At 47.8% G+C, this 144,179-nt stretch overlaps 2 protein-coding genes and 1 long non-coding RNA gene across 4 annotated transcripts; 1 reads left to right on the forward strand and 2 right to left on the reverse strand.

Moving 5' to 3' along the window:
• Nucleotides 1-7,872: 7,872 nt before the first annotated feature.
• On the reverse strand, nucleotides 7,873-14,663 carry LOC137561695 (uncharacterized). Its single transcript, XR_011030087.1, has 3 exons — nucleotides 14,603-14,663; nucleotides 12,003-12,199; nucleotides 7,873-8,235 (listed from the first exon to the last, which is right to left on the reverse strand). It is a non-coding gene; the product is annotated as an uncharacterized lncRNA (long non-coding RNA).
• On the forward strand, nucleotides 8,019-17,956 carry LOC137561694 (sulfotransferase 6B1-like). Its single transcript, XM_068273036.1, has 6 exons — nucleotides 8,019-8,157; nucleotides 11,995-12,179; nucleotides 14,239-14,365; nucleotides 15,831-15,925; nucleotides 16,671-16,860; nucleotides 17,514-17,956. The coding sequence occupies exons 1-6, from the start codon at nucleotides 8,019-8,021 to the stop codon at nucleotides 17,630-17,632; spliced, it is 855 nt and encodes a 284-aa protein (XP_068129137.1). The 3' UTR covers nucleotides 17,633-17,956.
• A 3,539-nt stretch (nucleotides 17,957-21,495) lies between these two features.
• On the reverse strand, nucleotides 21,496-77,725 carry CMAS (cytidine monophosphate N-acetylneuraminic acid synthetase). Of its 2 annotated transcripts, none has more exons than XM_068277945.1 (8): nucleotides 77,638-77,725; nucleotides 57,384-57,526; nucleotides 43,870-44,025; nucleotides 42,110-42,240; nucleotides 29,989-30,083; nucleotides 28,131-28,296; nucleotides 27,852-28,005; nucleotides 21,496-25,200 (listed from the first exon to the last, which is right to left on the reverse strand). In XM_068277945.1, the coding sequence occupies exons 1-8, from the start codon at nucleotides 77,676-77,678 to the stop codon at nucleotides 25,025-25,027; spliced, it is 1,062 nt and encodes a 353-aa protein (XP_068134046.1). In that variant the 5' UTR covers nucleotides 77,679-77,725; the 3' UTR covers nucleotides 21,496-25,024. The 2 variants fall into 2 exon arrangements, with proteins under 2 accessions (XP_068134046.1, XP_068134045.1); XM_068277944.1 differs by lacking the exon at nucleotides 77,638-77,725 and adding an exon at nucleotides 69,692-69,920.
• Between the last annotated feature and the right edge of the window lie 66,454 nt (nucleotides 77,726-144,179).

Below are 144,179 nucleotides of genomic sequence, written 5' to 3' on the forward strand. Positions count from 1 at the left end.
CCTGGCTATACTGAGAGCACAAATACCTGGCTATACTTGTAGCACCTATGCCTAGCTATACTGGGAACACCTATACCTGGCTATACTGAGAGCACCTATACCTGGCTATACTTGTAGCACATATGCCTAGCTTTACTGGGAGCCCCTATGCCTGGCTATACTGGGAGCACCTATGCCTGCCCATACTGGGAGCACCTATGTCTGCCTATACTGGTAGCACCTATGCCTGACTATACTGGGAGCACCTATGCCTGCCTATACTGGGAACACCTATGCCTGCCTATACTGGGAGTACCTATGCCTGCCGATACTGGGAGCACCTATGCCTGGCTATACTTGCAGCACCTATGCCTGGCTATACTATAAGCACCTATGCCTGGCTATACTGGGAGCACTTATGCCTGCCTATACTGGGAGCACATATACCTGGCTATACTTGCAGCACCTATGCCTAGCTATACTGGGAACACCTATACCTGGCTATACTGAGAGCACCTATACCTGGCTATACTTGTAGCACATATGCCTAGCTTTACTGGGAGCCCCTATGCCTGGCTATACTGGGAGCACCTATGCCTGCCCATACTGGGAGCACCTATGTCTGCCTATACTGGGAGCACCTATGCCTGACTATACTGGGAGCACCTATGCCTGCCTATACTGGAAACACCTATGCCTGCCTATACTGGGAGTACCTATGCCTGCCGATACTGGGAGCACCTATGCCTGGCTATACTTGCAGCACCTATGCCTGGCTATACTATAAGCACCTATGCCTGGCTATACTGGGAGCACTTATGCCTGCCTATACTGGGAGCACATATACCTGGCTATACTTGCAGCACCTATGCCTAGCTATACTGGGAGCACCTATACCTGGCTATACTGGGAGCACCTATACCTGGCTATAATGGGAGCACCTTTGCCTGGCTATACTGGGAGCACCTATGCCTGGCTATACTGGAAGCACCTATGCCTGGCTATACTTGCAACACCTATACCTGGCTATACTGGAAGCACCTATACCTGGCTATACTGGGAGCACCTATACCTGGCTATACTGGGAGCACCTATACCTGGCTATACTGGGAGCACCTATACCTGGCTATACTGGGAGCACCTATGACTGGCTATACTGGGAGCACCTATGCCTGGCTATACTGGGAACACCTATACCTGGCTATACTGGGAGCACCTATGCCTGGCTATACTGGAAGCGCCTTTAGCTGGCTATACTGGGAGCACCTATGCCTGGCTATACTTGCAACACCTATACCTGGCTATACTGGAAGCATCTATACCTGGCTATACTGGGAGCACCTATGCCTGGCTATACTGGAAGCACCTATGCCTGGCTATACTGGAAGCACCTATGCCTGGCTATACTGGAAGCACCTATACCTGGCTATACTGGGAACACCTATGCCTGGCTATACTGGGAGCACCTATACCTGGCTATACTGGAAGCACCTATACCTGGCTATACTGAAAGCACCTATGCCTGCCTATACTGGGAGCACCTATGCCTGACTATACTGGGAGCACCTATGCATGCCTATAATGGGAACACCTATGCCTGCCTATACTGGGAGCACCTATGCCTGCCTATACTGGGAGCACCTATGCCTGGCTATACTTGCAGCACCTATGCCTGGCTATACTATAAGCACCTATGCCTGGCTATACTGGGAGCACTTATGCCTGCCTATACTGGGAGCACATATACCTGGCTATACTTGCAGCACCTATGCCTAGCTATACTGGGAGCACCTATACCTGGCTATACTAGGAGCACCTTTACCTGGCTATAATGGGAGCACCTACGCCTGGCTATACTGGGAGAACCTATGCCTGGCTATACTGGGAGCACCTATGCCTGGCTATACTTGCAACACCTATACCTGGCTATACTGGAAGCACCTATACCTGGCTATACTGGGAGCACCTATACCTGGCTATACTGGGAGCACCTATACCTGGCTATACTGGGAGCACCTATGACTGGCTATACTGGGAGCACCTATGCCTGGCTATACTGGGAACACCTATACCTGGCTATACTGGGAGCACCTATGCCTGGCTATACTGGAAGCGCCTATACTTGGGTATACTGGGAGCACCTATGCCTGGCTATACTTGCAACACCTATACCTGGCTATACTGGAAGCACCTATACCTGGCTATACTGGGAACACCTATACCTGGCTATACTGGGAGCACCTATGCCTGGCTATACTGGAAGCACCTATGCCTGGCTATACTGGAAGCACCTATACCTGGCTATACTGGGAACACCTATGCCTGGCTATACTGGGAGCACCTATGCCTGGCTATACTGGGAGCACCTATACCTGGCTATACTGGAAGCACCTATACCTGGCTATACTGGGAACACCTATACCTGGCTATACTGGGAACACCTATACCTGGCTATACTGGGAGCACATATGCCTGGCTATACTGGGAACACCTATGCCTGGCTATACTGGAAGCACCTATGCCTGGCTATACTGGAAGCACCTATACATGGCTATACTGGGAGCACCTATGCCTGGCTATACTGGGAACACCTATACCTGGCTATACTGGGAGCACCTATGCCTGGCTATACTGGGAACACCTATGCCTTGCTATTCTGGAAGCACCTATGCCTGGCTATACTGGAAGCACCTATGCCTGGCTATACTGGAAGCACCTATGCCTGGCTATACTGGAAGCACCTATGCCTGGCTATACTGGGAACACCTATGACTGGCTATACTGGGAACACCTATGCCTGGCTATACTGGAAGCGCCTATAGCTGGCTATACTGGAAGCACCTATGCCTGGCTATACTGGACGCACCTATGCCTGGTTATACTGGAAGCACCTATGCCTGGCTATACTGGAAGCACCTATGCCTGGCTATACTAAGAACACCTATGACTGGCTATACTGGGAACACCTATGCCTGGCTATACTGGAAGCGCCTATAGCTGGCTATACTGGAAGCACCTATGCCTGGCTATACTGGAAGCACCTATGCCTGGCTATACTGGAAGCACCTATGCCTGCCTATACTGGGAACACCTATACCTGGCTATACTGGGAGCACCTATACCTAGCAACCTATACTGCGGCCACCTATGCTTGACTAACCGATACCGGTGTACCTGGCTCCACGGGAAGATTTTTACAGAGAGTGATTATGTCACTCCCATAAAACATAACATACTGTATATCTGGAGAGTGGTGATGTCACTCCTGTAAAACATAACACACAGTATATCTGGAGAATGTTATATTTGTAAAATGAACCTTTGATCACAGCTGGCAGAATAGGTTAATGTGCTCTTAGGATACTGGCAGAGCGCAGAGAGACAGCATGAAAAGGCACAGCAGCCTATGAGCTCTCCCACTTCTCCCCCATCCCCATGGGTAATAAATAAAGCAAAATCTACATAATTCACTCTTTTATTTTTAGTGGGTCCCACCGAACTGTGCTGCAGTCTGCAGACAGACTAAAGAAAATGGAGATTTAGAAGGTAGATGCTATAATTTCTGTACATTACATGGCAGCATATCACAATGGCTATCAGCGGGAGCAAGCCCGCCGCTACCATAGGGGCAACCTGGGCAATTTCCCCAGGGCCCCCGAGCACTGCTGCCCCTGCCCCTACCGGTCTCTGATGGGTCATGTGCATAGCCCCCCCTCTCGCCAACAACCCCCCCCCCCCTGCACGCCACTCACCTCCACTCATCATGTGACGTCCCCCTGCAGGACAGGAAGTACGTCACTTGGATTACCGCGTTTCCCCATCCTATTTCTGTTGTTCCATACATGTGCACCGCCGCTATCAACATATTTAAAATCCCTGTGTTGCCCAGAGAGGTGAATTTTCTGCCAGGGGGAAGAGTTGGTGTCAGGGGGCCACCAGGTTATTTTGTCCCAAGTCCTTATTGTAGCTTAAACCAGCCCAGACCAGGTAAGGAATAGTAAAATAGGGATCAACAGAGGACATCAAACCCTGGAGATGGTAGACGGGTTTATGTGCAGGGATGTGTTCCCTAGGATGGTAGAACCAGAAAGGCCTCAGAGTAAATCCCAGGTTCATGAGCATGAAATGTTTGCTTGCTTGCCGACAGGCGTGGGTAGAGTACGGACCCTTTTGAACTTGGAGAAAAACTCAGCGCTAGTAAAAGGGTTTAGTACGGAATGCCTTTGCATGCAAACTATAATTTTGGAAGTGAATACACAAAAGGATGGGCATAGCTTCCCCTTGCTTGAGCAATAGATCCCTCTCTGAAAATATCTGATCACAGAGGGATCTGCTGCCCCATCTGCCAATGTATGGGCATCTTAAGTCTGTCTTGCAATGCCTTGCAAGAATCCAAATGGACCGTTGTGTGATGGCACATAAGATATTCAGTAAAATGTATAATATACTGTACATGGGACCCCAAGCACTCTATTGATATGGACTCCCCAAACCTACCAAGGACAGCTGCAGTGTCAGAGAGGTGTGAGAGTAAGGAATTACCACTATGCAATGCACATATAGAGGGGTTCATTGTCAGCATAGCATCAAGTAAAAGCTAATAAGATGAAGATGAAGGAGGGGCCCAGTGCAGCTGCAACCTCTGCATCACCTATTGCTACGCTACAGATATGACCTCAATTCACTAAGATCATGCTGGAGATAATAAGGCAAGAGACAACTTACCTCCACACAGTGGGCCATTTGCAATTCACTATTTCACCTGAGTTTTCGCCTAGGAGATAATTTTTCATCTTCAATTTAAAATAACTTTCCAGCACTTTTCAACTAAAAAAAGTACCAAAAAGTTTGTGAAAAGGTGCTATCAACATAATTCTGAGTATTTTCTTGCTTTCTGGTGGCTCAAAAGGCATTTTATTGACAAGCTTAAAAAGATCACCTAGGAGAAAACGCAGGAGAAAACATTAATTGCATATGGGCCGGTGAGAGAGTTATCTTATCTCTTCATTCCTTAAGTTACCTCCTCTGTAGTTAAGTTACCTCCTCTGTAGGTAAGTTACCTCCTCTGTAGGTATTTTCACATGCAGTTAATAGACAGCCTGTCTTTAACTCTGGAGTTATTTTAAGGATTGAAGAGTTAACTTACAGACAGAAGAGTTAACTTTAGGTTTGCCTGAGGTAAAATGTTTCCTGAATACGACATGCCTCGTCACCATGGTGATAACTCTAGAAACATTATTAAAGGCACGAGATAAGCGTAGTGAATTGAGGCCAATGGCCTCAATTCACTAAGATCATGCTGGAGATAATAAGGCAAGAGAAAACTTACCTCCACATAGTGAGAGAGTTATCTTATCTCTTCATTCCTTAAGTTACCTCTTCTGTAGTTAATTTACCTCCTCTGTAGTTATTTTCACACACAGTTAATTAACAGCCTGGCCCATATGCAATTCACTTTTTCTCCTTAGTTTTCTCCAAGTTGATATGTTTAAACTTGTCAATAAAATGCCTTTTAAGCCACCAGAAAGCAAGAAAATACTCAAAATAATTTTGATAGTGCTTTTTCACCTACTTTTTGGTACTTTTTTAGTTGAAAAGTGCTGGAAAGTTATTTTAAATTGAAGATTAAAAATTATTTCCTAGGAGAAAACTCGGATCAAAAAGTGATTTGCATATGGCCCCCTGTCTTTAACTTTAGAATTCTGGAGTTATTTTAAGGATTGAGGAGTTTACTTAAAGACAGAAGAGATTGGTTTGCTTGAGGTAAAATGTTTCCTGAATACTTCATGCCTCATCACCATGGTGATAACTCTAGTAACGTAACTAAACAGACACTGTAAAACCAAAAACGTCCCCTGGGGGGTACTCACCTCGGGAGGGGGAAGCCTCCAGATCCTAATGAGGCTTCCCCCATCCTCCTCTGTCCCATGGGAGTCTCGCTGCAGTCCTCCGAACAGCGGCCCAACAGACCCGACAGCCTGTTCAATATTTACCTTTCCAGGCTCCAGCGGGGGCACTGTTGCTGCTCTTCTGACGGAGATAGGCGGAAATAGTCGATCTCCGTCGGGTCCGGTCTATTGCACAGGCGACTTGCGCCTGTGCAGTAGAGCGGCACAACGGAGATCGGCTACTTCCGCCGATCTCCGTGGGAAGGAGAGGATACTGCGCCTGCGCTGGAGCCAAAAGGTAAATATTTACGTCGCCGCCGCTCCGGGAGGATTTTCGCCACCACCGTGGGACCAATGAGGACGGGGAAGCCTCAATAGGATCCGGAGGCTTCTCCCACCCGAGGTGAGTACCCCCTAGGGGAGTTTTTTTCGTTAGTTTTCTTTAAAGACAGGAGAGAAGCTTAGTAAATTGAGGCCATTGTATACCACTGCAGCCTGGATCTCTAGCAGCAAGTACAAAGCTGCCAGAAAGCAGGAGCGAGGACAGGTAGCTATGCTCTTCTTCTACGCTTCCAATGTGCGCTCTTGGGGGGGGGGGGGGCGAGAACTTACTAAGGCAAATTGGGGCATCGACATATTGGCAGGTCACTGCATTTAATTAATTTCTTTAGACCAGGGGTCTCAAACTCAATTTACCTGGGGGCCGCAGGAAGCAAAGTCAGGGATTTCACAAAAAAAGTCCTTTGTTGAAGTCTGAATGAAGATATGACAAAATCTAATTCTCTCCCTTGTGTCTGTTCTAATTGTAATTGGCTGCCTTAGCAGATAATTGTGCACACAGAACGTCTTCCACTCTTCCCATATAACTGTTATGATGGCATGTCATTTCCTCAATCAGCAGCTCCCGCCCCCACCCTCCCTCCCCTTGCATTGATTTTTATTTCAAAATCACATTCTCACTGAAGTAAACTATTTTGCCTATTTAACCTTATAGCTCGTTTCAGTGCTCCCATTACAAGTAATCCGCTGTGTCCCCGCCGCAAAACAAGGGCTGCAGAGCCCCCAAATCGCCCGGGGGGGCCATCCGCCGGCATTTCCTGGAAGGGGCAGAGCTTTCAGCTTCAGCTCTGCCCCTCCTGACGTCAATCGCGGCGCATCGCCGCCTCTACCCGCCCCTCTCACTCTTCCTTCACAGAGAGGGGCGGGGAGAGGCAGCGATGCGCCGCGATTGACGTCAGGAGGGGCAGAGCTGAAGCTGAAAGCTCTGCCCCTTCCAGGAAATGCCGGCGGATTGCCCCCGGGCGATTTGGGGGCTCTGCAGCCCTCGTTTAGCGGCGGGGACAGGGCGGATTACTTGGGAGCACTGAAGCGAACTATAAGGAAGCTTTTGCCGGCGCGGGCCTCAAAATATTGTATCGAGGGCCGCAAATGGCCCGCGGGCCGCAAGTTTGAGACCCCTGCTTTAGACAAAAGTGGGGGGGTGGGCATACGCGGGGATCAGCTTATTCTTGAGTATATATGGTAGTTTTTTTTTCTTTGTGATCACCAGGCAACTATGAGTATGACATTAAAATCTGGCACTCTGCAGCACGAGGTGGCTGTTTTGATGTCACTGTGACTCAGCATAAGATGAAAGTCTTTGTCTGGTTAGTCACCGTCGATGTGGGCCCATTACTGAGTTCCGTTCTCCGATTATTATTGTACTTTATTACATTATTTTCTCCTATGACTTCACTGATTTCTGTCCTGGTTATCAGACAAGCTAAGCGACACTCTGCGATAGCAGAATGACTTCTCATTGTGTTGAGAAGAACAACTTATGGGTTCAGCAGGTTTGCCATATAGATATGGCTATAGTTACATAAAGAATCCAATACATAAAGGGTCAACAAGTCCAGAATTTTTGTCATGGTTATAATGGGCTCTTGTTTTAGTAAGAAACACTCAAGTCAATACTAATTGCTGTGCCATAAATGATCATAAATGTGCTGATAAGTTGTGTTTGCAATCAAGTGGCTTAAAAAAAAAAGTTGGATGTAGTCCAGCGTCCGCCTCTCTCTGTCAGTATATCAACCCCGAGTGCAGTGCTAGGGTTCTGTCGCATCCCAGCCGTGCAACCAACAACAAGCAGCACCTCATCCAATCCTCGCCATGTCGCTCCAGACAGACCTCATCCATCTCTTCAAGGAAATCCCCTTCACAACTCGCTCCTCTGCTGAGCTTCTGAAGTCTCTGGATTTCTTCCAGGCCAGAGAAGATGACATCCTCCTTGTCTCCTATCCCAAATCTGGTACTTACTATGACCGATCGCTTTTTTTTTCTTTTACATGTTTTAGAGATGTCCTTTCTGTATGAGTTATCTTCTGACCTGATATTGCACAAATGAATAGGGTAGAATTTTCAAACTGGAGTAAGTTTGATTTGGCCAAAACAATTTGTGTGCGTGTTGGTTTTCACAAGACTCAACATTAGCAGAAGAGTCTGATTCCTTGTATTTATGCTGTCTTTTTCCCAAACTCCCTTGCAGAGCTGGCCACCTACATAAGCTTAAAGTGAAGGTCCAAGCTAAAAAAAAAAGCTCCACTTACCTGGGGCTTCCTCCAGCCCCTGGCAGTCGTACTGTGCCTTCGCCGCAGCTCCGGTGGCTCCCGGTCTTTCCCGCTTCAGAAGCCGACCTCGCCAGGTCGGGTTTCGGGTCGGCTTCTTCTGTGCTCCACCGCGCGGGTCACGTGGTCCGGGCGACGTCATCAGGATTATACTGCACCTGCGCAGTACAATCATGATGACGTCGGCCCGACCACGCGACTCGCGCCGTGGAGTGCACAAGAAGCTGACCTGGAAGCTGACCCTGACCCGAAAGCCGACCTGGCAAGGTCGGCTTCTGCAGCGAAGGACACCGGGAGCCATCGGAGCTGCGGCGAGGGCACAGAACGACTGCTGAGGGCTGGAGAAAGCCCCAGGTAAGTGGAGTTTTTTTTTTCCTGCTTGGATGTTTCCTTTATTTTCTATTGTGCAAAAAGCACTTTCTGCAAAACCTCCACAATCACCACCCCCTTGCTAGTCAGGCTCACTCAGTCTAGTTCCAAAAACAACTTATTTTCACAATTGAAAAGACTCAAATTGCAATTTGAATCTTTTTTTCGAATGTGAAAATAAAAGTTGTTTTTGGAATTAGACTGAGTCTGACTAGCGGGAGATATGTCCATTACTAGTTTGCTACCTCCTTTTTAATCTGCTTTTTAGTGTATTTTATCCTTTGCTGGCGCCTCTGTTAAGTGTAATCGTAAACGCTCAGTGCTTTTTGAAGTGATTTTTCTAGGCGATTCTAGGCATGTGCCTAGCAATTTTCTAAGTATGCCTAGCGATTTTTAGAGAGTTTTGGTGTAGCGTTTATTTTTTTGTTGCAGTAGAGCTGAAACTGGACAGCTTCTGTAACAAAAACGCTTGGAAAATCGCTCTGTTCTAGTACTTTTCATAGCGATTTTCCACTTTCGTATACTTAACATTGAGGCTGAATCGCCTCAGAAATCAGCAAAAATGCTGCAGGAACCGCGTTTGCGTTTGGGAGAAAATCACATCGCTTTGGTGTGATCCATCCCATTCAAATATGTTTGCCAAGCGCTTTTCAAAGTGATGGCATTTTTTAAAAGTGCTCAGAAGCGCTCTTGGTGTGCACCAGCCCTGATTGTGACTTTGATACTAGGGGGCATAAGTACAAGGGGAGCAGCCCCTGTCTGTGACCACAGGGGAGCCCAGAGCTGTAAAGGTAGCCATACACTGATCGATTTGGATCGACCAACAGATAGATCACTCTCTGATCGAATCTGATCAGAGAGGGATCGTATGGCTGCCTTTACTGCAAACAGCTTGTGAATCGATTTCAGCATAAAACCGATCACCATTTGTGAAGCTGCCGCTGCCGCCCCCCATGCATGCATTACCTGATCCGGCCGGCGCGAGTCCCCCGGTCTCCGCTGTTGTCTTCTTCTCCGTGCTCGGCTCCAGGGCTGCATCTTCACTTCCAGTCCGGGGAAGTTTAAACAGTAGAGAGCGCTCTACTGTTTACACTTCCTGCCAGGACAGGAAGAAGTGAAGCCTGCCGGACCCGGAGCCCAGCAAAGAAGGAGCAGCGGTGACAGCTGGGACATGCGCCAGCGGAACAGGTAATGTATTGCCGCTGTATTGCGTCGGTCGTCGGACATTCGAACGGCGCTATTGACGCACTCCCGACCCACCAGCGATCGAGCGCAATCTTCCGCATGGACAAGATCGACAGGAACGATCGATTTCGGTCGGAAATTGATCGTTCGGTCAACATTTGCGCAACGATTTCACAGCAGATTGGATCACAGTGATCGAATCTGCTGTATATTGGCGGGAACTACTACTTCACTCCCTCTGATAAAGTGGTCCATGCTTTAGAACGGGTGTTTTTGTGGATATAAAAGTTAGATGTCCACACTTGTTTTATGACTCTTGCAAGATGGGCCACCAGGCGGTGAGGATCACCAGGAGTAATAAATAACAAACAACTTCCAAATATTGTACTGAGGGGAAAGACATATAATATATAAATCCTAAGGACAGCCTTGTGCAGTACAGAGATATAAATGTTTGCTCAAGTACACTGCCTGTTGCTAATTGAGCAAACATTTTCTATCTCTGTTCTGCACAGGGCTGTCCTTAGGACCCTATATATTATAGGTCACCAGGAGTAGGCAGAAGTAAAGGAAGGTGTGAACATTAGGGGCTCCATTAAATTTTGGGTGGGGGCCCAATGATTTGTAGTTAATTATACCCCTATTTGATACCTATAAAATTCAAAAGAAGGTTTTATGAAAACTATTGCAAAACAAAATTGCAACTTTGGCAACTTCACACTTCTCAAGTGCTGTAAATTCTGAAAAAAACCCTATAACAATTACTTGGTGACTAGTGGGTGTCTAATGCCCCCCCCCCTCCCCTATACAGTTCCCTTGTGTCTAATGGCCCCACATCCTCCCCTATACAGTGCCCTGGTGTCTAGTGGTCTCCTTCTCACTCCTATACAGTTTCCTGGTGTCAAGTAACCCCCTCCCTCCTCTATACAGTTCCCTGATGTCTAGTGGCCCCACTCCCTTCCCATTACAGTTCCCTGGTGTCTAATGGCCCCCTCCCTCCCCTATACAGTTCCCTGGTGTCTAATGGCCCCCTCCCTCCCCTATACAGTTCCCTGGTGTCTAATGGCCCCACTCCCTTCCCATTACAGTTCCCTGGTGTCTAGTGGTCTCCCTCTCACTCCTATACAGTTCCCTGGTGTCTAGCTGCTCCACTACTTCCCCTATACAGTTGCTGGGTGTCTAGTGGTACCCCTTACCTTTCATAAACAGATCCCTGGTGTCCGATGACCCCTTCCCTTCCCCTATACAGTTCCCTGGTATCTAGTGCTTTCCCCCTCTCTCCCCATATGGATTCCCTGGTGATCTACGGCTTCTCCTCCAATATAGCTTCCCTGGCGGTCTAGAGTGGACGGAACATAATCCAAAGTAGGGAAAGCCAGAGTTTGACATATAAATCTTAGTGCGTCAAGTTCTGTATGAATTCTATGAGGAGTCTCAGAGCAGCCAGAAGCACCAAAGCAAAATATTTGCACCAAGACCATATGGTTCCTGTAGACATGCGCAGCAAGGCATTAAGCTGTGTACACACAAAAAAAATTGATTGTACTGGTAGGCCATATACCACATGGACATGTGTCCCCCAAATTCAGTTCTGTCTGTTTCAGTAATTGTCCACTGTGGAAAATCCAACCTGAACCCTAAGCTGGCCTCATATTAGATCGCCCCAGGTGTATTGATAGTCTGTCCATCACCTGATGATGGTCTCCCCCTCTGCTGATGAAACACCACAGAGTATAAGCGTATATTAATTAATGGAATCATTTAGGAGGGAGGCTGCCTCATTGTTCCTCATGGGCGGGGCAGAGATGCAAATTACTGCTCCAAAGGAGGGAATTCACACCACGGGGGGCTCTAAGGGATATAACCAGCCAGGGTGGGGCTGAAATACGGCTTGTGGATAGAGCTGCTGGAATCACGGTGGATATTTACTTTACCAATTAATAATTATCTGTTCTTCTGCTTTCTAGGCACTCACTGGCTGGCTGAGATCATGAAGCTTCTCTTTCCCTCCAAAGTCACCCTCACCTCCCCCATCGAATTCGGAGATGTCTCCAGACTGGAAGAGCTTGACAACATCTCAAGTCGGAGGATCATCCCGACTCACCTCAACTATCATATGCTGCCCGACAGCTTCAAAGCCAAGAAATGCAAGGTGAGCCCCATACCAACCTGCTGGAAAAAAAAAAAAAAAAAGATTGACTATCCTATATGTAACATGTGCCCCCTACTGGCTGCAGGCAGTAGTGTCATAAGCTTGTACTTTCATCATGAAAAATGTTCAGGGGTGAGGAGCAGCCAATGCGGACTAAAGGATGCATACACACATCACATTTTGATTGGCCAATCACTGACCAATTTTACCACCTCCTTGTCGTATGGGAGCCAACAGATGTTGAATACTTCGAACAAATTGTGTAGATAAGATCTTGTACTACATGGTAAAAGTGGTAAAATTGGCTAATCAAAATTGGATGTGTATGCACCCTTAGGGTTGTGTACATGCAGGGGCAGTTCTTACATGAAGCAATGTGAATCACATGCTTCAGGGCGCCAACAATTAGTGGGCAGCAAGAGGCAGCTCCCCTCCCCCCAAATATTCCCCCTTCTCACACTCCCCGTCTCTCTCTCTAGATGCACGGCCCGGCCTCACTCACCTGCAGTGATGGGATCTCCATCCTCCCGTCCAGTGTCCTGTATCCATGGCTACAGCGGTGCCTCATGTGACCTGACATGACGTACTTCCGGGTCACTTGAGGTGCCACTGTAGTCAGAGAGGAAGCAGGACTTTACATGTGGCTGGTGATCCCATCGCTTATCTGCTGAGACTGGGTGAGTGATGCGGCGCCAGTGCAGCTGGCATCCTGGGGATCAGATGGTGCAGCCAGCAGGGAAGAGATGCTGTCTTGGAGGAAGCAGAGGGAGGTAAGCATAGTGCCAGTACCTGCAATGCACAGCCCAATGTATCTCTCCTCTCCCGTTGGGGAAAGAATGGGGCGTCCTCACAATGTATGGCAAAAAGTCTAGAAACAGCCCTGTGCACGAGTCCAGAATGCAGATATTCCTGGTTTTAACACTGACGTGAGCTTAGCGATGGTCACACTGGCACAGATCAGCAATAAATAAAGCTTATATTATATTTAATAACTACAAGACAGCCCAGATGAATTATTATTTTGGTGTATTTATATAGCACTGATAACTTCTGCAGTGCTTTACAGAGTATATAGTTATGTCACTAAGTCTCAGAGAAGCTCCCTACTAGTCAGTCACTGATTTATGTTCCGATTGTAGTCTAAAGCCTTGCACACGCGTATGAGGCATGCCGCCCGCCAGGGATGTGGATTTAATCAAGTGACATTGCAGGGCCGACACAGTACAGATACATTGCTAGCCTGCAGGCTAGTTCCCTGTCCTGTTGGTATGCAGGGGAGGAAGGGGGCTGATAGAGTGGCACACTAAGAACGTCACATGGTGGGAGTGGGGAGAACAATGGCCTCAGCCAAATCAATCTGCTGGGCTGATCATAGACCAGGGTCAGGGGCTGCTGTACACATGCTGGATTCTCGAGCAGAGGTAATCGTCCACCTCGCCAGAGCTTCATCTAGCACAGGCATGTCCAAAGTTCGGCCCAGGGGCCAAACAGAGATTTAATGGTGACCTTTCAGTCTAGCTTTGCAGACCACTAAGATTCTCCAACTTTAGTAAATGACTCCCATTGGGCTTGATTCACAAAGCAGTGCTAACTGTTAGCACGCTTGTGAAAAGCCCCTTATCACGCATAAAAATCCTTTGCGCGCGCTAATTAGTGTTCACGCGCAAAGGCCGGTGCGCGTGAAACGTCACATCGGGTGCGACAAAACGGCGCATTGGATGCGCTCTAAATGGCGCATGGGTGCGACGTTTAGGGCACACCTAATTTGCCGTTATAGGCGCATCGGGTGCGCCGTGTTTCGTCGCACCTGATGCAATGTTTCGCACGCACCGGCCTTTGCACGCGCAAAGTTTTGCGCATGGTACTTTGATCTGATTCAGCTTGATGCGTGCTAACTACTTAGCACCCTAGTTAGCACGTCCAAAGCCTTTAGGCGTGCTAACTTGGTTAGCACCAGTTAGTGAATCAGGCCCCTTGTATCTAGATTATAAATATATCTTGAGCTCACAAATATAATTTCTGATGTGTGTAACTCATTCCACTGTGATGTTCCCTGTAGGTCATCTACATTATCCGCAACCCAAAGGACACAGCTGTCTCTCTATTCCACTACTACAAGGATAACCCCAACCTGCCCACCATCGACTCCTGGAACAACTTCTTTGATATGTACCTACGTGGACAAGGTAATCCTCCATCACTCTTAGTACCGTACACCCTAGAGTGTGTGGTCTGATGTCTTTGTAGGGGGCCCCCCAGAGTACAAGCAAGGCACGCCCCTGCTTGGGGCCTTACTTTAGAGGGAGCCTCGCTGTCCCTGGTGGGCCTCAAGCTGGGCTTCCCTGTGCTGTCCATGGTCCCTGACCCCCTCTATTGTACCCACAAGGGCCTTGATTCTGTGTTGAATCTTGCCGCTCTCCTACCAGCAGCTTAGCATCCTGTCACCATGGCTAATTCCAGACGGAGCTTCTCATGACCTCAGAGGTGCCGGAAATAAGTAACCATGGTGACCGCAGCTAAGCAACCAGCAAGAGAGTGTTGAGATTCGGTGCTGGTTCAGGGCCATGTGAGTACGCCAGAAGGGGCTGGGGACACAGGAACTCAGGGAGGTGAATTAAGGTCACATAGAAGGAAAAAAAAGGAAAAATGACACAGAGGGGGACAAGAGGTGACACAGGAACAAGAGGTAACATGGGGTGGGGGGGGGGGGGGGGGGGTTGGGGTCTGGTGCAATCCGTTCTCACTAGGCTAGTCGCCGTAACCGCGTCACCCGTTTCGCCCACATCCCGTCACTGCCGTGATGTCATACTCAATCGTCCCACAGTTCATCACCACGGCTCGGTCCCTGCAGAACAGCCCAGTGGCTGGGGGATCTCCATTTAGCTGCAAAAGACCAATGGCAATCCTCAGCAACAGGGAGAATGGATTGAACGGCCGGCAGTATTTGTTGCATGCAGATGCACAACGGATGGTACGTATCCGCATCACGTATGCCCTTACCATTTCCGTTCTGCATCTGCTTCAATGTGAACCGAGCCTAAATCAGGTAAGGTGTTTCCACAAGATTTTCCCAGCGTCAGGACCATATCATGTTAGATTATCCATAGCAAGTTAGATTGTCCATACCTCCCAACTTTTTCAGATAAGAAAGTGGGACACTTTAAGACACACCCCTAATCACAACCATAGTAACGGATACCAGAAAGAATTCAGACGCAAAAGACAAAGTTTTAAAATTCAGGCCACACTGGTCCTATCTGTCGTTATTAGTTCTCCTTCATTTTAAAATAAGAAATTTATCAACTTACAGAAGGAGTTCTGAGTCCATAAAATACAATTTTCCGTAGAAAAATACTTATATTTACACAGATCTATACATCAGTCCTGGAAGAGGGAACAATGAGGAAGAAAGAGGGACAGTGGGAATTAGTTCCCAAAGACGGACTGTCCCTCTGAAAAAGAGTTCCACCCTATAAAAAGCTGAGGGAAAAAGGATAAGCATATTTATATAAACAGGTTCCTGGCAGGAAGAGGGGCAATATACTGTAGATAGGATTGTAGATTTTTCTAAATGTTTTTCAAAATCTTGTCAGTGGTTACTGTGACTTCATCATTCCTATGTAATAATCTTCCTTTGTGTATTTATTACAGTTGTGTGCGGATCCTGGTGTGACCACATTCTGAGCTGGGAGGAGAATCGTAATGAAATGGGACCCCTCTTCCTCTTCTATGAGTCCATGAAGAAGGTATGACTGCTGGTTCTGCTAGAACAGGGGTGTCAAACTCAAATACAAAGTGGGCCGAAATTCAGCTCTGGGACCAAACTCAGTCTAGTGGCCACCGTCTCCTTTTTTTTACATTTCCCTAGTGTCTACCAACACCTTCCATTCCCTATAGAGTTCCCTGGTGTCTAGCGTCACCCTCCTTCCCCTATATGGTTCCCTGGTGTCTAGTAGCCCTCCTCTATACAGTTTACTGGTGTTTAGTGGTCCTCCTTTCCTCATCTATACAGTTCCCTGGTCCTCCTTCCCTCATCTATACAGTTCCCTGATGTTTAATGGTTCTCCCTCCCCTTCACAGTTTCCTGATGTCTAGTTGCCCCCTCCCTCTCCTATACAGTTCCCTGGTATCTAGTGCTTTCCCCCACCTATTATGGCTTCCCTGGTGATCTAGACTTACCCTCCAATATAGCTTCTCTGGTGGTCTAGAGTGGGCCAAACATAATGCAAAGTGGGGAAACTACCTGAAGGCCAAAGCTGATGGCTCCAAGGGTCAGATCTGACCCCCAGATCGGACTTTGACATGTATGTGCTAGAGGGTCTCTCCACCCAATATGATATGCAGGACAGAGAACGCAGGAAAGCAGAGAACTTGCCACCAAAGCCCCCAAGAGATAGAAGAAACCATTGGGAGGTTTATCTCTCCAAAAGCAAAATCAGTTTAGGAGTGGATTAACTCTTTAAAGCAATGTCATTTTATTCCTCTACTCAGGATCCCATCACGGCTGTGAGGAAGATCAGCACTTATCTGGGCATAAACATCAACGACAATGAGATTCAAGAGATCTGCAAGAAAACCTCCTTCTCTGAGATGAAGAACAACGTGGAGACTGATAAGAACAGTGATCCCAATCACACTGTCTGCTCGCTGACCGCCAATCGCAAACTCATCTTCCGGAAAGGTGAGAAAGCCCCACCCCATCCTCTGATCTTTTGGCAAATGGCAATAGGAGGAAAGGGTATACTCACCTTCTCCCTGGCAGTACCGCCCATGCCTTAACTATATCCCTCTCCACGGACAGTTGGTATGTCCTGTGGGCAAATCATGCAACAATATCCAGGCACCGCTCTGCTCTCCCCTATAGTGAATGAAACTCTACCTGGGGCTAGAGAGATCAGCAGTGATCTGTACGCAGGAGAGTGCAGCCATCAGTGTGCTTAATTTGAATGGTCCATTGTTGTAGCATTATGAAATTTTTTCATGCAAATTTGCCCTATTATTTTCACTTCAACAATAGTGAAATTTTTCTTAATATTTAGCAATCACCATTACACGGAATTACAATTTAAAAATTGAATTGATTTCACATAATCATTAATAAATTTTACGTTACGCGGAATTATAAACAATTGTTTAAGTAAATAAATACTTACATGCAAACCAACATAGTTAGAGAGAATAATGGGAGCAAGTAAAAAAACGGTTTTCAAAAACCTTGTAGTTTTTGAGAAAATCGATTTTTAAAAAACGGGGCCCTAGTCATAAGGTGCTAGATGTTTGCTTGTACACCAGAGGAAAGCTGGTAATGTAATATTTGAATTCTCTCCTTTGCAGGAGCGGTTGGGGACTGGAAATCTTATTTCACCAGTAAACAGAACAAGCTGTTCGATGAGCTCTACAACACAAGGATGGAAGCCAACATCCTGGCCAAGCACATTCACTTTGAGGACTGAGCACGCTGCTTACTGATTGGACTGTACGATAGCCTTCTCCATTACTTCACTGGTTGGGAGGTCTGGACATGCTGCAAAACTTAATAGGTCAAATGCATAAACGCTTTAGGGATGCCTCCACTGCAGAGGATTATATAGGGATGCATTGTGAGATCATGTGACAGCTGGCCTGCGAGGTCATGTGACAGCTGGCCTGCGAGGTTAGAACTGTGTGTGCCATATGTAGTATGCTAATACTGGGTAGTGATAGTCATGTTTAGGAGTATTCAAGGAGAAGCATGTGATCAGTTTGGTCAGGTGACCAGTATGCAAGTATGATTTGCTAGTCATGATCATATGCTAAAGCAGGATATGATCACAGCAAATCAGAGCTTTCCAAATCTACCGGAAGATCAAACAAATCACATGCTTCTCCATGATTTCTCCTAGACATGACCATCACTATAGCTGGGATGACAGAACACTGAATATCCAAAGCACACCGGCCCTTATACTATTAGTAAAGTCATCTAATGTGGCAATAATACAGCACTAATCAATGTGCTACAGGAAATACACCCTTAGGTCTGGAACCCACTAGAGTTTTGGGAGCCCTTTCAATCGCTATTGATTTCCCTAAACGTTCTGCCAATGTAAATGGATGGTACAGATTCCACTAGAGCGATTGCGATTAAGGAAAATCACAAGACAAGCAGCATTTTGGGAGCGTTTCCATTCTAACGAATTGTATAGGAGCAGAGAAATCACTCCCAAAAACGCATTCACAAATTACTAGCGATTGGGATAGCGTTTTGCGCTTTCTAGTGGGTTCCAGGCCTCAGGCTGATTTATAAAGAAGACAACAGTAGTGATCAGCAAACCTAGTTTGTATATAGGACACCTTGGCCCTTATTTAATTCACTTCTTTTAAGGCTCTTACACGCGACCAACCCCACGGCAAACAGTTTACACAACTTGTGTTCTCCACGCACCAACTAAATGACCACCTCATTTACATACTGCGTGCGCAAGTGAAGTGACGGACTGCATGACATGGCTGCATTTAAAACAAGCGCATGTCACTCAAATGACTTGTACACACGAGGCCAACTGCAAAATATCAGCCCAACAGTCGGGTGAATTTATCCACTGGATGGATCTGGTAAACTGCCTGTGATCAGTCGCTCGTCTAGTCATTTGCCACCCGTACACATGCCTGATTGTCATCTGATTTTGGTCTGTTGGAGGACAAATCAGGCGGTTTTGGTTGAGCGTGTGCACAGACCTTAAAGGACAACTGTAGTGAGAGGTATATCCTAACAGGATTGTGAAGTAAAAACAGTGATTAAAAGGGATACTGTAGGGGGGTCGGGGGAAAATGAGCTGAACTTACCCGGGGCTTCTAATGGTCCCCCGCAGACATCCTGTGTTGGCGCAGCCACTCACCGATGCTCCTGCCCCGCCTCCGGTTCACTTCTGAAATTTCAGACTTTAAAGTCTGAAAACCACTGCGCTTGCGTTGCCGTGTCCTCGATCCCGCTGTCACCAAGAGTGCACAGCGCAGGCCCAGTATGGTCTGTGTCTGCGCAGTACACTCCTGGTGACATCAGCGGGAGTGAGGACACGGCAACGCAGGCGCAGTGGTTTTCTGACTTTAAAGTCTGAAATTTCAGAAGTGAACTGGAGGCGGGGCCGGAGCATCGGTGAGTGGCTGTGCCAACACAGAATGTCTGCGGGGGACCATTAGAAGCCCCGGGTAAGTTCAACTCATTTTCCCCCGACCCCCTACAGTATCCCTTTAAGGGACGCTTCACCACAGCTGGAGTGCCAAGGTTAGCCATCACTGCTATAGCATATACAGACAATTGATGGCAATAGGAATTACATATATGCATGGTTACTCCATTGCATGCACTGGGCTGAGTTTAGGCTGTGGGTCGCACATAACACAACTATGCCCCCGCCCCCAATGTGTGCTGTATTCAGGGCCGGATTTCTGGCAAGGCCACATAGGCCATGGCCTAGGGCACCAGAAATTTAGGGGCGGCTCAGTGAGGGGCAGTAAAGCTGCTCTATGCAGCCATCCCTATCTACAAGGACAGCTTTAACCTTTGAACTCTCTATCCTGTACTTGTGTCATCCCTGCAAGACCTGTAAGCTCTATCCTGCAGGTATACATCAACCTAAGGGCCCTTTTACACTTAATCAGTTGCTCTCAGTTAAAACGGAAAGAAAACTGATTTTCAAAGTAATGCCCATGTTTTTCTATGGCACCTTTTACACTTAACGCGTTTTAACTGAAATCTTCATCCCAATGCACTGCTATGGAAAAAAACGCGTACTAACTCGTACCAATGCGTTCTAACGCACACTAATGCACACCAACTGATTAAGTGTAAACGGGGCCTAACTCTCATGGTGACACAATGGGTCCATCATTAACGAGATGGCAAACATATCATAAAAGTTCTTAAGGAAAACATAATTTATAATCTATACGCGTATTACTGAAATAGTTATTGTCTGTGACATCCAAAGATGGAAAGTAAGTTCTCATTGGGGCACGCAGAGATAACAACCATATAGACGGTATAGTTGGCCTTGGGCGGTAAAAAGTACAAATCCGGCCCTGGCTGTATTATCTCTACATTAGTCATTTAACAGTATGTAACTGATGCCCTTGATGTCACAATGTTCTTACTGTATTCTCTCTGCAAAGATTTTAAACCAATCAGATTTCAGCTTACATAGGACAGATGGCTGTCTGATTGGCTGCTGTCCATGGGTGGGGGCAGAGTCAGGCACTGGAAATAGGTTTATATAGGTTACTAAATAGAAATCATTGTGTAAAATATGGAAATGAAACAAACACAGCACTGCAGCAGATAGAGAATGTCATGGCCGCGGTAGGATACGCAGTACTATGATCAGAGATTGCACCTTGCTGGAGGTGCCACAGGAAACATGGTGTTAAATGATGTCACTTTTGTACAAATAACAGTTTTTTTTTTTGTTTCAATAAACTTTATACGCAGATTGTTGTATGGATTTTATTTGCTGTAAATGTGAGACTTTGCTGGAGACTGGTCCCCATTGATGAGGCTTTGCAACCTCTGTTCATTAGTCAATAAGGCACTCCCACTGAGCTCCTCTGGGGGCAGCTGCACTGCCACTGAGCTCCTCTGGGGACCGCACTCCTGCTTAGATGTTCTAGGGCAGTGGCACTCCCACTAACCTCCCCTGGGACCAGCTGTGCTGCTGAGCTCCTCTGTGGACAGCCACACACTTGCTGATTTCCTCTGGGGGCAGCTGCACTCCCACCGCGCTCCTCTGGGGGCAGCTGCACTCCCACCGCGCTCCTCTGGGGGCAGCTGCACTCCCACCGCGCTCCTCTGGGGGCAGCTGCACTCCCACCGCGCTCCTCAACACAGACTCACCTCTGCTAACGTGATTGTTCCAATGCTGCTAAAACTGAAAGTAAAGCAGAGCTTTTATTTTTAATATGAAACGTAGGGAAATGTTTACACAGCTACTAAATAAGACCTAGACATTATTTGTACATTGCGGTTTTATAACGCTTGGTTATTGTTCGTTGTCCTCTATGTTAAAGAGACCGAGGGTATAGAGAGATCTTTCCACTGACAGATCCAGGGTTATGAAGAGACCTCTCTACCGACAGATCCCTAGGTTAAAGGTACGTACACACATTTAATCTTGATTGGGCAATTTTACCACCTCCATGTAGTATGAAGACTTACCTACATAATCTGTGTAAGCTTTCAAGATCTGTTGGCCATCATACTGCGTGGAAGTTATAAAATTGGCCAATGTAGATTGGATGTGTGTACCAGACTTCTTGGACTGCTGACAGGGAAAACAGAAGGTGTGAGTCCGAAGTTTGGGTGTGGTTTATTGCAGAATACAGCATAATGAACGGATATTCATCTGACAGTCACTGGATACATTCTTCATTGCTCCAAAAAACATAATTAATCAAACAGATTTCATACAAATAATAACCCCATAATTACAACTAAAACATGGAAATAAATGTAAACATACCTGAAGGGGCATGAAATAAACGCATACCTAAAGTAACAGTCCTACTTAGAACTTATCTGTGTTCACTTTTGTTTTTTTTAACCCTTGCAGTGAAAAAAATTACAACACAAAACAGTGATTTATGCAGCTCTCCAGATAATTAAACAGATGCTAAGCAGGCTGAAGAAAAAAACTGAATTTTTTTTCCTGTGTGGAACCTGAATGAACCAGATTTCATGTCACACTGACATGGCTGGTGTTTATATTTCAGATTTACAATTTCAGCCCCTAAACGAAAAATATAATTTACTGATAGTACTATACATAAAGACTTATCTCATACATTTATCTTCACTTCAGGTTTTCTTTAAAATAAAGTCCCCTCAGAAGTTTTCACCTAAACATTCCAACAACCACCGGACACACGATGGCCATATACCTCCCGATTCTGATTCTATGATCTCTTTCCACATTATCATATTCATGTAGTATAAGCAGAAACAGACTGAATATACATTTATACAGATTGATTAAGCAACCCTCATACTACAAACATGTGGGAAGTGATCAACTCTGTATGGTGTATGGCAGGGCTGGACAAATCCAAGGAGCCATGTACCCAGGGTAAAACAAACTTCAAAGACCACAACTGCAAAAAATTGTAAGATTCCAAATGCCTTCATATAAAATGTACATTTCTCCCAGAGTAAAATGCAACATAAATTACTTTTTTTTCTATGTTGCTGTCATGTACAGTAGGCAATTAACAGCTGACAGATCTGACAGATTTTGGACTAGTCCATCTCCTCATGGGGGATTTGCAGGGTTTTATTTTATCCTTTACAAAAGCAACTATATAAAGATGCTGGTCAGCTTTCCCACTTATTTGCACACTATTTTGGTCGCTTGTGGTGGTTCTATAAATAAATAAACTGAGAATTCCCCATAAGATGGATCAGTCCAAAACTGTCAGATTCTCACTACCCACTGTAAGTGACATAGAAACATAGTAATTTACAGTGCTCTTCACTTTGGGAGAAACTTACATTGTATATGCATGTATTTTAAATTTTAGAATTTTTAACAATAAATGCCCTTTAAAGGTAGTGCCCAACTTTTGAGGGTTTTTTTATGTACCCATCAATGTAATTTGGCACTAAGAAGTTCCCAAATGCTCCTAAATACCATCTATCCTGGTGTATGGCCAACCTCTGGTGCCACAGTGCAGGGCTTATATAACAATTATCACGCTGAGAGCCTGCGTGGACCTTACATACTACAATACGAGCCTGCGCAGACCTTATATGTGCAGTGCAGCCTGTGAGTTGGGTTCCACAGTGGCCATCATAGATCATAAAAAAATAGAAATAGAAATGCTTCATGCCGGAGGAGACAGACAGACAATAATGAGATCCTTCACCCACACAGCAGCAGCGGATCCTATGTGATAAAACATAATAAAATAAGGAGGAACAAATAAAATCATCCTAGAATCAGTCCTGGGACCGGAAACACAAGTAAAAATACACAAATAAAATTAGATGCCACAGCAAAGAGACAGAGAGACGAACAGGACATGCACTAAGAATGTCACCTCTTCCAATTCAGTATTGTACATAAAAGCTGTGCCAACTGGCAGAAGCAGACAGCACACACTCCCAGCACAGCTGTTCCTGCACCACCCCGGGAACCATCAGACTGCTGGATGAAGACCTCACCCTATCCTGCCTGAGGGCTCCCCGGGAAAACCCAGACTGCTGTATGCAGACTTCTATCTGTCTGCCTGAGAAGACCCAGACTGCTGCATGCAGACTTCCATCTGTCTGCCTGAGAAGACCCAGACTGCTGCATGCAGACTTCCATCTGTCTGCCTGAGAAGACCCAGACTGCTGCATGCAGACTTCCATCTGTCTGCCTGAGAAGACCCAGACTGCTGCATGCAGACCTCCCTTCAGTCTGCCTGAGAAGACCCAGACTGCTGCATGCAGACCTCCCTTCAGTCTGCCTGAGAAGACCCAGACTGCTGCGTGCAGACTTCCATCTGTCTGCCTGACAAGACCCAGACTGCTGCATGCAGACTTCCATCTGTCTGCCTGAGAAGACCCAGACTGCTGCATGCAGACCTCCCTTCAGTCTGCCTGAGAAGACCCAGACTGCTGTATGCAGACTTCCATCTGTCTGCCTGAGAAGACCCAGACTGCTGTATGCAGATCTCCCTTCAGTCTGCCTGAGAAGACCCAGACTGCGGTATGCAGACCTCCCTTCAGTCTGCCTGAGCGCACCCTGAATGACCCAGATTGCTGTATGCAGACCTCCCTCTTCCATTTGCCTGAGCACTCCCTGAGAAGACCCAGACTGGTGTATGTAGATCTCTCTCTTCTGTTTGCCTAGCAGTACCTTGGAACCCCCAGACTGCTGTATGTAGACTTCCCTCTTCCTGAGCACCTCCTAAGAAGACCCAGACTGCTGTATACAGACGTCCATCTGCCTGAGCATTCCCAAGGAAGCTCAGACTGCTGTATGCACACTTTCCTTCAGTTTGCCTGAGCACTCCCTGAGAAAGTCCAGGTTATTTTATGGAGACCTCACACTTCCATCTACCTTAACACTTCCCAGGGAGACCCAGATTGCTGTATGCAGACCTCCATCTTCTATCTGCCTGGGAACAACCCAGACACAGTTCCTGACTGCTACATGCAGAACGCTCTTTGTCTCCTATGCATCCAACTCCCTCCCCCTCCTACAGTTTCGGCAGATCTTTCCTCAGCCCACCTGTTCCCACCCAAAACTCTTAGTTTACTGCTGTATGTACTCTGTCTTTCAGATAAGCACCTGAACAGTGATCTATTAATACAACACAGGAAGTGACCAAGGAGAGTACCTGTATATACAGCTATATACGGCCACCCTGCAGGAGAGGGAAGAGCGAGGGACATGAGGGGGGAGCTATGGGGCGGCTGACAGGAGGTTAAGAAATGGTCACATCCAGTGTTCAGAGGAGAAGAGGGAAATTAAAAGGAAAAAAAAGATATATTGAACTGCCTGTAGCCTGCTGGCATTTTTAAAACTCAGAAGAGGTGACACTCACTTTAAAAGCAATTTAAAATCATTGGTACGTATTTTGTAGATTAAGTCTTCATCACTTGTGGGAGCACAACTGCTGTCTCCGCCACTCCCAGAGAACACAGCTGCAGGATTAAGGTGGGGCTGCAGTCAGCTGATCCTGTGGAAAAGCATATGGGAATGGTCACCACCCCAGGGACTTCTGTTATGTAAACTTTGTCCTGTGCAACACAGAAACTGCAGTTCCAGTTGTGCACAATGCCAGTGCAGGCCCCCTAGTAGTGGGTGACGATATTTTGGTGTAGCATTTTATCTTCCAGTTTCCATCAGTGTGACGACATGATCCGCAAACTCCTGTATGGCCCCGCAGCCGCCTCCGTGCTTGCAGACGAAGCTGTCTGTCATCTTTGCGGCTGTGCAGGCGTCGGTGGGAACTCCACTGGTACCAGCCAGCTTCAGGCACTCCACATCAGAAGAGCTGCAACCTGTGGGAGGAGAGGCAGAACAGAGTAATGATATTCTGTAGGAACAGGGAACAGACAGGTGATGTAGCAGAGGGGATGGATGGGCATTGTTGATGTTATTTATAGAGATCTTAAAGGAAATCTGTAATGAAAAAACCAGCCCTCAGGGGGTACCCTAAATGAGGCTTCCCCATCCCCTTCAGCCTCCTGAATCCAGCACAGAAAGCCCCCAAACTCCACGTGCGGCAATATATTCCTTTTGGGCTCCAGCGTTGGCACAGTAGAAGCTTTCCAATTGGGCTTGCAAGGAAATAGCCAAGGTCTGCTGTACTGCACAGATGCAGGTGACTTGCGCAGTAGAGTGGACCCGATTGGGCTCAGCTATTTCTGGCGGAAGTAAATATTGCTGCTGCGCAGTGCTTGTCGGGGGAAATTGTCGGGGGCTGCCAGTGCTGGATCCCCAAGAGGACTGGAGGAAGCCTCATTAGGATCCTGAGACTTCCCCCTCCTGAGGTAAGTACCCCATAGGGGCTGTTTTTTTTGTTACAGGTGTACTTTAAAATAGCTTAAAATTGAATCTGTAGCAAAAATGAAAAACAAAACAAATTACACACACATGGCCGGATTTAGGACAAGTCCACCTAGGCCATGGCCTAGGGCGCCACAGGAGTAAGGGCACCAAAGCAGCAGGCTGAACTGGTGCAGCGTTTGCAAGCTGCAATGCAGGGATATCAGGAGAGCTCCTGACTGTGGCACTCTGCTGATAGCCGCCTGTGCAGTAGCCACCTTGCTCTCTGTGCATGTTTGCATTGTGGCCGGTGGCTATGGACTTGGGCAGCATTGGAGACAGAGGGGAAGAGGAAGCTTCTGCATTGGAGAGGAGCGGAGAAATGAGTGACACTGATGGCTGCTGCGGTGTGAAGGGGAGCTAGCTTCCTATACTGAAAGAGTAAGTGAGTGTTTTTAAAGAGAACCAGAGAGGATAAAAGAAAAGCTTTTATACATACCTGGGGTTTCCTCCAGCCCCATACGCACGGATCGATCCCACGCCACCGTCCTCCCCGCTGCCTGGAACCGCCGGTACCGGGTCCCGTCATTACAGCCAGTCGGCCGGCGGACGCGGACAATTCTCTGCATCACGGGGGCTCCCTCCATATACTTACGCTTGTGGCTGCCTACTGCAATTGGCCGCGTCCGCCGGAAGTGACGGGACCTGGTAGCGGCGATAGAGGAAGCGGAGGATGGTGGCATGGGAGCGATCCAGGCTTATGGGGCTGGAAGAAGCCCCAGGTATGTATAAAAGCTTTTTATATTTTCCCATTTCATTCCTCTCTGGTTCCCTTTAAGAGTCATCTGGCTACCTATATTGGAGGGAAAGTGGGGAGGGGTAATTGGGCTACCTATACAGGGGGGACGGGGGGGTCTAATCAGGCAACCTCTAGCAGAGCGAAGGCGGAGGGGTTATCTCGCTACCTATAGTGAAGGGGGGCGACTGCTGACAGTGGCCTTGGACAGACACACACACACACACACACACACACACACACACACACACGTTTTATTTAGAAGGATACAAATGCTCCAGGCCAATTTATTTTAGCACTTTTATTTTTATTTTTTTATACGTCCCTCATTTATGTGTCATCTCCCTCATATATGTCTGTGTATCATCTCCCTCATCTATGATGGTAGTTTCCTGACACTAGAGTGTGAATTGTACCAGGGTGTTCTATGGAGGCTATACTCGCCATGAGAGATTCTCTCTACTGTCTCCCTTGTTTTTAAAGCAGTATTAAACTCTGACATACTATTCAATAAAAATATGTTTTCCTACTTTTTATAACCCATGCAGTTATCATATTTGCTTTTGTGCAAAAGTAGTATTATTCATTTAGAAATTACAAGTTCCCAAAGTATAGTTTATTTGCTCTGAAAGCTGCCGTTGTATTTTATTCATAACTGGTGTATTTATATTGTAAATGCACCCATTAATGATTTCTAAGCTGCTGTCTTGTGTTCTGGACACATTAGAAGTAGTAACAGAACTGCCAGGGAATGGTTACATTCCTCTCTTGCTACAATTAAGTAAACACAAGATAATGTTATCACCTCTTCCGAAGTGGATCTCACTGCAGGGAGCTTCCTATTGAACAAGTAAGTCATATGTTTAACTGTTTGAATACTGTTCTGCTAAAAATAATTAAAAAAATTGTTGTAGTATATATTTTATGCTGTAAATAATCTTTTAGAGCAAAAAAAGAAATGCTGAGTTTCATTCCACTCTAAGGTTTTGTGGGGCAATTAAAGATTCATTGCCAATTTGTGAATGGCGCATCTATCCGACTGAATAGTAAAACCATGTGTTCAAACAGAGACAGTCTAATGTTGAGTAAGGGTCCTCCAAACAAGCCTGTTTCTCCAGGCCCCCCTTCTGTGTCAGTCCTTGGACCTCAGCATTTAGGGAGAGGAAGGCCATCATCATCATTATCATCTGTTTCCTGACATGGAGTTATTACAGCTAATTCCCTCTGTACCCCCAAAGAAGGAAAGCTAGGGTGCCTGGGTGAAGTAGGTAGCAGGACCTGCTTGAAGTCACAACAAAACATATGTAGTCCTAAGTCTACAGATGACACAGATCTCATACAATGCGGGGAAAGCAGAAGAACACTCACCAAGATAAGCCACCTGACTCCAGGAGAGGCCCAGCTGACCCATCCAGCGATCCACCACCTCCTTCTTGTTGGCCACATTGGCCTCGTTAATACACTGCGGACTCAGGTTGGCCAGCAATCTTGGACTTATATTCCTTTCAGATATCAGCCCCACCTATTCAAACACAATGCAAAGATAAGGTGTGATCAAACGGCACACATTTTTTTTTTTTCCGTTAAACATTTCAAATGCTTTTGTGTCACCCTTTCTTGGTCAATCACACCTCAAATCCAGATTACCTTGACATCCCTTTCCAGCAGCATTCTGAGGGCGTCCACATCCCGCAGGCTGTAGGAGATCAATTCATGATCCTGGTTCACGTAGACTCGCCCGTCTGTAAGACACCCATCAACGTTACACACCAGCAGCTTCACCACGGTGGGATTCTTGCCAAAATAGCCAAACCTGCAGGACCAGGCAAACACCATTAACGATGCTAGAACTGCGCCTCGGCCATTCCAGTAGCAGCAATCATGCCCCAATATGGGAAATGTGCCCTACACTGTATAGATTGACCCGTCCAGGCACCCTCAGGGCAAACTAGGCTTTTAAATCCCCTCAATATGTACTGGTTACAACACGACATGCGGGGTGAGGAAGAGGGGAGGACAGAGCAAGCCTCTGACTGTTGGCAGGGAGAAGCTAGGGCAGTGGGCACCTGTGATCCATTGCAATAGTTACTGTATTGTACTGAGCACCTGGCGGGGGCATTCAGGGCCTGTTACGACTTGAGTATAAGCCAAGACCTCCACATTTGGGCCAATTATTTGGACTAAAAATTTGCCTTATACTTGAGTATATACGGTACTTTACTATACCCTAGTGTTTACTATATCTGATTTTATTATAACAAGATTATCTTGTACAAAAAAAAAAAAAAAAAAAAAAAAAGAAGAGGGGGGAGGGGGGAGATTCTATACATTTATATACAGCATATATATGCTAAATGCATTACCTGGGACTTCTACTGGCCCCCTGCAGACGTACTGTCCCTGCGCTGGGACAAAACAATCCTCCAGTCCCCCGCAAAAGTGCACTTTCATTTTCTTAGTCAGTGGGACACTGCCCCTGCATGGCCTTGGCTGGGCGCATCCTCACTCATGTCACCAAGAGTGTCCCTCACGGGCCCAGTACAAGGTTTTCTCGTACTGGGCCTGTGAGCGGGAGCGAGGACGTGCCCGGCCAGGGCCATGCAGGCGCAGTGGCCATCGACTTGTAATTCGGCGATAACAAAAGTGAACCACGGTGGAGGATTCCCGGAGCGGACACAGGACGCACTAAGTAAAGCGAGCGAGCAGGGAAGCACCTTACTTCCTCTGCTCACCGTGACTTTCTGCAATGCCGCCCTCTAGTGGGTGGCATTGCTGGAAGTCACGCGGCGAGCAGAGGAAGACAGATAATTACTTCCCCTCCTGCTCGCTCTTACTTTTTGCCGCAAATAGCTGGAGGGGAAAAGGCGATGGGCAGCACCAGGTAAGGGGGGGGGGGGGGCGCGACCCCTCTCCTGTGCCCGCTACCCCCTCATCCTGGCTGCTACCCTCTCAGGCTACCTGGGGGACATTTATTGGGGTGACGTGAAGGGAGGAGCAGGCAGTAGGCAATGTGGATCTCCCTCCGTTTGGTGTGCAAGAATAGCCTGTGTAAAGGAGGATCCGTTTTTGCACTGCCCTCCACTACCCCTCCATGTATCTGGATCCATGTGCGGCCCGGGAAATTGCTGCAAATCGGGACCGTCCGTTCAGGTTTTGAAAGCGGATCCCCCTAAATGTAGACTGGCTAATTTTTTTGGTTGGGTGAAGACAGCTGCTATTTTTAACATTGCTATCCGTGGCTCCGGTTTTGATCCGAGCTGAAAAACGGAGCCACGGATACGTTTTTAGAGCAGGTGTGAACCGGCTCTTAAGAAAGACAGTAGGAAAATAAAATAGAGGACAGCATGGAAAGTTTATTACCCTCCTTGGAGAATAAGCATCATCCTCCCACCTGGGGACACCTGTAACAGATGGCGGATGACATGGTGTCACCTCTCTGTGTACATTCTATGACACAGGAGGCTTAAATTCTCCTACCACGGATGGTCGTGAATATCATATTTACCTTTTAACTCTCTGTTCTGCAATTGGCCAGTCGAGATCGACATCAATATCCACACTGTATTCTGGCCTCATCTCATAGTACGCTAGCTTGCCCCCCTGAAGGAGATAAAATAATGACAAACATTATAATAATAATACCACAACTGTTCACAAGGGCACAATGTTTATCCTGATCAAATCCACACTATACAGGATTACACCGAAAATATCCAAGGAATTGAGAATGCCAATCAGCAGTGTTCAAGTTCTAAGAAATGGAAAATGTTGGGTTCTGTTGAAACCAAATCCCGCTCAGGTACAACTAAAATTTCAGCTTCCAGGAAACTTGTTCGGGCTACAAGAAACTCAGGATGCACACTATACATAATGCCAACAGCACACTGTTGTTATCTGATCACATATACACTATACAAAAATCACAGCCTGCTTCTGTACCAATTGGCCTAAGGGAAACGGAGTTCCCTTAACCAATCAGTGTACCCCCCACGGAGGAATGAACAATGCTGTGCCCATTAGCATTAATCATTCCTCCCTGCAGCTACGGTATTGTTAAAGTGAACCAGAGCTTTAAAAGACACCAGAGAAGACAGACTCCGCTATAATGATTCCTGGGCAAAGCCAGACTGAATGCTCAGTTGGGGATTTTATTAGGGCTGCTTAGAAGCAAACGGAAAAGTGAAAAATGTAACAGAAAGCATGGTAGGTGTTTCCTCTAATGTCCCCACTGATATACATGGTAAAATACATGAGGGTGCTTTGTCTCTGGTCACTTTAAACACATACCTGAAAAGTAAAAGCAGGACTCACCTCTTGGGATCTACAGACTAACCAGCAAGCTCATGGTGACCCAGAACTCATTGGAGTGTGTAAGGGACTACAATGGTCCTAAAACCTCTTGGGATCTAGTGCCGAGTGTGCCGCAGGATCCTCTGCTCGCAGCTCTGCAGTCAGCCCCGTACTTTCGTGTACACTGGATGCTGGCTTGATGACGCCATCAAGCCGGGACCCACTGTTTACAGCAGTATGGGGCCGACTGCGGTGCTGTGAACAGCGCCTCCTGCTGCACGATTGCCATTAGATCCTGGGAGGTGAGGTCTGCTTTTTGCTTTCAGGTTTTTATTTACAAATTAGGGAGGGGGGCTGCCTAATACGAGGGGGGTTGCCTAATACAAGGGGACACACTGGGGAGGGGAGAAATAGACAAATTAAATTTTTTTTTATTTCTCTACAGTGGCTCTTTTTATTTTTAAACTGGGATTGGTAAAAACTGAGAAATAATGTATTTTTTCATTTTTTACCATTGAAATGAAAGCCTGGTTTCTCTTCGAAGAAAAAAAAACAAAAAACGGTATTGTCACAGGAGCTCTAGTGGCTGACCGCACTTAGCCTTCTAAACGATGCCAGCGCACAGATCGTGCGAACTCTGGTCGCCGTCAATGCGCAGGAACCGTTAAGAATTGGCCGCGGACAAACCAGGAGGGCGCCTGTGAGATACGGGTGATTACCACGTCACCTACTGGTTCAGAGTAAACTGCCACCACCGCGGTTACTATGGGACCGTGGGGCCCACTAACTGACTGACTAATCCTGCGAATAAAACGGTTAAACACACGATATTCTGTCTAGCCAACAACAAACAAACAGTAGCGTATCTTCAGAGACCCGGGATCAGTTCTGTGTGTGCTGATAAGCAGGGTAGCGGAAAGTGAATGACTTGGAGAAAGTCGTTTATTCACGCAATATAAATAATTAATATATACAGACAATTTATTAAAAATCACAATTATTAAGACAGTAATAGCCAGTATGAAAAATAAAAGAAGGGAGAAAAAATACTTAGTTCCTGGAAAGATGTCCTTATTGTGGGAAGAATCATAAAGTTCTTGGTTTCAAAGTCCAGAGTTCAGACCAGGTGGATGCCAGCATATCCTCAAGCTGGCATCTCATGAGTTCAAGATGTTTCAGTGTGGAGGACCCTGAGTTTGGCTCCTCTGCCATTCTTATGCCCCTGATTCAGTAGGAGGAAGTGAGGGCGGGCCCACACACCCCCTTAGAACATGAGATGAGTCCTGCCCTTGTCCTGGAGACCAGAAATCATGCCTTAACCATATATGGGCTCTATCTCACAGAACCGTACAGGTCAGGGCAGATTTACTAATATTTTCAGGTCTGCCTCGATGTACCCAGCAGTCTGATACCAAACATGAGGGGTGGGACCCCTGTGGTACCATTAGGGCACTGTTGAACTGCCTAACGGGCAGTCTTTACCTCAGAAGGTTCTGAAATGTTCTCAGAACCAACGCCAGGCAGGGCCCTACCTGCTCTGTTAGTTTGGAGGGTCTGCCAGCCTGGCAACACAGAAAATATGATACATATAGCAGTTTATGGAATATGAGAGACCCCTGGGATTTATACCAGGTCATTCCCAGGCAAAGGTTCTTTGAAGTTGGCAGCAGCAAGCCACATGTCGGCTCCCTGCTGGGAAAAGGAGTCGGAGTGTCTGAGTTTCCTCACTCTAAATTGGTTCTGTCATGGTGTTTGTCACCTTATACCTGATGGATGGGCCATCAGCACAGCTTGAAGCCAGGGACTCTCTGGGCCCAGGCTCATTAGCATATCAAAAGGGCCAACCAGCATTTAGGCTGGGGCTCTCTCTCTGCTGAGAAAAGACTGCAGCTGCCCCTACACACTCAACCCGGATTGTACCGTTTTGAAGCGCAATCGATGCAGGGAATCGAGTGCGATTGCTTTTTCTTCACGGTCGTCCAGGACGCGCCTGCGTCCCCGCAATCGTCCGTGACAGCCCTCCCCCTTGTCCGTGGCTTAGCCACTCATGCGCAAGATGTGTGGCGGCGCCGCTAACCTGGCTGACGGGCCTCGAGTTGCCGGTACGGCGGGAAAACCTATTGGAGCCTGTGGCTCGGTTCCCCTGGACCGGTCGCGGTCTGCTACCCTCAGGGTTGACACAACATGGACCGTTCTGGACAGGGCGTTTGCGCCACTGCAGTCGGACGTGGTGCCTGCCGGGACTGCTGACAACGGGCAGTGGGTTGGTTAGGTCAACAGCCAGCCCACGCAGGGTTCCCCTGCTGAGTGGCTGTGGACCTAAGGGAACCCCGCGGGAATCCCTGGACCTTCCCAGCTCCTGACAGACGGCACATGCCCTGCAGTAGTTTGCTACATCCCTGTTCATCCGGGGCCAATAAAACTGGTTCCGAATACCGGCGAGTGTCTTGCGGACACCCGAGTGCCCTGTCAGAGGATTACCATGTGCGGATTTCAGCACATGTCCCCTGAACGCACTCGGGACCACAAGCCACTTGGTATTCGCGTGGGATCTACCTGTAGGGGGCTGTACAGACTCACTGTACAGTCTCCCACCTTCCCAGTACACCTTGAAAGCGGCCCCGTCTGCGAGGGGCTCAGCGGCTTGCTGCCTGAGCACCTCCAGGCTTGGGTCACTTTGTAGTGCAGCTGAGAATACGGCGCTGTCAGTTTCAGCCAACTGGCTCATGTCACACGAGGCCAGCGGCTGAGAGGTCTCATCCCTGCGGTCAGAGGAGGGGGAGGAGGCCGGAACCCCCTCCACCTGTTCTGAGCCCAGGTTCTGAGCAGTGCAGCTGCGCGGTACTGCTAGCACCGGTACACTGTCAGAATGGCACAGACGGACAGTACTCAAATCATCATTGCATGCAGTAATGATATTGACAGGTATAGACATTTTTTCATTACAGATAGGTTGTACAGTAAACTCAGGTACAGTTACAGCATTATCATAACAGACAGTCTGTACATCAAACTCAGGTGCCTTTGAAGCAGGCACTATTGAACCTGGTACCCTTGAACTGGGCACATTCAACCCACCTCCCCCTGGTGCTCCCCCAAGTGTATAAAGTACCTGGTGGTGGGTGGAGAGTCCGTCTCCTTCCGTGAGCGACAAGGCGGTCGTGGCAGGTTCATAGTAGGACACAAGCTTGCCCAAATCAGTCCCTAGCAACACAGGGACTGGGAGATCCTTCATAACCCCAACAACCCTTTCGTGGACCCCTCCCACTCCCCAATCCAGCTTCACTCTGGCGTGGGCTATGTGGAAAAGGGTGCCCTCTACTCCAGTAAGGGCAAGGGATCGGCTGGAGCTGATGCTCTCCTTTGGCACAAGATGTGAGTGAACTAACGTGATGTCAGCTCCGGTGTCTCGAAATCCGGTGACAACTTTGCCGTTCACTCTAACAAGTTGCTGCTGGTCGGTTCGGTCGCGGATTTCCAGGACAAAATCGGATGATCCAGGCTGTGGTTCGCTGGCGGGCTGCCTCTGCTGTGGGTGAGGTGCAGGTGATGCAGATGATCCAGGTGCTGGTGGTGTCTGTCTCCGCTCCGGACAGTCGAATTTCATGTGTCCGGGCTGGCGGCAGTAGTGACAGGTGACCTCTCCAGGCGCTGCGGGCCTGGGTGCAGCAGCTGCGCTGGGTGGCCTCTGTGGCGGACGGCTCACAGGGGCAGGAGGGTCTGCCGAGGTATTGGGCTGACCTCCTCTCCAGCTGGATGGGACAGTTCTGCGTGTATCAGCCACCCGGGTAGTTGCAAAAGTCTCAGCAAGGTCTGCAGCGACAGTGGCTGAAGCCGGCCTGCGTTCTAACACAAACTGTCGTACATCAGCAGGGCAAATGTTCAGAAATTGTTCCAGGACTATCAAGTCCTCCAGGACATCATAAGACCCTTTGGTGAGGCCTAGAGTCCACTGCCGGAGTGTGGTGAGCAAGCTGCTGGCCACATCTCGGTACGAATCAGAAGGCTTTTTCTGCCAGGCCCTAAACTTTTTCCGATAGGCTTCTGGCGTCAGCTGGTACTTAGTAATGATAGCGTCTTTTATAGCAGCATAATCATTATCCTTTTCCGCAGGCAATTCTGCGAAAGCATCAAGCGCTTTGTAGCGCAGCAACGGTGTCAGATGTCTGGCCCACTGGTCTTGGGACAGACGATACTGACGGCATGCTTTTTCAAAAGACCGCAAAAACAAGTCAATGTCAGTGTCTTTTTCAATATTAGCAAATTTAAATTTTGCACTTACGGGTGCTGCAGCTCCTTCAGCAGGGAGGCTGGGCGGTGAACTCCGGCTGGCCTGTTGCACCTTTGCCATGTTGAGCTCATGCTGTCGTCTCTCCCGCGCCTCTGCGGCATCCCTCTCCGCGTGGCGTTCAGCAGCAGCAGCAGCAGCTTTGCGTTCTGCAGATTGGCGCTCCCGTTCCTCTCGTGCTTCCATGTACTGCATGTACTTTTCCAGGTCAGTCTCCATCAGCTTTTGTAATGCCTGCTGCATTACCGGGTCAGCACCCATGGACAGTCCAGTACTGGCCAGTTCCGGGCGAGTAATGTCAGAAACTCTGGGATTGGGGTCCATACTGACAGTCTCTGGCGTAACTGTTGCAACAGGGCCCGCAGGATGCTCAACCTCTGTACGCCTAAGATCTTCAGCCTCTGGTTCCCCTTGATTGTCAGATGGGCTGGTATCCACCTCAGCGGACACTCCCGGCTCCCGCAGTTGCTGGGCATCCCATCTGGACAAGTCTGCTATCAGGTCCCGTTTTGTCTTGCGGAGGATGCCAATGCCCCTCTCTTCGCAAAGATTTTCCAGGTCTGCTAGGCACATGTTTTGGTAGTTCCCGGACATTTCCATGCCAAATAAAATAAAACTTTGGGGAAGGGGTACTGGCTACACAGTCTCTCTGTATATATAAAAAATATATTGCCTTCCAGCTACACCAACGAATTAGTTCGTTTCTCGATAGCGCTAGCGCTATCGCAGATACTTTCAGCACAACACAGATCCCAACCGCTGCCTAACACTGTCACAGGAGCTCTAGTGGCTGACCGCACTTAGCCTTCTAAACGATGCCAGCGCACAGATCGTGCGAACTCTGGTCGCCGTCAATGCGCAGGAACCGTTAAGAATTGGCCGCGGACAAACCAGGAGGGCGCCTGTGAGATACGGGTGATTACCACGTCACCTACTGGTTCAGAGTAAACTGCCACCACCGCGGTTACTATGGGACCGTGGGGCCCACTAACTGACTGACTAATCCTGCGAATAAAACGGTTAAACACACAATATTCTGTCTAGCCAACAACAAACAAACAGTAGCGTATCTTCAGAGACCCGGGATCAGTTCTGTGTGTGCTGATAAGCAGGGTAGCGGAAAGTGAATGACTTGGAGAAAGTCGTTTATTCACGCAATATAAATAATTAATATATACAGACAATTTATTAAAAATCACAATTATTAAGACAGTAATAGCCAGTATGAAAAATAAAAGAAGGGAGAAAAAATACTTAGTTCCTGGAAAGATGTCCTTATTGTGGGAAGAATCATAAAGTTCTTGGTTTCAAAGTCCAGAGTTCAGACCAGGTGGATGCCAGCATATCCTCAAGCTGGCATCTCATGAGTTCAAGATGTTTCAGTGTGGAGGACCCTGAGTTTGGCTCCTCTGCCATTCTTATGCCCCTGATTCAGTAGGAGGAAGTGAGGGCGGGCCCACACACCCCCTTAGAACATGAGATGAGTCCTGCCCTTGTCCTGGAGACCAGAAATCATGCCTTAACCATATATGGGCTCTATCTCACAGAACCGTACAGGTCAGGGCAGATTTACTAATATTTTCAGGTCTGCCTCGATGTACCCAGCAGTCTGATACCAAACATGAGGGGTGGGACCCCTGTGGTACCATTAGGGCACTGTTGAACTGCCTAACGGGCAGTCTTTACCTCAGAAGGTTCTGAAATGTTCTCAGAACCAACGCCAGGCAGGGCCCTACCTGCTCTGTTAGTTTGGAGGGTCTGCCAGCCTGGCAACACAGAAAATATGATACATATAGCAGTTTATGGAATATGAGAGACCCCTGGGATTTATACCAGGTCATTCCCAGGCAAAGGTTCTTTGAAGTTGGCAGCAGCAAGCCACATGTCGGCTCCCTGCTGGGAAAAGGAGTCGGAGTGTCTGAGTTTCCTCACTCTAAATTGGTTCTGTCATGGTGTTTGTCACCTTATACCTGATGGATGGGCCATCAGCACAGCTTGAAGCCAGGGACTCTCTGGGCCCAGGCTCATTAGCATATCAAAAGGGCCAACCAGCATTTAGGCTGGGGCTCTCTCTCTGCTGAGAAAAGACTGCAGCTGCCCCTACACACTCAACCCGGATTGTACCGTTTTGAAGCGCAATCGATGCAGGGAATCGAGTGCGATTGCTTTTTCTTCACGGTCGTCCAGGACGCGCCTGCGTCCCCGCAATCGTCCGTGACAGCCCTCCCCCTTGTCCGTGGCTTAGCCACTCATCCGCAAGATGTGTGGCGGCGCCGCTAACCTGGCTGACGGGCCTCGAGTTGCCGGTACGGCGGGAAAACCTATTGGAGCCTGTGGCTCGGTTCCCCTGGACCGGTCGCGGTCTGCTACCCTCAGGGTTGACACAACATGGACCGTTCTGGACAGGGCGTTTGCGCCACTGCAGTCGGACGTGGTGCCTGCCGGGACTGCTGACAACGGGCAGTGGGTTGGTTAGGTCAACAGCCAGCCCACGCAGGGTTCCCCTGCTGAGTGGCTGTGGACCTAAGGGAACCCCGCGGGAATCCCTGGACCTTCCCAGCTCCTGACAGACGGCACATGCCCTGCAGTAGTTTGCTACATCCCTGTTCATCCGGGGCCAATAAAACTGGTTCCGAATACCGGCGAGTGTCTTGCGGACACCCGAGTGCCCTGTCAGAGGATTACCATGTGCGGATTTCAGCACATGTCCCCTGAACGCACTCGGGACCACAAGCCACTTGGTATTCGCGTGGGATCTACCTGTAGGGGGCTGTACAGACTCACTGTACAGTCTCCCACCTTCCCAGTACACCTTGAAAGCGGCCCCGTCTGCGAGGGGCTCAGCGGCTTGCTGCCTGAGCACCTCCAGGCTTGGGTCACTTTGTAGTGCAGCTGAGAATACGGCGCTGTCAGTTTCAGCCAACTGGCTCATGTCACACGAGGCCAGCGGCTGAAAGGTCTCATCCCTGCGGTCAGAGGAGGGGGAGGAGGCCGGAACCCCCTCCACCTGTTCTGAGCCCAGGTTCTGAGCAGTGCAGCTGCGCGGTACTGCTAGCACCGGTACACTGTCAGAATGGCACAGACGGACAGTACTCAAATCATCATTGCATGCAGTAATGATATTGACAGGTATAGACATTTTTTCATTACAGATAGGTTGTACAGTAAACTCAGGTACAGTTACAGCATTATCATAACAGACAGTCTGTACATCAAACTCAGGTGCCTTTGAAGCAGGCACTATTGAACCTGGTACCCTTGAACTGGGCACATTCAACCCACCTCCCCCTGGTGCTCCCCCAAGTGTATAAAGTACCTGGTGGTGGGTGGAGAGTCCGTCTCCTTCCGTGAGCGACAAGGCGGTCGTGGCAGGTTCATAGTAGGACACAAGCTTGCCCAAATCAGTCCCTAGCAACACAGGGACTGGGAGATCCTTCATAACCCCAACAACCCTTTCGTGGACCCCTCCCACTCCCCAATCCAGCTTCACTCTGGCGTGGGCTATGTGGAAAAGGGTGCCCTCTACTCCAGTAAGGGCAAGGGATCGGCTGGAGCTGATGCTCTCCTTTGGCACAAGATGTGAGTGAACTAACGTGATGTCAGCTCCGGTGTCTCGAAATCCGGTGACAACTTTGCCGTTCACTCTAACAAGTTGCTGCTGGTCGGTTCGGTCGCGGATTTCCAGGACAAAATCGGATGATCCAGGCTGTGGTTCGCTGGCGGGCTGCCTCTGCTGTGGGTGAGGTGCAGGTGATGCAGATGATCCAGGTGCTGGTGGTGTCTGTCTCCGCTCCGGACAGTCGAATTTCATGTGTCCGGGCTGGCGGCAGTAGTGACAGGTGACCTCTCCAGGCGCTGCGGGCCTGGGTGCAGCAGCTGCGCTGGGTGGCCTCTGTGGCGGACGGCTCACAGGGGCAGGAGGGTCCCTCGAGGTATTGGGCTGACCTCCTCTCCAGCTGGATGGGACAGTTCTGCGTGTATCAGCCACCCGGGTAGTTGCAAAAGTCTCAGCAAGGTCTGCAGCGACAGTGGCTGAAGCCGGCCTGCGTTCTAACACAAACTGTCGTACATCAGCAGGGCAAATGTTCAGAAATTGTTCCAGGACTATCAAGTCCTCCAGGACATCATAAGACCCTTTGGTGAGGCCTAGAGTCCACTGCCGGAGTGTGGTGAGCAAGCTGCTGGCCACATCTCGGTACGAATCAGAAGGCTTTTTCTGCCAGGCCCTAAACTTTTTCCGATAGGCTTCTGGCGTCAGCTGGTACTTAGTAATGATAGCGTCTTTTATAGCAGCATAATCATTATCCTTTTCCGCAGGCAATTCTGCGAAAGCATCAAGCGCTTTGTAGCGCAGCAACGGTGTCAGATGTCTGGCCCACTGGTCTTGGGACAGACGATACTGACGGCATGCTTTTTCAAAAGACCGCAAAAACAAGTCAATGTCAGTGTCTTTTTCAATATTAGCAAATTTAAATTTTGCACTTACGGGTGCTGCAGCTCCTTCAGCAGGGAGGCTGGGCGGTGAACTCCGGCTGGCCTGTTGCACCTTTGCCATGTTGAGCTCATGCTGTCGTCTCTCCCGCGCCTCTGCGGCATCCCTCTCCGCGTGGCGTTCAGCAGCAGCAGCAGCAGCTTTGCGTTCTGCAGATTGGCGCTCCCGTTCCTCTCGTGCTTCCATGTACTGCATGTACTTTTCCAGGTCAGTCTCCATCAGCTTTTGTAATGCCTGCTGCATTACCGGGTCAGCACCCATGGACAGTCCAGTACTGGCCAGTTCCGGGCGAGTAATGTCAGAAACTCTGGGATTGGGGTCCATACTGACAGTCTCTGGCGTAACTGTTGCAACAGGGCCCGCAGGATGCTCAACCTCTGTACGCCTAAGATCTTCAGCCTCTGGTTCCCCTTGATTGTCAGATGGGCTGGTATCCACCTCAGCGGACACTCCCGGCTCCCGCAGTTGCTGGGCATCCCATCTGGACAAGTCTGCTATCAGGTCCCGTTTTGTCTTGCGGAGGATGCCAATGCCCCTCTCTTCGCAAAGATTTTCCAGGTCTGCTAGGCACATGTTCTGGTAGTTCCCGGACATTTCCATGCCAAATAAAATAAAACTTTGGGGAAGGGGTACTGGCTACACAGTCTCTCTGTATATATAAAAAATATATTGCCTTCCAGCTACACCAACGAATTAGTTCGTTTCTCGATAGCGCTAGCGCTATCGCAGATACTTTCAGCACAACACAGATCCCAACCGCTGCCTAACACTGTCACAGGAGCTCTAGTGGCTGACCGCACTTAGCCTTCTAAACGATGCCAGCGCACAGATCGTGCGAACTCTGGTCGCCGTCAATGCGCAGGAACCGTTAAGAATTGGCCGCGGACAAACCAGGAGGGCGCCTGTGAGATACGGGTGATTACCACGTCACCTACTGGTTCAGAGTAAACTGCCACCACCGCGGTTACTATGGGACCGTGGGGCCCACTAACTGACTGACTAATCCTGCGAATAAAACGGTTAAACACACGATATTCTGTCTAGCCAACAACAAACAAACAGTAGCGTATCTTCAGAGACCCGGGATCAGTTCTGTGTGTGCTGATAAGCAGGGTAGCGGAAAGTGAATGACTTGGAGAAAGTCGTTTATTCACGCAATATAAATAATTAATATATACAGACAATTTATTAAAAATCACAATTATTAAGACAGTAATAGCCAGTATGAAAAATAAAAGAAGGGAGAAAAAATACTTAGTTCCTGGAAAGATGTCCTTATTGTGGGAAGAATCATAAAGTTCTTGGTTTCAAAGTCCAGAGTTCAGACCAGGTGGATGCCAGCATATCCTCAAGCTGGCATCTCATGAGTTCAAGATGTTTCAGTGTGGAGGACCCTGAGTTTGGCTCCTCTGCCATTCTTATGCCCCTGATTCAGTAGGAGGAAGTGAGGGCGGGCCCACACACCCCCTTAGAACATGAGATGAGTCCTGCCCTTGTCCTGGAGACCAGAAATCATGCCTTAACCATATATGGGCTCTATCTCACAGAACCGTACAGGTCAGGGCAGATTTACTAATATTTTCAGGTCTGCCTCGATGTACCCAGCAGTCTGATACCAAACATGAGGGGTGGGACCCCTGTGGTACCATTAGGGCACTGTTGAACTGCCTAACGGGCAGTCTTTACCTCAGAAGGTTCTGAAATGTTCTCAGAACCAACGCCAGGCAGGGCCCTACCTGCTCTGTTAGTTTGGAGGGTCTGCCAGCCTGGCAACACAGAAAATATGATACATATAGCAGTTTATGGAATATGAGAGACCCCTGGGATTTATACCAGGTCATTCCCAGGCAAAGGTTCTTTGAAGTTGGCAGCAGCAAGCCACATGTCGGCTCCCTGCTGGGAAAAGGAGTCGGAGTGTCTGAGTTTCCTCACTCTAAATTGGTTCTGTCATGGTGTTTGTCACCTTATACCTGATGGATGGGCCATCAGCACAGCTTGAAGCCAGGGACTCTCTGGGCCCAGGCTCATTAGCATATCAAAAGGGCCAACCAGCATTTAGGCTGGGGCTCTCTCTCTGCTGAGAAAAGACTGCAGCTGCCCCTACACACTCAACCCGGATTGTACCGTTTTGAAGCGCAATCGATGCAGGGAATCGAGTGCGATTGCTTTTTCTTCACGGTCGTCCAGGACGCGCCTGCGTCCCCGCAATCGTCCGTGACAGGTATATGTATTGTTTAGGTGTCATAAGTAGGGATAAAGTTATTGCTGATTAAATAGGGACATAGCTAAAACGTCGAAACTGCTCTGGTCCATAAGGGGGAAACAAGGTCTGGATGCGAAGTGGTTAATTACCCCAAGTATTGCAAAGCCACATCCACCTGTATTTCCCTTCTCTCACCTATGTATTACAAAACCACACCCACCTGTACCCACCCCTCTTCGTCCATGTAATGCAGAGCCACATTCACCTGTACTCATCAGCCCCCACCCTCATAATGAAAAGCCACACCCTCACAAATTACCCACCGCCCACCGACACAATGTGAAGCCTCTCACCTGTATCATCCCACGGCTGATCAGCTCTCTGGTGGTAAAATAGAAGGACCCATTCTCATAGAGCTCTCCATTCCAGTCCTGACGGCGAGGCCGATGCCGGGGGTCAAAGTTCTCTGCCACGGTTATCTCTCCTGCACAATTAAAGCAACTAAGTTATCTGGCAAACTCCTACAAATACCAAGACACCTTTAGATACATCCCTTACACCACATGGACACTTAGCTTTTCAAATAATGAAACAGCAGGCTTAATGCCAACTTTCCAAAAAGATAAAGGATTGAACATCATTCTAATCAGTAGCCAATACCCCCTTTCCCATGATAAATCTTTACCTATTCTCAAATAGCTCATCAGGGGTGGTCTGTGTGGCTGATATTGTGGTGAAACCCCTTCCACAGTATGATGTCATGACCAAGGTCCTGACAGTTTCCAGTCTGAGAGCCTTGTTCCATTGTGGGAAATAACAGCTTTTTCCAATTGCCAAGTAAGCAGTATCTTTCTCTGTGCATAAAGATCACCTGGAAAAACTATCGGCGCCAGCAAGGGTTTAAACAAATGACCGCTGCTGAGGATAAAACCAGGGCTGTGGAGTCGGAACAATTTTGGCAACCAGGAGTCAGTGGTTTCAATATACTGAGGAGTCAGAGTCGGAAGACTTCTGAACCAAATCCATAGCCTTTGTAAAAATTAGACTAAGGAGTCGGAGTAATTTTGGGTACCTGAAGTCAGAGTCAGTGGTTTCATAAACTGAGGAGTCGGATGATTTTTGTACCGACTCCGTAGCCCTGGATAAAACAATGTCCAAAGTCTACAAGTAGTTTTTCATCTCGGATCCGCTTTACGAAGAGGGAAGCCTCTGAATCCTACAGAGGCTTGCCACGTCCTCCTGGAGACCACAACAGAACATATCAAACAAGAGCTTGTCGGGATTCTGAACGCGATTGTGCTCCTCTTTATGCACTGCGCCTCTGCGAGTATGGCCACGCCTCCGCAGTAGGCCAAAGCTACTTGTCCACTAGCGACTTTGTGCTACTGGCATGGTCATACTCAAATGCGTGCAGCACAGGCGCACTGACGCATAAAAAGGAGCATGGTGCGAATCTTCAGGAGGTTCCTGGGCAGCGGTGGTAGGGGCAAAGAGGACACGGGAAGCCTTTCCAGGATCCAGAGGCTTCCTGAGGTTTTTTGGGGCCAAAGGTGCATTTGTATGGGATGTTCGTTACTGAGAATTCTATGCACGGGGGAGATATTGCTTGCTTGGCAGTTGGAAAAAGACGTTATTTTACACAATGCAACAAGGTTCACAGACAGGAACCTCCCCACTCTCCACTCCAACACCAACCTCCCTCTTTCTTAACACTAACCTCTCCCTCTCCACTCCAACACTAACCTCCACCTCTCCTAACACTAGCCTCTCCTCTTAGATTCCTAACACCAACCATCCCCTGTCCTGTCCTGTAATAACACTAACCTCACCCCTCTCCACTTCTAACACTAACATCCCTCTCCTAACACCAACCCCTCTCCCGTCTCTACTCCTAACCACTCCTCCCCTTCCACTCCTAACGCTAATCTCCATCTCTCCACTCCTAACTCTAACCTCCCCCCTCGTAGAGAAGATAGATTTCAGCAATGTCCTTACAAAAGACGGATGTCTTCCACCCCTCTTACCAGTAGAAAACCCTTCCTAAAAAGATGGATTATCACTTTTTACCCCATATATGGAAAACTGAGCATTAGGACGATAACTTGAATCTCACCTGGTCTTTTCACCTCCTTCCATCGGAACATGTGATGTCTAACTACTGCAAACACAGACTCATAGCCTTGATTACGAATCAGGTCCACCACCTTGATGAGGTCACTGGGGTGGAGACAGGGAGACGTAGCCTGGATATTCCCGACAATATCTACCTCTGCAGAGGAAAATCATCACAGCGTTAGCAAGGTTTTGTACAGCAAGAAAACACTGCGGTTCTGCAGTAGATAAACAGCAGAGATTAGCCTGCAGCAACGTAAAAGGGTCCACATAGAGGAAAACACAGTATGGTATCAGATGAGCAGAAGCACGGTGCTGAATTAAGTAAATGCATTAATACTCCTTAAAAAGGTCTTATAGATCATCATCAGCATCTCATTCTTTTGTTATAAGTGTATATCTGGCTGCCAAAGTTTTACGATCATCTGCTCCTTCTCCACAGGCACAAGGTAAATAATCCACAACGATACAAGTAAATAATGCCCACTTTGAAGACCTAAAAATGGCGGCCATTTAAAGTGTTACTATCGGGCATAAAATCAATTATTTACTTTTAGCTGGTAAATAAGTAATAAGGATGCTAACCAGGCAATCCAAAAGTTAAAATCACTATTACTTTTCTTGTTGATAAATGATCATTCCCCAGTTTACCTGACTCTTATTTGGTACACAAAAAGGAAGTTGCAGGGCATGCTGGGTTGTCCTTTTTTGCTCCTGTACAAGCCAATCAGGCTGCATTAGTTAAGTCTGAGGGGAAGTACAGAAGCCTCTTTCCCTCCTGTTTTCCCCTCCCACACCTTTGTTCCTCTCTGATTGGTCAATATTTCTCCTGCTGAGACAATGCACTTTCTATAGTGCGGGTAAATCAGGCAGAGGAGAGTAAGGGAGAAAATGACATCAGGATTGGCTTCAAAATAGCCACAGTTAAAAATGGGAAATGCTAAGAAGGATTTTCTCTTTTTTTACTGTAGAAAAAAATCACTAAAATCAAAAACGTGAACAGTGCAATACATATGTTATGTAAGAAGACCAAGTTTTTATCCAATTATATATGTTTTGTGTTTTTTTTTCCCCCCTGAGATAGTATGGCTGACAGCTCCTCTTTAAAGTGAACCTCCGGACTAAAAATCAACTCAGCAGCACTGAAAAGGCCTGGTGTTTCTTTAACAGTTTCACAGCATCAGAACTTTGTTTCTCTTATACAAGCCTCATTTTTAGCTGCACAGAAGAAAACTGCCCGGGCTTTTTTCCCCTGATGCTGTGCAAAGCATGATGGGATTTCTGATGTTGTTGTTCTCGTTCTGCTGTTTTGGTGCAATTTTTTTTTTTTTTACATTTTGATCTTGACATTTGGAGCCTAGCGTGAGCAGCTGGGGGGGGGGGGGGGGGGGTAATCAGGACACAGGACAGTTGGAATTGTGTCTCCTGCTCCCTGTCACCTCCTTTCAACCAAAAAGATGGCTGCCCCCATGACAAAGATGGCAGCCCCCATGAATCACAAACATTTGCCTGTTCTTTTAAAACAGGGTGGGTAAGAGATTATACTACCTATCTATTCTAATTAACATAACTAATGTAACTTGATGACAGTATGCTTGTTTAGGCTGAAGTTCCCCTTTAAACATACCCGTTTCCAGGACTCCTTCAGGTCACCTCAGTGGGAGTGTCCTTAAGCACCTCCTCCATCTATATGGCCATTCCAGACCAGCTAAAGGTTGATAAAGCCAGTTCAGGCCTGCCCTCTCCTAGAAGGGTGCATATAAGGAAAAAAAAAGACCTTGTAAGGGAGGGGAGGGCCTGACCTACTCTTTCAGCAACTATACATGGTGTAGTTTGATTTCAGAGTGCATAGTGTATGAGATGTCAGTGAAACCCTTTAGATAATCAATAGTAGTCTAATGCTGGGATTACACGTTACTTTTTTGTGTTCGATTCGTCATGCGATCTATTAGCCATTCGATTTCCTGCTGAATTCTCTTATCTTCCACTCATTTTTCTAATCTTTTTTCCATTCACTTCTATGAGAAATCGAGCGGAAAAGAATCGAGCGGAACATCGGACATGTCGGAATTTTATCATCGAAGGCATCTATCGGAACGATTCTTAGAAAAAAAAACGTAACGCGTGATCCCAGCATAATGAAAACAATTTTGTGTAATATTGGGCTGCTGATTCCAGCTTAATTACACTGAAAGCTATAGTTTCCTTTTTTGTGACTGAAAATGCACTTTTAGGATTTGTTCACACAAAGGGTAGCCATACATGGTACAATTTTTCATTTTTTTTTTCGATTAGTTAATTTAGTTCGATTATTCCGGTAGATCGAATATAAAGATTTTTCCAGCATGTCCGATCTGATGTTTCTCGAAAAAAAACGGGATAATCGTTCGGGAAAAAAAAATATTTTCAACTTTCATTCGATTATTTAGATCGAATAAATGGGATAATCAAACGTTTTTATTGTACCATGTATGGCCACCATAAGAGCGATTTCGCCCTTTTATTTAGCACTGGCAATTTTAAAAATTGCCTTTAAAAGCGCTTGTGCAATGTTAGCATATGTGAGTGTTCTCACATGAGCGATGTGCTTTCTATCCAATCGCAAACACGGCTCCTGCACCATTTTCTGAGTGTTTGCGATTCAATAAAAAAGTATAGGGAAATCGCAAAGTGCTTGAAAAAGCACTTTGAATTGCGATTTCCAAGTAGGCTACCTGATCCGGTGCCGCTCCTGTGGGCCGCACTTTCGTGACCTATAGGTCATGACACTATAGGAGAAACTGTGTGTCTCTTACAGCATGCAGGGAGGCGGGCAAGCGGCAGGGGGTGCGGCCAGGGAGAGAGAGCTGCCCAATGGCAACTCTGGAAACCCTGCAGGAATGCCCCTGGTGGGCGTTTTGAACAGGAAATCCCTCTTTACCTCTGAAATAGCAACAAATATTGTCGTTGATCTCGGGGGACTATAGCGCGGCAGTGTGGGGACACAGAGGCATGTCATGAGGCAGAGAACATGCCTCTGTGTCTCCATCTGTCCCCCCCCCCCCCCCCGAAGATCCACCTGGGTTCGCTTTAAAAAACCAGAGCAATTTTCACCCCCTTCCATTCATGCGGCTATCACTTTATTACTACTTATCACCAGGGCTGTGGAGTCGGAGCAATTTTGGGTGCCTGGAGTCAGAGTTGGGAAAAAATGCACCAACTCCGACTCCTAATGAATTTGTAACTAATTAAAATAGAAAATATGATAAAATGTTCTATTTCTCAGATAATAGTCATTAAAAATAATGTATATATACAGTAATAGCTGTGTTCAGTCCACAAAAATCAAATAAACCAATCAAAATTAGTTACTTGTGCTGCTTCAATAAAGCAGTCCCCGTATTTTTAAAGTCAGATATACACATCCGATTGTGATTGTATATATGTGTACACAGGAATCTCTTATATATACAAAATAACATCTATGCTGTAAGTATAAAGCCTGATGTGTAGCCGTGTCACTAATAGAGATGGTCAATGAGATGGAAATCATTCTGCACTGATGCTAGTTTATGCAAATGTAAATTTGCTCATGAAATCAAATAATTTGATATGTTGTTAAAATTTGGTTTGGTGACTACAAATTAAAGGGTACCTGAGACAGATGAAAAGAAAAGTTTTATACATACCTGGGGCTTCCTCCAGCCCCCTTCAGGCTAATCAGTCCCTCGCTGTCCTCCACCACCCGGATCTTCTGCTATGAGTCCTGGCAATTCAGCCAGTCAGCGCAGTCTGGCCGCGTGCCGCTTCCACAGCCAGGAACATTCTGCACCTGCGCAACAGTGCTGCGCAGGAGTAGTACGCTCCCGGCGGCGGAGTGTGTGCATGCGGACTACGCCCGACTGGCTCAAGTACCTGGACTCATAGCAGAAGATCCAGGTGGCGGAGGTGGACAGCGAGGGACTGATTAGCCTGAAGGGGGCTGGAGGAAGCCCCAGGTATGTATAAAACTTTAATTTCATCTGTCTCAGGTTTACTTTGTTACACATTAGTACTATACTCTACATATGCACTCCCTACAGAGCTGCAGCGAATCCACTGAGAATGTTGTGCACATTGAACACAGAGGTGTTGTCTATCACCCATAATCCTGGTTCAGATTGTGCATGAAGAATGTGTAATAGAGGAAGAATCTCCTTATTCCCCTGCAGAGTACCTGCACATCATTCTTACATATACCCACAGTTACATTGCCTAGGGCCTGATAGATGTTTTTTGTTCCGGTCTGTACCTTTTACAAGTACTCTTACCAAGGACTAGTTTTAGTCTAAAGTGAATAAATATGGCAGTCTACATATCCTTCTCACTTCAGTTGTCTTGTAAAATTCCTAATCGTTGGCAGTTAAGAGACGAATTCCACGTTACATACTGTTAATCAACAAAATTGTAATATGCAAATTAGAGGAGTCGGAGTCGAGGAATCCTAAACTGAGGAGTCGGAGTCGGTGGATTTTTGGACCGACTCCACAGCCCTGCTTATCACAACGAAACAATCAATATCTTGGGTTTTTTTTGCCACCAATTAGGCTTTCCTTGGGGGGTATATTTTGCTAAGAACTATAATATTCTAAACGTATTTTAACAGGAAAAAGAAGAATTTTTTTTTGTTTAAGTTCATTATTTCTCAGTTTTCACCCATTGTAGTTTTAAAATAATACATGCTACCGTAATTAAAACCCACACATTTTATTTGCCCATTTGTCCCGGTTACTGCAAAGTTTACATTTTTTCCCCTAGTACAATGTATGGCGCCAATATTTCATTTGGAAATAAAGGTGCACGTTTTCAGTTTTGCGTCCATCACTAATTAAAAGCACAATATTTATAAATTAACAGCAATATACCCTCTTGACATACATGTTAAAAAAAAGTTCAGTCCCTAAGGTAAATGTATTTATGTTCCCCCCCTCCCCACCCTATTGTAATTTTTTTTCTTAAAACATTTTTGGGCAACTATTGGGGAGTGTGGAAGGCAAGGGGTTAATTAAAAAAGTAAAAAAAAAATAGGTCTTTTTATTTAGGAAAAAAAAAAATGTTGATTGTAATTTTACTTTTTGGCCACAAGATGTCCTCGCGCATAACTTCCATATGTCACAGCACCCTCCTCCCCCTCTAGCGCCCCATGTCCTCCGTTCTGCTCAGCCGTAATACTTGACTGAGCAGAAAGTCGATTGGGTGGAAAGGAAGTGTCGGATCTTCCTCCTCTCTTCCCGTCCTCCCCGCACTCGTAGCTTATAGTTCCTGATCGGAGTTACTGCACATAGCGCGCAGGAGACCTGCGCTGTTCAGGCTTGTAGGCAGCACGGTGGCACAGTGGTTAGTGCTCTTGCACACCGGTTTCTTCCCATATTTCAAAAACAGCCAGATACAGTGGGTTGCAATTGTATTCGGCTCCCTTGAAGTTTTCCACATTTTGTCACATTACTGCCACAAACATGCATCAATTTTATTGGAATTCCACGTGAAAGACCAACACAAAATGGTGTACATGTGAGTAGTGGATCGAAAATCATACATCATTCCAAACATTTTTTTACAAATAAATAACTGCAAGGTGGGGTGTGCGTAATTATTCGGCCCCCTGAGTCAATACTTTGTAGAACCACCTTTTGCTGCAATTACAGCTGCCAGTCTTTTAGGGTATGTCTCTACCAGCTTTGCACATCTAGAGACTGAAATCCTTGCCCATTCTTCTTTGCAAAACAGCTTCAGCTCAGTCAGATTGGATGGACAGCGTTTTTGAACAGCAGTTTTCAGATCTTGCCACAGATTCTCGATTGGATTTAGATCTGGACTTTGACTGGGCCATTCTAACACATAGATATGTTTTGTTTTAAACCATTCCATTGTTGCCCTGTCTTTATGTTTAGGGTCATTGTCCTGCTGGAAGGTGAACCTCCGCCCCAGTCACAAGTCTTTTGCAGACTCCAAGAGGTTTTCTTCCAAGATTGCCCTGCATTTGGCTCCATCCATCTTCCCATCAACTCTGACCAGCTTCCCTGTCCCTGCTGAAGAGATGCACCCCCCGAGCATGATGCTGCTACCACCATATTTGACAGTGGGGATGGTGTGTTCAGAGTGATGTGCAGTGTTAGTTTTCAGCCACACGTAGCGTTTTGCATTTTGGCCAAAAAGTTCCATTTTGGTCTCATCTGACCAGAGCACCTTCTTCCACATGGTTGCTGTGTCCCCCACATGGCTTGTGGCAAACTGCAAACGGGACTTCTTATGCTTTCTGTTAACAATGCCTTTCTTCTTGCCACTCTTCCATAAAGGCCAACGTTGTACAGTGCATGACTAATAGTTGTCCTATGGACAGAGAGTCTCCCACCTGAGCTGTAGATCTCTACAGCTCGTCCAGAGTCACCATGGGCCTCTTGACTGCATTTCTGATCAGTGCTCTCCTTGTTCGGCCTGTGAGTTTAGGTGCATGGCCTTGTCTTGGTAGGTTTACACTTGTGCCATACTCCTTCCATTTCTGAATGATCGCTTGAACAGTGCTCCGTGGGATGTTCAAGGCTTTGGAAATCTTTTTGTAGCCTAAGCCTGCTTTAAATTTCTCAATAACTTGACCCCTGACCCATCTTGTGTGTTCTTTGGACTTCACGGTGTTGTTGCTCCCAATATTCTCTTAGACAACCTCTGAGGCCCTCACAGAGCAGCTGTATTTGTACTGACATTAGATTACACACAGGTGCACTCTATTTAGTCATTAGCACTCATCAGGCAATGTCTATAGGCAACTGACTGCACTCAGATCAAAGGGGGCTGAATAATTATGCACACATCACTTTGCAGTTATTTGTAAAAAAAATGTTTGGAATCATGTATGATTTTCGTTCCACTTCTCATGTGTACACCACTTTGTATTGGTCTTTCATGTGGAATTCCAATAAAATTGATGCATGTTTGTGGCAGTAATATGACAAAATGTGGAAAACTTCAAGGGGGCCGAATACTTTTGCAACCCACTGTAAGTTAATTGGCTTCCCCCTAAAATTGACCCTAGACTACGATACATACACTACATGATACATACATAGATATATGACTATGGTAGGTACTGGATTGTGAGCCCCTCTGAGGGACAGTTAGTGACAAGACTCTGTATAGCGCTGCGGAAGATGTTGGCGCTAAATAAATATTAAAAATAAATTATTAATAATAATAATAATTATAAGTAATTTGAGGTCAGAACGAACGTGTACTACTATACACAGCAGAGAGAGCAGCGTTTTTATAAGAAAGTGAATGGCTTCCTCTCATTTCAGGTTACAGACTCATCCAGTGACATGCTGATGAATAAGTGAATAGATCTCAGAGAGCGAACAAGGTCAGGAACTATCATTAACAATCATGTCAATATTTCAGTGCGTAGCACGCCCAAGTATGTGTAACCGTGTGTAATTAGAGGCAGAGGATTGACAGGTAGGATTGTCAGAAGGGAGACAGCAATAGCAGCCTCCATATTTCTGGTTTCCTCTAAATGAAAGAACCTAGATGACTGTCATATCATGCTGCCATTTATAAACAGGTTTACCAAACAGATTCTGACTACTGGGCTCCTCCTCCCCAGTACATGCGGAATCTTTCAGTATCAGATATATCAGAAAGACTGACAGCAATTTCCATCATTGCCTCACAGAGCCTGCTGCTCAACCATAATTTAGTGGCGCTCCCATGATTCCGTGGCGCTCTCCCATGAGTCAGTGCCGCTTGCCACTCTCCCATGATTCAGTGCCACTTTCCCACGATTTGGTGCTGCTCTCCCATGATTCAGTGCCGCTCTCCCGTGATGCTGGTCTCCCATGATTCAGTGCCGCTGTCCCATGAATCAGCACCATTCTCCCATGAGTCAGTGCCACTCTCCCATGGTGCTGGTCTCCCAGGATTCAGTGGCGCTCTTCCAGGATTCAGTGGAGCTCTCCCAGGATTCAGTGGCACCCTCTGGTTGCTTTGGACTCAATGTTAGAAATAGGCCTAGCTAAAAAGCATTAGTATACCCCACACTGCATACCTACCATAAACTATGTACAGGTAGTCCCCGGTTAATGAACGAGATACGGACTGTAGGTTTGTTCTTAACCTGAAACTGTTCTTAAGTCAGATCATTGTGCCATCTCTGTCCCTTGTACCTCCTCTGTGCCCCCAGTGTCCCCCTCTGTGTCACAACTGCCCTCTGTACCTGCTTATACAAGTTTAACAGCCATTTTTTTCTTTGAATTTTTTAAATCGATTTTCTCAAAAACTACAAGTCCAATTTAAAAAAAAAAATGTTTGACTTGTTCCCATGGAAACACAAAATCCATGCCGTTCGTATCGACGGGTCGTTTGTAAGTTGGGCATTCCTAAGTCGGGAACTACCTGTATTAATGTTGAAATACAGTACAATAATTAAACTAAATTTAAGACTAAGGACAGATGTAACTTAATGTAAAAGTAGATTTTGCATCCTGCAAGGCCAGGGCTTTTGTTTCTGGTTGTTTGAGACTTCTGGTTAACAGAGTTCTGCATAACAGGGTTTTTACTGTAATAAAACAGAACTGTATTGCAGGGCAGTTTCTAGGCTTAATTGCTCCCAAGGCGAGGGTGTAAAACTTGCCACTACCCTGTGGGCTCAAGAACGTTATTTGAGATTCAGTATTTAGGCCCCCATATAGGTAGTCAGGTATAGGTGCCCCAGTATAGGTTAGCTAGGTAAAGGTGCCCCAGTATAGGTTAACCAGGTATAGTTTGCTCCCCTATAGGTTAGCCAGGTATAGGTGCCCAAGTAAAGGTTAGCCAGGTACAGGGAGTGCAGAATTATTAGGCAAATTAGTATTTTGACCACATCATCCTCTTTATGCATGTTGTCTTACTCCAAGCGGCATAGGCTCGAAAGCCTACAACCAATTAAGCATATTAGGTGATGTGCATCTCTGTAATGAGAAGGGGTGTGGTCTAATGACATCAACACCCTATATCAGGTGTGCATAATTATTAGGCAACTTCCTTTCCTTTGGCAAAATGGGTCAAAAGAAGGACTTGACAGGCTCAGAAAAGTCAAAAATAGTGAGATATCTTGCAGAGGGATGCAGCACTCTTAAAATTGCAAAGCTTCTGAAGCGTGATCATCGAACAATCAAGCGTTTCATTCAAAATAGTCAACAGGGTCGCAAGAAGCGTGTGGAAAAACCAAGGCGCAATATAACTGCACATGAACTGAGAAAAGTCAAGCGTGCAGCTGCCAAGATGCCACTTGCCACCAGTTTGGCCATATTTCAGAGCTGCAACATCACTGGAGTGCCCAAAAGCACAAGGTGTGCAATACTCAGAGACATGGCCAAGATAAGAAAGGCTGAAAGACGACCACCACTGAACAAGACACACAAGCTGAAACGTCAAGACTGGGCCAAGAAATATCTCCAGATTTTTCTAAGGTTTTATGGACTGATGAAATGAGAGTGAGTATTGATGGGCCAGATGGATAGCAAGGTGGAGGTGGAGTACTGGTTTGGGCTGGTATCATCAAAGATGAGCTTGTGGGGCCTTTTCGGGTTGAGGATGGAGTCAAGCTCAACTCCCAGTCCTACTGCCAGTTTCTGGAAGACACCTTCTTCAAGCAGTGGTACAGGAAGAAGTCTGCATCCTTCAAGAAAAACATGATTTTCATGCAGGACAATGCTCCATCACACGCGTCCAAGTACTCCACAGTGTGGCTGGCAAGAAAGGGTATAAAAGAAGAAAAACTAATGACATGGCCTCCTTGTTCACCAGATCTGAACCCCATTGAGAACCTGTGGTCCATCATAAAATGTGAGATTTACAAGGAGGGAAAACAGTACACGTCTATGAACAGTGTCTGGGAGGCTGTGGTTGCTGCTGCAAGCAATGTTGATGGTGAACACTGACAGAATCCATGGATGGCAGGCTTTTGAGTGTCCTTGCAAAGAAAGGTGGCTATATTGATCTCTGATTTGTTTTTGAATGTCAGAAATGTATATTTGTGAATGTTGAGATGTTATATTACTTTCACTGGTAAAAATAAATAATTGAAATGGGTACAGATTTGTTTTTTGTTAAGTTGCCTAATAATTATGCACAGTAATAGTCACCTGCACTCAGATATCCCCCTAAAATAGCTAAAACTAAAAACAAACTAAAAACTACTTTCAAAAATATTCAGCTTTGATATTAATGAGTTTTTTGGGTTCATTGAGAACATGGTTGTTGTTCAATAATAAAATTATTCCTCAAAAATACAACTTGCCTAATAATTCTGCACTCCCTGTAGGTTAGCCAGGTATAAATGTCCACAGTAACCATGTATTGGATGGTAGATTTTTTAAAAGTTTATTTGTATTACGTGAAGAAAATGATCAGTTCTCGTTTGATTTTTGGAGATACAGGCAGTTGGAGCATTTTTAATGCAGATGGCCATACACTTATAGATTTGTAGCAGATCGAAATCAGCCACAAATCGATCGATAGAATCGATTTCATAGAATTGATCGATCACTGAAATCAACCAGTGTATGGGCCCCTTGAGAATATAAAAACAATTGGTGACCTTTCTGGGTTTGAAAAATGTTTTGTGTTAAGCTCCTAGTCATAAAATCTCTTTGTTTTACAAATTGTTACTCCATGACTCAAATTATGATTTTCCTGGTTATTTTTCAGAAGTGGGAGGAGGATCTGGGAGCTCCAATTAGTGCCTCGCAAGGGGAAAAATAAATAGTATTTTATCTCATGTTTCTTCAGTGAGCTCTAGCTGTGTTTCCCAACCCTGTCCTCAAGGCCCACCAATGGTGCATGTTTTGTTGAAAATCAGTAGTTAATCAGCTCTGCTGAGACACCAATTACCTCACCTGTGCATGTTTGTGGTTTTCTGCAAAACATGGACTGTTGCTGAGCCTTGAGGACAGGGTTGAGGAACTCTGCTCTAAGGCAAACGAAACCAATTTTAAAGGTTTTGGCTAAATGGTATAGGACTACCGCTAAATTGGCTTTGATATATCCGGAGGTTGATGATAAATGTTGGAGGGGTTATGGGTTACACTATTACATATATTTTGGGGGTGCCCACGGTTAAAGTCTTTTTGGGATGGAGTTCTTTTGAATATTAACAGGGTAGTTATTCACCAAATTAAAAATGATCTATTAGAGGTGCTGTCCTTACATGTCAGTGGGTAGGTATAAAAAGTCTGTGTTGCCTCAGTTGCTTATTGCAGCCAAAATGTTGATTCCAGTTAATTGGAGATGCCCAGATCCTCCTCTGTGTGATTGGGTCAAAAAGGTGTTCATAAAAGTTACGGAGGAACAGATTGCTTTACAATTGGATAGGTGGGAGAACATTTGCTCTAAATAAATGGGCTGGATGGAATTTATAGACGGAAGAATACAGAGATTGAGGGCTGCACAGTGGCATAGTGGATAGCACTCTTGCCTTGCAGCGCTGTGTCCCCGGTTCAAATCCAACCCAGGTCAACATCTGCAAGGAGTTTGCATGTTCTCCCTGCGTCTGCGTGGGTTTCCTGCTGGCACTCTGGTTTCCTCCCACATCACAAAAACATACAGATAAATTAAATTGGCTTCCCTCTAAAATTGGCCCTAATCTATGATACATGCACTACATGATACATACTAAAACATATGACTATGGTAGGGGTTAGATTGTGAGCTCCTCTGAGGGACAAGACAATATACTCTGTAAAGGAGAGGAGAGGGAGACAATCGGCACTGCTTCTATTGCTATTTAATCCAAAGTGCGGTGGAACACATGTAAACAATCCAATACAGTGTATCTTCAAATTGTGGCATCAAAAATATTCATTCAACGTAGAACCGCAGATTTTGCATGAAACGGCTGTAAGGCTATCTGTGCCCAGCACCCACCGCCACCACACCACCTCAGACAATGGTATGTTCATGCATGTTTACGTTGAATTAATATTTTTGATGCCACAATTTGAAGATACACTGTATTGGATTGTTTACATGTGTTCCACCGCACTCTGAATTACATAGCAATAGAAGCAGTGCCGATTGTCTCCCTCTCCTCTCCTTTATTGTATTGCAACTCCTAATCAGCCAGAGCACGCTATCAATACCAGAAGTGTGGATGAAGAGGTGTGTGTTATATGCTATATCCTTTCAAATTCAGCGCAAATACTGTAGTGCCGACGCTTTTCTTCTTCTGTCACAGACAATATACTCTGTTAAGCACTGCGGAAGATGTCGGCACTACATAAATACTAAATTATTATTACTGTTAAGGGATCTGGGGGAGGGGGTGTGGTTATGTTGTTTTTTTAAGTTAGTTTTGGTTGCAAATTTATTTTTATTCTGGTTTACGGTTTTGATATATTTTTTTCGTATTAATAAATCCTGGTATAGGTGCCCCACTATAGGTTAGACATTTATAGGTGCCCCCAGTATAGGCTAGCCAGGTATAAGTGTTCCTGGTATAGGCTGCACTATAGGCTAGCCAAGTATAAGTGCCCCAGTATAGGTTGGCCAGGTATAGGTACCCCCATACAGCTAGCCAGGTATGAGTGTCCCCAATATAGGTTAGCCCGCTATAGGTTAGACAGGTACCCCCATACAGCTAGCCAGGTATGAGTGTCCCCAATATAGGTTAGCCCGCTATAGGTCCCCCACTATAGGTTAGACAGGTACCCCCAGTACAGCTAGCCAGGTATAAGTGTCTCCAATATAGGTTAGCCAGGTATAGGCGGGCCACTATAGGCTAGCCAGGTATAGTGCCCCAGTCCAGTATAGGTTGGCAAGGTATAGGTACTCCCAGTACAGCTAGCCAGGTATAAGCGTCCCCGGTATAGGTTAGCCAGGTATAGGTGCCCCAACATAGAACAGAGCAGCCGGTGGTATGTGAACTCATGGAGCCCTGAAGAGGTCAGTTTTTACTCTGACTGCTGCCATAAATCTTTGCAATGGAGGGGGAGCACGGAGGTGGGGGGGTTCAAGGAGATGGAGGGAGGAGCCAGGCCCTCCTCCCTGCAGTTGAGTCCCAGTGTACCTGTTGCTCCCCCCTCCATCACTGCGTCCCGAGTAAACACCAGTCCCACCTAGAAACTGGGATGCTCTATTGTACTTGGTTTATTTATTTAACTGGATAGTGTAGAGACGGGACCGACACTCTCACCATGATGTATTTAGTGGTTAATAATACATTCTCTCTCTCTCTCTCCAAAAAAGGAATACTTCTGGACCACTCCCCATTCAAGTAGCTTTATTCTGCTATTATCTGTAGTTGAAACTGTAGGATAAGACTCCAACGCAGCCAGTAGCCTCCACTACGAACCTTCTAAATCACCAGCTGCCTGGCTTAGATGCTTTGATCCCCTCCACTGGAACTCCATTGTCATGGTAAGCACAACATAACAGGTTCTCTTGTAGAACGGGCAAGCATGGGGTGACAGGAAGTAGATGCCGGTTGTACAGATATAGGTCGGGTGAGGAACATTCCATATGGCTAACCTGGGTGATGGTGCAGGAACTCTTGTATGGTCTCCAGTGAAGAAGTTGTATCCAGAGACACCTCTGGGCTCCTCCGATGAACCTGGGCCCCATAATGCTTTGCCACCTTCTCAATTTCATCGCTGTCTGTGGAAACCCAGACGCTGGAACACAGATAGACAAATTATGAAGGAACACTGGAGGTAGTGATGTAAATTTGCACTAGTAGAAAATTATGTGTGCTATGCAGATCACCGTGGTTGACACAGAGATACCAGAGGATGGGAAATCTCTTACTAGCTGTAATTCGGATATTGGCTTCAGTAACCAGCTAACAGCACTGGAGTTTGGCTATTATTTGGCTTTGGTTGAGCACTGGCTCCAGATATCAGCTATTTTATGTTAGTTGTAGGTAGAGAGAGGTAGTGTTAGGTAGGGAAGAGTTAATGTTAGGCGTAGGTAGGGGGTGTTAGTGTTAGGTGTAGGTAGGGGGGAGTGTGACGTCTATGTGGTTCCTGAGAAAAACCACAAATGCGTAATTTGAGTCACAAGCACACATTCCATTGCAAATACCAAAATTATATTTTTAATTCAACCTTGTTTCCTCCTTGGCTCTGCTAGCAATCACCAACAGTTTTTTAAAGCGGGATTGTCACCATCAAAATCAAATTTCAACAGCAACTGGTATGAGTGTATGAAGTGATAAAGATGCTAATCCTGCATTCAAAACTTTTTCTGCAGTTATGGTTTGGAGTTAACACATACCTTAGGAGCACTGGCCCTTTAATAGCCATTGCCATTCATTTGCATGCTGGGGGTTCTTTTTATCTTCAATATATTCCTCATCTTCCCTTAATTTCCCTGTCTAGCTGTAACATGATGCTCTGCTCACTTTTGTTTACACATACAAAAAGGCAGACCGGGCATCAGTCCCTTTGAGTTACTTTATTACAGCATCTTGCCAAAAAGAGTGTTGCAGTAATACATTCGTATATGGTCACAAACGGATGGATCAAACCTGCATTGTTGAGGATGTTTGGGGAGTGCGGGGTGCGGGTGACCAGGGGTGAGTGGACTGCACTACAGCCGTTTCGCGCCCGACTGGCGCTTGTTCACGTGTTTGCGTCCTTGGAAATGGCGGTGCCGGGCGGCTTTCCGGAATATGTCCGTAAGCCACGCCCCCGGCGCACGCCATTGGTCCAATTGGAGTGTCAGGGGGGTGAGGGGTGAAGGGGCGGGGACTCGCCATGACGGCGAGAAGCTAGTAAGTGTCCGGATGAGCCAGCAAAGAAAACAGGCTGCTGGCATTGTCTTAAAGGGACTGTGCATAATAAAACTATTACGTGTGTATGTAAACATTGAAACTTCAAACTTGTGTACATAGAACCACCCTGGATTAAAACAAAAGGTAAACTAATTTGGACATGTGTGTCAAGATTCAGTGGCAAATCAGTTAAAGTGCATAAGACAGTGCATCCTTACATAAGGGCAAACCTATATTGGCATTGCTGCTGTGGAGTGCTTAATAAATCCTCCACATTACCTCAAACTGCGTTTAGCATTACAAACACATATGTTACATAGCTATCCCATTCTTTATTACCCCCCCAAAAAAAACCATAAAAAAAGCTTCCCTAAAAAAAGAGGCCGGGGATGCGACTGTTTTTCCCAAGAGACGAATTAAAAAGGTATATTTACCTTATAATTGGATAAATAGCAACCATTACTTTATTTACACAAGGAGGGGGCCAGAGCAATATCTGTCGGCTCAACATTGCCTGTGGATGGCTATATACTGTGGTCCACCTACGGACATTCTAACATCAATTAGAGGTGTACGGAAACCAAATAGATGAGGATAAGGATAAAGTGGGGGAGGGAAACGAGGTGGAGACAATACCCCAATAGAGAAAAGTCATAAAGTCCAAAGGTGAGGGCCCGTGGAAAGGGTTTCCCCACCCATCAAGGAAAAAGAGAAGAGGCACCACTACAGAGGATCCCAGAGGGGGAGAGGGGCTGGCGGGCGAACCTCAAGACACGGACCGCTTCCCATTTTGAGTGACAGTGACCATGTAGGGGACCCCCTTACAGGATGCATCCCAAATGGTCAAAAACAGGGGGGGGGGGAGAGGGGAGGTGAAAGAAAAGGGGTTAGGGTGCGGGATGTGCCCCCAGTTTGTACGGCTGGAGAGCTGCGTCCGGCTGCTACCCATTGCCTGTTGTGCCACCTGTCTAACTTCGTGGCACCCTGATATGGGTATTCAGGGCTGTTTTAATTTCAAAATCCCTCTCCTCCCCCATTTGTCATCTCAGCAATGGTAGCCGACTATTGTCAGACAAGAGGTGTGTATTACACTATTTTTCTCATAAGCGGTCCATTAGAGGGACGCCCATCAGTCCAATCTGTCCCTTAAAGTTGGAAAATGGCAAGAAAAGTTGATGCATACGCCCGTGTGAATGGACCGTAAGTCCTCCAAAGAAATTGGAGAGGCAACTTAAACTTCTAGATATTGTTCCGGGTTTTTAGACAAAAGATGTGTCCCTAGGAGGGGGGTCCCAGGAGATTAAGGGTCAAGGAAGCAGGACAACTCCAATCTGTCATTTAGGCCCAGTGGTCCCATTGCCTCTGTGCGTAAAATAACCCTTGACTCTCGTCTGGTTAATTCCTGGTCTCGATCACCCCCTCTTCGGGACGGAACTACATGTAAAAGACCGGCGAATTTAAGGCATTCTGCTCTGCCCCCATGGGCCTCTCTAACATGTTTGATGAGTCGGGGACAGCCTTTCCCCGATTTTATTGATTTAAAATGTTCCCCCACCCTCTCCTTTAAGGGGCGAGTGGTTTTGCCCACATAAAAGAACTGACATGGGCAAAATACAGCATAGGTGACAAAACCTGTCTGGCATGTGATGAAAGCTCTTACCTCCCATTGGATCCCACCCAGACGGTAATTTGTGCCCTCCCACATGTGTCGACAATATTTACAGTTTCCACATCTGTGGTTGCCCTTAGGGCGTCTAATGGTTAGCCAGTTTTGAGTCTGTGGTGAGTGGAACTCACTTCTGGTCAGGGTGTCCCCTAAAGTTGGGGCTTTCCTGAAGGCTACCCGGGGTGGATCCGGGAACACCTTTTGCAGAGTGGGATCCCGAGTGATTATTGCCCAATTTCTCTTTATGGTTTGGGTTCAAGTTCCACTCACCACAGACTCAAAACTGGCTAACCATTAGACGCCCTAAGGGCAACCACAGATGTGGAAACTGTAAATATTGTCGACACATGTGGGAGGGCACAAATTACCGTCTGGGTGGGATCCAATGAGAGGTAAGAGCTTTCATCACATGCCAGACAGGTTTTGTCACCTATGCTGTATTTTGCCCATGTCAGTTCTTTTATGTGGGCAAAACCACTCGCCCCTTAAAGGAGAGGGTGGGGGAACATTTTAAATCAATAAAATCGGGGAAAGGCTGTCCCCGACTCATCAAACATGTTAGAGAGGCCCATGGGGGCAGAGCAGAATGCCTTAAATTCGCCGGTCTTTTACATGTAGTTCCGTCCCGAAGAGGGGGTGATCGAGACCAGGAATTAACCAGACGAGAGTCAAGGGTTATTTTACGCACAGAGGCAATGGGACCACTGGGCCTAAATGACAGATTGGAGTTGTCCTGCTTCCTTGACCCTTAATCTCCTGGGACCCCCCTCCTAGGGACACATCTTTTGTCTAAAAACCCGGAACAATATCTAGAAGTTTAAGTTGCCTCTCCAATTTCTTTGGAGGACTTACGGTCCATTCACACGGGCGTATGCATCAACTTTTCTTGCCATTTTCCAACTTTAAGGGACAGATTGGACTGATGGGCGTCCCTCTAATGGACCGCTTATGAGAAAAATAGTGTAATACACACCTCTTGTCTGACAATAGTCGGCTACCATTGCTGAGATGACAAATGGGGGAGGAGAGGGATTTTGAAATTAAAACAGCCCTGAATACCCATATCAGGGTGCCACGAAGTTAGACAGGTGGCACAACAGGCAATGGGTAGCAGCCGGACGCAGCTCTCCAGCCGTACAAACTGGGGGCACATCCCGCACCCTAACCCCTTTTCTTTCACCTCCCCTCTCCCCCCCCCCCCCTGTTTTTGACCATTTGGGATGCATCCTGTAAGGGGGTCCCCTACATGGTCACTGTCACTCAAAATGGGAAGCGGTCCGTGTCTTGAGGTTCGCCCGCCAGCCCCTCTCCCCCTCTGGGATCCTCTGTAGTGGTGCCTCTTCTCTTTTTCCTTGATGGGTGGGGAAACCCTTTCCACGGGCCCTCACCTTTGGACTTTATGACTTTTCTCTATTGGGGTATTGTCTCCACCTCGTTTCCCTCCCCCACTTTATCCTTATCCTCATCTATTTGGTTTCCGTACACCTCTAATTGATGTTAGAATGTCCGTAGGTGGACCACAGTATATAGCCATCCACAGGCAATGTTGAGCCGACAGATATTGCTCTGGCCCCCTCCTTGTGTAAATAAAGTAATGGTTGCTATTTATCCAATTATAAGGTAAATATACCTTTTTAATTCGTCTCTTGGGAAAAACAGTCGCATCCCCGGCCTCTTTTTTAGGGAAGGTTTTTTATGGGTTTTTTTGGGGGGGTAATAAAGAATGGGATAGCTATGTAACATATGTGTTTGTAATGCTAAACGCAGTTTGAGGTAATGTGGAGGATTTATTAAGCACTCCACAGCAGCAATGCCAATATAGGTTTGCCCTTATGTAAGGATGCACTGTCTTATGCACTTTAACTGATTTGCCACTGAATCTTTACACACATGTCCAAATTAGTTTACCTTTTGTTTTAATCCAGGGTGGGTCTATGTACACAAGTTTGAAGTTTCAATGTTTACATACACACGTAATAGTTTTATTATGCACAGTCCCTTTAAGACAATGCCAGCAGCCTGTTTTCTTTGCTGGCTCATCCGGACACTTACTAGCTTCTCGCCGTCATGGCGAGTCCCCGCCCCTTCACCCCTCACCCCCCTGACACTCCAATTGGACCAATGGCGTGCGCCGGGGGCGTGGCTTACGGACATATTCCGGAAAGCTGCCCGGCACCGCCATTTCCAAGGACGCAAACACGTGTACAAGCGCCAGTCGGGCGCGAAACGGCTGTAGTGCAGTCCACTCACCCCTGGTCACCCGCACCCCGCACTCCCCAAACATCCTCAACAATGCAGGTTTGATCCATCCGTTTGTGACCATATACGAATGTATTACTGCAACACTCTTTTTGGCAAGATGCTGTAATAAAGTAACTCAAAGGGACTGATGCCCGGTCTGCCTTTTTGTATGTATATTGATGGACTGTTATTCACAGATTTTGAAACCGGTGCACGTCCAGAGTTCCAGTCATATGCCATTTGTTTAAGTGACTGAAAACAAGAGGGGAAGTATCTATTGAACAATAAGCAATTGCAGAGCCCGCCCCTCATGCACATGCACTGGGTTTGAGTGCCAAGTGTTTTCTATTCTACATTGTACCATTTCACTTTTGTTTACAACCAAGGCTGAGGTGACTCAGCGATTGGAGGAGAAAAGAAAAAAAAAAAAGTTAAGGGTAGAAATTACATCAGTATTTAGCCTCAAACTGTGGGCAAAAGACATGGTTCCCACCAGGAACAGAATTATCTTCATTTACTATATAAAATTCACTGAAATCAAAATGTGGACAGTACAATACATGTGTTATGTAAGTAGATCAAGTATTTATCTACTTATATATGTGTTTTTTTCCCTGGCATAGTATGGCTAATCCTACTGCTTTAATTACAGAACCTTCCACCCAGGTGTGAAAGCTTTCTCCTAGCTCCCACCAGACCCCTAGAAGATTTATAGCCCCATCCGTTCAGATATGAGTTTGACAGAACCTCATAAACCACATCTTATGCTTTGAATACACGGGTCGATCCGGCGGCCGATTAGCCGCCGAATCGACCCCAGCCGCGTCCCTGCGGATCGATTACCGCTCGTCCCCGCCGGCGCTCCTTATCAGCTGCTCGATTCCCTGCCATTGTCCGCCGCCGGGTGATCGAGCGGGCGCGGCTCGAGTGGCATGATCGGGCCAGCTGAATATTATCAGCTGGCCGGATCAGCTGCTCGATACACGGTACAGAAACGTACCGTGTATCCCCAGCATTAGAGTGGAACCAACCGAGGAGGAGGTTCGAAACATAGCCTCTGTGTCCTGATTTCAAAGAACACAGGGCTGATCATTATCAGCCTATCTGGGTACTCACAAGAGAGCAAACAACCTCTTTCAGCAAAGTCTAAATCTATATTTAATAATGGGCACAATTTTACAATATTTCATGGTTTAGGAAGATACTGAATGAACCAACTCTTCCGGCCTCGTTATGTTTCTTCTAACACATGCTCGGGGAAATTCCGTGCAGATCCGAGATTCCCAGTAGAAGGAATAAACATTTCCGGGTACCCTGAATGGCTACCCCGTCATACTTCGTATAAAATGATTCAGAAATAATATGCTGAATGTAAATATGCAGTGTAAGTTCTCATTGACCATAGGGGTACCAAAAGACTGGCTGTGATAGGGCTGGCTGCCATATTATGATAGTGTTGGGATTCCTTCGTCCCGTTACAATCTCGGATGATGGTGGCAAGTACCTCGATTTGACCAACTTGTGCAAATTCGATCATATCAACCGAATTACGCAAATTCGAACATTTTCCCTTTGTGATTGCACAGATAATCGAGATTGTTCATGTATGGGCACCATCAACCACTCTTAACTGTTTACTGTGCACACAGTGGATTTGCCGCAAGAGTCTCTAGTGCACGGGACCTGCATGGCAACTGTGGCCTAGTAATACGGGACTGGTGGGTGGCTGTTACAGGAAGTTAGTGTTAGGCGAAGATAGGGCAGTTACTGTTAGGCATAGGCAGTTGAGTTAGTGTTGGACGTAGGTAGTGGGAGTTAGTGTTAAAAGCGTAGGTACGAGGAGTTAGTGTTAAGCATATGTAGGAGGAAGTGGGTAGTGGGTGTCAGGACACCTTCTGAAAAAAGACACAGGGAACAAAACGGGGAGCCCAATGGTGCAGTACGTCAATAAAATCGGGTAATTGTAGTAAGTAAAGATCTACTCACAAAGGTAGGTTGCAGAGGGGCAACCGACCGCAGGAAGCAGGTGGAGACAATAAACCCGACTCCACTCGGGGAGGTCACCGAGGACCTGGATGCGGTCGCACTCCTAGGGTAAAAAAAAGGGGGACAGGTGTCCACCGTGGTGTACACCACGCGTGGTCTGTCTCCACCCCTCAAACGGGACACGTATGGGGGTACAAGATGCACTAGACAATTGTAAAGAGGCGCCCTAATCGTAGATAAAAGCATCTAAAAACAGTTTAAAATTGACAAAAAAGTAAGGTAGCTTACCTCAATGACGACAAATCTTTGTAATAAACAAAAGATTTATTATAGCACAGGCAACGCGTTTCGCGGGTCCAAGCCCGCTTCCTCAGGCCAATACAAGTGCCAAGCTAAATGGAATATTTAGCCAAGGGAGCCTCTCTTGGCTAAATATGAGAGGCTCCCTTGGCTAAATATTCCATTTAGCTTGGCACTTGTATTGGCCTGAGGAAGCGGGCTTGGACCCGCGAAACACGTTGCCTGTGCTATAATAAATCTTTTGTTTATTACAAAGATTTGTCGTCATTGAGGTAAGCTACCTCACTTTTTTGTCAATTTTAAACTGTTTTTAGATGCTTTTATCTACGATTAGGGCGCCTCTTTACAATTGTCTAGTATATGTAGGAGGAGTTAGTGTTAAGCATATGTAGGAGGAGTTAGTGTTAGGTGCAGGTAGGGGAGATAGCGTTAGGAGTAGGTAGGGGAGGTAAGTGTTAGGCATAGGGAAAGAGAGTTAGTGACGTAGATAGGGGGAGTAATAGGTAGGGGAAATTAGTCACCTGAGGATGCGCTGGAACAAAAGGATGTTGAGAGGACCGGGAAGACTCTAGATCAGCGTTTCTCAACTTGGAGTCCGCGGACCCCTGGGGGTACCTGTCAGGGGCCTGAGAGAAAATGGCAGATCTTGCAACCCAAAAGAGAAGTGGCAGGCTGTGTCGCGGCGAGGGGCGCAGTAACTTACACAGCCTCTTTCTCGCGTGGACTCCTCTCGCTGGGCTCTCCTCCTCTCTCAGCGCTCTAGTCTTCTCGAAGCCTGGCCGCGTCCTTGCTCCATGGTTACCCGACCGCACCTCTCATGGCATCAGCGGTGCCGCCGGAAGTAGCGGGAGAACGTGGCCAGAAGACTAGAGCACTGAGAGCCTGGCGAGAGGGGTCCACGCGGCAACGGGGCTGTGTATGTATGTGACTATACTGGGGCACAACCTGGCTATCCATACTGAAGCACCTATAGCTCGCTACCTACTCTGGTGCACCACCTGTACCTGGCTATCTATACCGGAGCACCTATAGTTCGCTACCTACACTGTGGCACCACCTGTACCTGGCTATCTACACTGGAGCACCCATAGCTCGCTACCTACACTGGGGCACCAGCTGTACCTGGCTATCTATACTGGAGCGCCTATAGCTCGCTACCTACACTGGAGAACCTATAGCTCGCTACCTACACTGGAGCACCACCTATAGCTCGCTACCTACACTGGGGCACCACTAGTACCTGGCTATCTATACTGGAGCACTTATAGCTCGCTACCTACACTGGAGCACCACCTGTACCTGGCTATATATACACTGGAGCACCTATAGCTTGCTACCTACACTGGGGCACCACCTGTACCTGGCTATATATACTGGAGCACCTATAGCTTGCTACCTACACTGGAGCACCACCTGTACCTGGCTATCTATACTGGAGCACCTATAGCTTGCTACCTACACTGGAGCACCACCTGTACCTGGCTATCTATACTGGAGCACCTATAGCTTGCTACCTACACTGGAGCACCACCTGTACCTGGCTATCTATACTGGAGCACCTATAGCTTGCTACCTACACTGGAGCACCACCTGTACCTGGCTATCTATACTGGAGCACCTATAGCTCGCTACCTACACTGGAGCACCACCTGTACCTGGCTATCTATACTGGAGCACCTATAGCTCGCTACCTACTCTGGGGCACCACCTGTACCTGGCTTTACACTGGGGCACCAACTGTACCTGGCTATCTATACTGGAGCACCTATAGCTTGCTACCTACTCTGGGGCACCACCTGTACCTGGCTTTACACTGGGGCACCAACTGTACCTGGCTATCTATACTGGAGCACCTATAGCTCGCTACCTACTCTGGGGCACCACCTGTACCTGGCTATCTATACTGGAGCACCTATAGCTTGCTAGCTACACTGGGGGCACATTTACCTCTCTAACCTATACTAAGGATACCTATGGCTGGATACCTATACTGGGGGCACCTATGCCTTGCTACCAATACTGGGGGACCTATACCTGGATACCTCTATAAGTGGTCACCTATACCTGGCTAGGAAAGTGTGACAAGAGCTGACAGAGGGGGACAAGAGGTGACTCAGGGGGACATAGAGGGGGACAAAGGAGGCATGGGGGAACAGAGGGGAGAAAATAGGTACAGAAGGAACAGAGGTGACTCAGAGGGGGACAAAAGAGGCACAGGGAGAACAGAGATGATACGAGGGAGATGAGGTGACACAGAGGGGGACCAAAGAGGCACACAGAGAACAGAGGGGGACAGTATAACATTTACTGCACTAACGCGACATGACTATATGTTCCTTATACTTTGCCTCTGAATAAGCTTTTTTTAGCGAAATAGATGTCAGGCACTCCCTCACTCCCACTGTATACCCCGCTGTGTCATCATACCGTGGATTAAAGGTACCTCACTTTGCTGCAACAGTGCCTCTGCTTCTCTTGTATTCTGATCACAATTGTATATTCTTGAGAGCACGCTGCAGTATGGAGTACACAATCCGGTGAACCCAGGACCCATCTACCCGCACCTAGTGCCAGTCTTTTTATCTCAATATCGTGACTATATGTCAATAGGCAGCACACACCAACTGCGCTGCGACAAGATGCTATATGGCAACCCACCATGCAGTGACTTAACCGTAACACATGCATTTCCAGTAGCAGTGAGGCATACTTTCATTGTACTGTATGCCTCACTGTATGGACGCACCGCAGTGGTAAACAAGTGGTGCATCCTTGTCATTTTGGCCAAGTTGTGTGCGACTTGGTGTGGAAGGACCTTCAAACTTGACTAAAGGTGCCCATTAAAGGTACACATTTTTCCTCAGATGCGATCGATTGGCGCAATTTTAATGATCGGATTGTACAGAAAACTGTGCAGTATATGGCAAAAATCGATGTAAACCGATTCTTTAGTCGATTGAATCAGAAAATGTAATCAGTCCGAATGTTGAATTTATGATTCACTTGAAAGAGAGAGAATGCCATAATGGCCTAATCGACCTGATTATGGGAACAATCAATAGTCCTTTAGATTGTAAGCTCGCAAGGGCAGGGCTCTCTCACCCTTTTGTGTCTTGGTCTTTGTTACACATTTATTCATAATTAGTACCAATTCTGTACTTTGTACAGATTCTGTATTTTTTACCAACTCTGTATTTTGTATATTGGTGATTACCATTGTCTGTATTATTTTGTACTCTATATTTGTTTCTTATTTTGTACAGAAACAGGACTATGTTGATGCTTTCTAAATCAATAATAATAATAATTACCATCTGTTCACTTTTGATAGTAAAAATTGTGTCAGAAGTTCGCATCTGATGAAAAAAGTCTACACTCAACAGGCACCTTAAAGGTGGCCCCACACGATACAACAAAATGATCCTATTTTATGGCAATTCAATAAAAAAGTTGATTTCTTGAAAAATATATATGTGTGGTATATTGGTCAGGATTTTTTAAATGTTACAGTCAGGGCTTGTTCATACTAGTGGCGTTTTCCGCCTTTTTTCAAGCGCAGGCAATTTTTAAAAATCGCCCACAAAACGCTTGTTCAATGAGTGTCTATGAGAAGGTTCATATTAGCGCGGCTCATGCACTGTGCATTTAGAAAAGCGGTGCCTGTACCATTTTTGGGGCGATTTTCTGGAAGGTATAGGAAGAGCACTCTGGATTTTTTTGGAAGGTATAGGAAGAGCACTAAGCGAGCTTTATGCGACGATTGCGTTCACATTTTCTAGAGTAAATACATTGTATTTATTATTTTTCGGGTCAAAGAGTTCACTTCCTGACTTGCGTCAGGGAGCGAACTTCAAAACCGCTCTGGAAAAGCACTTACAAAAACACTTTTACCAGAAATGCAGCACGCACTGGAGCACCAGGAGGTGGGGAAAAAAGCACACGAAAACGTAAGCGTTTTTAGGTGTGAATGAGGCCTCAGTCAGAAAAATTGATTGCCGTTCTTGAATTGAACAGATATTTAAAAAAAAAAAAAAAATTGTATGGTGTTTGGCCATTTTCATGTAGACCTGCAAAGGGTTGTCACAGACCTGCAGTTTCCAACCATAGTACATGGTAAAGGATGAGAGGACATGAATACATAATAATATTAATCCATGCCATGCACTGGTGAGGATCAAACAATCCGAAACAGTCTGTATGCATGTTGGATTATTATGGCTCTGTACAAATTAACAAGCTGACACATCATTGCATTCCAGCGGTTCTGGAGGTGTGTTTAGCTTTTAAGGACAACAATGGTTAATTTGCATATATTCAGCAGTGTTGCTCTGGGAGACATCTCAAGCTCACTCCAACCTGAATTATCGCAAATTCTTTCTGTTTTAGGAAAGCAAACTTTTGTTTTTCTTGAATACATAGTGATGACTGAATTACGTGATACACAATTTACAGTCAAGAGATTATATATATATATATATATATATTTAATGTAGGGCTATACAGAATAGTTAGCTATATGTAGAAAACACATGATATGTGTGAGGACAGAAATCACACGCCCCCTGAATGGTTGCTCTCCAGCTGTATTACTATTTACACAACGCAATGGGAATTGGGAAAGAGTGAGGGGAGTGCACACTACTACTTCCGGGCAGACACAGAAGTAGGCGTTCCGTCTCTATAGAAGGGGAAGATAACCACGCCCAAGAGTAGGCGGAGCCTTGTGTAGATATTATGGGGGCGTAGCCACTTCATCTATAAGAAGCGCAGCAGAGCAGACGAGCTTTCCCTGTAGACGAGAGGCGTGCTCTGTAGGATTACCCCGCCCAGGTTACATTACGTGGGCGGGGCAATCTTCCCTCACATACTGACCTGTCGAAGGAGCCGCTGTCAATAGCGGCGCGCAGCACCCAGGCGATGAGCGGCTTCCCAGCCAGCCTCCTGATGTTCTTCAATGGAATCCCCTTGCTACCCCCCCGGGCGAGCACTACCGCTGCCAGGTGCTTCTTGTCTCCGGCCGCCGCCATTCCACTCTCTCTGCACTGCCAGGCTGGAGCGTCTCACCGCATATATAGTGAGCGCCAGCTGCAGGGGCGGGGCTTGTGCGATACATCATCGGAGGAGAGGGGAGTGCCACGTCAGCAGAGGGGTGTGGTTGCAGTGTGATGATGGGACACTTGTGCCTTGCAGGATGGAATGGTTGTGACAGCACAAGGGGACATGTGTGGAGGAAGTTATTGCTGTAAGGGGCTGAGTAACTCCTGAACAAGGAATAGGGATGGCTGCTGCTGTTGGGAACTTCACATGGGTGGCTGAGTTTTGTGGGGAGGCTACATGCAGAGTTTGAAGAACACCTTAATTCCTGAGGACTAGATGAGGATTAAAGGGTTACTTAAAGCGCGATTGTCACCATAAAAATCAAATTTCAACAGCAACTGGGTGTATGAAGTGATAAAGATGCTAATTCTGCAGTCACAACTTTTTCTGCTGATATGGTTTGGAGTTATCACATACATTAGGAGTACTGGCCCTTTAATAGCCATTGCCATTCAGTTGCATGCTGGGGGTTATTTTTATCAATAATATATTCCTCATCTTCCATTTATTTCCCTGCCTAGCCAAACATGAGCCTCTGCTCACTTGTATGTACAAGCAAGGCTGAGGTGACTCGGCTATTGGAGGAGAAAATAAATAGCTAAGGGAAGAAATGACATCAGTATTTAGCCTCATACTGGGCAAAAGACATGGGACTTCTCATGGCCCCCTGCAGCTGCTATGTGCTTTGATTGGAGAACTGTTCCCTATGAGGTTTCCTGTTGGGTCCCCTAAACTAGACTAGTGCCCAGTTTTGTTTCTGCCAACTCCGTTTAGTTAAGGTTCCCTTTAATTAAAAAAAAGTTTAACTTAATTTGGTATTCTTTCGTCGTGCATGGGGACGCGATGAGGAGGTGTGTGGCTGGCTGGAGGGACATGAAAAGATGGTGTCATGAATAAGCCAGGAATAAGTGTCCCAGTATTGGTAGCCAGGAATAGGTGCAGCCTGTATAGGTAGCCAGGAATAGGGGCAGCCTGTATAGGTAGCCAGGGAGAGGGGCAGCCTGTATAGGTAGCCAGGAATAGGGGCAGCCATTATAGGTAGACAGGAATAGGGGCAGCCTGTATAGGTAGACAGGAATAGGGGCAGCCTGTATAGGTAGACAGGAATAGGGGCAGCCTGTATAGGTAGACAGGAATAGGGGCAGCCTGTATAGGTAGACAGGAATAGGGGCAGCCTGTATAGGTGGACAGGAATAGGGGCAGCCTGTATAGGTGGACAGGAATAGGGGCAGCCTGTATAGGTGGACAGGAATAGGGGCAGCCTGTATAGGTGGACAGGAATAGGGGCAGCCTGTATAGGTGGACAGGAATAGGTGCAGCTAGTATAGGTAGCCAGGAATAGGTGCAGCCTGTATAGGTAGACAGGAAAAGGGGCAGTCAGTATAGGTAGCCTGGAATAGGTGCCCGCAGTATAGGTAGCCAGGAATAGGTGCAGCCTGTATAGGTAGCCAGGAATAGGGGCAGTCAATTATAGGTAGCCAGGAATAGGTGCAGCCAGTAAAGGAGACCCAGAATAGGTAGCCAGGAATAGTTGCAGCCAGAAAAGAAGCCTGCAATATAAGTAGCCAGGAATAGGTGCAGTCAGTATAGATAGCCAGGTGGAGGGGAGGAGGGAGGAAGCAGCGGGCGCAGGAACAGCGGCAGGGAGCGCTAGATTGATGTGGGAAGGGAAACGCAACAGATGAAACACAAGAACGGAAGAAGTAAGTAGTACATGTGTCGATTGGATCCCGGCTATGTGAATATTTTTTTACCCCTGCCTCAGCATCCCACTGTTTCTGCGCCCGTGGCTGCGTTCCCACCAGGGCTGTGGAGTCGGAGTCAAGGAGTCGGGGCAATTTTGGGCACCCGGAGTTGGAGTCGTTGATTTCATAAACTGAGGAGTAGGGAGTCTGAGTCAGATGATTTTTGTACAAAATCCACAGCCCTGTTAAGTAATAGACTAAGGAGTCGGAGTCGAGGAGTTGAAGTTGGGGCCATTTTGGGTACCTGGAGTCTGAGTTGGAGTCGGAGTCGTGGTTTCATAAACTGAGGAGTTAGAGTTGGAAGATTTTTGTACCGACTCCACAGCCCTGGTTCCCACTCCCCAAAAACCGGTAGACCGTGATTGCGCATGTCATGATTACCATGCACAATTAAACCGTAGTATAACGCAGCAACCCTACAGATGACAGTACCATCGTAAGTCACGGAATCGAACACTGTTTGCGATGTGCTCTCGATCCGCCATCTATCTACCTCAATTTTCCGCCCAGATCGATTAACCTTATCGAGTGATTTCAGCCGGAAATCAGTCAATTGTTCAGGCCAAATGCTGCACTAATTTCTCACCAATTTAATCAGAGCAATCAAATTGGCTGTATATCGATGGGAGAATTTGGAGTGTATGGCCTGCTTTAGTTCTGGCATCCCACGTGCCACATTTTATTCATAACCAGTGTAATGTATCGTAACAGTCCTGTGGCCATTGCACTTGTGAACAACAAGTAGGACATCTAGAATTAAGGATGGACAGAAAATGAGTGAAAATATTGAAAAGTTAGGGACGTAACTTTCTCAATCTGCCAGCTGAGGCAGTTCACCTCGAAGGGTAAAAATGCCAGGGAACCCCTGCAAAATCTCCAGGGAACTGGTTGAGAAAGGCCGCCACAGAGCCTTTTCAGTCGTACCAGCACTGTCCCTGATTGGATTTCTGTGGCTGCCTGTGTCCTCAGGACTCCTCAGGCAGCCTTTGGACATATCCCCCAGTACTCCCATATAGAGACACATCCCTACTGAACATGAGTGAGCCGGGCTGCCTGAGGAGTGCCAAAGAGGTATTAGACCGAACAAGTCAGATAACTTCAAGGGGGTCTAGAAAGACCATCCAGAACCCTCCCTCTTCTTGAGACACTCTGTAATTAAGAAAAATCCTGTGGGGGGTACTTACCTCGGTAGGGGGAAGCCTCTGAATCCTCTCAAGGCTTCCCCCGTCCTCCTCCGTCCCTCAGTGGTTTCGCTGCAGCCCACTGAATGCACAGCCTGCAATTTGTCAGGGCGTGCAATATTTACCTTTCCCTGTTCCTGCGGGCTCGGAAGTAGGCCTAAATAGCCGATCTCAGTCTGGTCCGCTCTACTGTGTCTACGCAGTAAAACGGACCCGACTGGGTTCGGCTATTTCCGAGCCGCTCCTGCGCTGGAGCCGGGAAGGTAAATATTTACATGTCTGCTGTTCAGTGGGCTGCAGTCAGTGTTGAACTGGGAGGTGGAAAAACTGAGGAAATCCACCTGCTGGCCAAGCAGCAGTAACCCTGTGTTATCACTGCCAATAGAAACCTGGAGCAAGTCTTCACTGTGAGCAGCACCACCTGATTACTGCTGCTTGGCCAGCAGGTGGATTTCCTTAGCATTTCCACCTCCCAGTACGACACTGGCTGCAGCGAGACCGCCGTGGGACAAAGGAGGACGGGAAGCCTCAATAGGATCCAGAGGCTTCCCCCTACCGAGGTGAGTACCCCTAGGGGATCTTTTTTTTTATTAGAGTCTCTTTAAGAAAAAAAATATACATACGTGGGTCTTCCTCCAGCCCCCTCCAGGCTTACCACTCCCACGCCGTCCTTCTCCACCTTCTCATCTAATAGTCTTCTTGCGGCGATCGCCGCTGGGAGAATGAAGTGGGGATGCGCGTGTGATCCCCAGCAAAATGCCCCCACGACTATACGCCAATTAGGTGGTCCTGGGGCTGCCGCCACATTCACGCCAATCGGCATGATGCGGTCATTAAGGAGTTAACTTAGAACCAATTGTAGCTTTCCCACTAGTGCAATTTTTTACCGTAGCCCAATCACATTGCCTGTAGCTTTTTTTTTCTGCTTAGGTGTAGTAAATGGCAGTGCACAAAAATCACTTAGTTTGACTTCTCGATGCGGCTTCATACCCCGCCCCTTCATCTCCCAAAAACACAATCACACGAAATCTGATTGCAACAGACAGCCATTAGCTAAGCTTATACATAGAGAAGGTGGAAAGTGCAGTGATTTTGATGTGATTGTATTTGCGATTTGCATGCGGGGGAAGGGAATCGGTCATGAAATGCTGCATGCAGCACTTTTGGAATCGCAAGCACAGCACAATCGCTGCAATATCGCAGATGGTGTGAAACAGCTCTTTAGTGAATTGACATGCAAGAATTTGGGGTAAATTACCAAACTATTACCCAATGTGTGAAAATCTTAGTGAATTTGGGGGAAAAAAAGTCTTAAAGTGAACCAGAGACGAAGCACACATGTATTTTACCATATATATCAGTGGGGACTTTGGAGGACAACAGCCCTGATAAAATTCCCGACTGAGCATTCAGTCTGGCTTTGCTCAGGAATCATTACACAGTAGCTGAGTCATTATAGCAGAGTCAGAAGAGGGCAGGCTTGGGCTTGAAAAGAGATCAGAGAAGACAGACTCAGCTATAATGATTCCTGAGCAAAGCCAGACTGAATGCTCAGTCAGGGATTTAACAGGGTGGATAACAAGCAGGCTGAGCAGTGAATAATGAAACAGAGAGCAGGATAGGTTGTAATAGATTGCGGAAAAGCCGCCGCGCGGACTGGCAGCGAGGCGGCTGGTTCCGCATTCGGCTCAGCGGTTTGCACGCAGCGGCATGCGTCTGATGTGGCTGGGCCTTCTAGTGCACACAGATTGAGGAATACGCGCACACGTGTGGAGAGGCGGAACCTTTATGACAAACGGAGAGGGATCAGCTGACCAGGTTGGTCAGCTGATCTCAGAGCGGGCGGCTATTGGTTGATCAGCGCTGGGTGGCGCCAGGGAGCGCCGCTCTATATATAGTTATTGCTGGTCAGTCTCAAGTTGTCTGCCGTTGCGAACACTTACGTGAAAGCACTCAGACCATAGTCAGATCCCACAGTGTGTTAGAACCAGGAGGACCTGGGAATTCACACTGAGCCAGATTACTACTGTGTTTATATTGTGTTATTCCTCACACTAGTTCCAGGGTGTTGAGACCACGGACCTCACACCCAAGACTAGGGACACTGTGTTACTACTGTGTTATACTTCAGACTAGTTCCAGGGTGTTGAGACCACGGACCTCACACCCAAGACTAGGGACACTGTGTTACTATTGTGTTATACTTCAGACTAGTTGCAGGGTGTCGAGACCACGGACCTCACACCCTAGACTAGGCCTTATTTGTTACCTGTTATGACCATTTGCTCTGTTGACCTTGCTCTTGCTTTCTGATTCGGTACCTCAGCACATCTGCCTTCCTGTTGGCAAACTCTGCCTGTCCACGGTTACTGAATCAGTCTACTGTGTCTGTACTTTATCTGCCCGTGTGTTGCTGACCTAGCCTGCCCGACCTTGCAAGCCATCACTATCTCTAGAGAGATAGGCCTTCCTGTTATTCCGCCTGGGGCTTCATCCCCTTGGAAGTCTCAGGCTGCTGGAAGGTCTTCATACTTCCCAGAGGGAGGTATTCCTCATACTGCCAAGGGCCGCCTGCTCCTCAGGTGGTCCTACTCAAAGTCATTACTGTTGCACCAAACACTCACACTATATAGGTGTCCAGAGGTTAGTCATATCTGTATTATTGGTGATTCTGCAGGTCATCAATAATCAGGTATACAGTGGTGTGAAAAACTATTTGCCCCCTTCCTGATTTCTTATTCTTTTGCATGTTTGTCACACTTAAATGTTTTTGCTCATCAAAAACCGTTAACTATTAGTCAAAGGTAACATAATTGAACACAAAATGCAGTTTTAAATGATGGTTTTTATTATTTAGTGAGATAAAAAACTCCAAATCTACATGGCCCTGTGTGAAAAAGTGATTGCCCCCCTTGTTAAAAAATAACTTAACTGAGGTTTATCACACCTTAGTTCAATTTCTGTAGTCACCCCCAGGCCTGATTACTGCCACACCTGTTTCAATCAAGAAATCACTTACATAGGAGCTATCTGACACAGAGAAGTAGACCAAAAGCATCTCAAAAGCTAGACATCATGCCAAGATCCAAAGAAATTCAGGAACAAATGAGAACAAAAGTACTGTAATTGAGATCTATTAGTCTGGTAAAGGTTATAAAGCCATTTCTAAAGCTTTGGGACTCCAGCGAACCACAGTGAGAGCAATTATCCACAAATGGCAAAAACATGGAACAGTGATGAACCTTCCCAGGAGTAGCCGCCCGACCAAAATTACCCCAAGAGCGCAGAGAAAACTCATCCGAGAGGCCACAAAAGACCCGAGGACAACATCTAAAGAACTGCAGGCCTCACTTGCCTCAATTAAGGTCAGTGTTCACAACTCCACCATAAGAAAGAGACTGGGCAAAAACGGCCTGCATGGCAGATATCCAAGGTGCAAACCACTTTTAAGCAAAAAGAACATTAAGGCTCGTCTCAATTTTGCTAAAACACATCTCAATGATTGCCAAGACTTTTGGGAAAATACCTTGTGGACCGATGAGACAAAAGTTGAATTTTTTGGAAGGTGCGTGTCCCGTTACATCTGGCGTAGAAGTAACACAGCATTTCAGCAAAAGGACATCATACCAACAGTAAAATATGGTGGTGGTAGTGTGATGGTCTGGGGTTGTTTTGCTGCTTCAGGACTTGGAAGGCTTGCTGTGATAGATGGAACCATGAACTCTACTGTCTACCAAAAAATCCTGAAGGAGAATGCTCCGGCCATCTGTTCGTCAACTCAAGCTGAAGCGATCTTGGGTGCTGCAGCAGGACAATGACCCAAAACACACCAGCAAATCCACCTCTGAATGGCTGAAGAAAAACAAAATGAAGACTTTGGAGTGGCCTAGTCAAAGTCCTGACCTGAATCCTATTGAGATGTTGTGGCATGACCTTAAAAAGGCGGTTCATGCTAGAAAACCCTTAAATAAAGCTGAATTACAACAATTCTGCAAAGATGAGTGGGCCAAAATTCCTCCAGAGCACTTTAAAAGACTCGTTGCAAGTTATCGCAAACGCTTGATTGCAGTTATTGCTGCTAAGGGTGGCCCAACCAGTTATTAGGTTCAGGGGGCAATTTCTTTTTCACACAGGACCATGTAGGTTTTGAGTTTTTTTTTCTCACTAAATAATAAAAACCATCATTTAAAACTGCATTTTGTGTTCAATTATGTTATCTTTGACTAATAGTTAACGGTTTTTGATGAGCAGAAACATTTAAGTGTGACAAACATGCAAAAGAATAAGAAATCAGGAAGGGGGCAAATAGTTTTTCACACCACTGTACATCTATATTCTTGGTGATTCTGCAGATCACCAATAATCAGATTCTCTCTGCGTGCTGACACCGATCGTTACACAGGTGTTCTCTCTAATGTTCCCACTGATTTATATGTTAAAATACATGAGGGTGCTTAGTCTCTGGTTCACTTTAAACCACAAATGTGGTATTTTGCCAACTCTTTATTGTTTACTGAACGTGTCGTATTGAATTGAAGCATGGCAACTTTACTGCCGTTTTAGTCCATTAGGGCCTAGATGTGTGCATTTTTAATTAATTTTTTATACATTGTAACTGATCTGGAACGTTTTTTAATTGTGCTCAATAAAATGTATATTTTCCTATAAATGTATTAATAAAATAAATTATAAAATTATAAACGTGCTAGTTATTGGCAGGGCCGGGCAGAGGCAGGACAGGCTACAGCCTCTGAGCGCAGCCACCAGAGGGCGCAATCCTCTGCACTATCCTCACCTGACATATTGCTGTGTGATCTTCCCCATCCTCTGCAGCATCCCTCACCACTTCTTTCCGGCTGCTTTTGCAATCGCTCTGAGTCCTAGTCAGAGCACCAGCCTGTCCTCTGCATTAAACAGCCGCGCTGTCATCAAAGAGATGACAGGCACGGCTGAGGCATTGTATTGCTAGGCAACAGCAGTAAGCCGACATCTGCTCCAATGGAAGTGGCTTCCAGCAGCGTTGCCTTTGAAGAAGAGTGAACTGTGAACTAATACTTTATGCGAGCAGTGGCTGGACTGGACGGGAAGGGAGGGATCCTTTTTGATCGCAAACTGTGAACTGTCATTATGCATATGGATGACTGGACGGGACAGGGACCTGGTTGTTTTTATATGGGTGCCTGGAACCAGCCATGCCTGCAGCCTTAAACGAAACAGGTATTGAAGGGGGAAGGGGATTTGAAAGGGGTAGACATCCGAGTCACACACATCACATCAAATAGCTGTTAGTGTGACTACTAGATGTGTTCTCATTACTGCATATATCCTATGTGAAGTGGGGGTTGAGATAGGTTGTGGACACTGCAGTACTAAGAACACATCTAGTCATCTTGGTGTGATTTGTGTGTTTTGAGGGGGTGGGGGTCATACATTTAAATAGAGTGACCAGACGTCCCGGATTGCATGAGTCCGCTGTCCCAGGCTGCATGAGGTCCCGGGAAACGTCCCGCTTTCAGCAGCGGGACGTCCCGGCCTCGGGACTCTGGTCACTCTATCTTCATGAACTGGCAGCGGCGTCTATAGCCGCCGTGCCAGTTCATTGCCCGCAGCCCCGCTCCAGCCTCCTCCTTCCGGTGTCTGTTCCGACACCGGCAGGCGAGCAGGGCTACGGCAAGATGGCGTAACCCTGTCAGCGCGGAACTCTGCAGGAGGAGGAAGGTGGTCCCGGGAGCAGCGCGCCAGAGGCCGGGGACTTCTGCCAGGTGAGTAAATGCTTTCTTTTCCAGGTGAAATTTGCTCCCATTACGTTTCTTTTCTGGTGAAATGTTTGCCCGCAATTTTGTTTCTTTTCCAGGTGAAATGTTTGCCCGCAATTTTGTTTCTTTTCCAGGTGAAATGTTTGCCCGCATTGTTTCTTTTCTGGTGAAATGTTTGCCTGCATTGCGTTTCTTTTCTGGTGAAATGTTTGCCCGCAATTTTGTTTCTTTTCTGGGGAAATGTCTGCCCGCATTTGCATTAATTTTCTGGTGAAATGTTTGCCCGCATTGCGTTTACTTTCTAGTGAAATCTTTGGAAGCTCTGCCTCTAGTGCTGGGGAACCTTGTCCCGGCCCTGGTTATTGGTTGTTACGTTTGGGGGGTAAACTGCTTAGTACATATCAGATATGTTCTGTATGATGTGTGTGTTTTAATATGGGCAAAAAAACCCCATTAAAAACACTGCTTACCGGCGCATACTGGTGGCTGTAATTACTATCCCCCCTCCAGGTCGCCATGGATGGTGGGCAATTAAGTAATTAGGCTTCCAGCTATTGCTAGTGGCCGAATTACAATGTTTTCATAGTAAGTTGTGCTCCGTCTTTAGACGGCATTCAAATTACTCACTGAAAGAGGAGTCCGCACACAGACTTGCTGGGACACCAAGTCCCATCACACACACAAGCAATTTACATCTGACCTGATGGCCGACTACCTTTTTGGGGCCAGCAAGGGTCCCCTTCAGCAAGGCATAGGCAGAAAAAAAATATACACCATACACGTGCAGAGAACATAATAAATAACCAAACAATGCAGCCTAAGCCACGCCTCTCAGGCGGATAGACAATCAAAAAGCTGTTTCAATAATGTCATTAACCACAAAGTATTGCAAAAGTTTGAAACCATAGGTACAGTTATGTCAATCAAAGAAGATATCTCACCTGGCTAGCTGTCAGCAGTGTCGCTCAGATGTCCCAATGTGCAAGTAGATGACGGTGGAGGACAGCCAGGAGGGCTCTCGTAGCCTACAAACACCATATTCTGCGGGCGGGACGGGACTTATCATGTGTGGGACGTCAGAAGGGGTGGTAACCACGAAGATCGTGGACCAATGTCCGATGCCAGGGCAGATGGCGCGCAAGTCAGGCAGTCATGCCTGAGTGAAACGCACCCTCTGACGTCCATCCAGTATTGAACAATAGCGCAGCGAGGGGCCGGGGAGACGTGGGTGCTGAACAACGTAGACGCTCACGTGATTGTGACGTCGGGGGCCTGCCCACTGGGAGGAAACCTCCCATTTATAGACGCTTCTGAAATCTCGTTTTGAATGGTCCAGTGGTCTTCCCAACATAAGCCAGACCACATGGACATTTCAAGAGGTAAATGACATATTGGGAGTCGCAATTAAAGGAAACCAGAGACGAAGCACCCTTGTGTATTTTACCATATATATCAGTGGGAACATTAGAGAAAACACTTACTATGCTCTCTGTTTCATCCTTACTGCTAAAAGTGTCTGTTATCAGCAGTCATAAGAATCCCAGACTGAGCATTCAATCTGGCTTTGCTGGGAATGATTATTGCTGAGTCATTATAGCAGCCACAAGGGGGCAGGCTTGGGCTTGAAAAGACACCACAGAAGACAGACTCAGCTATAAGCTTTCCGTAGCAAAGCTAGACTGAGCATCCCGAGTGCTCAGTCAGGGATTCTTATCAGAGGTGATAACAGTCAGATTAAACAGAGAACAATGAAACAAAGAGCAGATTAGGTGTTTACTGTCATGTTCCCACTTATTTATAAGGTAAAATACAAGAGGGTGCTTCATCTCTGGTTCTCTTTAAGGTAGTGCTTCATATAGTATTGTTTGCACGTATGGGGATGCGAAAATCGTTTTCCTGTGTTTAAGGATGCACAAACATTGCACCTGAAACATTTATAGCAGCTGGTTTTCTGTGATAATTTTATTTGTGGCTTGGCATATTTCTGCCATGGATCTGCCTGTACATGTCGGGATCTGAGGCTGGGGCACGATCTAAAGGATAAGAGGGGCCTATTTCTAACCACAGGAGGAAGGGATCGATCTGTACTCAGGAAAGGTAGATGTGTTTTAACCATGTTCTTGAAGGTTTTGGATAGAGGACTATAGGTATGTACAAATGGGGTCCCTGTGTCAACATTGTGACGTGGCCCTCCGAATCCCCTCTACTTTTCAGCCACCTTGTCCAAGGCTTGAGTCAAAATGTTATCAGGATACTCTCTTTCCTTGAACCTGTGTGTCATCTCATAAATCTGCACCTCACGGTCACGGGCATTATTGCAAATTCTCAACACCCTGAGGTATTGGGATATGGGTAAGGAACACTTAAGGTGCTTAGGGTGAAAGCTGTCATATCTGAGAAGGCTGTTCCTGTCAGTAGGTTTTTGATAGAGGGTCGTGCGGAATCCCCCCTGTTTCTTAATGACACGCACGTCCAGGAAAGTGATTTCCCTGGGAGACCATTCGAGGTTATATACGATACCCGGCATTAAACCATTGAGCATGGAAACAAACTCACGTAAGGAGTTTTCATTGCCCTTCCAGACCAGAAATATGTTGTCTATGAACCTGAGCCATTTGACGACACATTCCTAGAATGGTGCGCTGGGTAAATCGTAGTCTCTTCAAGGTAACTCACAAAAATATTTGCGATTGCTGGGGCTGCCGAGCTCCCCATCGTGGTCCCCCTACATTGATGAAACTACTTGTCCTCAAATTAAAAGCAATTATTCTCCAAAATCAAATCCATATTTAAAGCACTGGGCTTGAAAACCGCCACGGCCTGCACTCTGGCCATGGTGCGCACCAGTCCAGCACGGCCGTCACAACACAAACAGCTGTTTGTGGTGCGTTACAGTGAGTTTGGTGTGTCAGTGTGAAGCAGTACTCTAATTACACTCCCTGATTGATGTATACACATGCAAGATGTTTTAACCACTTCACCACTGAGGGGTTTTACCCCCTGACCACCAGAGCAATTTTCACCTTTCAGCGCTCCTTCCATTCATTCGTCTATAACTTTATCATTGCTTATCGCAATGAAATGAACTATATCTTGTTTTTTCCGCCACCAATTAGGCTTTCTTTAGGTGGGACATTATGCCAAGAATTATTTTTTTCTAAATGTGTTTTAATGGGAAAATAGGAAAAATGTGGGGAAAAAAAAATTATTTTTCAGTTTTCGGCCATTATAGTTTTTAAATAATGCATGCTACTGTAATTAAAACCCATGAAATTTATGTGCCCTTTTGTCCCGGTTATAAAACCGTTTAAATTATGTCCCTATCACAATGTTTGGCGCCAATATTTCATTTGGAAATAAAGGTGCATTTTTTTCAGTTTTGCGTCCATCCCTAATTACAAGCCCATAGTTTATAAAGTAACAGTGTTATACCCTCTTGACTTAAATATTTAAAAAGTTCAGTCCCTAAGGTAACTAATTATGTATTTTTTTTAATTGTAAATTTTTGAATTTTTTTTTAATTACAAAAAAAAAAAAAAATGGGGAGTGTGGGAGGTAATGAGTTAATTTTGTGTGTAAAAGTCATTTATTTGTATGTGAAAAATGTGTAGGGTGTAGTTTACTATTTGGCCACAAGATGGCCACAGTAACTTTTTGCTTTATTGCGACCTCCAAGCCTCCTTCCGGAAGCTGGGAGGAAGAATAAGGAGGCTGGACACGTGAGTTTCTTCTCACAATGATCGCGCTGCCCATAGGAGAGCAGCGGGTCATTGTGGGGCTTAGATCAACGAACGGGAATGGATTTTCCCGTTCATTGATCTCCGGGCGAGCGGGCGGCGGCGGTTTTACTAGCGGCGGGCGGCGTGTTTACGAGCGGGAGCGCGGACAGCGTCGGGAACGCGGAAAGTACGTGTTTCTCCGTCCCTGGTTTTTAAAGGATGGAAAAAGGGGCGGAGAAATACGTACGCGCGGGGGTAAAGTGGTTAAAGCACTTTAGGCCTGCAATTTAGCATGCAATGTGATTTCTGCCCTTAAAACGCTGCTTTGCGTTAAATCCAGATTTTTTCCCCGGGACTTTTGGCGTCTATCCCACTCATCCATGTCCCCCCCCCCCCCCTCCAGGTGTTAGACCCCTTAAAACATCTTTTCCACCACTTTTGTGGCCAGCATAATTGTTTCTAGTTTTCAAAGTTCGCCTCCCCATTGAAGTCTATTGCGAACCGAACTTTTGCGGAACTTCGCGAACTGAAAATCGGAGGATCGTGCCATCTCTATTGGCGTTGTGGAGTTCCACAATGTTTGTTTTCTCCCACTACAAGAGTAACCATCAGCTGTTAAGAGCTGGCATTGTGCAATAACAGAAATGACAGTACCAAAAACAGAATGGTTTCCCCGAATGCCAACTAGTAAGAAGTGAAAACTGCCCAGGATTTTAAAAAGAACTTTAAAGCGGATCTGAGATGAAAAACTAACTATAACAAGTAAGTTGTCTATATATCTCATCTAAAGTTTAGATAGTTTACACTGCAAATCTAGCTGCAAACAGCTTCAATAGAATATGATTATTTCTTCCTGTGATACAATGACAGCAGCCATGTTGTTTGTAAACATTACACACAGGTAAGCTTATCTGCATCTTAAGCACTCAGCCTGTGAAAAAAACCTAATCCCCCCTCCTCCCCTGAAATCTCTGGCTAGTAATACCTCCCCCTCCTCTTGCCCAGACTGAGCTCCCATGAGCCCTTGCTACTGTCTGAAAATGCCTTGGCTCTCTCTTAAAACCTGTGGGCGAGGCTTGTTTAGTTTATAGGGAATAAGAGTATTAAAACAAAAGCAAAAAAGTATTTGGCCTGAGGAATGCCCTATAAACTATAGGAAAGGAACACAATTATGCAATGAGTAAAAGGTCATCTCGGATCCACTTTAACCTCATATTCAGTAGCCGATACCCTCTTTCCCACAAGAAATCTTTACCTTTTCTCAAACAGATCATCAGGGGGGTCTGTGTGGCTGATATTGTGGCGACATCCCTCCCACGGTGTGATGTCAGGACCTTGGCATGTTTGCTGTCTGTGAACCTTGTTGCATTGTGGAAAATAATGGCTGTTTCCAACTGCCAATCAAGCAGTATCTCCCGTTGCAGAATGTTCGTTTACGGAGAGTTCTGTGCATAGACATTATTTGGCAGGACTAAACATGTTGCCACCTGTAATACATTTCAGAATGTAAATCAGGGTGAGGAAAGATTTAACAATGAGTAAATAGTTAATAAATCAATATTGTAAAAAAAGAAGCAATTTTATTCATTACGTTACTTAAGAGATCATTACAGTTCCTCTTTAAAGTGTACCTGAAATGAAAGATGTCTCAGGTTTTATGCTTACTTGGGGCTTTTTCCAGCCCCCTTGAGGCAGCTTGGTTCTGTGCCGTCTCCCTGGGCCGCTCGTGTCTCTCACTGGATGGCCCATTACTCTGACTGAGTCACGCTTCGTCGCACATGCAGGGACCAGCCACACACGTGCCCCAGCCGACCACGGGAGTGTGATGGGGGAGTGTGCGTTTCAGGGTCACGCATGCGCAACAAAGTAGGATGAGTCAAACTACTGCCCTTTCCAGCGGGGGACAGGAGCGGCCCGGCCATGTGAGATTTTTGTCATTCAAAGTGATAATTTTTGATCAATTCAGGTGAAAATCTGAAGGGTTTCTTATTTAATTCCCTTATTCTCCTAAGTTTTATCCGAGGAGATATTTTTTCCTCTTTTTTTATTTTTTATTATTTTTTTTTAGAAAAAAAAAAAAATCATGTCAAAGCCAACATTTTTGCAAACATTAGGTGTAAGTAACAAGATGACATGTTTGTAATAATAGCAAAATCTTGAGAATCATAAGCTTAAACTTAAAGAGAACCAGAGACAATAAAATAACATATTTATACATACCTGGGGCTTCCTCCAGCCCCATCAGCCTGGATCGCTCCCACGCCGCCTTTCTCCGCTGCCTCTGTCCACCGGTACCGGGTCCCGTCATTTCGGCCAGTCGACGCATGCGAAGATGCATGCGTACAGAGCCGGAGGGAGCCCCAGGGCATGCGGAAGACTGGCCGCGTCTGGCGGAAGTGACGGGACCCGGTACCGGCATTAGAGGCAGCGGAGGACGGTGGCGTGGGAGCGATCCAAGCTTATGGGGCTGGAGGAAGCCCAGGTATGCATAACACCTTTTTTTCATTTTTAAAATACGTTCGTCTCTGATTCCCTTTAACCGGTTCAGCACCACAGTGGCGAAAATCTCATGCATCCGAGCAACGTTCACCTCCCATTCATTCGCCTATAACTTTTTTGCTACTTATCACAATGAATTGATCTATATCTTGTTTTTTCCGCCACTAATTAGGCTTTCTTTGGGTAGTACATTTTGCTAAGAATTATTTTTTTCTAAATCCATTTTAACAGGAAGATTAAGAAAGAAATGAAAAAAATTCATTATTTCTCAGTTTTTGGCCATTATAGTTTGAAATTAATATACGCTACCGTAATTAAAACTCATGTATTTTATTTGCCCATCTGTCCCGGTTATTACACCGTTAAAACGATGTCCCTGTCACAATTTATGGTGCCAATATTTCATTTAGAAATAAAGGTGCATTTTTTCAATTTGCGTCCATCACTATTTATAAGCTTATCATTTTAAATAATATAATAACATATTCTCTTGACATGCATATTTAAAAAGTTCAGACCCTTGGGTAACTATTTATGTTGTTTTTTTTTTTTTATTGTCTTTTTTTTTTTTCTTTTTTAATAAAAAAATATATGTGGGTAATTTTTGGTGTGGGAGGGAAACTGCTAATTTTAAATGTAAAATAATATTTTTTTTTATTAAAAATGTATGTGGGTGCAGTTTACTATTTGGCCACAAGATGGCCACAGTGAAAAAAGTCCTGGATGCGAACGATCTCGCATCCAGGAACTAAAATGCTGAGCAGAAGTTTCCTGGGGGCAGAAATACTGCGCTCTCTGGATAGAAAGCGTCGGTATTTCTGCGGGGAAGTTAGATCGGTGAATGGGAATTATATTCCCATTCACTGATCGGGGGGCTAGCGGTGGGAGCCGATCGCGCGCACCAGCCAGGGGCAGCAGCAGTGCCTATCTGGACGAGGAAGCTACTCCAGATAGGCCAAACTGGTTAAAGGACAGCTATCCAGTAATTACTAGCAAATAGCAACACAAAGGCTTTTTTTCATTTCTTATGAGAAGAAAATATGACATACAGAGAACAGTTTTCACTGTGGGCATTACTATGGAGGACTGTGTCAATACAACATGCAAAGCGATACAGCCCTTAGAGCTCATTCACATTTAGACAATTAGCCAGTGATTCCCGCTAATCGCCCAAGCGCTAGCACTTTTTAAAGCGCCAGCGCAATATTATATACACTGGGATGCGAAGGTTTGGGCAACCTTGTTAATTTTCATGATTTTCCTGTATAAATCGTTGGTTGTTACGATAAAAAATGTCAGCTAAATATATCATACAGGAGACACACACAGTCATATTTGAGAAGTGAAATGAAATGTATTGGATTTATAGAAAGAGTGCAATAATTGTTTAAACAAAATTAGGCAGGTGCATAAATTTGGGCAAAAAAAAAGAGAAATGAAATCAATATTTAGTAGATCCTCCATTTGCAGAAATTACAGCCTCTGAACGCTTCCTGTAGGTTCCAATGAGAGTCTGGATTATGGTTAAAGCTATTATGGACCATTCCTCTATACAAAACATCTCTAGGTTATTCAGGTTTGATGGCTTCCGAGCATGGACAACTCTCTTTAACTTATACCACAGATTTTCAATTATATTCAGGTCTGGGGACTGAGATGGCCATTCCAGAACTTTGTACTTGCATGAATGCCTTAGTGGATTTTGAGCAGTGTTTAGGGTTGTTGTCTTGTTGAACGATCCAGCCCTGGAGCAGCTTCAGCTTTGTCACTGATTCCTGGACATTGGTCTCCAGAATCTACTGATACTGAGTGGAATCCATGCGTCCCTCAACTTTGCCAAGATTCCCATTCCCTGCACTGGCCACACAGCCCCACAGCATAATGGAACCACCACCATATTTTACTGTAGGTAGCAGGTGTTTTTCTTGGAATGCTGTGTTCTTTCCATGCATAACACCCCTTGTTATGCCCAAATAACTCAATTTTAGTTTCATCAGTCCACAGCACCTTATTCCAAAATGAAGCTGGCTTGTCCAAATGTGCTTTAGCATACCTTAAGCGGCTCTGTTTGTGCTGTGGGTGGAGAAAAGGCTTCCTCTGCATCACTCTCGCATGCAGCATCTCCTTGTGTAAAGTGCGCCGAATGGTTGAACGATGCACAGTGATTCCATCTGCAGCAAGATGATGTTGTAGGTCTTTGGTGCTGGTCTGTGGGTTGACTCTGACTGGTCTCACCATTCGTCGCTTCTGTTTATTCAAGTTTTTACTTGGTCTGCCACTTCAAGCCTTAACTTGAACTGAGCCTGTGGTGTTCAATTTCCTCAATATGTTCCTAACTGTGGAAACAGACAGCTGAAATCTCTGAGACAGCTTTCTGTATCCTTCCCCAAACCATAATGGTGAACAATCTTTGTCTTTAGGTCATTTGAGAGTTGTTTTGAGACCCCTATGTTGCTACTCTTCAGAAAAAATTAAAAGAGGAGGAAAACTTACAATTGACCACCTTAAATACTCATTCTCATAACTGGATTCATCTGTGTATGTAGGTCAGGGGTCACTGAGCTTACCAAGCCAATTTGAGTTCCAATAATTAGTTCAAAAAGGTTTTGAAATCAATAAAATTAAAACAATGCCCAAATTTATGCACCTGCCTAATTTTATTAAAACAATTATTGCGCACTTTCTGTAAATCCAATAAACGTCATTTCACTTCTCATATATCACTGTGTGTCTCCTATATGATATATTTAACTGACATTTTTTATCATAACAACCAATGATTTATACAGTCCCAACCTTATAGCGGCGCTCACTGTATATAATACACAAAGTTAAAACACTATTATCTATATATATAAAAGTGTGTGTGTGTGTGTGTGCGCGCGCGCGCGCGCTGCGATCACTCGAAAGCCCCTTTACCGATTTGAACAAAACTTGGTATACAGATCCCTTACTACCTGGGATGATAGGTTCTGGGGGTCTCGCGGCCTCCCAGCACACCTGGGCGGAGCTACAAACAGCAAATCAGATTTCACCCATTTAAGTCAATGGAAAAAATGTAAAAGGCTGCCATTCTAAAAAATGTAAAAGGCTGCCATTCTCACAGTAATCAAGCCAGAGTTCCTACACTTGGCACAGTTGGTCACTTGGTGACCGAGGTTACAAATCCAGAAAAAGCGGGCGGAGCATAAAACAGCCAATCAAAATTCAGCCATTCATTTTAAATGGGAAAATGTAAACTGCAGCCATTCTTACACTGTTAATCACAGGGTTCTCAAACTTGCCATACTTGGTCACTGGGTAAATAAGATTAAGATTTTGGAAAGTGGGTGGAGCCTACAACAGCCAATCAAAATTCACCTATTGCGTTTAAAGAGGAATATTTAAACTGCTGCCATTCTTACACTGTTTATGGCAGAGGCTTCAGACTTGCTGCAGTCAGTCATTGGGTGACTGGGATCCAAATTCACTAAAGGGGCGGGGCCACAAAAAGCCAATCAGATTTCTTTGCTGGATAAACTGCTTCCATTCACACATTTTTGATGCCAGGAACCTGAAAGCTCACAAAATTGGTCATTGAGTGACTGTGTGACAAGGTTACACAAAGTGGGTGGAGCCAAAAACAAATTTTACTGGGAAAATATAAACTGCAGCCATTCTTACACTGTTAATGGCAGGGTTGTCAAACTTTGCACAGTTGGTCATTGTGTGAATGAGATTAAGATTTTGGAAAGCGGGTGGAGCCTACAACAGCCAATCAAAATTCAACATTTGATTTTCAAAGAGAATATTTAAACTGCAACCATTCTTATACAGTTATACTGTTAATAGCAGATGCCTCAAACCTGGTACAGCTGGTCACTGGGTGACTGGGGTTCAAATTCAGAAAGGGGCAGAGCCACAAACAGCCAATCAGGTACACAAAGTATTGATACCAAGGACCCCAAAGCTGATAAACTTGGTAATTGAGTGACTATATGTCAAGGTTACAAAAAGTGGGCGGTGCAGGAAACTTAATTTTTTACATGGCAGGTGTCACAGGAGCCCTAGTGGTCAGACCGCAAATTGCCTTCCAATCGGTTTCAGCACACCAATCATGCAAGCTGTGGTCGCACTCGGTGCATGGAAATCGACGGAACTTGGGCAGCAGCCCAACCAGAAGGGAGCCTGTGAGGTACGGTAATTACAACTTTACACACTATTTTATGGTATAACTGCCACCACCTCTGTTTTCTGAGACAGAGGAACTCACTAACTGGTTATTTCTCGACCTGCAAATAAAAACGGTTAAACACGCTCTATTCTGTCCGGCTAGTAACAACAGTAGCGTCTCTTCAGAAGTCTGGTTCAGTTTGTGCGGCTGAGAAGCAGGGTAGCGGAACAGTGAATTACTTTGATAAAGTCTTTATTCATGGCAATATAAATAATTAATATATACAGACAATTATTAAAATCAACAATTATTGAAACATTAATAGCCAGTATGAAAAATAAAAGAAAGAGAGAAAAAAAATACTTAGTTCCATGGAAATATGTCCGTTCTGGGAAAATCTGAAAGTTCTTGGTTCAGTAGCAAAGTCCAAATAAACCGGATGCCAGCATGTCCTCAAGCTGGCAAGGATGTAATTCAGGAAAATGTTTCAGGGTGGAGGACACTGAGTTTGGCTCCTCTGCCATTCTTATGCCCCTGATCCAGTAGGAGGGAGTGAGGGCGGGAGCCACACAGCCCTTAGAATATGAGATGAGTCCTCCCCTTGTCCTGAGGACCAGAAATCATATCTAACCATATATGGGCTCTATCTCACAGAACCGTACAGGTCAGGGCAGATTTACTAACATTTTCAGGTCTGTCTCAATTTTCCCAGCAGTCTGATACCAAACATGAGGGGTGGGACCCCTGTGGTATCATCAGGGCACTTTCGAACGGCCTAACTGGCAGTCCTTACCTCAGAATGTTCTGAGACTTCATCAGAACCAGCGCCAGATAGGGCCCTACCTGTTAGTTTGGAGGGCCTGCCAATACAGAAAATATGACACATATAGCAGTTTATGGAATATGATGTACATCTGGGATTTACAGCAGGTCATTCCTAGGTGACGTTTCTTTTGAAGCTTGCAGCAGCAAGGTACGTGTCAGCTCCCCTGCTGGGAGGGGAGCCAGAAGGTCTGACTTCTTCCCAACTAAATGGTTTCTGCCATCCTGCGTATCAACTATATCTGATGGATGGGCCATCAGCACAGCTTGATGCCGAGGACAGCTGCAGCAGGCTCCTGCCTTTGTGGGGGGGAAGGAGGGAAAGGACTGTCTTTATTAAAAAAAGAAAACCAGGGATGTTGGTTTCTGATTACTGCAATGGCTGCACAAATTTAGCCAGAGAGCGATCAGAAATTGGACTGTGCGGATCCTTCCAATTCGCCCGCGTTTCTCACGGCTGTTCCGTGACAGCACCCGCCTGGGGAGAAGGCAAATATACATGCATCAGCAAGATGTGTGTCGTTGCCGCTAACCTGCGATATCTGGTCTAGTTCCCCGTTGCAACGGGATAGCCCGTCGGCGTTCTGGTGTTGGCTGCCTGCCTTGTGTCGGCTAACCTGGCTGACGGGTCTCGAGCTGCCGGCACGGCGGGAAAACCCATTGGAGCCTGTGGCTCGGTTCACCTGGACAGGTCACGGCTGTTCCGTGACAGCAGGGTTCCCAAACTTGACACAATTGGCCACTGGGTGCCTGGGATTAGTATTCAGAAATGTGGGTGGAGCCTATAACAGCCAATCAAAATTCACCTATTGATTTTCATGGGGAATATTTACATTGCTACCATTCTTACACTGTTAATGGCAGAGGCCTCGAACCTGATACAGTCAGTAATTGGGTGACTGGGGACCAAATTCACTAAAGGCGGTGGAGCCACAAACAGCCAATCAGATTTGTTAGATTGATTTCAGCCATTCTGTTATTGGCAGGGTTTTCAAACTTGACACAGTTGGCCACTGGGTGACTAGGATTAATATTCAGGAAAGTGGGTGGAGTGTACAGCAGCCAATCAAAATTCATCTTTTGATTTTCAAGGGGAATATTTACATTGCTGCCATTCTTGCACTGTTAACGGAACAGATTATTATACAGAAAAGTGGGTGGAGCCTAAAAAAGCCAATCAAAATTCACCTGTTGATTTTCAAAGGGAATATTAAAATTGCTGTCATTCTTGCACTGTTAATGGCACAAGCCTCAAACCTGATACAGTTGGTCATTGGGTCACTGGGGTTCAAATTCAGAAAAGGGGATAGAGCAGGCATGGGCATACTTGGCCCTTCAGCTGTTGAGGAACTACAAGTCCCACAATGCATTGCAGGAGTCTGACAGCCACAGTCATGACTCAAAGGCAAATGCATTGTGGGATTTGTAGTTCCTTAACAGCTGGAGGGCCAAGTTTACCCATGCCTGAGATAGAGCCACAAACAGCCAATCAGATGTGTTTCATTTCACTGGGAAAATACAAATTATTGATGCCAAGGACCCAAAGCTCACAAACATGGTCATTGAGTGACTGTGTGTCCAGGTTACAAAAAGTGGGCGGAACCAAAAACAAATTTCACTGGGAAAATGTAAACTGCAGCCCTTCTTTACTGTTAATGGCAGGGATCTCAAACTTTGCCAAAATGGTCACTGGGTGACTGAGATTAATATTCAGGGCAGTGGGTGGAGCCTATAATAGCCAATCAAAATTCACCTGTTGATTTTCAAAGGGAATATTTCAATTGCTGATCAGAGCAGTTTCAAGGCTAAATTTCACCCAGTGTAAAAATCGCCCCCCCCCCCCCCCCCCCCCCATGGAGCCAGGCATAGGTGCCCGCAGTACAGGTTGTACAGGTTAGCTACGTAGGTGCCTCCAGTATAGGGTAGCCTGTATAGTTGCCCCCAGTGTAGGTTAGATAGGTAGGTGCCTGCTTTATAGGTTATCTACGTTGGTGCCTCCAGTATAGGGTAGCCCGTATAGTTGCCACCAGTGTGGGTTAGATAGGTAGGTGCCCCCAGTATAGTTTAGATAGGTAGGTGCCCGCAGTATAGGTTAGATAGGTAGGTTCCCGCAGTATAGGTTCGATAGGTAGGTTCCCACAGTATGGGTTAGATAGGTAGATTCCCCCAGTATGGGTTCGATAGGTAGGTTCCCGCAGTATAGGTTCGATAGGTAGGTTCCCCCAGTATGGGTTAGATAGGTAGGTTCCTGCAGTTTAGGGTATATAGGTAGGTTCTGGCAGTATAGAATAGTTAGGTAGGTTCCTGGCGTATAGCTTGGCTAGGTAGGTTACCGCAGTATAGGTTAGTTAGGTAGGTTCCCGCAATATAGGTTAGTTAGGTAGTTTCCCGCAGTATAGGATAGTTAGGCAGGTTCCCGCAGTATAGCTTGGCTAGGTAGGTTCCCGCAGGATAGGTTAGTTAGGTAGGTTCCCGCAGGATAGGTTAGTTAGGTAGGTTCCCGCAGTATAGGTTAGTTAGGTAGGTTCCCGCAGGATAGGTTAGTTAGGTAGGTTCCCGCAGTATAGGTTAGTTAGGTAGGTTCCCGCAGTATAGGTTAGTTAGGTAGGTAGGTTCCTGCAGTTTAGGTTAAATAGGTAGGTTCCTGCAGTTTAGATTAGTTAGGTAGGTTCCTGCAGTTTAGGTTAGTTAGGTAGGTGCCCCGCAATATAGGTGTTAGGTAGGTTCCCGCAGTTTAGGTTAATTAGGTATGGGCGGCATGAGTTGGGCGCAGGAGCGGACATAATAGTAATAACTCACCTGCTTCCGCCGAACCCGCGCTGCTTCAATGTCCATCCTTTCCCGACATCTATCTCATTAGTAACAGCACTTCCTGTGATGACATGCGGTACGTCATCACGGGGGGTGCTGTTACCAGGCGACGGATGCCGGGAGAGGAAAGATATTGAAACTGGGGGAACAGATGAAGAAGGTGAGTTATAACTATTATGTCCGTTCCCCCACTCCGGCGCCCCCCCCCCCCCCCCGCCGCACAATAAAGCACCCGGGAGATTGCACGTATCGCACGCCCATAGAAACGGGGCTGTAGCAGATGCCTCAAAACCTGCTATAGTTGGTCATTGGGTGACTGGGGTTCAAATGTTGGAGAGGGGCGCAGCCAAAAACAGCTAATCTGATTTGTTTAAATTCTATGAGAATATACAAATTATTGATGCCAAAGACCCCAAAGCTCACAAACTTGGTCATTGAGTGTTTGTGTGTTAGGGTTAGAGAAAGTGGCGGAGCCAAAACCGGTCAAATACATACACGGGTGGGCAGTTCCAGGTCATTAGTGGGTGGAGACAAACACAAATTTCACTGGGAAAATGTATACTGCAGCCATTCTTACACTGTTAATGGCAGGGTTCTCAAACTTTGCACAGTTGGTCACTGGGTGACTGGGTTAAATATTCAGAAAAGTGGGTGGAGCCTACAAAAGTGAATCAAACTTCACCTATTGCTTCTCAAGGGGAATATTTAATTGCTGCCATTCTTGCACTGTTAATGGCACAGGCCTCAAACCTGCTACAGTTGGTCATTGGGTGACTGGGGTTCAAATTCAGAAAAAAGGGTGGAGCCACAAACAGCAAATCAGATTTTTTTAATTTCAATGCAAATTATTGATTCCAAAGACCGCAAAGCTCACAAACTTGGTCATTGAGTAATTGTGTGTTAGGGTTAGAAAAAGTGGACGGAGCCAACACTAGCCAAATACATACCCGGGCAACACCGGGCAATCAGCTAGTAGTGTATATAACCAAGTACAATCATGAACTGTAATTGCCTGACAATGGGCGGATCGCTCTAATGCGTATAGATCTTCATAAACTTATTAAACAGGTTTAGTAGCGCTCATATACAGTTCATATCACTCCAAAATCGCTGTAGGCTTCCCCCCCCCCCCCGTCTTAGAGCAACTCACCGGATGCTGCGGCGCAGATCGACCCGAAATCACTTCTGGGGTATAAGGCCACCCCACTGCCTCCACCGGCAAACCTCCAGCTCCTCACTGACGTCTGAAAGGATGAGGGGAAACTTACATAACGCAAAAGTGTTTATTGAAAAAATGGTGTGTTACACCTTTAAAATTGATTGTCACTAGATGACATACAGTTAAAATAAAAAATAACAGGACCCTTGCGTAATCTCAAAGGGATCGCAGTATGTGGCCAAGCTATAGCTGAGTTAGGGGGTGCGTGCATATGCACGATTTGCCCCACCGCTCACCGCACGCTTAAAAGCCTTAGCCCAGCCCCAGCCAGTGTTACTTGTGACGTCCTACACGTTACGTTGTATAACAACTCATCAGGACGTCCTACGCGTTACATTGTATAACAACTCATCAGTCGCATGCAAATTAGCCACCCCTCAGCCAATTAGCATGTCCTTATAGCGTGTACACACGCCACAAACCCTTTACTTGCTTTGCTTTGTGAGGAATGAGCTAAGAAATTTACAATCACTGTATGAGGAAATGTGAGGGTGATGGTGGTCTCGATGAGCTGGACCTCTTATAGGCATGGGGTCCCTGCTAAACAGAACCTCATATACCCACACTAAGGTAAGGGAGGTGGTACCCGGGCCAGTAGTGTATCTCTGGAACATTCGAATGGTGCTATAGCCCGTCTAGGGACCATCACCTAATGATTAATATGTATATTTAGTCACTGCAGGGTGCCCTATTAAACTGACTGCAGTAAAGTGTAATTTACCCATATTGGGTAGTGGGGGATGTGTACATTCATAATGAATCATCACAGTTTCCTTACGAGTGCTGGGTTAGGCACCAGTAGGGTATTAATTGCCCAAATGGGAAGTTCCTTGGCTGCAGTGTGGTGTTTTACACTTTAGAGGTTTATCTTGGCTGCAGTATGGTGTTACTCAGCTAAAGTGGGAGAGACTATGTCTGGGCATAGCATATATTCACACTAAATAAGTAAGGAGTCGCTCCTAACAAATTGGCACCTTGGCTGCAGTGAGGTGTTACAACCCCAGATGTATGGAAAGACATGGAGGACTACTCCTTGCTATTTGGATTGCTGTGAAAGATCAATTTGTATCCTCTTTATCATATTAAGCCTATCGTGTTTAGAAGTTTTAATTTGCCCACATTAATGGTTAATGGATTCTTAATGTTATTAATTCATTCTGATTCAAGTTCTAAGACAGTACAGTAGCAATAGTAATAGTGGTGGGCGGGCAGAGGGAGTTTATACCTGCTCGTATAGACATTATTGTGGAATTTTTATATGACATATTTAATGTTTTAATAGTGTGTTTGAGAAACCGCTTGGAAGGTTTGAAATATATTAAGTCCATTGTAAAGGGTTTGTAGCGTGTGTACACGCTATAAGGACATGCGGATTGGCCGAGGGGTGGCTAATTTGCATGCGACTTAGTGATTTAATTCCGTCGCATCTGAGGCTCTGTAGCCCCTGATGAGTTGTTATACAACGTAACGCGTAGGGCGCAGCTACTACGTCACAAGTAACACTGGTTGGACGCAGGCTAGTGTTACATCCGATCAGAGCGGCGTGGCCTTAGGGTTTTAGGCGTGCGGTGAGGCAAATAGTCAGAGGCGTCTGAGCCATTAGGCAGGTATAAATTCTTGCCTAGAGCGGAGGAGGAGGGAAGGGTGCTGCTGCACTGAGTAGTGAGAGAGGAAATGCCTCTCAGCTCACTCAGGTATCAGTTTACACTGCAGTAGCAGCAGCAGCGCCTGACTTGACTCATAACTGATTCACTGACTAATTCATTCATTTCCTTCAGCTCAATGATTCAAAGAACCACAGTAATGAATGAGTCAGTGAGAGAAGGCACTCATCCTAGTCAGGGATTCGAGTACAGCATCAGCTCCTAAGTCCTGAGATTCATTCAGTCCCTCTCTCTCTGCTACTGGTAACTGCGTTAATGTAGAGACTGTGTAGCATCCAGGCATGGTCTGCCCCCTAGGCCGCCTTTTATTCAGTGATTGAGGCCTGATCCTGTGTCTGGTGTATTCAGGTTTGTTGTTATAAGGCAATGTAAAACACTAGGCTAGCTGATAAAAGTGCGATTAGAGGGCAGGCAAGCTGGTAAATATACACAGCATAATACAGAGGAGGGTCCGTGGGAAAAAATCTGTCTGGTCTCTCCCCATTGTTAAAATGACTGCATGTGCAGATAAGGTGTTAAACAGGTTGAAAAGTTTTGACAGTCCCTAGACTCCAGGAGGGCTGCTTTCTGACTTGTGTGAGAGATTGGACAGCAGTCCTATTACCGGCAACTAGCCTCTGTGTAATATGGGACTGCAATACAGATTAGCTCTCTGCTCCATCTCAGGCTATTCTCAGTCTCACTCCACTCCTCCTATCTCTGGGCTAATGCACAACAAAATCGCAATAGCAATCGCTAGCAAATCGCGAATGCGACTTTGTGAAGCGATTTTTAAAAGAATTGCTCCAATAAATGCTACCTGCAGCATGTTTGCGATTTTAAAATATCACAACACTGCTGTGGGAACACCCTTATAGGGTAACATTAGCCCAGCGCTTTTCAAATCGCTGTAAATTTGAAAAGCGCTCTGAAGCACTCTTGGTGTGCACTAGCCTTCTTCATTCACCTTTGTTTCCCTCTTTCCCTAGTGCTGAGTGTCTGTGTCTTCTTGTCATACAGGAAAGCTAAATAAAAGTGCAATCCTGGTGAGGCAAATATCTTCTTCCCTCTCTTTCAGCTTTTCTCTCCTCATTATTTCTCTGCATAAAAGTAGTGAAAACCGGGATTAGTAGAGATGGTGGTGAAGGGGAGGACATAGGTAGGTGTATGTGGGGGGGGGGATGCATGGGGGGATTGGCCTTGAGGGAATTACAGTGGCCATACTTCTGGTGACTCGACAGCCGATCAACCAACCGTTTTGATATTAGCAAATCGGATAAAACATTTTGGGTGGAAATTGGTTGAATGTATCAATCTGAGATGTTGGGAAATTTCGGGCCAATGTGGTTGTCAGGTGCGATAATCATGGAGTGCGATAACCACGAATTATAAACAAGACGGAAACCCCGGCCGTTGTCCCTCAAAATGTATTGTGCCCCCCTGATGCCTGTACTTTACCTGTTACACTGTTCACAGAGTGTCCTTGCTGTATTTCCGCTCCACGTGATTACTGGCATATACGACATAGGGTGAGTGTGTGACATAATTTGGGCTGAGGCTGCCATGATAACGGGCCTCTAGTCTGTGTTTCCCCCCAGGCCAGAAAGTCCCAGTCCTCCCCTGGTAGCAGCATAGTGTGTGTATATGTCTACTGTGTTCTGTGTATAGTGTGCTCTGTGTATAGTGTGCTCTGTGTGTGCATGTGTATAGTGTGTGTGTATAGTGTAGTGTGTGTGTGTATAGTGTGTGTGCGTGTCTAAAGTGTGTGTGTGTGTGTACTGTGTATAGTGTGTATGTTGTGTGCGGTGTGTGTGCGTGTATAGTGTGTGTGTACTGTGTGCGTGTGTATAGTGTGTGTGTGTGTGTACACTGTGTGTGGTGTGTGTGAGTGCATGCCGCAATAAGTATATTTTATGGTGCAACGTTCTGCTGCATTACAACTATTTTCTGGTGAACCCATGCCGCAATAAGTGTATTTTCTGGTGAAACGCTGCTGCATTATGATTTTCGGGGGTCTTGGGGGTGGGGTTCACCACAGGAGTGGTGTTCACCACGAGGGGTGGGGGGTATGGGGCTGGGGGGCAATCACGGGGGTGGGGGGCGCCACAGGATTTCTCGCCTGGAGTGACAAAATGGCTAGAGACGCCCTGCAAATAGTGCATATACACGCACCCCCTAACTCAGCTATAGCTTGGCCACATACCGCGATCGCTATGAGATTACTCAAGGGTCCTGTTAATTTTGATTTTAACTGTATGTCATCTAGTGACAATTAATTTTTTCAATAAACACTTTTACGCTATGGAAGTTTCCCCTCATTCTTTCAGACGTCAGTGAGGAGCTGGAGGTTTGCTGGTGGAGGCAGTGGGGTGGCCTTATACCCCAGAAACTATTTCGGGGCGATCTGGGCCGCAGCATCCGTTGAGTTGCTCTAAGCCGGGGGGGCTTAAGCGATTTTTGGAGTAATATGAACTGTATATGAGCGCTACTAAATCTGTTTAATAAATGATTTATACAGGAAAATCATGAAAATTAAAAAGGTTGCCCAAACTTTTGCATCCCACTGTATATGACAGTGATCTCACTGCCACTGATTGTGGAGTTTCGCGATTAGCGGCAATTGCAAGCGCGTTATATGCTGCATTTTTCGGCGATTCGAGAGTGATCGTGATTAGCATGCTAAAGAAGCGCTAATCGCGATCGCTCATCCAATGCGGATTTGTACAGTAATTTTAGCACGATAATCTTTTTCAGGTGTAAATGGGACCTTACTGCCTGTAATCCTGTGATTAACGCCACTTCAAAACGACAGAAAGCTCAGATATAACATGAAATAATGTGTAAATAACTCATCAGCTGCTCCTGTGTGTCTGTGTGCTTCAGGCTGTTCTAAAGTAAACAGAGATTTTAGTCAGGAAGAGCTCATTCTGAATGGGGGTTGTAAGCATCCAAGTCTAACAGGAATAAAGTAAAGGTGGCCATACACTGATAGATTTGCAGCAGATCCGACCATCAGATAGATTTCTGTCAGATGCCTGTCAGGTCGAATCTGACAGGAATCTATCTGATCTGTGCCACACACTAGGAACAGATTTCCAATAGATTTCAGAATGAAATCTATTGGAAATCTATTGAAAATTGATCTAAAGGCATTACTGCACCATTAGATCCAATGCAACTCTATGGGCCATCGATCTGTTGCCAGCAGCAGATCGACCTAGATCTTCCATCCTGTCAGATAGATCAAATCGATCGAAAACGGCTGCAAATCGATCGAATGGGGAATTTGATAGAGTCAATTTCTGATCGATCGATTCTATAGAATCGATCGATTGATCGATGACTGAAATCGACCAGTGTATGGGCCCCTTAAGACTCCTCTTTAAAAGCTGCTCTATAGTTGCAAAAATCTCTCACCTGTTCTTATATAATCTGTGATAAAGCAGTGTGTGTGGGCAGTGCAGAAATTAACAGTAAGGGCTTGTTCACAATATGAGCATTTCCGATTGTTTTTAAGTGCTGTCGATTTTAGAAATCATGGCTCTCCGCTCGGAGATAGGTGAAAATAGCTGATCTCTGTCGGGTACGCTCTACTGCACAGGCGCAGGAGACTTGTCCCTGCGCAGTAGAGCGGCCCGACAGCGATCGGCTATTTCCGCCTATCTCCGAGCGGAGAGCCGATACTGCGCCTGCGCTGGAGACGGAAAGGTAAATATTTACATCCCCGCTGTCCGGGGAGCTTTATCGCCGCTGCCGTGGGACTGAGGAGGACGGAGGAAGCCTCAATAGGCTCTGGAGGCTTCCTCCACCCCCAGGTGAGTACCCCCAGGGGAGTTTTTTTTTTTTCTTTACAGGTTTTCTTTAAAGAAATTACCACCAATCCTTATTGCCTCACCTCACTGAGATGCATAAAGCATAAGGCCTGGGACCCACTAGCAGTGCTTTTCTAAGGGCTTGTGATTTGGAAAAGCTATTGCTAATGCATTGCTACGGGTGATTTAAAAAGAAAACAAAAAACAAAACATCACATCCCTCAAATGGGGTCACCCCCAATAGCATTACATTAGCAAGAGCTTCAAATCACAAAGTGCTCAGAAAAGCTCTCCTAATGGGTCCCAGGCCATAAGTCTGTGATCATAGAGCAGGAATCTCCCCTGAGCCCCCTCAATGGAGAAAATGGGTTACTGACAGCCAAATGCAATGGGAGGCCCCAGACTCTTGAATTTGGTGTTTTGAAAGTTAGTAATCTGTACCAAATGAACAGTATCTCTCTCTGTGTCTGTTCCTCATAGGAAAATAGAATGCTGCAGGATGTGGACCCTACACCTGCTAGATAGCACATATGGGTGCAAGACCACTGTCAGAATTTTCTGAGCCCTATCCTAGGTGCCTTGTGTCTCACCTTACTAGTGCACCCTAGAGTGTTGCTGCGGTTTTCTAGTGCTCTAACAATTGATCTCAGCATTACAGCCCCCCCCCCCACACACACACTTTGTCCAAGCCTAGCTATGTAGGGTCCCCCTATAGTGTGTCCGGAGTGAGAGAGAGAAATAGTTAAAGTGACAGGGAAGAAAAAAGAGTGGAGAAAGAGAACTGGTGCAGAAAGACATAATCTACCTCCACCAACTTTGCTCATTCTGCTCATTCCACCCACCCAATATTAGGCTGCTTCTCATTTTATTCTCAGCTAGTCTTTGTATAGCTCATCCTTCTCACACAATCATCCCCAAAACAGTTCTGCTCCTGTGACCCCAATTTGATCACACAACACAAAAACCTCAAACCCTCAAGAGCCTGTCAGATACGTTCCCGTGGCTGAGCGCGGCTGCACTGCACAGGCGAAAGAGGGCCTGCGGAGAAGCACGGCTTCTTCCTCTATGCACAAGGTGCTCCGTGCTATTGCGCAGGCACAGTTGTATTTGCGCAGGTGCAGTACAGACGCACTCATGCAGAAAGAGGAGAATGGCATCAATCTTCCAAAAGGGTCCAGAGGGCGGTGGCCTTGAGGAGGACGTGGGAAGTCCTCTTCTTAGGTAAGTGTGTATCTAGAGTACCTCAGCGCAATGGATATGGAGTATACCCACGTAAGACAGGATGGCCACAGTACCTGTTCCTGAAGTTTCCCACCTCTGGAAATATACGGGTTGTGCTCAAAAGATGCCAAATCTTGCTGTAATCCCGATAACCAAAGTGCGGCTGGCAGTTAACTGAATAACGCCAGGTCCGCTCCGTAGGTGTAAAATATTTTAGATGTAGTGCACATAGGATTCTTTTTTATAGTTCTGACTCCGATAATAATATAGCATTAAAGGACTTCCGAGGCCAAAATTAATAAAATCACACTATACCTTTTTTTTTGCAGAATCCACGGAGGACGTCTTGCCCGTCCTCCGCTCCGTTCCGCCATCAATGCAGGTCTTATCATTCCCCTACGGCTCGGCCCGACCCCACCGAACGGGTCGCATGGATGCCACCTCTAATATGGCCGCCGCCTTGCTCCGCGGCTGCGCAGTACGCTTTGTCGCTAGCGCGGCTGCGCAGCCTATTGCCCGCCTCCTGCCGCGTACTAGGTCCCGGCATGCTCCCCAAGCGTACGTCGGGCGGGCGCACACAGGCTGCGCAGTCGCGCTAGCAACAAAGCGTACTGCGCAGCCGCGGAGCAAGGCGGCGGCCATATTAGAGGTGGCATCCGTGCGACCCGTTCGGTGGGGTCGGGCCGAGCCGTAGGGGAACGATAAGACCTGCATTGATGGCGGAACGGAGCGGAGGACAGGCAGGACGTCCTCCGTGGATTCTGCAAAAAAAAGGTATAGTGTGATTTTATTAATTTTGGCCTCGGAAGTCGAAACACTACATTTCACTCCATAAGGTAGCAAATATGAACAGCGTTTATGTATTTGACCAATCCAGCGCTGCCATTTCAGACCAATTTTCGAATCCCAAGCAAAACAGCCCATACCTTCCTCCACTGCTAATTAGTGTTGTCCGGATCATGAACGATTCGGATCTTTGATCCGAATCTATTTTATGAGTCGATCATCCGAATCATCAAAATGAACGATTCGGATCGCAAAAGGGGCGGGGCCAGGAGCGACACGCCCCCTCTCAGCGGGCAGCGGGGTCCTGGAAGCAGGGATCGCTCTGTTGGATGGGAGGCAGCCTTGCAGGGAGACAGGTAGATAAGAGAGAGGGGACATGGGTGCCACTGCCAGATATGTGTAGAGCACACATACTGGCTGCAATGTGCTGCCCATTATAGGCTGGCTGTTCCGTAGTGCTGCACAGTGATCACATTGGAAACTTTTGGCTCAGCACAGCTCAGTAACTTTGCAGACAGTGTGATTGAAAGGCAATATAATCCTCCTGCACTCGGCACTAAACAGCTGCACTTATCTTCTGGGAATGCTTTCTTTCACTGTGCGACCTTTTCTTTCAAAGTGTACAGATGAACATATAGGTGAAATATATGTAAAACATATGATTGCAGCATGTGGGTATTACGTGCAAACATTTCTGCTCTCTGCTCGTCCCTCCCCCCATCTCTGTCCACTCCCTGCCCTCTGTCCATCTTCTCCCCTTCTCTGTGTGTCCACCCCCCTCCCCTTCTCCTGTCCACAGACCTGTCCTGCTGTTCATTTCACCCCCGAATGCTTCCGGTAGTAAAATGATCCGAGATTCGGATCAAAGATCCGGATCTCGTCAATGATCCGATTCGAATCATCCGGATCATTGAAAAGATCCGAACTTCCCATCTGTCCCTGCCTTTACTCCTTCTCTCCCCTAGACCCAGTCATTCCCCAATTTCCAGGGCTCTACCTCCATACAGGTGCCCTTTACACAGGAAGACATCACTACATGAAGCACAAGCTCCCTCTCCTTTCCATTATATATAATGCCTCTCCTCCACAGTGCTCTGTGTTCCACAGTGCTAAGTGCAGAGCAGCTACTGGGGTAATAAGGAAGGGCTGCAGCTGGGTCACTGTATAGTAGCTCTAGCATGCTAATGGGGAAAAAGGCTAAGCTCACGAGCGGCTGCATTGGTCCAATGTGGTCACGTGTTGCTGCATGTGCCGTCCTCAGCGGTGAATGATGCGCGTGACATGTGCTTCATATGCGCGTCACAATATATGCTCCGCCTCCAAATCTCCCTGGAGTCCACTATTAGCGGCGAGCGAGCAGAGATGGCAGCTGCTAGACTATCCCAGTCCCGAACATCGACTCTAGAAACATGACGTGTGAGAGAACGGCCATCACATCAGTAAGTGCACCCGGAGCTCCCCCATGTGGCTGGTAGTAGGAACTACCGTGCTGAGACTGGATCGCTGCAGCTGAAGCAGAGTGGCGCTGTGAGTAGAAATGATTGTTTACAGTGTAAATACTCGGGGCTAGTTCACACTTGTGCGTTTTTCAAAAGGCCACAGCATCACCACCGGTCAGGCCTGCATTTACTTCAACCAGCCAAACACAGCCCAGCATCACAGCCAGCCAGCCAGCCACAGCATCACAGCCAGCCAGCCCAGCCACAGCATCACAGCCAGCCCAGCCACAGCATCACAGCCAGCCAGCCCAGCCACAGCATCACAGCCAGCCAGCCCAGCCACAGCATCACAGCCAGCCAGCCCAGCCACAGCATCACAGCCAGCCAGCCCAGCCACAGCATCACAGCCAGCCAGCCCAGCCACAGCATCACAGCCAGCCAGCCACAGCATCACAGCCAGCCAGCCCAGCCACAGCATCACAGCCAGCCCAGCCACAGCATCACAGCCAGCCCAGCCACAGCATCACAGCCAGCCCAGCCACAGCATCACAGCCCGCCCAGCCACAGCATCACCGCCAGCCCAGCCACAGCATCACCGCCAGCCCAGCCACAGCATCACCGCCAGCCCAGCCACAGCATCACCGCCAGCCCAGCCACAGCATCACCGCCAGCCCAGCCACAGCATCACCGCCAGCCCAGCCACAGCATCACCGCCAGCCAGCCCAGCCACAGCATCACCGCCAGCCAGCCCAGCCACAGCATCACCGCCAGGCCTTTCAGCCCACACATCATCCCCAATCCAGCCAAAAAAGGTATTGCCAGGCCAGCCAGGCACAGCAGCCAGTAGAGGAGAATTCAGAAGCCAGGTGAGAGGTGTCTACCTTATTAAGGGGGTATTCAGCCTATTTATGTGAAATGCTGTCTATTTATGTGCCTCATGACTGCTGAATTTTTCTTGTTGGGGGCCTTATTGATACTGAATGTCGTGTTGGGGGCCTCATGATTGCTGAATTTGTCTTGTTGGGGGCCTCATGATTTGTTGGGGCCTCAAGATTGCTGAATTAGTCTTGTTGGGGCCTCATGATTGCTGAATTTGTCATGTTGGGGGCCTCATGATTGCTGAATTAATCTTGTTGGGGCCTAATGATAGCTGAATTTGTCATGTTGGGGGCCTCGTGATTGCTGAATTTGTCTTGCTGGGGGGGCCTCGTGATTGCTAAATTTGTCTTGTTGGGGGCCCTAATGATTGCTAAATTTGTCTTGTTGGGGGTCACATGATTGCTAACTGCGAGACTATGGGAAAAGCTGAATCATCATCATATGAGACAATAGCATTAAACCTACTTTTTTTAGCTTTTTTAAAACAGAAAATAAAACTGGGAGGTTCTAAAAAAATGAATACATTTTTCAGAAGTAGGAGGGATGAAATTGTTTATCTTCACAGTTTTTCAACTTGGATTTTCCATAATGTTCATGTATGAGTTAAAACGTTTGTATTTAGTTTAAATTGCTGTTGCCACTTTGCGATAGATAAGTGACTTTTGGGTTGCAATTTGGGCACTCGGCCTCCAAAAGTTTCGCCACCACTGTCATAATCTAATGTCCCACCATTGCTAGGTTCATGTAAATTTGTCTCCACCCGTGACCACACCCACATTCTGGTCCATGACCACACTCATCTTTTGGTACGGCCCGTACAACATGATCACAATTTTCTTTTGCCCCCCCCCCCCCCCCCCCACCGGAAAAAATTTCCTGCGGACACCCATGTTACTAGATATGGGTTTTGGCTACATAAGAGCCCTAATGACCTGCTTTTGTAACTAGCTACTAAAGTACACCTGTGACATTAAATTAACCCCCTTGCCGGTCCAATTCCCGCGGCAAGGGGGCAGCACAGCACTTTTTTTTTATTTTATTTTTTTTAAAACCATGTAGCGAGCCCAGGGCTCGCTACATGATAGCCGCTGAGCAGTGGCATCCCCGCTGCCACTCTGATCACCTCCGTCGATCAGAGTAAGCAGGAAATCCCGTTCAGAACGTGATTTCCTGCTGGGCTTCCCCGGTCGCCATGGCGACGGGGTGGGATGACGTCACCGACGTCATGGACGTCAGAGGGAATCCCGATCCACCCCTCAGCGCTGCCAGGCACTGATTGGCCAGGCTGCGCAAGGGGTCTGGAGGGGGGGGGGGGGGCGGCATGGCTGGTAGTGACGAATTGGCGGCGAGCGGAATATGCACGCAGCTAGCAGAGTGCTAGCTGCGCGCAATAAAAAAATTATGCAAATCGGCCCAGCGGGGCCTGAGAAATCCTCCTGCGCAGGTTACCCCGAGCTGAGCTCAGGATAACCGGCAATGAGGTTAAGCAAAAATGTACCTTTTGGAGGGGGAAACCTCTGGATCCTAATGAGGCTTCCTCCGTCCTCCTCAGTCAGCCCAATCCATCACTGGCATCCTTGCAGCAACAGTGACAATAATATGTACATTCACCACTGCGCTCAGATGCACTAGCGGCTTTCCGCTCAGGCTCCAGCGGAAATAGCTGAACCCAATTGGGTCCGCTCCTCTGCGCAGTCAGCTCGCCTGCACAGTATAGCACCGGAGCCCAAAGGGGAAACTGCTACTGCGCCTGCATGCACCAGCGACAATCGGAGTTTTGGGGGTGCCAGTGCAGGATCGCCTCTGCTGAGGAGGACGGGGAGCCTCTTTAGGATCCAGAGACTTCTCCCTCCCAAGCTAACTACCCCCCCCCCCCCCCCCCCCGGGGAACTTTTTCCTCCTTCAGGATCACTTTCAGGCCTCTTTTCCAGGGATGACTGCAGTGCTTGTGTTTCGGGCAGCTTAGCATCCCGTGTGCCGCGCTGGACTGCGATTTTGGTGCAGATGAAATACAGCTGAATGACATTGTTTATTACACCACGCATATCAGCTGTTCACAGGCAGTGGTGTTACCAGGTGAAGAAAAACTGCCATGCTCAGACACAACAACATGGGGGGCAGCTAGGCCACACCCCATGCTGAGCGCTAGTAAGTGGCCAGACGGAATTCAATGCCTGACAGAAGCTCATGGAAAAGACGACTTTGTATTAATAAACCTGTCACTACTCACATCCATGGTGTGGGCACTTTATTTTAGCAACAGGTATATATTACATGCATTCCTCCCCATACCCTCATACCATGTGACTTTGGGGTACGCACGAAAAGTCTTACGCCCGAGAAGTAGAGACTAATGCATTTCATATATTAAACTATGCGCACGTAATTTTACTTAAATGACTTACGAAGCAAAATATATAATCTATATTTTTACTTACCTGGGGCTTCTTCCAGCCCCTCACAGCTGTCTTAGTCCCTCGCCGCCGCCCCGGTCCGCTTCGGTACATTAAAAATAGATTATATATTTCGCCTCAGAAGTCTTTTAACGTAGTTTATGGCTCACAGTGTAGTTTTATAAAATGTTTTAAAGAAAATCGTGAACAAAAAAAAACCCCTCTGTGGCATACTCACCTCGGGAGCCTATGGATCCTAAAGAGGCTTCCCCCGTCCTCCTCCGTCGAGAGGATCCAGCGCTAGAAGACCCTGAACACCATGGAGGTAACTATATATCTACCACGATCCAGAGCAGGAGCAGTAGTGGCTTTCCAATCGGGCTCAGGCAGAAATAGCTGAGCCCCATCAGGTCCGCTCTGCTGCACAGGTGAGTCGCCTGCGCAGTAGATCGGACCCGATTGGGATCGGCTGTTTCCGCCTGAGCCCTATTGGAAAGCTACTACTGCGCCTGCGTTACAGCCAACATCCTTGTTGGCTGTGGTTTCAGGGGCTTCCAGCGCTGGATAGTCGAGATCGTGGAACCATTAGGATCCAGAGGCTTCCCACTCTCAGGTAAGTATCCCCCAGAGGGTTTTTTTTTTTCCTTACAGAGTCTCTTTAAATATTAGCTGGGCTTGAAATGTCTCCTTGCAATTTTGTATCAATGCCATTTTTAAATCATGAAGTGGAAGTTGCTTCTGAATCTTGTTTTAGCCACTTCACCCCCGACCATAAGCATATTAAAGGCGCATGCCCCCCCACTCCCTGCGCCAGGCGTGCACATCAGTGGATGCTTAGCTCATCAAAATGGATGTTTCTAAAATGTTGTAGTTGATCTAATTAATGTAAAAATAGGATGTTTTAAAACATCCTTTTTTCAGCAAATGGTTTTAAAGGGATACTGTAGGGGGGTTGGAGGAAAATGAGGTAAGCTTACCCAGGGCTTCTAATGGTCCCCCACAGACATCCTGTGCCCGCGCAGCCACTCCCCAATGCTCCAGCCCCGCCTCCGGTTCACTTCTGGAATTTCAGACTTTAAATTCTGAAAACCACTGCGCCTGCATAGCCGTGTCCTCACTGCCGCTGATGTCATCAGGAGCGTACTGCACAGGCCGAGTATGGTCTGTGCCTGCGCTGTACGCTCCTGGTGACATCAGGGGGAGCGAGGACACGGCAACACAAGTACAGTGGTTTTCAGACTTTAAAGTCTGAAATTCCAGAAGTGAACCGGAGGCGGGGCCAGAGCATCAGTGAGCGGCTGCGCGGGCACAGGATGCCTGCGGGGGACCATTAGAAGCCCTGGGTAAGTTCAACTCATTTTCCCCTGACCCCCCTACAGTATCCCTTTAAATACACATTTCACTGTTTCTAGTGACACATTTCACCATTACTGAATGTCATTGAAAAAAATATTTAAATCTCAGCGCCATGGAAGATGCTGACACTATATAAATCCAAACAAAAGTAATAATAAAAATATGTTTTTCAAATTGTTACCTTTCCTTTATTTACCCCTATTGTATTACTGCATTTACCTGTGTATTTTTTTGGTGTGAATATACACTTTTTAATTTGATCAAATTTGCTATTTATATCGTTACTGTACTTGTATTTGGTATTGTAGACTAGACAATGCTCAGCCTTTGGGAGTGTAATGTACCTTGTTCGCTGTATTTGGGACCGTCAGTAAAATGGAAATGAATGCATCTTGAAAATGGACCAATCACATTGGACCTGGGTTGGATTCAATTGGTTCATTTTCAAGCTGAATAATGTTGCATACAAAACTTGCATGATCCTGCGTCTCACTGATCATCCCTATGATGATCCCTACGTGTTAAATTTCTTAATTTTTGGAATGCGTAATGTAATGCTAAAATGTGGAGGATAAAATATACATAACAATTGGGATATGTAAGTTAAATGTAGCATACATCATATCCAATATCTCTATTTGTTGAGTTCTCCTAAAGGAAACCTGAGATGAAATTAAGTAAAGCATTTATTTATTCTTACCTGGAGCTTCCTTCAGCCCCTTTTACGCCATTGGCTCCCTCGTTGTCCTCCTGGGCTGCTCCAATCATCCGCTGGCTGCCCCATTTATCCCTCCAGTCTGCTCAGTTGTGCTGTACTGCGCATGCATGGCCCAGCCCTGTGTGCACCCCCATTAGGCCTGAACGATAAATCGTTTTTAGATCGAATTCGCAATCACGGAAATGACGATTCCGTGATCGCCATAGCCACGATTTTTATGATTTTTACCCCCCTCTGCAAGCCAGTCCAGCAGTCCCCTCTGCCGCTCTGTGCAGCGGCAGTTTGCGGTGGCTCAGCGCCATTACCTACACTTGTTCTCCGGTTTGGAGCCGGCTCACTTTCTTCCCCAACTTCCTCCTACTGTGCAGTCAATCAGCGGAGTGGGCGGCAGACTCCACCCATTCCCCGCCCGCTCTCACTCGTGCGGCATACTCCTCCTCCCAACATCTCCCAACATTAGCTGGGCGGGCGGCAGACTCCGCCCACACGGCTGTCAATCACGGAGTGTTGCGAATAGCAGGCTCTGCCCAACCCCTCAGGCTCTCACACTCGTGAGGCATACTCCTCGCAACATCTCCCAACATTGGCTGGGCGGGCGGCAGAATCCGCCCGCACAGCTGTCAATCACGGAGTTAGGAATAGCAGACTCTGCCCACCTTGAAGGCTCTCGCCCTCTGTCCCGGCGGCTAAATATTTCCAGCACCTTCACATCATAAGCCGGGCAAGTGGCAGGCTGGCTTGATTGGAAGAAAATCGTGAATCGAATCAAAATCGCAATTTCTGACAGAAATCGTGCGATTCAATCTTTTTCTAAAATCGTTCAGGCCTAACCCCCATCACATACCCGTCGCTGGGAGTGTTCTGCACCTGCACAGCACTACTACTACTTCTTCAGGTGCCATGAGTGCGATGGGGTCACACGCATGGCCGAGCTGCGCATATGCTGTACAGCACGACTGAGCCAACTGGAGGGATAAATGGGGCGGCCAGCAGACGATCGCAGCAGCCCGGGAGGACGATGAGGGAGCCATCTGCCTAAAGGGGGCTGAAGGAAGCCTCAGGTAAGTATGAATGATTTAGTTAATTCAATCTCGGGTACACTTTGAGGGCTTGTTCACACTGCAGGCATTTTCGGCTTTTTTTTTTTTTTGCCTACGTGTGGTCTTTAAAAACGTCCCCCCGACCGCGTGGACAATGAATGTTTATGAGAAGGTTCGTATCAGCGCGGGTTGTGCGCTGTGCGGCTGGCAAAGCAGTGCGTGGACCATTTTTGAGGTGATTCTGCCTCAATGGAAAGTATAGGAGAAACGCAAAACACTCACAAAATTGCTTTGTGTAGCGATTGCGTTTGCGTTTTTAAGATTAAATGCATTGTATTATTTCCCGGGTCAAAGAGTTCACTTCCTGACTTGCGTCAGGGAGTGTATTACAAAACCGCTCGGAAAAAAACGCTTAGAAAACCGTTAAGCACACAAACGAATCGCCCACCCAAGCGACGGGAATCGGAAAAAAAAGACGCCTCAAACACAGCCCAACGCAGACGAACACGCGAGCCGAACGCAATGTGAACAAGGCCTAAGCATGCCTTACAAGGGCATGATATAAATATGGCAGATTCCATTGCGGACTTGCTCATAAGTACAAGCATTGTGCCTGTCACCCTAATCCTTGCTTCACTTGTGATTCCCTGCCATAAATCAGTCTTTCTGCTCCCAATATATTGCTAGTGATGGAAGAATGAGAGCCCCGGAACTTACATCTTTGAAAACAAGCCAATAGTGTCCGTAGCAAAGTTTCTATAATGACAGGTTCTGTTTTATTCTGCTTTGTTCTTAATTGTTAAGATTGTACAGTGCTGAAAACATAATCCCTTTATTTTCCCTCTTTTTGTAATACTATTGCACTATATAAATCATAATTAATGAAAAATCATAATGTTGAATACACTATTAACTATACTATGTAGGGATATACTGTTATGTATGGATATAATGTCATCTGAGTTAGGGCTGGTGCACACCGGAGCGGTTCTGGAGCGTTTTTAAAAACGCTTGCAGGGGGAAAACCGAATGGCTTATGAAAGTGAATGAGATGCTGCACACCAGAGCGGTTCGTTTTTTCCACAAACGCAAACTTGGGGGCTGCAGCATTTTTTAGATTTCTCAATGTTAAAGTATAGGAAAGTGGAAAACAGCTCTGAAAAATGCTAGATCTGAGCAGCTTTCCAGGCGTTTTTGTTACAGAAGTTGTTCAGTAACAGCTTTACTGTAACAATATATGAAATTTGCTACACAAAAACTCTGCAAAAAACAATAGGCATGTTTAGAAAACCTCTCTAAGCATGCCCAGGATTGCTCTGAAATCTGCTTCAAAAACCTCTAGCGTTTTGCGGATCTGCTAGCGGTTTTTGGTGTGCACTGGGCCTTTGTTAATGCGGCTCCCTAGTTACTATTTGGATCATGCTGCTGCCTAAATTATATGGGGAACATTGCTGCTTAATTATGGTATTTGGAGGACATGCTGGCTGTCACTTGGAAGACATAGCTGCCTGTTGTTTGGGGACAAGACTGCCTGTCATTCTGGGTACATGACTGCCTGTTATTTGGGGGGCATGTTGCTTGTTATTTGGAGGACATGGCTGCCTGTTTTGTAGGGGACATGGCTGCCTGTTATTTGGAGGACATGTTGCTTGTTTTTTAAAGAAAACCAAGGTGAAAATGAGATGAAAGAGCGTTAAATGTTATATTTTCTCATATGTTGACACAGTCTTTCTGTGTCCCAGAAGCTAAAATATATGAACTATTAACCTTTTTACATCTACTGCTCGCTCTCAGGAGCCATTCTATGCCAGGAAAGTGTTGGTTGGCTGTAATTCCTGACTTAGTCCCAACTCCTAAATGATAACTCTTTTAGGCAAAGAAAGAAAGGGAACACAACCTAGTTATCTGTATGCTTAGACCTGTACATACACATGTCTATCTCATCAGGGGTTTAAGTCTCTAAACAGTGGTACTGTTACCTTGCTCACATAGTGCATGGCAATATTTGCATGTACCACGAGTTACACGATTAGCCTGGCCTGTGGTACTCGAGTTCTGCGACCATTGCTACGGTAATGCGCATTACTAAGGAGCGTTTGCGTTAGTAACACATGTTACCTGCAAGTTACACAATTACCGTAACCCACTGGAGTAGCGCAACTGTTGCTGCACATAACTAACAAGCGTTAACGTTAGTAACGTGCATGACAGTAGGAACGGTCACGCTACTCGATTAACTCGCGGTACTTGCAGGTGGAAGTTAGGGTAATATTGTCGTGTGCTATGTGAGCAAGGTAACATTACTGCTGTTAAGAGACTTAACCCCCACATCACGTCACCTCGGGTATCCTTTAAGGCAGTGTTTCCCAACCCTGTCCTCAAGGCCGACCAACAGTTTTGTGGAAATCCACAAGGGTAGTTAATCAGCTCTGCTGAGAGACTAATTACCTCACCTGTGCATTATTGTGGTTTTCTGTAAAACATGTGCTGTTGGTGGGCCTTGAGGACAGGGTTGGGAAGCTCTGCTTAAGGACATGGCTGCCTGTTATCTGTGGGAGAAGACTGCCTGCTCTTCGTGGGGCATGGCTGCCAGTTATTTTTGGGGCATGGCTGCCTGTTATTTGTGAGACATGGCTGCCTGTTATTTGTGAGACATGGCTGCCTGTTATTTGTGAGACATGGCTGCCTGTTTTTTGTGAGACATGGCTGCCTGTTATTTGTGAGACATGGCTGCCTGTTATTTGTGAGACATGGCTGCCTGTTATTTGTGAGACATGGCTGCCTGTTATTTGTGAGACATGGCTGCCTATTATTTGGTGGGCATGGCTGCCTGTTATTTGTGAGACATGGCTGCCTGTTATTTGTGAGACATGGCTGCCTGTTATTTGTGAGACATGGCTGCCTGTTATTTGTGGGACATGGCTGCCTGTTATTTGTGGGACATGGCTGCCTGTTATTTGTGGGACATGGCTGCCTGTTATTTGTGAGACATGGCTGCCTGTTATTTGTGAGACATGGCTGCCTGTTATTTGTGAGACATGGCTGCCTGTTATTTGTGAGACATGGCTGCCTGTTATTTGTGAGACATGGCTGCCTGTTATTTGTGAGACATGGCTGCCTGTTATCTGTGAGACATGGCTGCCTGTTATCTGTGAGACATGGCTGCCTGTTATCTGTGAGACATGGCTGCCTGTTATCTGTGGGACATGGCTGCCTGTTATCTGTGGGACATGGCTGCCTGTTATCTGTGGGACATGGCTGCCTGTTATCTGTGGGACATGGCTGCCTGTTATCTGTGGGACATGGCTGCCTGTTATCTGTGGGACATGGCTGCCTGTTATCTGTGGGACATGGCTGCCTGTTATCTGTGGGACATGGCTGCCTGTTATCTGTGGGACATGGCTGCCTGTTATCTGTGGGACATGGCTGCCTGTTATCTGTGGGACATGGCTGCCTGTTATCTGTGGGACATGGCTGCCTGTTATCTGTGGGACATGGCTGCCTGTTATCTGTGGGACATGGCTGCCTGTTATCTGTGGGACATGGCTGCCTGTTATCTGTGGGACATGGCTGCCTGTTATCTGTGGGACATGGCTGCCTGTTATCTGTGGGACATGGCTGCCTGTTATCTGTGGGACATGGCTGCCTGTTATCTGTGGGACATGGCTGCCTGTTATCTGTGGGACATGGCTGCCTGTTATCTGTGGGACATGGCTGCCTGTTATCTGTGGGACATGGCTGCCTGTTATCTGTGGGACATGGCTGCCTGTTATCTGTGGGACATGGCTGCCTGTTATCTGTGGGACATGGCTGCCTGTTATCTGTGGGACATGGCTGCCTGTTATCTGTGGGACATGGCTGCCTGTTATCTGTGGGACATGGCTGCCTGTTATCTGTGGGACATGGCTGCCTGCTATCTGTGGGACATGGCTGCCTGCTATCTGTGGGACATGGCTGCCTGTTATCTGTGGGACATGGCTGCCTGTTATCTGTGGGACATGGCTGCCTGCTATCTGTGGGACATGGCTGCCTGTTATCTGTGGGACATGGCTGCCTGCTATCTGTGGGACATGGCTGCCTGTTTTTTGCAGGGCTGTGGAGTCGTGGAGTCGGAGTCGTGGAGTCGGAGTCGTGGAGTCGGGCAATTTTGGGTGCCTGGAGTCGGAGTCGGAGTCAGGGAAAAATGCACCGACTCCGACTCCTAATGAATTTGTAACTGTAATTAAAATAGAAAATATGATAAAATGTTCTATTTCTCAGATAAAAGTCATTAAAAATAATGTATATATACAGTATATATACAGTAATAGCTGTGCTTAGTCTACAAAAATGAAATAAACCAATCAAAATTAGTTGTGCTGCTTCAATAAAGCAGTCCCCGTATTTTTAAAGTCAGATATACATATCTGATTGTGACTGTATATATGATGTGTACACAGGAATCTCTTATAGGGCCCTTTTCCACCAGCGCATTTGCGCTGGCTGAATCGCAAAACCGCAAACCGCTAGCGATTTTACAATCGCTACGGTTTGCTTTTTAACATAGGAATCGCGGTAGGTCATTTCCACTACCGCGATTCGCTTTTGTCGGGAACGTGAACGCGCGGCGGAGCGATAATTGCCGCGATTTTGCTATGCAGTGCATAGCATAGCAAAATCGCGGCCGCAAACGTCGGGGGAATCGACGGTTTTGCGATTCAGCAATCGCTAGCGTTCAGCGTGAACGCTAGCGATTGCAGGTGGAAAAGGGCCCATATATACTAAATAACATCTATGCTGTAAGAATAAAGCCTGATGTGTAGCTGTGTCACTAATAGAGATGGTCAACGAGATGGAAATAATTCTGCATTGATGCTGATTTATGCAAATGTATGCACTCCCTTTGCTGATGAAATCAAATAATTTGATATGTTATTAAAATTTGGTTTGGTGACTACAAATTAAAGGGAAACTGAGACGGATGAAAAGTAAAGTTTTATACATACCTGGGGCTTCCTCCAGCACCCTTCAGGCTAATCAGTCCCTCACTGTCTTCCACCACCCGGATCTTCTGCTATGAGTCCTGGTAATTCAGCCAGTCAGCGCTGTCCGGCCGCATGCCGCTCCCACAGCCAGGAACATTCTGTACCTGCGCAATAGTGCTGCACAGGTGTAGTATGCTCCTGGCGGCGGAGTGTGTGCATGCGCACTACGCCTCACTGGCTCAAGTACCTGGACTCATAGCAGAAGATCCAGGTGGTGGAGGAGGACAACGAGGGACTGATTATCCTGAAGGCGGCTGGAGGAAGCCCCAGGTATGTATAAAACTTTAATTTCATCTGTCTCAGGTTTACTTTGTTACACAGTAGTACTATACTCTACATATGCACTCCCCACAGAGCTGCAGGGAATCCACTGAGAATGCTGTGCACATTGAACACAGAGGTGTTGTCTGTTTACAATCTCCTCATTCCCCTGCAGAGTACCTGCACATCATTCTTACATGTACCCACACTTACATTGCCTAGGGCCTGATAGATGTTCTTTGTTCCGGTTTGTACCTTTTACAAGTACTCTTACCAAGGACTAGTTTTAGTCTAAAGGGAATAAATATAGTAGTCTACATATCCTTCTCACTTCAGTTGTCTTGTAAAATTCCTAAGCATTGGCAGTTAAGAGACGAATTTCATGTTACATACTTTTAATCAACAAAATTGTAATATGCAAATTAGAGGAGTCGGAGTCGTGGAGTCGGAGTCGGTGGAATCCTAAACTGAGGAGTCGGAGTCGGTGGATTTTTGGACCGACTCCACAGCCCTGGTTTTTTGTGAGACATGGCTGCCTGTTTTTTGTGAGACATGGCTGCCTGTTTTTTGTGAGACATGGCTGCCTGTTTTTTGTGAGACATGGCTGCCTGTTTTTTGTGAGACATGGCTGCCTGTTTTTTGTGAGACATGGCTGCCTGTTTTTTGTGAGACATGGCTGCCTGTTATTTGTGAGACATGGCTACCTGTTATTTGGTGGGCATGGCTGCCTGTTATTTGTGGGACATGGCTGCCTGTTATTTGTGAGACATGGCTGCCTGTTATTTGTGAGACATGGCTGCCTGTTATCTGTGGGACATGGCTGCCTGTTATCTGTGGGACATGGCTGCCTGTTATCTGTGGGACATGGCTGCCTGTTATCTGTGGGACATGGCTGCCTGTTATCTGTGGGACATGGCTGCCTGTTATCTGTGGGACATGGCTGCCTGTTATCTGTGGGACATGGCTGCCTGTTATCTGTGGGACATGGCTGCCTGTTATCTGTGGGACATGGCTGCCTGTTATCTGTGAGACATGGCTGCCTGTTATTTGTGAGACATGGCTGCCTGCTATTTGTGGGACATGGCTGCCTGCTATTTGTGAGACATGGCTGCCTGCTATTTGTGGGACATGGCTGCCTGCTATTTGTGGGACATGGCTGCCTGCTATTTGTGGGACATGGCTGCCTGCTATTTGTGGGACATGGCTGCCTGCTATTTGTGGGACATGGCTGCCTGTTTTTTGTGAGACATGGCTGCCTGTTATCTGTGGGACATGGCTGCCTGTTATCTGTGGGACATGGCTGCCTGTTATCTGTGGCACATGGCTGCCTGTTATCTGTGGCACATGGCTGCCTGTTATCTGTGGCACATGGCTGCCTGTTATCTGTGGCACATGGCTGCCTGTTATCTGTGGCACATGGCTGCCTGTTATCTGTGGCACATGGCTGCCTGTTATCTGTGGCACATGGCTGCCTGTTATCTGTGGCACATGGCTGCCTGTTATCTGTGGCACATGGCTGCCTGCTATTTGTGGGATATGGCTGCCTGTTATTTGGGGGGCATGGCTGCCTGCTATTTGGGGGGCATGGCTGCCTGCTATTTGGGGGGCATGGCTGCCTGCTATTTGGGGGATATGGCGGCCTGCTATTTGGGGGGCATGGCGGCCTGCTATTTGGGGGGCATGGCGGCCTGCTATTTGTGGGATATGGCGGCCTGTTATTTGTGGGACATGGCTGCCTGCTATTTGTGGGACATGGCTGCCTGCTATTTGGGGGACATGGCTGCCTGTTATTTGGGGGACATGCTGCCTTAGGACCTGTTTATGCTGCGACTTTGTGGTTCATTATCATTACATTTTTATCATATTTTATTTCAATGCACAGTCTATTCCCAGTACAGCTGATGAGCTTAATAAATGTTGACAAAGCCATAATGTATCTGGGCAAATTAATTACTAATTATACATTAGGCTTTGTGTCTCATACCTCAGAATAGTTTATCCGACCCTGTGCCGCATTATTCCTCAGTTCTCCCTGTACCTTATGTTTTGGAATCTGGAGCCAGAGGCCCTATCACCACATTAATAATTATCAATGTATCATTATCATTCAAAGGTAAAGACAATTAATTTGCTTCACCACTGGCCTTTGTGCCCCTCCTTAGCAAGGTAATGTTAGCAGTCCCCCTTTGTACCCCCGCTGTGTCCCTCTGTCCCTCTTTGTGCCTCCGTTGTGTCCCTCTGTGCCCCTTTTGTGCCTCCGCTGTGTCCCTCTGCCCACCTTTGTGCCTCTGCTGTGTCCCTCTGTCCCCATTTGTGTCTCCACTGTGTCCCTCTGTCTACCCTTTCTCCCTCTGTTGTTTCCATCTGCTGCCTTTGTGCCTCTACTGTGTTCCTCTGCCCCCCCTCCCTTGTGCCACCTTCCCTCCCCTTGTGCACCCAGAGCATGTTACAGCTGGAAACTACTTACCTCCCTGCCAGAGTCTAGCTCTGTGCAACCATCCTCTGCGCTCACTACTCACTATAGTGCCCGGCATCATCTACTGCATGACGTGTAATTATGCAGAAAGAAATGCAGGGTACTAGAGTGAGCAGCGAGGGTGAGAGGAGGTTACACAGCATTGGACTACAGCAGGGAGGTGAGTACCTTGCAGCTGCGCTATACTCTGGGCTCAGGGAGCACAAGGGGATGGAAGGTGGCTCAAGTGCAGCCCCAGGCGTGATGCAATGGGATCGACAGGCCATTCGTCAGTCAGGACCTCCCTGTAATTAAAAATAGTTAATAAGATACTAATGGTTTTCAGCTGAAACTATTTTTATTTTAATTTTATGCATCTTGCACTGCAATAACCTATCAAATACTGAATGAAATGAGGTAAAAATCTTAGTGAATTATCATGCAATTTTTCAGTAAATTTATACTATTACTGCATGTTTAAAAATCTTTCTAACTTTGGGGAAAAAAGTCTAATACACCGAATGCAGTATTTCTATAGTAGTGCCGAACTTGTCATCTCATAGTGGTTAGCGCTCTCGCCTTGCAGCGATGGGTCCCCAGTTTGACTCCCAGTCAGGGCACTATCAGCACAGAGTATGTTCTCCCTGTGTCTGCATGGGTTTCCTCCAGGCACTCAGGTTTGCTCCCACATCCCCCCAAAAACATACACTACACGATACATACATAGACATATGACTATGGTAAAGGTAAGAGGTAGGGAGAGGCACACCTTTCCGTAGTGTTTGGGTGCATAACCATGGATGTTGAGCTGCATCCAGGAAGCAATCCAATAGTAGAAGAAATTGGTTAGCACTCCATCTTCTCAGTGAGCAAAGTTTATTCTCCAATCATATGTCAACACTCAAGATAACAATTGTTTCGGGGCCATTAGAGATCCCCTTCTTCAGAACAGTGCAGACAAACAATGATACAAGAGATAAACCTTCTTAAATACACCATCTAAAAAATAGTAACACCCATGTTAATGAAACGTACCTCCCCTCCAATCACAAGCATAAACATATCCCTTTCTCATGATCAAAGCCTGAATGAAGTACAACATGTATTGCATTACATTCCGAGTTCTTACTGTATGCTTAAGAGGCTCAGAGGCCCTAAATCTCGGAAAATAGTTTATACATACCCCCTGTCACTCAGCAACATCTTTAAACTGATTGGGGCATCCTGTGCGTCATAGTTGCTCGGACCGTTACCTCGGCCCCGTCTGCCTCCCGGGTATGGTTGCCATGGCAACTGCTTACCCAGGGGGCCATGCTCGAACACCCAGCCAATCAGCGCTGGCCGGGCAGGGTCCCATATTTTTGTATGTGTTTTTTTGTATGCGCTTTTACATGGGCAAGATCGTGATCTAGAGTTCCCCCACACATAGCTGTGCAACAAAGTCTTCACAGTGCTGATGATGGGCGGAGTTGGGTATCTGATGCAGTGCATAACACGCATTGGGCGGAGAGTGCTCCACTCAGCATCACTGAGTTACGAAGGCAACGCGTATACACGCTTGCCGGCCCCTGACGCGACTACGTCACCGCGCACGGACCCTGCCTGGCCAGTGCTGATTGGCTGGGTGTTCGAGCATGGCCCCCTGGGTAAGCGGTTGCCATGGCAACCATACCCGGGAGGCAGACGGGACCAAGGTAACAGTCCGAGCGGCGGAGCGAGCCACTATGACGCGCATGATGCGCACAATTTTACTGTTACTTAAAGAGACACTGAAGCGAGAAAAAAAAATATGATATTATGATTTGTATGTGTAGTACAGCTAAGAAATAAAACATTAAGATCAGATACATCAGTCTAATTGTTTCCAGTACAGGAAGAATTAAGAAACTCCAGTTGTTATCTCTATGCAAAAAAGCCATTAAGCTCTACGACTTTCAAAGTCGTGGAGAGGGCTGTTTTCTGACTATTATCTCAACGGTTCCTGAACTATTTACTTTTTCTCTGCCAGAGGAGAGGCCATTAGTTCACAGACTGCTCTGAAAGAATCATTTTAAATGCTGAGTGTTGTGTAATCTGCACATATTATAGAATGATGCAATGTTAGAAAAAACACTATATACCTGAAAATAAAAATTTGAGAATATTTTCTTTGCTGCTAATCTTCTAGTAATTATTCATAGTACACAACCAATTCACTATATCATATATTTTTTTTCGCTTCAGTGTCTCTTGCGTGCCGTGCATTACACTAGCAACACATACATTATAGTACAATTCCTGCATAGTAAACTCCAAGAAAAAAGGAGTCATTTTTTTCTTTTCAATGCTTTAGCAAGCAAACACAGACAGTATCTAAAGGTGGCCACACACACCATACAATTTTGTATATTTCTTTTCAATTCAAGTATTGCAAATCAATTTTTCAGATTGATTGTAACATTAGAAAATGTGCCCAATGTACCACCTACACGTGTTTAATATTACCAGAATCAGAATAATCTATTTCGCCAAGTACAAATGAGGGGATTGTACCCGGAATTGGTTTTGGCTCATACAGGTTCTAGAAGGATGGGGGGGATAATGTCCAAATGTCAAGAGCCGAGGCTGCCATACTAAGGAGCCACCAGTCGCAATTATGAAAAAAATGTTTGAAAACTCTGAAAAAATTGCTTGGGTCTATATATATTAAGAAATTGACAATCTACCACACACCATTACATTTTCAGAAAAATTGAGCGGAAAAATCCACCACTCCTGATTTACTTACCGTATATAGAAAAAACCCCGAGAAGTTCGATCAGATTTTGTGCGCGCATAAATATAAAGCTTTCACATTTTTTACAACCGATCATTATTATTGAATTCTCGTAAAAATCCACTAATTTTATTGTATTGTTTGTGACCCTCTTAAGCTAGATCAAAACGCACAGTGCTTAAAGAGATTCTGAAGCAAATAAAATTTGCTATTTTTACCTGGTATTTCGCTTCAGAAGTCTCAGTAGAGGTAAACCGCCGCATCCCCGCGGCAAAACGAGGGGCTTAGACCCCTCAAATCCTGGGCAAACATCCACGACCATCCTGGTCATGGATTTTGCTGCCCTGAGAGGCAGAGCTTTGAGCTGCAGCTCTGCCTCTACTGACGTCAATCGCTGTGAGGATCTCCGCCCCTTCTATGAAGGTTGACCAAGAGGGACGAGGAGAGTCGGAGATCCGCGGCAATTGACATCAGTAGAGGCAGAGCTACAGCAGAAAGCTCTGCCTCTTTCAGGAAGCACTGCCCGGATTGCCCCCCCCGGGATTTTGGGGGTCTAAAGCCCTCGTTTTGCTGCGGGGATGCGGTGGTTTACTCTAAAAATGATAAAAATGAAATCGATACTTACCTGGGGCTTCCTCCAGCCCACCATAGGCCGTGAGGTCCCCCTGTGTCCTTTTGGCTCCTCTCCCAGTCCCGCTAGTGACACTGGGGCCGAATGTGGGCCCAACACTTCCTGAACGGTGACGCTCCGTGTCATCACACCGGCCAGTACGTGTCATCACGGTGGCCGGCGTGACAGTCCTGCACATGTGCGGTTTTCGAACTCTGAACCATGCATGCGCAAGGCTGTCACGCCCGCCGCCATGATAACATGTAGCGGCCGGCGTGATGACGCAGAGCGTCACCGTTCAGGTAGTGTTGGGCCGAGACTCGGCCCGAGTGTCGCCGGTAACGAAGTCGCCAGCGGGCCCGAGAGAGGAGCCATGAGGATGCCGGAGGACCTCGCGGTCTATGGTGGGCTGGAGGAAGCCCCAAGTAAGTACCGATTTCATTTTTATCTACTGCTTAGAGTCCCTTTAAAAAATACATAAATAGATACCTCAGGGACTCAACTTTTTTAATGTGTATGTCATGAGGGTATATTACTGCTATGTTTGCAAATAAAGGCTTGTAATTAGTGATGGACGCAAAACTTAAAAAATACACCTTTATTTCCAAATAAAATATTGTTGCCATACATTGTACTAGTGACAACACTGTAGAAAAGAGAGCGACAGGCACTGCTGATAGATAGATTTAATGGTAGTGAGCAGTGGTTACAGGCAGTCATTCATAGCGTGACAGATGTGGCAGTTAATCCATTAAACATACCGGTTTGCAGGGCAGGTCTCATGCAGTGGGTGTGGGCACAAAACGCCTAACGGATGGCAGCCTCGAAAGAAGAGCCGCTTGGCGTGAAACGGCCATTAGGCTTTTTGAGCCCGCACCCACTGCATGAGACCAGCCCTGCAAACCAGTATGTTTAATGGATTGACTGTCACACTATGACTGACTGCCTGTAACCACTGAACACTACTATTAAATCTATCTCGCAGCAGTGCCTGTCCCTCTCTTTTCTACAGTATTGCCATCTTTGCATGTTAATTACACGAAGCAACAAGAGCATGCTGCAGTACAGCCGGGAGACGAGATCTACACAGTGAGGCCTCTTGCACACTACATGTGATATATATATATTTTTTTTTTATACTATCCGATTTTTGATTCCGATTAAAAAAAAGTACTGCATGCTGCTATGTTTTTAAATCTGAATCAGAAATCTGATTGTATAAGATTGTATAAAACAATCGGAATCGCATGTAGTGTGCAAGAGGCGTCACTGTGTTTGTATACAGTACATTGTAGTGCCTATATCCTCCTACCTTTTAAAATACATTGTACTAGGGAGGAACATAATTTAAACGTTGTAATAACTGGGTCAAATAAAATGTGTGGGTTTTATCCACAGTAGCACGTTTTATTTTAAGACTATAATGGCTGAAAACTGAGAAATAATGCATCTTTTCCTTTTTTTATTATTATTCCTGTTAAAATGCATTTGGAATAAAATAATTCTTAGCAAAATGTACCACCCAAAGACAGCGTGATTTGTGGCGAAAGCCACAAGATATAGATCATTTCATTGTGATAAGTAGTGATAGTTATTTGGAATGGGAGGAGTGCTCAAAGGTGAAAGTTTTTCTGGTCCATAAGGGTAGAACCCCTCAGTTGTGAAGTGGTTAAAGAGGACCTCCATGCAGAAAATTAAAAATCAGTCAGCACTGCTGTAATGAAAAGTTATATTTACCTCCGGAGTCTCGTCCGACGAAGCTGCCCCGAAGACCCCGCATCACTACACTTCCGCCACTTGGCCCCGCCTGCCCTCTTTCCTCCAAGAAAAAACGCCCGGCAATTTAATGCAGTAAATAGCGTGGATTTTTATTTTCTGCATGGAGGTCCTCTTTAAAGAGAATCTGTACTCTAAGATTCTTACAATAAAAAGCATACCATTCTATTCAATATGTTCTCCTGGGCCTCTCTATGCTGTTTCTGCCACTCCCTGCTGAAATCCTGGCTTGTAATTGCCAGTTTTAGGCAGTGTTTACAAACAAAAGACATGGCTGCTAACCAGCATGTGATAGGCTGAGAGAAGCTCAGTCTGTGACTCATACAGAGCCTGGAGGGGGCTTGGAGAGGGTGTGTATAACCTCTGCCTATCACAAGCAGAGCAGCACATTCCTTCTTGAGCCGGCAAAGGAAAGATTAGATTATATAACAGAGATAATACAGCCACTGTGCAAATAAGAAAGGCTGCAGTAAGACAGACCACATTAGAACAGGTATAGGAACTTATAGGATAGAAGAAATAAGGTTGAACATTTTGCTACAGAGTCTCTTTAAGGTACTGTGATTGCAACACAGCACTATTATGCTTGTGATCGCCCTAAGTGCAAGGGACAGAGTCAAAAAACTATATTGATAATAGGGGAAAAAAGTAGAACATCAGTGTGGTGTGAAAGGGCAAGCGCTACAGATAATTCACTGATCAGGCAGCGAAGGCCGGGGGGGGGGGGGGGGGGGGGATTTCCTGTTCCAAATGCTTGCACAGTTCCTGGGTTTCCTCTCAGTGCCAGTGAGGGCGGAGCTTCTGGGAGACTGGGGGTAGAGTTACATGTCATTTTACAGGCGGGGCTTAGCAGTGGTTTGGGAACATAATAAAAATATGATGATGTAATACGATTTAGGCCTCGTTCACACCTACGTGGGAATCGCGCGATTCCTGCTAACCGCTAGCGTTTTAAACAAAATGCCAGTCCTATTCTAGTCTATGGTAGTGTTCTCACTGCCACGATCATGGGCGTTTTGCGGTTATCGCTAATTCCTAGTGTGAACAAGCCCTAAGGTGTAATGTTATGGTCTGGTATCCATTTTAAAGTAGTTTGCCCAGGGGAGCTCAGGGCGGAGTTTTGTGCCATTTAGGGGCGGGGCTCAGTGACAGTTGGGGCGGAGCTTCACACTGGTACCAGCGCCCTTTGAAATATATTGAAAATAAAATGTAATGTAATGTTATCCTACCTAATAAAAGGTAAGTGTCGCTGCGTCCCATGTCCATCCGTCCGTGCTTTTTGTGCACTGCGCATGTGCAGGGATGCAGAGACACTGCCGAGAGCCAGAGGAGGACGGGGCCAGAAGGGGTGGGCGTGCGATGGGTGCGCGGCGTGCGACAGGTGCCTGGTGGGCGCGCGCATTAGGGACAGACCTAGCCCGTGATTAAACAGGCTTAGGTCCACTAGTAAGTGTATAAATTGCTTAAAGAGTAACTGTTAGCCCCAAAAATGAAATTTAAATCTCTATTGCAATGTTTTATTTACTTTTTAAGTGAGCCAAAAAGGCAATGCAGAAGTTAAAAATCAATCTAATTTTTTTACTATGTAGCCTTTTCCCCAAGCTCCGGACGCAAAGCCGCATATCAGATACTGCTGAGCATGCAGAGCATGCCTATGTCTGCCCGACCGCTCTCTCCCCCCCCAGGACCAGGTGCCGATATATTCTCACCCCAAACAGCTGACCGCTCTGACACGGAGAGAGAGCGGGAGCACTTCCAGCGCCGCCACCGCAGAGCAGCCGCCGCCGTGCACCACGGCGGCGGCTGCTCTGCGGTGGCGGCGCTGGAAGTGCTCCCACTCTCTCTCCGTGTCAGAGCGGTCAGCTGTTTGGGGTGATATGCGGCTTTGCGTCCGGAGCTTGGGGAAAAGGCTACATAGCAGGGGCGTAGCAATAGGGGGTGCAGAGGTAGCGACCGCATCGGGGCCCTTGGGCCAGAGGGGCCCCGAAGGGCTCTCCCTCAACTACATTATTAGCTCTCTATTGGTCCTGTGCTCATAATAATCACTTCTGTAGATGCTTTGAATAGTAGTAATCACTAACACACTGCTCCCCATCCCCTTCTTGCACCTAGCGGGGACAGGTGAAGGAGCTGGACGTGACTGAGGCTGGAGCGGAGGGCAGATCTCTGAGCATGAGCAGCAGCCAGCGGCATCACGGAGCAGCCAGGAGCCCACATGTCAGCAGAGAGGAGGCATTACTGTGCCGGAGCGCCCCCTGCTGGACCTGATAAGTATGGTTACTGTAACAATGTCTATAGAATTCACTGGAGTTAGAGATAAATATCGGGGAGGCAATTGAGTTATGAGCAGTGAAGGGATATTCTCAGCCTTATGGGAAATCCCGTACATAAGGCTGCTGAACACAAGGGGAATAGGGCGGCTGCATGCAGAGCTGCACAGCAACAGGGAACTGCTGAAAATTACAGCTAAATGTCCCATACATACTATATAGGCAATTCTAAAGTCATTTTAGGCGGGTCTCGTGCCGTTTGGGGCGGGGCTTCGCACTGGTCTTACGTTACATGGTCTTAGGGTACATGTGTTTATATTACATAAAGTACTTTGGCTGGGGGTGGAGTTTCGTGCTGTTTGGGGCGGGGCTTAGTGACGGTTTGGGGGTGAGGCCTCGCACCCATACCAATGCTCTTTGAACTATATTGATAATGAAATGAATGTAATGTTATGATACAGTATATGTGTATGTATTCATGTAATATTATGGTATTTGTGTATATATTACATAAAGTGCAGTACTTTGGCCAGGGAAACTGGGGCGGGGCTTAATGACGGTTTGGGGGCGTGGCTTCCCGAGCTCTTCCAAATATATAGATAATAAAATGAATGTAATGTCATGGTACAATATATTATATATTAATGTAGTGTTATGGTATATGTGTATAGATGTATGTATTACTTTGGCCAGGGGGGCTGGTTGCGCTGGCCAAAGTAATACATACATACATACATACATACATACATATATACACATATCCCGCGGAGGTTTGGTTACAGGAGGCAGCTGCTCTACTATGACGTCACGCTGATGCCTCGAGCTTGTGACCTGATGGGAGCTGTGCAACCAGTGGGCGATGGGAGCCTCGAGGCATCAGCGTGACGTCATAGTGGAGCAGCTGCTGCCTGTAAACAAACCTCCCGCGGACACACTAGCGGGGACAGGTGAAGGAGCTGGACGTGGCTGAGGCTGGAGCGGAGGGCAGATCTCTGAGCAGCAGCCAGCGGCATCACGGAGCAGCCAGGAGCCCGCATGTCAGCAGAGAGGAGGCATTACTGTGCCGGAGCGCCCCCTGCTGGACCTGATAAGTAACGTTACTGTAACAATGTCTATAGAATTCACTGGAGTTAGAGATAAATATCGGGGAGGCAATTGAGTTATGAGCAGTGAAGGGATATTCTCAGCCTTATTTCTGCCTTATGGGAAATCCCGCACATAAGGCTGCTGAACACAAAGGCTTAGAGCGGCTGCATGCAGAGCTGCACAGCAACAGGGAACTGCTGAAAATCACAGCTGCTAAATGTCCTATACATATGTCCCATATAGGCAATATTAAAATCATTTGGCCATGGGGGCGGAGTTTCGTGTCTGTTTGGGAGCGGAGCTTAGTGATGGTTTGGGGCGGGGTTTCGCACTGGTCTTAGAGCCCTTTCAAATAGATTGAGAATAAACTGCGTGTAACTGTTGAAAATGACAACAAAATGTCCAGTACATATTATAGGGAGTTTAATCAGGAAAAAAAAGTGATAGTTCATTACATCAGTAACTGCTAGGTAGAAACCATGATAACTGTAAAGGTGGCCACACACCATACAATTAAAAGATCCAATTTTTCACCAATGCGATAATTACGATCGGTTGTCTTGAAAAATTGAGAGCTTTTCTTTGTTTTCAATCAATAAATGTGATCGGATTTCCCTTTTTTGGGTTTTTTTTTTCGATTTTAGGAAATTGGACATGCTGGAAATTTCAGACTAACTTTTCAAGAATTGTATGGTGTGTGATTGATTGTCAATTACTTGATGTAAAGTTCCAATCAATTTTTTCTGAGCTTTCAATTATTTTATTCGTGATTGGGTAAAAATTGAATAGGTGTGTGGTACATTGAATCAGTAAGAAAAATTGATTGCTATCCTTGAATTAAACAGATATTTTAAAAATTGTATGGTATGTGGCCACCTTAAAAGAGTTCTCCGGTATATTTTAAAAAGCTAAAACTGACACTTACCTGGTGCTTCTATCGGCCCCCTGCAGCTGTGATGTCCCGCGCTGTCCTCCTCCGATGCTACGTTCCCCGGCGCCGGTAACCTGCTAATTGTTCATCTAACTAGATAAATAGAACTGGCTGCGAGGCCGTGGCTGTACTGTACAGTACTGTAATGCAGTACTGTACTGCACCTGCGTAGTAAGCTCCCGGTGACACGCGCGGGAGTGAGCATGCAGCTGCAGTTCTATTCATCTAGTTAGATGAACAATTAGCAGGTTACCGGCAGCGGGGAACGGAGCATCGGAGGAGGACAGCGCGGGACATTACAGCTGCAAGGGGCCGATAGAAGCCCCAGGTAAGTGTCAGTTTTAGCTTTTTAAAATACAATGGAGAACCCCTTTAAGAAATGCTGCTAAAGTTTAATTTAGAGCTCATCTCTCTACTCTAGTAAAGTTGGAATGGAAGTAGTGCAGAGTGAATTTGTACAGTGTGAATCCAATGACAGGGTTAATAATTGCATGAACATTGGATGTGTGTACCAGGCTTTAGGCCAGGCTTACACTAAATCAGTTGCTGTCAGCACCGCACAACTGATGTGCAGCACAGCTGAAGGAATTGTCCATGTTCCTCTATGGCTATGTAAACAGTGGTGCGCTGTGGGGTGGCCGCATTGTGATGCAGCTTTCCTCAATGCACCACCTATGCAGCGTTCACGGTGAGGCCGGTGGAGTTTAAAGGGGAACTGAAGAGAGAGGTATATGGAGGCTGTCATGTTTATTTCCTTTTAATCAATACCAGTTGCCTGGCAGCCCTGCTGGTCTATTTCTCTGCAGTAGTATCTGATTAAAACCAGAAACAAGCATGCAGCTAGTCTTGTCAGATCAGACTTATAAGTCTGAACCACTGAAACACCTGATCTGCTGCATGCTTGTTCAGGGGCTATGGCTAATAGTATTAGAGGCAGAGGATGAGCAGGGCTGCCAGGCAACTGGTATTGTCTAAAAGAAAATAAACATGACAGCCTCCATATACCTCTCTCTTCAGTTCCCCTTTAATGGCATGTGGCATCCTATGCAGTGCGTTACCGCAATATGCAGAGGAACAGTGAAGCATACATTTTATTGGCTGTATGCTTCACTGTAAGCAACTCAACGCAGGAATAATGTGTGGAGCGACTTTCCCATTACATTGCATTCCAGCTGTTACAAGAAACGCAAAGTCCACTGTGTACCTAGCCACTGGCCCCGTTCACAGTGGTGCAGTGTAACAGCTGCTTTGTCATGCAGCTTACCGCAATGCAATGCACCACTTTTGTGACGATCACAATTTGGCGGGAGCGTTGCAGCATAGCAGGTTGCAGTATGGTAAGGCACTGCATGTAGTGCAATACCGGTAAACGCGTGTGTCAACAGTACGTGAAGAATATTTTTCATTGACTTTATGCTTCACTGTGCTTCACTGTACCCAAGTATACTTTTTTGTTCTGTTGCATTGTGCTCCTGTTACACAGGGAATGCAACGTCTCAACTTTTTGAATGTGGTTTAGCTCTTGCTAATGCAATGCAATGGGGGATGTTTACAAAATCACATCGCTCCAGTGCACACACACAGGATAACAGCAAGAGCTTTTTAAATCACAAAGCGCTTAGAAAAGCTCTTGTAGTGTGAATGAGCCCTAATTAAAGAGGAACTTCAGCCTAAACAAACATACTGTCGTTAAGTTTCATTAGTTATGTTAATTAAAATAGATAGGTAATATAATCTCTTACCCACCCTGTTTTAAAAGAACAGGCAAAGGTTTGTGATTTCATGATGGCAGCCATCTTTTTGGATGAAAGGAGGTGACAGCGAGCATGAGACACAGTTCCAACTGTCCTGTGTGCTGATCAACACTCCCAGTTGCTAGGCAACGTGAATAACAACATCAGAAATCCCATTATGCTTTGCACAGCATCAGGGGAAAAAAGCCTGGGCAGTTTTCTTTGATGGGTGGAGCTTAGCTAAAAATGCAGCTAAAAATGATGCTTTGGTAAGAAAAACAAAGTTCTGATGCTGTGAAACTGTTAAATAAATGAAATTCAAGTGAAATGAAAGGTCTATGCTGTGATGAGGTGCTTTCATTGAACACAGCAGTTAGGTCTATGCTGTGATGAGGTGGGTTCACTGAACACAACAGTTAGCTCTATGCTGTGATGAGGTGGGTTCACTGAACACAACAGTTAGGTCTATGCTGTGGTGAGGTGGGATCCGCCGAACACAACAGTCAGGTCTCTGCTGTGGTGAGGTGGGATTTGCCGAACACAACAGTCAGGTCTCTGCTGGGGTGAGGTGGGATTCGCCGCACACAACAGTCCGGTCTCTGCTGTGGTGAGGTGGGATTCGCCGCACACAACAGTCAGGTCTCTGCTGTGGTGAGGTTGGATTCGCCGCACACAACAGTCAGGTCTTTGCTGGGGTGAGGTGGGATCCGCCGAACACAACAGTCAGGTCTCTGCTGTGGTGAGGTGGGATTCGCCGCACACAACAGTCAGGTCTCTGCTGGGGTGAGGTGGGATTCGCCGCACACAACAGTCAGGTCTCTGCTGGGGTGAGGTGGCATCCGCCGCACACAACAGTTAGGTCTCTGCTGGGGTGAGGTGGGATTCGCCGCACACAACAGTCATGTCTCTGCTGGGGTGAGGTGGGATCCGCCACACACAACAGTCAGGTCTCTGCTGTGGTGAGGTGGTTTTCCGCTGCACACAACAGTCAGGTCTCTGCTGGGGTAAGGTGGAATTCGCCACACACAACAGTCAGGTCTCTGCTGTGGTGAGGTGGCATTCACCTCACACAACAGTCAGGTCTCTGCTGTGGTGAGGTGGCATTCACCTCACACAACAGTCATGTCTCTGCTGGGGTGAGGTGGGATCCGTCGAACACAACAGTCAGGTCTCTGCTGGGGTGAGGTGGGATCCGCTGCACACAACAGTCAGAACTCTGCTGGGGTGAGGTGGGATCCGCCGAATACAACAGTCAGGACTCTGCTGGGGTGAGGTGGGTTCCGCCGAACACAACAGTCAGGTCTCTGCTGGGGTGAGGTGGGATCCGCCGAACACAACAGTCAGGTCTCTGCTGGGGTGAGGTGGGATTCGCCGCACACAACAGTCAGGTCTCTGCTGGGGTGAGGTTGGATTCGCCCCACACAATAGTCAGGTCTCTGCTGGGGTGAGGTTGGATTCGCCCCACACAACAGTCAGGTCTCTGCTGGGGTGAGGTGGGTTCCGCTGAACACAACAGTGAGGTCTGTGCTGGGGTGAGGGGGGATCCGCCGCACACAACAGTCAGAACTCTGCTGGGGTGAGGTGGGATCCGCCGAACACAACAGTCAGAACTCTGCTGGGGTGAGGTAGGTTCCGCCGAACACAACAGTCAGGTCTCTGCTGGGGTGAGGTGGGATCCGCCGTACACAACAGTCAGGTCTCTGCTGGGGTGAGGTGGGATTCGCCCCACACAACAGTAAAATCTCTGCTGTGGTGAGGTGGGATTCGCCACACACAACAGTCAGGTCTCTGCTGGGGTGAGGTGGGATTTGCCGCACACAACAGTCAGGTCTCTGCTTTGGTGAGGTGGGATCCGCCGAACACAACAGTCAGGTCTCTGCTGGGGTGAGGTGGGATTCGCCCCACACAACAGTAAGATCTCTGCTGTGGTGAGGTGGGATCCACCAAACACAACATTCAGGTCTATGCTGGGGTGAGGTGGGTTCCGCTGAACACAACAGTGAGGTCTCTGCTGGGGTGAGGTGGGATCCGCCGTACACAACAGTCAGGTCTCTGCTGTGGTGAGGTGGGATTCACCTCACACAACAGTCAGGTCTCTGCTGTGGTGAGGTGGGATTCGCCGCACACAACAGTCAGGTCTCTGCTGGGGTGAGGTGGGATCCGCCGAACACAACAGTCAGGTCTCTGCTGGGGTGAGGTGGGATTCGCCGAACACAACAGTCAGGTCTCTGCTGGGGTGAGGTGGGATCCGCTGCACACAACAGTCAGAACTCTGCTGGGATGAGGTGGGATCCGCCGAATACAACAGTCAGGACTCTGCTGGGGTGAGGTGGGATCCGCCGTACACAACAGTCAGGTCTCTGCTGTGGTGAGGTGGCATTCACCTCACACAACAGTCAGGTCTCTGCTGTGGTGAGGTGGGATTCGCTGCACACAACAGTCAGGTCTCTGCTGGGGTGAGGTGGGATCCGCCGAACACAACAGTCAGGTCTCTGCTGGGGTGAGGTGGGATCCGCTGCACACAACAGTCAGAACTCTGCTGGGGTGAGGTGGGATCCGCCGAATACAACAGTCAGGACTCTGCTGGGGTGAGGTGGGTTCCGCCGAACACAACAGTCAGGTCTCTGCTGGGGTGAGGTGGGATCCGCCGAACACAACAGTCAGGTCTCTGCTGGGGTGAGGTGGGATTCGCCGCACACAACAGTCAGGTCTCTGCTGGGGTGAGGTTGGATTCGCCCCACACAATAGTCAGGTCTCTGCTGGGGTGAGGTTGGATTCGCCCCACACAACAGTCAGGTCTCTGCTGGGGTGAGGTGGGTTCCGCTGAACACAACAGTGAGGTCTGTGCTGGGGTGAGGGGGGATCCGCCGCACACAACAGTCAGAACTCTGCTGGGGTGAGGTGGGATCCGCCGAACACAACAGTCAGAACTCTGCTGGGGTGAGGTAGGTTCCGCCGAACACAACAGTCAGGTCTCTGCTGGGGTGAGGTGGGATCCGCCGTACACAACAGTCAGGTCTCTGCTGGGGTGAGGTGGGATTCGCCCCACACAACAGTAAAATCTCTGCTGTGGTGAGGTGGGATTCGCCACACACAACAGTCAGGTCTCTGCTGGGGTGAGGTGGGATTTGCCGCACACAACAGTCAGGTCTCTGCTTTGGTGAGGTGGGATCCGCCGAACACAACAGTCAGGTCTCTGCTGGGGTGAGGTGGGATTCGCCCCACACAACAGTAAGATCTCTGCTGTGGTGAGGTGGGATCCACCAAACACAACATTCAGGTCTATGCTGGGGTGAGGTGGGTTCCGCTGAACACAACAGTGAGGTCTCTGCTGGGGTGAGGGGGAATCCGCCGCACACAACAATCAGAACTCTGCTGGGGTGAGGTGAGATTCGCCGAACACAACAGTCAGGTCTCTGCTGGGGTGAAGTGGGATCCGCCGCACACAACAGTCAGGTTTCTGCTGGGGTGAGGTGGGATTCGCCGAACACAACAGTCAGGTCTCTGCTGTGGTGTGGTGGGATTCGCCGCACACAACAGTCAGGTCTCTGCTGTGGTGAGGTGGGATTCGCCGCACACAAGTCAGGTCTCTGCTGTGGTGAGGTGGGATTCGCCACACACAACAGTCAGGTCTCTGCTGTGGTGAGGTGGGATTCGCCGCACACACAACAGTCAGGTCTCTGCTGTGGTGAGGTGAGATTCGCTGAACACAACAGTCAGGTGTCTGCTGGGGTGAAGTGGGATCCGCCGCAAACAGTCGGGTTTCTGCTGGGGTGAGGTGGGATTCGCCGCAAACAGTCAGGTTTCTGCTGGGGTGAGGTGGAATTCGCCGCACAGAACAGTCAGGTCTCTGCTATGGTGAGGTGGGATTCGCCGCACACAACAGTCAGGTCTCTGCTGGGGTGAGGTGGGTTCCGCCGAACACAACAGTCAGGTCTCTGCTGTGGTGAGGTGGGATTCGCCGAACACAACAGTCAGGTCTCTGCTGGGGTAAGGTGAGATTCACCCCACACAACAGTAAGATCTCTGCTGGGGTGAGGTGGGATTTGCTGCCAACAACAGTCAGGTCTCTGCTGTGGTGAGGTGGGATTCGCCGCACACAACAGTCAGGTCTCTGCTGGGGTGAGGTCGTTCCGCCGAACACAACAGTCAGGTCTCTGCTGGGATGAGGTGGGATCCGCCGAACACAACAGTCAGGCCTCTGCTGGGGTGAGGTGGGTTCCGCCAAACACAACAGTCAGGCCTCTGCTGGGGTGAGGTGGGTTCCGCCGAACACAACAGTCAGGTCTCTGCTGGGGTGAGGTGAGATTCACCCCACACAACAGTCAGGTCTCTGCTGGGATGAGGTGGGATCCGCCGAACACAACAGTCAGGTCTCTGCTGGGGTGAGGTGGGATCCGCCGAACACAACAGTCAGGTCTCTGCTATGGTGAGGTGGGATTCGCCGAACACAACAGTCAGGTCTCTGCTGGGGTGAGGTGGGATCTGCCGCACACAACAGTCAGAACTCTGGTGGGGTGAGGTGGGATTCGCCGAACACAACAGTCAGGTCTCTGCTGGGGTGAGGTTGGATTCGCCCCACACAACAGTCAGGTCTCTGCTGGGGTGAGGTTGGATCCGGCGAACACAACAGTCACAACTCTGCTGGGGTGAGGTGAGATCCGCCGCACACAACAGTCAGGTCTCTGCTGGGGTGAGGTGGGTTCCGCCGAACACAACAGTCCGGTCTCTGCTGGGGTGAGGTTGGATTCGCCCTACACAACAGTCAGGTCTCTGCTGGGGTGAGGTGGGATCCGCCGAACACAACAGTCACAACTCTGCTGTGGTGAGGTGAGATTTGCCGCACACAACAGTCAGGTCTCTGCTGGGGTGAGGTGGGATCCGCCGCACACAACAGTCAGGTCTCTGCTGGGGTGAGGTGGGATCCGTCGAACACAACAGTCAGGTCTCTGCTGGGGTGAGGTGGGATCCGCCGAACACAACAGTCAGGTCTCTGCTGGGGTGAGGTGGGATCCGCCGCACACAACAGTCAGGTCTCTGCTGGGGTGAGGTGGGATCTGTCCAACACAACAGTCAGGTCTCTGCTGGGGTGAGGTGGGATTCGCCGCACACAACAGTCAGGTCTCTGCTGTGGTGAGGTGGGATTCGCCGCACACAACAGTCAGGTCTCTGCTGGGGTGAGGTGGGATTCGCCGCACACAATAGTCAGGTCTCTGCTGGGGTGAGGTGGGATTCGCCGCACACGACAGTCAGGTCTCTGCTGGGGTGAGGTGGGATCCGCCGAACACAACAGTCAGGTCTCTGCTGTGGTGAGGTGGGATTCGCCGCACACAACAGTCAGGTCTCTGCTGGGGTGAGGTGGGATTCGCCGCACACAACAGTTAGAACTCTGCTGGGGTGGGGTGGGATTCGCCGAACACAACAGTCAGGTCTCTGCTGGGGTAAGGTGGAATTCGCCACACACAACAGTCAGGTCTCTGCTGTGGTGAGGTGGCATTCACCTCACACAACAGTCATGTCTCTGCTGGGGTGAGGTGGTATTCCGCCGCACACAACAGTCAGGTCTATGCTGTGGTGAGGTGGGATTCGCCGCACACAACAGTCAGGTCTCTGCTGGGGTGAGGTGGGATTCGCCGCACACAACAGTCAGGTCTCTGCTGGGGTGAGGTGGGATCCGCTGCACACAACAGTCAGGTCTCTGCTGGGGTGAGGTGGGATCCGCCGCACACAACAGTCAGAACTCTGCTGGGGTGAGGTGGGATCCGCCGCACACAACAGTCAGAACTCTGCTGGGGTGAGGTGGGATTCGCCGAACACAACAGTCAGGTCTCTGCTGGGGTGAGGTGGGATCCGCCGCACACAACAGTCAGGTCTCTGCTGGGGTGAGGTGGGATCCGCCGCACACAACAGTCAGAACTCTGCTGGGGTGAGGTGGGATCCGCCGCACACAACAGTCAGGTCTCTGCTGGGATGAGGTGGGTTCTGCGGAACACAACAGTCAGGTCTCTGCTGGGGTGAGGTTGGATCCGCCGAACACAACAGTCAGGTCTCTGCTGGGGTGAGGTGGGATCTGCCGCACACAACAGTCAGAACTCTGCTGGGGTGAGGTGGGATCCGCCGCACAAAACTGTCAGGTCTCTGCTGGGGTGAGGTGGGATTCGCCGAACACAACAGTCAGCTCTCTGCTGGGGTGAGGTTGGATTCGCCCCACACAACAGTCAGCTCTCTGCTGGGGTGAGGTTGGATCCGCCGAACACAACAGTCACAACTCTGCTGGGGTGAGGTGAGATCCGCCGCACACAACAGTCAGGTTTCTGCTGGGGTGAGGTGGGATTCGCCGCAAACAACAGTCAGGTTTCTGCTGGGGTGAGGTGGAATTCACCGCACACAACAGTCAGGTCTCTGCTGTGGTGAGGTGGGATCTGCCGAACACAACAGTCAGGTCTCTGCTGTGGTGAGGTGGGATTCGCCGAACACAACAGTCAGGTCTCTGCTGGGGTGAGGTGAGATTCACCCCACACAACAGTAAGATCTCTGCTGGGGTGAGGTGGGATTTGCTGCCAACAACAGTCAGGTCTCTGCTGTGGTGAGGTGGGATTCGCCGCACACAACAGTCAGGTCTCTGCTGGGATGAGGTGGGTTCTGCGGAACACAACAGTCAGGTCTCTGCTGGGGTGAGGTGGGATCCGCCGAACACAACAGTCAGGTCTCTGCTGGGGTGAGGTGGGATCCGCTGAACACAACAGTCAGGTCTCTGCTATGGTGAGGTGGGATTCGCCGAACACAACAGTCAGGTCTCTGCTGGGGTGAGGTGGGATCTGCCGCACACAACAGTCAGAACTCTGCTGGGGTGAGGTGGGATCCGCCGCACAAAACAGTCAGGTCTCTGCTGGGGTGAGGTGGGTTCCGCCAAACACAACAGTCAGGTCTCTGCTGGGGTGAGGTTGGATTCGCCCCACACAACAGTCAGGTCTCTGCTGGGGTGAGGTGGGATCCGCCGAACACAACAGTCGCAACTCTGCTGTGGTGAGGTGGGATTTGCCGCACACAACAGTCAGGTCTCTGCTGGGGTGAGGTGGGATCCGCCGCACACAACAGTCAGGTCTCTGCTGGGGTGAGGCGGGATCCGTCGAACACAACAGTCAGGTCTCTGCTGGGGTGAGGTGGGATCCGTCAAACACAACAGTCAGGTCTCTGCTGGGGTGAGGTGGGATCCGCTGTACACAACAGTTAGGTCTCTGCTGGGGTAAGGTGGAATTCGCCACACACAATAGTCAGGTCTCTGCTGTGGTGAGGTGGGATTCACCTCACACAACAGTCATGTCTCTGCTGGGGTGAGGTGGTATTCCGCCACACACAACAGTCAGAACTCTGCTGGGGTGAGGTGGGATTCGCCGAACACAACAGTCAGGTCTCTGCTGGGGTGAGGTGGGATTCGCCACACACAACAGTCAGGTCTCTGCTGTGGTGAGGTGGCATTCACCTCACACAACAGTCATGTCTCTGCTGGGGTGAGGTGGTATTCCGCCGCACACAACAGTCAGGTCTCTGCTGTGGTGAGGTGGGATTCGCCGCACACAACAGTCAGGTCTCTGCTGGGGTGAGGTGGGATTCGCCGCACACAACAGTCAGGTCTCTGCTGGGGTGAGGTGGGATTCGCCGCACACAACAGTCAGGTCTCTGCTGGGGTGAGGTGGGATTCGCCGCACACAACAGTCAGGTCTCTGCTGGGGTGAGGTGGGATCCGCCGCACACAACAGTCAGGTCTCTGCTGGGGTGAGGTGGGATCCGCCGCACACAACAGTCAGAACTCTGCTGGGGTGAGGTGGGATCCGCCGCACACAACAGTCAGAACTCTGCTGGGGTGAGGTGGGATCCGCCGCACACAACAGTCAGAACTCTGCTGGGGTGAGGTGGGATCCGCCGCACACAACAGTCAGAACTCTGCTGGGGTGAGGTGGGATCCGCCGCACACAACAGTCAGAACTCTGCTGGGGTGAGGTGGGATTCGCCGCACACAACAGTCAGGTCTCTGCTGGGGTGAGGTGGGATCCGTCGAACACAACAGTCAGGTCTCTGCTGGGGTGAGGTGGGATTCACCGCACACAACAGTCAGGTCTCTGCTGGGGTGAGGTGGGATCCGCCGCACACAACAGTCAGGTCTTTGCTGGGGTGAGGTGGGATCCGCCGAACACAACAGTCAGGTCTCTGCTGTGGTGAGGTGGGATCCGCTGTACACAACAGTTAGGTCTCTGCTGGGGTAAGGTGGAATTCGCCACACACAATAGTCAGGTCTCTGCTGGGGTGAGGTGGTATTCCGCCGCACACAACAGTCAGGTCTCTGCTGTGGTGAGGTGGGATCCGCCGAACACAACAGTCAGGTCTCTGCTGGGGTGAGGTGGGATCCGCCGCACACAACAGTCAGAACTCTGCTGGGGTGAGGTGGGATTCGCCGCACACAACAGTCAGGTCTCTGCTGGGGTGAGGTGGGATCCGCCGAACACAACAGTCAGGTCTCTGCTGGGGTGAGGTGGGATCCGCCGCACACAACAGTCAGGTCTCTGCTGGGGTGAGGTGGAATTCGCCCCACACAACAGTCAGGTCTCTGCTGGGGTGAGGTGGGATTCGCCGCACACAACAGTCAGGTCTCTGCTGTGGTGAGGTGGGATTCCGCCGAACACAACAGTCAGGTCTCTGCTGTAATGAGGTGGGATTCGCCGCACACAACAGTCAGGTCTCTGCTGGGGTGAGGTGGAATTCGCCCCACACAACAGTCAGGTCTCTGCTGTGGTGAGGTGGGATTCGCCGCACAGCACAGTCAGGTCTCTGCTGGGGTGAGGTGGGATTCCGCCGAACACAACAGTCAAGTCTCTGCTGGGGTGAGGTAGGATTCGCCGCACACAACAGTCAGGTCTCTGCTGTGGTGAGGTGGGATTCGCCGCACACAACAGTCAGGTCTCTGCTGGGGTGAGGTGGGATTCGCCGCACACAACAGTCAGGTCTCTGCTGGGGTGAAGTGGGATTCGCCGCACACAACAGTCAGGTCTCTGCTGGGGTGAGGTGGGATTCGCCGCACACAACAGTCAGGTCTCTGCTGGGGTGAGGTGGGATCCGCCGCACACAACAGTCAGGTCTCTGCTGGGGTGAGGTGGGATCCGCCGCACACAACAGTCAGAACTCTGCTGGGGTGAGGTGGGATCTGCCGCACACAACAGTCAGAACTCTGCTGGGGTGAGGTGGGATCCGCCGCACACAACAGTCAGAACTCTGCTGGGGTGAGGTGGGATCCGCCGCACACAACAGTCAGAACTCTGCTGGGGTGAGGTGGGATCCGCCGCACACAACAGTCAGAACTCTGCTGGGGTGAGGTGGGATTCGCCGCACACAACAGTCAGGTCTCTGCTGGGGTGAGGTGGGTTCCGCCGAACACAACAGTCAGGTCTCTGCTGGGGTGAGGTGGGATCCGCCGAACAACACAGTCAGGTCTCTGCTGGGGTGAGGTGGGATCCGCCGAACACAACAGTCAGGTCTCTGCTGGGGTGAGGTGGGATCCGCCGCACACAACAGTCAGGTCTCTGCTGGGGTGAGGTGGGATCCGTCGAACACAACAGTCAGGTCTCTGCTGGGGTGAGGTGGGATTCACCGCACACAACAGTCAGGTCTCTGCTGGGGTGAGGTGGGATCCGCCGCACACAACAGTCAGGTCTTTGCTGGGGTGAGGTGGGATCCGCCGAACACAACAGTCAGGTCTCTGCTGTGGTGAGGTGGGATCCGCTGTACACAACAGTTAGGTCTCTGCTGGGGTAAGGTGGAATTCGCCACACACAATAGTCAGGTCTCTGCTGGGGTGAGGTGGTATTCCGCCGCACACAACAGTCAGGTCTCTGCTGTGGTGAGGTGGGATCCGCCGAACACAACAGTCAGGTCTCTGCTGGGGTGAGGTGGGATCCGCCGCACACAACAGTCAGAACTCTGCTGGGGTGAGGTGGGATTCGCCGCACACAACAGTCAGGTCTCTGCTGGGGTGAGGTGGGATCCGCCGAACACAACAGTCAGGTCTCTGCTGGGGTGAGGTGGGATCCGCCGCACACAACAGTCAGGTCTCTGCTGGGGTGAGGTGGAATTCGCCCCACACAACAGTCAGGTCTCTGCTGTGGTGAGGTGGGATTCGCCGCACACAACAGTCAGGTCTCTGCTGTAATGAGGTGGGATTCGCCGCACACAACAGTCAGGTCTCTGCTGGGGTGAGGTGGAATTCGCCCCACACAACAGTCAGGTCTCTGCTGTGGTGAGGTGGGATTCGCCGCACAGCACAGTCAGGTCTCTGCTGGGGTGAGGTGGGATTCCGCCGAACACAACAGTCAAGTCTCTGCTGGGGTGAGGTAGGATTCGCCGAACACAACAGTCAGGTCTCTGCTGTGGTGAGGTGAGATCCGCCGATCACAACAGTCAGGTCTCTGCTGGGGTGAGGTGGGATTCCGCCGAACACAACAGTCAGGTCTCTGCTGGGGTGAGGTGGGATCCGCCGCACACAACAGTCCGGTCTCTGCTGGGGTGAGGTGGAATCCGCCGCACACAACAGTCAGGTCTCTGCTGGGGTGAGGGGGGATCCAACGCACACAACAGTCAGAACTCTGCTGGGGTGAGTTGGGATCCGCCGAACACAACAGTCAGGTCTCTGCTGGGGTGAGGTGGGATTCGCCGCTCACAACAGTCAGGTCTCTGCTGTGGTGAGGTAGGATTCGCCGCACACAACAGTCAGGTCTCTGCTGTGGTGAGGTGGGATTCGCCCCACACAACAGTCAGGTCTCTCCTGGGGTGAGGTGGGATTCGACGAGCACAACAGTCAGGTCTCTGCTGTGGTGAGGTGGGATTCGCCGAACTCAACAGTCAGGTCTGTGCTGTGGTGAGGTGGGATTCGCCGAGCTCAACAGTCAGGTCTCTGCTGGGGTGAGGTAGGATTAGCCGCACACAACAGTCAGGTCTCTGCTGTGGTGAGGTGGGATTCCGCCGAACACAACAGTCAGGTCTCTGCTGGGGTGAGGTGGGATTCCGCCGAACACAACAGTCAGGTCTCTGCTGGGGTGAGGTGGGATCCGCCGCACACAACAGTCAGAACTCTGCTGTGGTGAGGTGGGATTAGCCGCACACAACAGTCAGGTCTCTGCTGTGGTGAGGTGGGATCCGCCAAACACAACAGTCCGGTCTCTAATGGGGGGATGGGATTCCGCCGCACACAACAGTCAGGTCTCTGCTGGGGTGAGGTGGGATTAGCCGCACACAACAGTCAGGTCTCTGCTGTGGTGAGGTGAGATCCTCCGATCACAACAGTCAGGTCTCTGCTGTGGTGAGGTGAGATCCGCCGATCACAACAGTCCGGTCTCTGCTGGGGTGAGGTGGAATCCGCCGCACACAACAGTCAGGTCTCTGCTGGGGTGAGGGGGGATCCAACGCACACAACAGTCAGAACTCTGCTGGGGTGAGTTGGGATCCGCCGAACACAACAGTCAGGTCTCTGCTGGGATGAGGTGGGATTCGCTGCACACAACAGTCAGGTCTCTGCTGTGGTGAGGTAGGATTCGCCGCACACAACAGTCAGGTCTCTGCTGGGGTGAGGGGGGATCCAACGCACACAACAGTCAGAACTCTGCTGGGGTGAGGTGGAATCCGCCGCACACAACAGTCAGGTCTCTGCTGTGGTGAGGTGGGATTCGCCCCACACAACAGTTAGGTCTCTCCTGGGGTGAGGTGGGATTCGACGAGCACAACAGTCAGGTCTCTGCTGGGGTGAGGTGGGATTCGCCGAGCACAACAGTCAGGTCTCTGCTGTGGTGAGGTGGGATTCGCCGAACTCAACAGTCAGGTCTGTGCTGTGGTGAGGTGGGATTCGCCGAGCTCAACAGTCAGGTCTCTGCTGGGGTGAGGTAGGATTAGCCGCACACAACAGTCAGGTCTCTGCTGGGGTGAGGTGGGATTCCGCCGAACACAACAGTCAGGTCTCTGCTGGGGTGAGGTGGGATTCCGCCGAACACAACAGTCAGGTCTCTGCTGGGGTGAGGTGGGATTAGCCGCACACAACAGTCAGGTCTCTGCTGTGGTGAGGTGGGATCCGCCAAACACAACAGTCCGGTCTCTGCTGGGGTGAGGTAGAATTCGCCGCACACAACAGTCAGGTCTCTGCTGGGGTGAGATGGGATTCCGCCGCACACAACAGTCAGGTCTCTGCTGGGGTGAGGTGGGATTAGCCGCACACAACAGTCAGGTCTCTGCTGTGGTGAGGTGAGATCCTCCGATCACAACAGTCAGGTCTCTGCTGTGGTGAGGTGAGATCCGCCGATCACAACAGTCCGGTCTCTGCTGGGGTGAGGTGGAATCCGCCGCACACAACAGTCAGGTCTCTGCTGGGGTGAGGTGGGATTCGCCGAGCACAACAGTCAGGTCTCTGCTGGGGTGAGGTGGGATTCGCCGCACACAACAGTCAGGTCTGTGCTGGGGTGAGGTGGGATCCACCGAACATAACAGTCAGGTCTCTGCTGGGGTAAGGTGGGATTCGCCGCACACAACAGTCAGGTCTTTGCTGGGGTGAGGTGGGATCCGCCGTACACAACAGTCAGGTCTCTGCTGGGGTGAGGTGGGATCCGCCGCACACAACAGTCAGGTCTCTACTGGGGTGAGGTGGAATTCGCCGCATTCAACAGTCAGGTCTCTGCTGGGGTGAGGTGGGATTCGCCGCACACAACAGTCAGGTCTCTGCTGTGGTGAGGTGGGATTCCGCCGCACACAACAGTCAGGTCTCTGCTGGGGTAAGGTGGGATTCGCCGCACACAACAGTCAGGTCTCTGCTGGGGTAAGGTGGGATTCCGCCGCACACAACAGTCAGGTCTCTGCTGGGGTGAGGTGGGATTAGCCGCACACAACAGTCAGGTCTCTGCTGTGGTGAGGTGAGATCCGCCGATCACAACAGTCAGGTCTCTGCTGTGGTGAGGTGAGATCCGCCGATCACAACAGTCCGGTCTCTGCTGGGGTGAGGTGGAATCCGCCGCACACAACAGTCAGGTCTCTGCTGGGGTGAGGTGGGATCCAACGCACACAACAGTCAGAACTCTGCTGGGGTGAGTTGGGATCCGCCGAACACAACAGTCAGGTCTCTGCTGGGGTGAGGTGGGTTCCGCCGAATTCAACAGTGAGGTCTCTGCTGTGGTGAGGTGGGATTCGCCGAACTCAACAGTCAGGTCTCTGCTGGGGTGAGGTGGGATTCGCAGCACACAACAGTCAGGTCTCTGCTGGGGTAAGGTGGGTTCCGCCGAACACAACAGTCAGTCAGGTCTCTGCTGGGGTGAGGTGGGATCCGCCGCACACAACAGTCAGAACTCTACTGGGGTGAGGTGGGATTCGCCAAACACAACAGTCAGGTCTCTGCTGTGGTGAGGTGGGTTTCCGCCGTACACAACAGTCAGGTCTCTGCTGGGGTGAGGTGGGATTCCGCCGCACACACAGTCAGGTCTCTGCTGTGGTGAGGTAGGATTCCGCCGCACACAACAGTCAGGTCTCTGCTGTAGTGAGGTGGGATTCGCCGCACACAATAGTCAGGTCTCTGCTGTGGTGAGGTGGGATTCTCCGCACACAACAGTCAGGTCTCTGCTGGCGTGAGGTGGGATTCACCGCACACAACAGTCAGGTCTCTGCTGGGGTGAGGTGGAATTCGCCGCACACAACAGTCAGGTCTCTGCTGTGGTGAGGTGGGATCCGCAGAACACAACATTCAGGTCTCTGCTGGGGTGAGGTGGGATCCGCCGAACACAACAGTCAGGTCTCTGCTGGGGTGAGGTAGAATTCGCCGCACACAACAGTCAGGTCTCTGCTGGGGTGAGATGGGATTCCGCCGCACACAACAGTCAGGTCTCTGCTGGGGTGAGGTGGGATTAGCCGCACACAACAGTCAGGTCTCTGCTGTGGTGAGGTGAGATCCTCCGATCACAACAGTCAGGTCTCTGCTGTGGTGAGGTGAGATCCGCCGATCACAACAGTCCGGTCTCTGCTGGGGTGAGGTGGAATCCGCCGCACACAACAGTCAGGTCTCTGCTGGGGTGAGGTGGGATTCGCCGAGCACAACAGTCAGGTCTCTGCTGGGGTGAGGTGGGATTCGCCGCACACAACAGTCAGGTCTGTGCTGGGGTGAGGTGGGATCCACCGAACACAACAGTCAGGTCTCTGCTGGGGTGAGGTGGAATTCGCCGCACACAACAGTCAGGTCTCTGCTGTGGTGAGGTGGGATCCGCAGAACACAACATTCAGGTCTCTGCTGGGGTGAGGTGGGATCCGCCGAACACAACAGTCAGGTCTCTGCTGGGGTGAGGGGGGATCCAACGCACACAACAGTCAGAACTCTGCTGGGGTGAGGTGGGATCCGCCCGAACACAACAGTCAGGTCTCTGCTGGGGTGAGGTGGGATCCGCTGCACACAACAGTCAGAACTCTGCTGGGGTGAGGTGGGTTCCGCCCGAACACAACAGTCAGGTCTCTGCTGTGGTGAGGTGGGATTCCGCCGCACACAACAGTCAGGTCTCTGCTGTAGTGAGGTGGGATTCGCCACACACAATAGTCAGGTCTCTGCTGTGGTGAGGTGGAATTCGCCGCACACAACAGTCAGGTCTCTGCTGGGGTGAGGTGGGATTCGCCGAGCACAACAGTCAGGTCTCTGCTGGGGTGAGGTGGGATCCGCCGAACACAACAGTCAGGTCTCTGCTGTAGTGAGGTGGGATTCGCCGCACACAACAGTCAGGTCTCTGCTGTGGTGAGGTGGGATCCGCCGAACACAACAGTCAGGTCTCTGCTGTGGTGAGGTGGGATCCGCCGAATACAACAGTCAGGTCTCTGCTGGGGTGAGGTGGGATCCAACGCACACAACAGTCAGAACTCTGCTGGGGTGAGGTGGGATCCGCCGAACACAACAGTCAGGTCTCTGCTGGGGTAAGGTGGGTTCCGCTGAACACAACAGTCAGTCAGGTCTCTGCTGGGGTGAGGTGGGATCCGTCGCACACAACAGTCAGAACTCTGCTAGGGTGAGGTGGGTTCCGCCGAACACAACAGTCAGGTCTCTGCTGTGGTGAGGTGGGATTCGCCGAGCTCAAAAGTCAGGTCTCTGCTGTGGTGAGGTGGGATTCGCCGAGCTCAACAGTCAGGTCTCTGCTGTGGTGAGGTGGGATTCGCCGAGCACAACAGTCAGGTCTCTGCTGTGGTGAGGTGGGATTCGCCGAGCACAACAGTCAGGTCTCTGCTGGGGTGAGGTTGGATTCGACGAGCACAACAGTCAGGTCTCTGCTGGGGTGAGGTGGGATTCGACGAGCACAACAGTCAGGTCTCTGCTGGGGTGAGGTGGGATTCGTCGAGCACAACAGTCAGGTCTCTGCTGGGGTGAGGTGGGTTCCGCTGAAAACAACTGTCAGGTCTCTGCTGTAGTGAGGTGGGATTCGCCGCACACAACAGTCAGGTCTCTGCTGTGGTGAGGTGGGATCCGCCGAACACAACAGTCAGGTCTCTGCTGTGGTGAGGTGGGATCCGCCGAATACAACAGTCAGGTCTCTGCTGTGGTGAGGTGGGATCCGCCGAACACAACAGTCAGGTCTCTGCTGTGGTGAGGTGGGATCCGCCGAATACAACAGTCAGGTCTCTGCTGGGGTGAGGTGGGATTCCGCCGCACACAACAGTCAGGTCTCTGCTGTGGTGAGGTGGGATTCCGCCGCACACAACAGTCAGGTCTCTGCTGGGGTGAGGTGGGATTCGCCGAGCTCAACAGTCAGGTCTCTGCTGGGGTGAGGTGGGATTCGCCGAGCTCAACAGTCAGGTCTCTGCTGTGGTGAGGTGGGATTCGCCGAGCTCAACAGTCAGGTCTCTGCTGTGGTGAGGTGGGATTCGCCGAGCTCAACAGTCAGGTCTCTGCTGTGGTGAGGTGGGATTCGCCGCATTCAACAGTCAGGTCTCTGCTGTGGTGAGGTGGGATCCGCCAAACACAACAGTCCGGTCTCTGCTGGGGTGAGATGGGTTCCGCCGAAAACAACCGTCAGGTCTCTGCTGGGGTGAGGGGGTATCCAACGCACACAACAGTCAGGTCTCTGCTGGGGTGAGGTGGGATTCGCCACACTCAACAGTCAGGTCTCTGCTGGGGTGAGG

This window comes from Hyperolius riggenbachi, chromosome 3 (genome assembly GCF_040937935.1).
Source record: "Hyperolius riggenbachi isolate aHypRig1 chromosome 3, aHypRig1.pri, whole genome shotgun sequence".
In the NCBI taxonomy this organism is placed as follows: Eukaryota; Metazoa; Chordata; class Amphibia; order Anura; family Hyperoliidae; genus Hyperolius; species Hyperolius riggenbachi.

What these genes read in the sequence shown, in the direction of transcription:
- LOC137561694 (XM_068273036.1), top strand. Translation starts at nt 8,019, where the DNA reads ATGTCGCTCCAGACAGACCTCATCCATCTCTTCAAGGAAATCCCCTTC. An exon ending in TCTATGAGTCCATGAAGAAG is followed by an intron (nt 15,926 to 16,670) that starts GTATGACTGCTG and finishes TCCTCTACTCAG; the next exon opens with GATCCCATCACGGCTGTGAG. An exon ending in CAAACTCATCTTCCGGAAAG is followed by an intron (nt 16,861 to 17,513) that starts GTGAGAAAGCCC and finishes TCTCCTTTGCAG; the next exon opens with GAGCGGTTGGGGACTGGAAA.
- CMAS (XM_068277944.1), bottom strand. Translation starts at nt 69,846, where the DNA reads ATGGCGGCGGCCGGAGACAAGAAGCACCTGGCAGCGGTAGTGCTCGCC. An exon ending in GACAGCGGCTCCTTCGACAG is followed by an intron (nt 57,527 to 69,691) that starts GTCAGTATGTGA and finishes TCTGTGTTCCAG; the next exon opens with CGTCTGGGTTTCCACAGACA. An exon ending in GAGTCAGGTGGCTTATCTTG is followed by an intron (nt 25,201 to 27,851) that starts GTGAGTGTTCTT and finishes CTCCTCCCACAG; the next exon opens with GTTGCAGCTCTTCTGATGTG.